The 144,179-nt window shown below is 38.6% G+C and overlaps 1 long non-coding RNA gene across 1 annotated transcript; it reads right to left on the bottom strand.

Moving 5' to 3' along the window:
- Positions 1–15,807: 15,807 nt before the first annotated feature.
- On the bottom strand, positions 15,808–70,556 carry LOC143272944 (uncharacterized). The gene is made up of 4 exons (XR_013050631.1): positions 70,196–70,556; positions 64,557–64,690; positions 21,195–23,499; positions 15,808–16,125 (listed from the first exon to the last, which is right to left on the bottom strand). It is a non-coding gene; the product is annotated as an uncharacterized LOC143272944 (long non-coding RNA).
- Positions 70,557–144,179: the final 73,623 nt, after the last annotated feature.

The following is a 144,179-nucleotide window of genomic DNA, read 5'->3' on the forward strand; positions in this document are numbered from 1 at the left end:
GAGACTAAGATAATTCTGTATTTGCTACTCAGTGCATCCAACTCCATATGACAGCCAAGCATTAACTTCTCTGAACCTTTATTTCTATTTTATGTAAAATTTTAATAATAATATGCCCTATGTTGTTATCATGAATACAAAATTGGATGTGTAAAAATACTCAAAATGCTCACTGCTTCTGCTACTATCATAAATGTTAATTTTATTTTTATTAGTGGTATGATTGTCAGTCAAAATTATCATTTTACTCAAACAACTAAATCCACTCTATTTCTTCATTATTGGACATTAGCCTTATATGATTTTCACCTGCTTAATGTAGTGCCTATGGGAATCTAGGTTTTAATTTAGATAAAGGTCCATTTCCCTCTTTCATATAAAAGGAAAATAAACAAATAGGTGTAAAATGTATTTTTAATATCTTGGCTATTTACTTTCTGATTTAATGCCATTTTGTACTGTGCTTAAAATTTATATCCCATCCCTTTTTGTTAGCTGAAATAGAAGATATTTTAAATTTTTCCTTTAGTAATTACTTTTGACACCTACTAAAACCAAGAAACAGAGGCCCAGGCCTTGTAAAGAAAATACCATCCCTTTACAGTCAATAGATCGGGGTTTTGGTAGGCTTAACCTGCAGCTCCAGTCTGCAGTGCACTTGAATATTGTCTCCCAAGGGCCTCAGAGTTAATGAAATATGTTGCAATCCTAATATCCACTTAAGAAAATTGAATGTGGCCATCCAGGAAAAAAAAAATCACTCCGTTGTCATAGTAACTCCTTTACTACTCCGGTCACAAAGAATAGGGGAAAGAATTGGTCATGAATGCTACAACTTAAAATAAAGTTATGGGAGATATGAGGCAAATACAAATGAAGAATTTAATAAGGCAAGAAGGAAAACACCTGAAATGGAGTGGGCTCCCCATGACATGTCCTCCCTTGACAGGTCTGAGGTGCTGGAGCAAAAGATTCACAGAGTGAGAAACACGGAAGAGCTCTTGGGAGATCTAATTTGAGCCCTTCATTTCACAAACAAAGCAAGAGAAGCCCAGAATGGTAAAAACAACTCACCCAAGTTCAAGCACCCACCTAAGAACCAGCACAGAAGCAGCATGGATGACTCCAGCCTCCCTCTTTGAGGCTTTTCCTTCCTGTCATTCTACTGCTATGTGAAGGCACAAATGTACCACCCAGGATACCTTCTGGGATCATTGCTATGATCTGTGCTTCTGAAGTTATAAAATGTTGGCTCGACTCAACAAGGATAATCTTAAACAGTTTATAACTGGGTGAGTTCTGACTAATTTTGAAAGACATCCCTTGATATTCATGAACTACACACTGTCAAGGGAGGCTCCTAAAGGTCACAGGTAGAAGTTGGGTGTGGGGTACATGCCCAGCACTTGGGAGGCAGAGGCAGGTGGCTGTCTAAGTTCAAGGCCAGCCTGGTTTACAGAATGAGTGATAGGCCAGGAACATATAGTAAGTAAGAGCTTGTCTAAAAAAATAAAAGAAAGAAGGAAGGAAGGAAGGAAGGAAGGAAGGAAGGAAGGAAGGAAGGAAGGAAGGAAGGAAGGAAGGAAGGAAAAACAATAACAAATAGTTGGTTAAATGTCTCAACTTGCTTTATGAGATTTATTATCCATTTAACAACCCTTAGGCTGTATGACATATATGTCAATGTTATGGTATTACCTAGCAACAGCTGCAGCCTCATTTTAAATCCATGATGCTTTGAAGTCTGGGAAGGAATGGAAATTGTAATGCAAGTACCAGTTTCATCATATGAAAAGAAGGGTGCTAGATGGAAGTAGCAGCAGCAGGGGGTAAAGGAGGAGGAGAAACATTATTACAGTCTAATGACACATACTCTGTCCTTTTTATGTACAGCACTCACAAAATACGTCTCTAGGTCAACACTACTATTTCCTGCCATCTTGTCCATACAAAAACTATCTGGTTTGTCTACCCATATGGGGCTCTTTGTCTTTTTGTTTGAATTTTTCCTTAGTAAGAAAGAATTTTCAGTTCCTACTGGTTGTAGAAGAAGATAAATTTGCACATGGTTTTCAGGTCAGAATCTCCAAAAGACCCAGAGACCATTTGACAATTATTCAGACTTAAACCCAGCAGACCTTGCCAGAGTTAGTGATGGCCTATTTACTGGAGATCATGAGTGGAAGTGACTAAATAGAAAAGTGATCCATAGGAGTATGAAGACATCACTCCATTTCTAGTAAAGTATAGCCCTGGTTTGTCAATATACAGCAGACAGTTTACCTAGTCAAACTATTAGCAAAAAAATAGTAGTTGCAAATAATAATTGTTTCCTTGTAGTCATCTGTCACCACTGGTTTTTAAAATCTTTTCCCCTTCTTCCTCAAAGATCTCTAAGCTTGGGGGAAGAGATCTGATATCATTGTCCTATTTTACACTGAGCAATTTCTCTTTTGTTTCTTATTCTCTGCATGTTGACCAGTTGTGGGTCTTGGTGTTAACTGCCATCTACTGAAAAAAGAAGCAGAAAGTTATTAAGAGTCATCTCAGTACATCTCCATTTGGCAGAATAATAGTAGTAGGTTCTCTCCTAGAGCCTATGATCTATGTAGCCCCAAGTTTCTGGCCCCAGTAACAGGGCCAGACACATATTCCATCTCATGAAATGAGCTTTAAATACAATCAGAAAGTAGTTGTTTACTCCCCAACATTAATGCCACTGTTCCACCAGTGGGAGTATCATGTCAGAACAGTCATTGCTGTAATGTATATGGTCCATAGCTAAGGAACATTGATGATCACTGTTCTTCTTCAGTGGTGCACATAGCACTATCAAGCATTATGAAAGCTAACCTAGCCGGGCAGTGGTGGTGCATGCCTTTAATCCCAGCACTCAGGAGGCAGAGGCAGGCGCATCTTTGTGAGTTTGAGGCCAGCCTGGTATACAGAGCGAGATCCAGGAAAGGCGCAAAACTACACAGAGAAACCCTGTCTCGAAAAACCAAAAAAAAAAGCTAACCAGTGAGGGTGAAGCTTCTAAATGGGTGCCAGCTTAATTTCTCAATATTCTGTGACTCCAGTATGTCTTCAACAATAGGGCCTTACCATCAAGTTCTGGTGGGTAACTAGAAGCAATGGCAAGAGGTTGTAATGTTTGGCAGTCTGTGGGACTCCACTGACCAACAACTCAAAAAGAGGTAACCCATTCCAGGCACTGGAGTTTGGGTATTGACCCTCTGTTATAGGGTAATTCCATTTAAATACTTTTTATTATGTGTGCACATATTGTGAGAAGCCTCTTCAGTAGGTTTCCCTATGGCTTTTTTAAAGAGGTTTTTGATATTAGTTATTCATTCCCATATGCTCTCCCATTCCCCACGCCATTTAATCCTTCTTGATACATTATTCACTTCTCTCTTTATATCGTTGTACTTTATCATACTCGCCTTAAAAGAACCCTTGCTCCCACTGTCCTTTACCAGTTTCCTAACCTCTATTCAAATTCCAAATTCAACACACATATCTAAAGATCAATACTAACATCCACATGTGAAAAAAAAATATGTGATGTTTGTCTTTCTGTGTTACCTCACTTGGGATGATTTTTCCATTTCTATTCATTTATCTGTGAATTTCATAATTCACCTCTTCTTAACAACTAAATAACATTCTATTGAGTAAATGTACTACATTTTTGTTATCCATTCATCTGTTGGTGGACTTCTAGGCTGTTTCCATTTCCTGACTATGGTGAGTGGAGTAGCAATGAACATAAGCAGGTATCTCTGTGGTATAATATAAAGTACTATGTGTATAGGCCCAAATGTGATATCCCCAAGCTGGATGATGTGGTAGATCTCTTTCTATGCGTTTCAAGAGTCTCTATACTGACTTCTAAGGTGGCTGCACCAGTTTGCACTCCCATCAGTAATGATGTATTTTCCCTTTTCCATATATCCAAGCCAACATGTTTGGTCAGTTTTGTTTTGTTTTGTGTTTGTTGACTATTGATCATAGTCATTTTTACTGGAATAAGATAAATTCTCAAAGTGGCAAGGATGCAGGAAAAGAGGAATAATTCATTGCTGGTAACAGTGCAAATGAGTACAGTAACAACACAAGTCACTGTGGATTTTTCTCAAAAAGTTGAAAACAGATCTAATACAAGATCCAGATATATGACTCTTGGGCATATACCCAAAGGACTCTATATCTTATTAGAGATATTTGGTCATCCATATTTATTACTATTTTATTTATAATATCCATAATTTTTAAATAGCCTAGATTTTCATCAAATGATGAATAGATAAGGTAAATGTGGTATATTTACACAGTGGACTATTATTTAACTATTAAGAATACTAAAACTATGAAATTTGTGGGTAAATGGATAGAGCTAGAAACAATCATTCTGAGTGAGGTAATAGGCAGAACCTGGAAACAAGCTAGATGCCGCTCAACTGAAGAATGGATAAAGAAAATGTGGTACATATACACAATGGAGTACCACTCAGCAGTAAAAAATAATGACATCATGAAATTTGCAGGCAAATGGATAGAACCTGAAAATATCATCCCGAGTAAGGTAACCCAGACTCAGAAGGACAACCATGGTATGTAGTTACTCATAAGTAGATACTAGAAGTAAAGCAAAGAAAAACCAGACTACAACCTACAGCTCCAGAGAAGCTGACTAACAAGGAGGACCCTAAGAGGGATACATGGGTCACCCTCGGAAGGGGAAATAGAGGATATCTCTATGAGTAAACTGGGGATGGGGGGAGCAATGGAGAGTGGGGGATGGGGGATGAGAACATGAGGGAATGGAATGGTGGAGCTGGAACAGGGACAGAGTGGGGGAACAATGAAGGAGATACCATGATAGAGGAAGACATCATGGGGAAGGGGACAGGCTGGGTGCTATGAGCAAGGGGCATCAAGTTCATGATGGGGAAACCTACAGAGACAACCAAACCAAACTAGTGGGAACTCACAAACTTTAGACCAACAGTTGTGGAGCCTGCATGAGACTGGACTAGGTCCTCTGCATAAGTGTGTCAATTATGTAGCTTGATGTGCTTAAGAAGCCCCCTGGCAGGAGGATCAGGAACCATTCCTGGTGCATGAACTGGCTTTTTTTGGAGCCCACTACCTATGGTGGGATACCTTGCACAGCCTTGATGCAGGGGAAGGGGTTTGGACCTGCCTCTACCTAATGTACCAATGAAAGACAAAATAAGAAATAAATTAGGGAAATAATGCCACTCATAATAGCCTCAAGAAAATATACCTTGGAAAAATATAACTAAAAAAATTGAAAGACTTGCTTAGTAAAAATTTTAACTCAGGAAATAAATTGAAGAAGACTCCAGAAGACAGAAAAACTTCCCATGCTCATAGATTGGTCAAATTAACATTATGAAAGGGTCATTGTATCATAAGCAATTTACAGATTTTCTTACTTACTTTTTTGTTGCTGTGATAAGACACCATGGTCAAGGTAATTGTCTTTGCCAGTGTTCTGTTGCTGTGAAAAAATACCATCACCAAGGCAACTCTTAAAAAGAAAAACATTTAACTGGGGGCTTGCTTACATTTTTGGGTTAATACATTGCCATCATGGTGAGGAGCATGGTAGCATGTATGATATTAGAGCAGTAGTTGGAAACTTTAATCCTGATCCATACACAGGCAGAGAGAGAGAGACAGCAACACTGGGCTTGACATAGATTTTGATACTCCAAAGCCTACCTTCAGTGACACACCTCCTCCAACAAGGCCACACCTCCCAGTCTTTCCCAAATAGTTCACCAACTAGGAACTAAGCACCCAAATACATGAGCCTATGAAGGGCACTCTCATTCAAACAATCAGAGTAACTTACAAAGACTTTATTTAAGGATAACAGTTTCAGAGTCTTAGAGTTCGTGACTATCTTAGCAGGCAACATGGTAGCAGGCAGGCATGACATTGGAGTAGTAGCTGAGAGCTTACATCTTGATCAGCAAGTAAGAGGAAGAGCTAACTTCGAATGGTGCAGGATTTCAAAATGTCAAAGCCTATCCCCAATGACACTCATTCTCCAACAAGGCTCCACTTCCTAATCCTTCCCCAACAGTTCCACCAAGTAGGGATCAAGTATTCAAATATATAAGCCTATAGAGGCCATTGTCATTCAAACAAGCACACAGATTCAATTCAATCCCGATCAAAATTCCAGGGTAATTCCTCATAGAAATTGAAAAAAAATAACTTAAATTATATAGAGAATACAAAGCACCTAGGATAGCTTGAATAATAATAATAGTAGTAATGATAATAATAATGTCATTCCTCATTTTGAGCCATAACAATAAAAGTAGCGTGATACTGACCTAAAGAAGACACATTAATTAATAGAATACGATCAAGGACCTGGTTATAAATCTACACACTTGGCATCTGACTTTCAACAAAATGCCCCAAAACACTAGACTTTTGTTTTTAAGATTTCTTTTTATTTTTATTATTATTATTATTATTATTATTATTATTATTATTATTATTGTGTGTGTGTGTGTTTGTGCTTCAGGGTATGTGTGAGTACAGGTGCCCTCAGAGGCCATGGGCATCAGAACAGGAGTTACAGGCAGTTGTGAGTCATCTGGTGTGTTGCTAAGAACTGAGCATGGCAATCATTGATTCCTTGTCTATTTGTTTTGATTTTCTTTTTTTGTGAACTTTTGGTATTTTTGTTTTTGTTTTTGAGAAAGAGAGAGAGATGATAGATAGATAGATAGATAGATAGATAGATAGATAGATAGATAGATACATACATACATACATACATACATAGATACATAGATAGACAGATACATAGATAGATAGATAGATAGATAGATAGATAGATAGATAGATAGATAGATAGATAGATACATATATACATACATACATACATACATACATACATACATACATACATACATACGTGGGTGGGTGGATGGATGGATGGGTGGATGGATGGATGGGTGGATGGATGTATGGGTGGATGGGGAGAGAGACAGACAGACAGACAGGCAGGCAGGCAGGCAGGCAGATAGATGATGATCTGGGGGGAGAAGGAAAACAAAACATATTGATGATCAAAACATATTGTATGAAAAAAATTAATTGAAAAATGTAAAAGCTGAACTTAGGCCCCCTATAAGAGTAGTACATTCTCTTAACTGCTGAACTATCTCTCTAGCCCCCAAAAGTTTGGATATTAAACACAGGAATAACTGAAAGACTGTTCATAAATTGGGAAAACTGAAGAAATAATAATCTCCCTTCTGAAACTGAAAAGACCACAATTTTATAAGGCAGAAGCCACTAATGGAAGCATTAGATTTAAGAATGTGTTGTGTCTAACAGGTGACACCATGCTAATGACTAAACATGTATCTGGCTTCTGAGGGCATGGTAAGACTTAAAGAAAAAGATCTAGGAGTCATAGAAATGTTTTATAATTGTTTGGCAGCGACCATGAAAGCACTGATTTTAGGATGGATTGTGAAGTAGTATGTGGATGTGCTCAGAAAGCATGCTAAGATTGGTTAGCAGCACAGGTAATAATAAACCCATGATTTGGGTAGTTTGGGTGCTTCAGAAGGGATAATAAGTCACATCTAACACTGGGAAGTCATATAACAATATGCAAATAATTGAAATGTTTTATGTATCAAAACTCAAACTAGAGCCTTAGGTCCGGTCAGGCTTCAGTATTGAATGGGTACTGAATTACAGGCAGAATATGAATAATAACTACTATCTAAGTGCTTATTCCATGACATTTACTTCATGGCTGACTTGACTCTTTATGGTAAGCTTAAAGAATAGGTATGTGTAATCCCAGCACTCGGGAGGCAGAGGTAGGTGGATCTCTGTGAGTTTGAGGCCAGCCTGGTCTCCAAAGAGAGTTCCAGGAAAGGCGCAAAGCTACACAGAGAAACCCTGTCTCAAAACACCAAAAAAAAAAAAAATAGGTATTGTGATTTTCTGCCATACTCATTGATCAAGATCAGTGCCTAGCCCAAATCATCATCAAAGAGGCTTCCTCTGGCAGCTGATAGGAGCAGATGAAGAGACCGAGAGCATTAGGTGGAACTCAGGGAACCCTGTGGAAGATGGGGAGGAAGGACTGTGGGAGAGGTTGAGGACACCCCAAAAACACAGCTCACAGAATCAACTAAATGGGGCTCATAGGGGTTCACAGAGACTGAGGCAGCAATCATGGAGCCTATATAGGTCTGTAGGTCCTCTGCAAATATGCTGTGGTTATTTACCTTGGGGTTTTTGTGGTACTCCTAAGAGTGGGAGTAGGGGTGTTTCTGACTCTTTTGCCTGCTCTTGGGACCTTTTTTCTCCTACTGAGTTGCCCAGTTTAGCCTTAATATGAGGGCTTGTGCCTAGTTATATGTGTTCAGTTGACATCCCTGCATCTCCATGTCTGATGTCAAAGCACTCTTCAGATATCCAACTCCTGTCAATTTTGTTGACTGCAACATACTTCTCTCTCTCTTGGGCTGGTTCCACATATAATCTTCAGCTCTTCTTGATAGGTGTATGTGACTGGCACCTTTAACATCTTGTGGTCTCCAATGAAATTCAGACTTCACCTTCACAGCTTCATACAATGACCTCTCTGAGTTTCCATATAGGGACAACCCTGACACTCACCTGGCTGCAGCAACTTTCCTTAGGAAGATTCTAAGGAAAGATTCTAAGACTGCAGAAAGATTCTACAAACCCTTTCTGGTGTCCTTGACTCTAAAGCGAGAACACCACCCATGGCTGAAGCTGTGAAGTTTTGCTGCTTAGAGCCCTCTTTCAATTACATTTACATCATTTCCAGTTATGGTTGGTTCCCTTCAGTGCTTAAGTTCTCCTTTAATTCCTTTTTACAAGCTGGAAGCTTCACTGGGTGGCATCTTACACTGAGGTTCCTATTCCCTTTATTACATTTATTGTCAGGCATTTCTTTAAGATTCTTATCTCCTTGAGCACAGGATTTGGCTCCAACACCAACTTTCCTGGAGCTCTTTTTCTCCTGAGCGTTTTGTATTTCTCCTTGCCCCACTTGTTCCTTTTCATTTTTGATCAGCATTCTGGTGAATAATAATGACCACAGCACATAGACAATACTAGGCTGTCTTAAAATCTCCTCTGCCAATGACATTAATTTCTATTAGCTACTTGGCCCCTGAACATACAGCTTTTGCAAGAAGATTCAAATGCTGCATCAAGAATTATCAGAGCACTATAGTGCTGTGTTTGGGATTTAAACTAAAGAATCAGGCCTATTTAGGTTTGAATTGTTACCATTACCAGCTAACAAAATGAGTTATTTAATTTCCATTATTCTTAATTCTTTCACTGGTAAAATGCTGAAAATGTTTATCTAAATGATTTTTAAGTAGATAAAACTAGATTATGTTTAAAGCAATGCCCATTGTTTCCTCACCTAGAAATAGAAGTAGTATTTAAGACATCTTTAATTAATATTTACATTCATTAATGATAGTTTCCTCTCAGGGGAAAGATAAAACTTTATTTATAATCCACTGAAAATAGGGTTAGTCACATGACTGACTTCGTCCCATTAAGTGTATGTATAAATGAAATGTGTTATTTCTATGTGAGTTTTTAAAGCACATTTATACTTTTGGTCTCCTCAATTTATGTTGACTCAAATTCTATTCTAGCAAATATATGGGGCCTAGAAAGAAGTCAAAATGATGTGGAGGAGGACCCCTTGCTGACTTATGGTAGACAGAGACAATGAATAAATCTTTTCTGCCTAACCATTGAGATTTCAGAGTAGCTTCATACCCATATATAATTAGCAAGATATCCGAATTAATACTGTAGTTGTATTGTTTTATTATTATTATTATATTATTAAGTATTCAAAATGATTGCAATTGTCAAATTTCTCTTTATTTCCATAGCTCATGACAAAGGCATCAGAAGACCCCCCCCCAAAATAAAAAGCAGGAAACTGTAACTTTATTCTTTGAGCTCAGATCTCCTCCTTCTTCCACAGTCCATAATGGCTCTGAGTGAATCTTGTTAGTATCTACATCTCAAAGTCTCCAATATCCCAGTGATCACAAGCTTTGAAAAAGGAAATACAAACCAATCCTCTTCCCACTGATATTGTTTCTTCCTGATGTAAAAGGAACCACAATTTTATTCACATTTTTAAAGATGTACAAAGAAAATGCTAGTTATTTCTACTTTTAATTTTTTCTCAAAATACTGAACTAATTGTACTGTAAGGGGGGAAAAGTCAACATTAGTTGAATTGAAAAAATTTAGTCTGATTTAGTGATGTAAACATGACGCTGGGAACTAGAACCTGAAAGTCTACCATTTCTGTATGAAAATAGTTTTGTTTTTCAGCAGTCATACTCATTTGTTTCCATACCTTCATAGTTGCTTTTATTTTACAAGGATGGAGTTGAATGGGTCTAAGAAGATTCATGCAGTTCACAGAACCTAAAATATTTGGTACCTGGTTCTGTGTACAGATGTATGTATGCGGGGGTGGGGTATAGCACTGCCAAGGTCAAACCCAGAACTTGGTGCAAACAAAACAGTTTCTCTGTCACTGAGCTGGATGCCTAGATTCTTATCTTTTATAAAAAATTCTTTGAGATTCTCTCTTTTCATTTAACACAATGTCACTCTTTCTTGCTGTTGATGCACTTGTTGCTAGTCGGATTTTTAAAATACTGTGTGTGTGTGTGTGTGTGTGTGTGTGTGTGTGTGTGTGTGTGTGTGTGTGTATGCTCGAGTGCTCAGTACACACACAAATGCTTTGTGACAGAATCTTTTTATGCAGCCCAAGCCAGCCTTGAAAACTCACAACCCATGGCCTCTGCCTTCAGATGCTTGGATTATGAGCATGTAGCATTAAACCTGGCTAAGCATTTGCTACCTGCCTTTAAAGTGTATGTGATTTCTGTGACTGTGACTTCATGGTAAAAGGAGAATGGGATAGAAAGGGGCATTGAGTGCTTGTGGTACCCTCTGAATTCATACAGAGATCTCCTGTATGGTTGCTGGTATGAGTTATACACAAAACTGATAAGCATTAGCATAAGATTAGGACCGTTCTAAGTATATTATTAACACTCTGTTATTATCAACATCTGTGTTGAAGTGCAGAGATGCTGAGACTCATGGTCTGATCTTTTTGTGTAGTCTTGATACAGCTTTTTCCATGATGACTTGATTATAATACTGCAGACTCCACTGAGAGCACGTTTCGGTCACATACAATCCTCAACTGTAGGACCACTGTTTCTCTATGCTAGGAATTCCTTCTGGAAAACTCTATAGACAAAAATCTCAGATACATTCTACATCCAACACACATTCTCAAACGTGTATGCTAAGTTATTTAAAGGAAATAAGTGCATGTCACAAAGGTCATAATAAGGCTTTCCTTCTGCATAAGCAAGTGTGATACTAAGTTTCAAGTGGTATGATGGATCATAGAGAAATCACCTCCCACACCTCCCAGATTCCTAAGCAAAATTAAGATTATATATGTGTGTGTGTGAGAGAGAGAGAAGGAGAGAGAGAGAGAGAGAGAGAGAGAGAGAGAGAGAGAGAGAGAGAGAGAGAGAGAGAGAGAGAGAAAGAGACCTCTGCTTTTTTTAAAATCCCCTGATGTTCTGCCTCTTTGTTTCTAAGGGACATTACCACACACAACTGCCTAGCTACTAATTCCACCACCCCAGTCCTAGAAGATGAGTATTTTCACTTACTGTGAGTGGAGGATGTCCATTACCAATGTTCTGTAATCAAGGCTACCAGCCCAGCTTCTTAATATATTATCAGAATGGGCAAGTGATGAGAATTTTAATATATTGTGTTTTCTCAGACTTAGACTCCAAGACAACTGTTGCAGCTTTGAGGAACCCCGGTGACGTTATCAGCACTAAAGTTGTTGATCACAGATTATGCATAAAGTCTTTGATGGCTATTCTTGGTTGTCAACTTGACTACATCTGTAATTAACTAAAATAAAAATGGCTGGGCACACCTGTGAGGTTTTTTTTTCCTTAAGTCATTTGAAGTGAGAGGACCCACTTCTAATTCTTCTAATTTATCTTTTAAAGTGAGAAGATCCACCTTTAATCCAAGCCACCCTTTCTGCTGGCAGTCTATAAAAAGGACCTGGAAGAAGGAAGCTTGCTCTCCTGTCTACTTGCTCTTGCTCTTCTGTCTACTTGCTCTCACTAGCACATCCATTCCTTCACTGGCATTAGGGCCTATCTCTTTGGTATTCTGGTATGTACTGAAGATCAGGTGAGACACCCAGTTTCATGGACTAAACAACTATTAGATCCTTGAAACCTTGTGGTGGTATTGTCTAAAATTCTCATTAGTGTTTCTCTTTGTGATCATCTTACACTTTCTCCAGATAGAGAACTACTACAACCTGCTCAGTCTGCATATTGTTTCTTTTATGCATGTTTTGGGGACTGACCATTTGGTATTGGATAACCAACTGGTGTGCTCTTTCCTGGGGAAGATTACTTCTCCAGCTGTCAGTATCTCCTGGTTGCTTATAGTTCTTTGGCTGAGGATCTTTTCCCAGTCCATGTTAGCACATCTATTGAAGACCAGAACATTTAAGAACTAGAATAAAAATCTTAAGAAATAAACTACAGAAGAGAGTGAACAATATTTCCCAGGGAAGGAAGAGTTCAAGTTCAAGGACAGCTTCAGCTACATATCAAGTTGAATGACAGGCTCTGCTTTATAGCAAGACTCTTAAATAAAAGCAAAATAAATAAATGTATAACAAAGTAAATTTGGAATAGCAACTAGCAAGTTGATGGTAGTATTAAGAGGCAGAGCCCTTCAGGAAGTGATTGAGACACGAGTGCTCTGCTGTTGGAATGGATTAATGCCCTTAGAAATGAGACTTTAAAGCCAGGCTGTGGTGGTGCACGCCTTTAATCCCAGCACTTGGGAGGCAGAGGCAGGCGGATCTCTGTGAGTTGGAGGCCTGGGCTACAGAGTGAGTTCCAGGAAATGGCACAAAGCTACACAGAGAAACCCTGTCTCGAAAAACCAAAAAAGAAAGAAAGAAAGAAAGAAAGAAAGAAAGAAAGAAAGAAAGAAAGAAAGAAAGAAAGAAAGAAAGAAAGAAAGAAAGAAAGAAAGAAATGAGACTTTAAAATGAGTTGGCATCTCTTGCCTTTCTATTGTTTCACCCTATAGGAACATAAGTGTTTACAAAACAGCAAGGCGTCACCTTAGGGACACAACAATATCTTAGCAAACACTGCACTTACTCACACCGTAACCTTGAACTAGGTAGCCTCCTGAACTGCAAGATACAGAATTCTATTGTTTATAAATTACTCTTTCTGTAGAAATCTGTTAGAGCTGAAAATGAACTAAGATGCCACTACATCTAAAAAGAACGTAAATCAGAGAACACATATAACCATGTAAAAGGCATCTGTATTGATTTTTCATCAAAAAGGGATATGAGAAAGGTTAGAGAGGTTATGTCAGATATGTAGACTGTCCTTTGACCTCTTCTGGTAAGAGAGTACTGATTGAAATTAAGCCCCTTCTACCCAACACACATTCTTATAGTACCCACAGGGACTGAGAATTCATGTTTTATGATAAATTATAGAGAACAAACACTAATATTTATATACATCTGAAGCCCCCAGGACATTTCCACGAAGTACAAAACTAAAGAACCATAACATTTTACTCTATAGCAATTTTTTTTTCTTTCTCTCACCTCCGATTAAGCTCTTTATCATACTGTCTGCAAACTGTTCCCTAGTTGTTAAGTTTTTTCTCCCTTATCCTCAGACTAAGTTAAAATATCCAAGAGCAAAGACTGAATGAGTGACTCTCCTCTCCCACATTACCCTCTACGCCCACATGAATGCAGGACACAAAATCAATTCTTATGACGCTTCTGTGATTCCGTTGTCAGCTACATAGAAAGACTTTCACTCAAGGGAGAGAGAAGATAGTCAAGAAAGTAACTGGCAGAGAAACATTGGGATGTCTTGCAATTTTAATCATATGCCACACATTCTTGAAAGATCTAGGCTTTGGCAGCTTAGAATATACATATTAAAACCAAATTCAATGTCATGTAGAGAATCAGAAAACCAGCTAAGCTTCAGTTTCAAATCTTACTCTGTCACTCATTGGCACAGATGGACTATATTGGTTTTTCTTTAATACTGTTTCACTGTAGAAACTATTAACCCAGGAAAGAAAGAACCAAGAACCACAGGGGTCCAACAGAGCACTGACAGGTGCCCGCAAAGCTCCCTGATGGCCACAAAGGGCAGCAGAAACCACAACCCCTGTCTTTATTAAACTTTAAGGTTTTGAGGTGGTTCAAATAGCCTGCAGTATGCTCACCTCTGTCTTCACCTCTGTCTTTCACTCCCCATTTTTTTGTGGTGCATTATCAAGAGTCTATTTGTGCCTGACTCAAGAATTATGTCACACGACTAGATAGCATTAATAAAATGACTAAATCCAACCCCAAGCATTCAGAATGTCTGAGGAATTCAACCAGCCATATAAGGAAAGAAGAGTCCAAAGGGGAAATGGTATTTGTATCTGGGCTCATTTTTCAAAATGAACCTTTTTATCCCTAGATATATTGTTCCTTTCTCTAAACTTTCCAGAATAGCCTCTTCCCTCAGCCTTGACTGTGCCTGCTTTTTCCTTTAACTGGAAACAGAGGAGATTTTTTGTTTGAGGGCTCCACTTGGCTTTCAGGAAGACAGCTTGTTTGGGTTTAAATGCTGTTAGAAAAGACTATGGATATTTTAGCTTCTCTCCTACATCTCCTTTTTTCCCAGGGGCTTTTTTTTAATGTCTGAAATCCTTGAGTTATAGGAATAACTATAACATACAAGCAAATGTAAATCCTCAAGCCCTGACTTGGCAGAAGGTGCATGTTATAATCTTCACAATTGGATGGAACAAGCCAAGAATGAAGTGAGGAAGGGGCTGAGCCAGTCCTAGACACACCATTACCAGCAGACTCAGAAGCTACCTTAGGAGATATCACACAAATGAGAGGCATCAGCAAACATCAGCTACTGAAGAGTAACCCGAATCAATCATCATCTTCCTTTTCTCCATGGCCATCCTCCAGCCCTGTCTCAGTACTTCAAACCCACCCAAAGAGTCTCATGTATTTTTTAGAACTGTGTCTTTTACACCAATTCCTCATACCTCTCTCAAAGCCATAGCACAGGTCACCATATTGCTTTGCTGTCTAAGGTTACTCCCTCTACTAGCCTATCTTTGTGAGGAGGGGACCATGTCATCACTCTGAATCTGCAGAAGCTGGTGCTACAATGGTATTATATACTTTCTGTTTCTCTAAAAAAGTGCTTGAGACTGGGTAATTTTTAAATAAAAGGTTGTTTTTTATCTCACATCTTTTGGATGTTAAAAGACATGTGCTGCCATTGGCTCATGAAAAGGACTTCATTGTACATGGCATAGCAGAAATGTACATCATGTTGGCACAGGATACCAGACTAAATATAAGGTCCTGGGAGGACTCTAGATACATATTAATACCTTCTTGTGACATTCCTAATGACCTAAGGGCCTCAATGAGACCTACTTCTTAATGGTCCTGCCATCACTTAATATCGTCACACTTGGGACCAAGTTCTGAACACTTGAACATTTAGGGCATACACTCAGATTACAGCAATAATTGACATGTAGCAAAATCATAGAAAAGTTTTGGTGAATGAATTCATGACAACAATCAATATTTATTCAGCACATATGTGTCAGCTACAATAAGTGTTTTATAACATTAGTTCATTTAGTCTCTATCAAATCCCATTTGGAAAACCATTGTCTTCCCCATTTCAGAGTCTTCTTGTATCAGTTTCCTCACTTCTGAAAGAGGAGTCACAATCATGCCAGTGGAGAAAGGTAAGAGGGATAAAGTGACTTGCTCAAGCTACACAGATGTGAAGTAGGGTCATTTGATCCTAGAGCCCAAACTTCTACTTCCAAAACTATGCTGAATGAATGACAGGATTCAACCCAGCTTACTTCTTCCTGGGATAAACACAGAATTTGATATTGTAATACGGATAGTCAGCATGCTGATGAGATATTTCCAACATTCATTTGACATCTACAAAAACAGAATTTCATGGTATAGGTAAAATGGAAAACACATTGATCTGTGTATGGTTTTCTTTATGATTTTTAAGCTGTCATGACAGTAAGGACTTTTCTTTCTGGGAGAACATTAGTAGGAGCCTGAATGGTATCAGGTTTGAATAGGAAGCTTAGCCTTGCTTCCCAAACCCTCCTCCATGAACACTTAACTCATCTCACCAGGTGTGTGATGCAGGTTTAGCATTTCTACTCTAGCCAAGACTTTTTAAATCAGTTGTTCTCAAGCTGTGAGTCTTGACCCATATGGGTTTCACATATCAGATATCTACCTTATGATTTATAACAGTATCAAAATTACAGTTATGAAGTAGCAACAAAATAATTTAATGGTTGGGAGTTACCACAACATGAAGGATCACAGCATCAGGAAGGTTGTACACAACTACTTTAAATAAAAAAAATTATAAGCCTAATATTCTAAATAACTTGATAAATGTTATAAGTCTTGTAAATATCCCAAATTATATGTCCAATGGCACGCAGCTGGCAGATAGCAGAAATCAAAAGTTCTGGCTCTAAGACCAGCATCCTTTCCACTATAATACACCCAGGGAACTAATTTCAAACCCTAGTTTCATGACACAGAGACTTATTTCACATTGCAAAGGACATCCCTAAATTCCCAAAGTGAGGGTCCTGTTTTACTTTGACTTGTATGCTATATCTGTAGTCTTGGTGATCAGAGAATGGGACAAACTTAATCAAATGATCATAAGATAAAGTCAGGGCTAAGATACTGCAAATCTAAAAAGGTTAAAGTCTGCAGTAATATTTGATGGTGCAAACTACACCCACACATCCAGATCCTGACCTTGAGCAACTAATCCTTAGAAAATCCACAATCCATTAGTCTTACGTAGCTGTGTATGATGGGAACAGCAAGTGAGTCGATGCTTTTTCAAAACAAGGTAATGAAAGCCCAGTGTTTACTGTACTAACATGGGCTCCTCTCTGTCCATGGAATTTTAATAATAACCAACGTCAATGTTTAATTTAAAGATAGAGCACACTGGTTAAGAAACTGCTAAAAATAATCTGCTTCATATTGACGGCTTTGGCTTTGTTGACTCATAAAATGTCAGGGTTGGAGAAAAATAACTAACGGAAGCTTCAGCTGTGATTGTACCTTTAATTATTGATGCTCTGTTCCTAGTCTTCACACCCAACAGCTAAGATGTGATGGGGCATATTAGAGGCTCTGGATGGACTAAGCATTGGGAAGCTCACTCTTCATGCTGTCCATGAGACTCTAAGCTTCACAGAAAAACCTCCTCACTCTTGACTGATACCCTGGTATTCATTTATATCAGGTGCTAAGAAGGAGGAGAGGGATGCCTGTGCATTACCAGATCTGGAAAATAGGGAAGATTAGGAGGCACAGTGTGCTCAGCACTATACTTATGGAGGAAGCATTCTGGTTAGTTTTTATTGTTCACTTCATACAGCCTAGGATTACATGGGAAGAGGTATACTCAATGGAAAATTGAGTATAACTACACCTGAGAAGCTCAATGCATGAAATTTTTCATGAATACTTTCCAAAGGGCCCTCACTGACAACAAAGGCTTCAGAATCAGAAGATTCAAGAGGTCTCACTGTTGAGGTGATTAAAAATTAGACAAATTGAGTGTTGGCTTTGTCAACTATATGTATCTGCACTACTCAAGCACATAGTGTGTGTGATGGTTAGTGGTGTTAACTTGAGGAAATTTAGAATCACTTGGGAGACAGACTTCTGGCATATCTATGAAAGATTATCTTATCATCTAGCTTTATTTCATAGCTCAGACCAAGTCTACCTGCCTACTGATGGTGGGACCTAGCCCTCAGAATACTGGACCTTCCCATATTAATCACTGGGCCCTTCCACATCAATCATCAGTCAAGATGATCACTCACAAACATGACCACTGGCCAAACTGACCTGGGGAATTCTTCCATTGAGTTTCACCCTTCCCAGGTGATCCTAGGCTGTACCAAGTGGACAATAAAAATTAACCAGAATGCTTCCTTAAGTTGCTTTTGTCAGACTATTTTGTCACAACAACAAGAAAAGAAACTCAGGCAGTATTCCCACCTCACTCTGTATCTGGGGTACCTGTAAGTCCTTCCTAGTCTTTGTCTGCTATTTCCTGAAGCCTGACATCATTGCTTGGTGTTTAACATACATTAAGTTCTACACTCACATATGGCTCTCCCACTTTTGTCCTTTCTCCTAGACAATGCCAGTCAACTCCATGGATCCTGTACTTGTTCTCATAAAGAGAAAAACTAGAATTGGTTTCTGAAAATTCACAAATGGAGACATGACACAGGCTTTCCAGGAGGTATCAACGTGTAGGTGAATCATGCATTGCTCACGACAATGGGAATAAGTCAGCATTCAAGGTTAGATTTTTCTTTTTGTCTCCAGTTCCTTTTTCTAAAATTTATCAATTTCTGACATTTGCACACAGCAAGAACGCAAAGTCAAAGGAAACCTATGCCCTCACCACCCCCTACAGGATCTGATTCAATGGCTTTCAGCTTTGAGGTACAGCAGGCAGACAGTGCCTTTGGATGTCTCAGCAGCAGAGAGAGAAACACCTGCTACAATATGTACCTCTCAACTCTGCTGGCCTAATAACCCAGCCCAGACCCACCAGAGGGTGGGAAGGCAACACAAGCTGCTTCATTGTGCTTCTGTAAGACCAGAATGGAGAGGGAAGTTCTCATGAACAAAGCTCAGGCCAGCCCCAGAAATATTTCCATGTAAGACCAGTGTCAGCCGCATGTGGAATTGCTTCTCTCAGTGCAGGAAAGTTCCTTGTGAATCAGCCACAGTTTGTGTTCGATATATTTGTTACATTTGTCATCCTCTCAATCAACTGTTCTGACAGCTTATTTGTGTTAGACTCCTTGAGCCCTGCACCTTGTGGAGCAAAAGGTCAAGAATATTACTGGTTAATCACAGTGCCAGGTGCTAAGCCCTACATGAACACAGAAGAAAGAAATTTAGGAGGATGGAGGAGGAAGAAAGTTCCAGATAGGATTATAAAATTCAGCAGCAGCAGCAGCAGCAGCAGCAGAAGAAGAAGAAGAAGAAGAAGAAGAAGAAGAAGAAGAAGAAGAAGAAGAAGAAGAAGAAGAGTGATAGAAACTGTTTAAATATATTTATATTTGAATTTCAAGACCACAAAAAATAGGAGTTTGTTTGGTTGTTGTTGTTTTGCTTTGTTTTGTTTTGTTTATGCATACACATTTTGGGTCAAAATGAAACACACTTATACTTTAATACATATTTGCTGTGTATATGAAATTTCAGTTGAACTGGAGTCCTTTGTACCTGATAATCTTGATAGTCATCTTCTCAGAGGTGGTCATCAGACAAAGTCTGATTTGGGGAAAAGGTGGTGTACTCAAAGGCTTAGTTTCTTTAAAAATTACTAATTTTTTAGAGTTAGAGTTGCCTCATGTCTGTACACAGAGCTTGCCAATCAGATTGACTCTTCCATAGTCCAAACAGCCTAAATCCAATTCCTCTTTATCAAAAAAACCAACAGTACAGATGAATTAGCCTCACCATGATCTCTGCCCAGACATGCATTTGATAAGACCAGTATAAGAACTGTAGGATATGTGAATTCGTGGTGGCCTTCCTATTACCACAATTTCTCCTTTCATCCATGTGCCTAGCTAAGTCCTACTTCTAAGAACCAGTTCAAAGCAGTCACTTATAAACATCAAATGCTTAATTCAACAACATGAAGAAATGGTGCAGAGGGAAGAAGCTATGACTTGGCTTTGCCTTCCTAACACCACCTTCCATTCTCAGGCTCTTGTTTTATTTGCTGGTAAAAACCAGATGATCTGTCTCTCCTTTTAAGGCAAGTCTGAATTCTTCTGCCTGTGTGTATATTCAGAGCCTGCCCTATATATTAAAAAAAATTCATAAAGCCCTTCTATTTCTCTTTTAGGGAGGCAAAGATTTAATATGTAAAGATAATATTGAGCAATAACTCATTGGGAAATTACTTTTGCTAAATTTAGACAGTGTTTTTGTTTTGTAATTCAACACAAATCCTTTCAAATTTTTAATCCTAGGACCAGTTTCAAATCCTCAGAGCTTCTCTATCTTTATACAATACCACAAATAATAAGCCAAACCTTTTTGACAACAAAAAAAGGAAAATAAAAATGTCTATCTAGGATCATCTTGGATATGAATGCTACCTTTTGGCTTAGCTTTTTAAAAATGTGATTATATATTTCCAACAAATAAGAAAAGAGTTTAGTTTGTTTTTCTACTTTAATTTTCTCCAACATTTTTAACATGCATGATCAATGGGCAAATTATGGCTAAGTATTTTCTTCCCAGAATGAGTTTAATCAAATTAATGATGTTAGACCCCAACTGTACATGAAGAATCTGCTGGGGAACCTTTAACATGACCCAATCCTGGGTCTTGACCTAAAGAAATTAAATCAAAACCCTAAGGGATGTAATCCTGACTTGTAATGACTTATAAGCGAATCTAATTGGTAGGTTGCCAGAACTGAGGCATACTGAATTCAGTCACCAAACTGGTTTCCATGGCATCGCATCTTTATATCGTCCTTGCAAGATACGTGAAGCCAACAATAGGTCACACAGTCTCAGAGTGTTACGAAGAGATGGATTTAAGGAGAAACATTAACGTGGAGAAGACTAAGAGGGTCTAAGGTCACAGGAAACATTTCGTTTCCATAATAGTTGAGAGTGCCTGAGGGTTTGCTGACTTGCTTCCTGGGGTTTAAGTACAGACTATTTCTAAAACCACCATACCTAGCAACACCATGTGAGGAAGTAAAAAAGAAAGCTGAGCTTTCTCCATGTGGACCAGACTGCAGGCCCCTTTCACAAAGGGTTCTCAACCATGACATTTCAGCTGTTGCAGATATAACTGCTGCTCAACGAAACCAACCTTCTTTGCTCTTTATCTATTGCAACCTTTCTTCTACCCGCTGCTTGTCTCCCTTCTCCTAGTCTTCCTCTTCTTCAGAGTCTCCATGGCAGATGCTTCTGAAGGAGGACATAAGCAGTGATAGGTGACAAGAAAAAATGAGCTGCCTAGCAAAGTCAAGCCAGGGCACAGCTACTTGCCTTGCGTTGATTCTTTGTATTGTTGAATTAAACATTTGATTGAGCAACTATGATGTGTTTGTTTCCTAGGTGCCTCTTACTGAATCTGAGGGACAGGGTGGGACTTAGGCACAGGTACTAACAAGGACCATACTTTCTTACATATCCCACAGATCTTACACTGGTCTTCCCAGGTGCCTGATCTGGGCAGAGACATGGAGGCACCAGTATCAAAGGTTACTTTTTTCTCTTCTTATGACTTAACCCTGGAGCTATCTATAGCTAACTGATAGAGCTGGGGGTTCTCTTCATTTTCTTGTCTTTATCCAATCCTCACTACAATTACTTGCAGATTTCCAACTGAAGAATCCAAGATTCCCAAAGGCACATTAGCATAGCCAAGGTCACACACCTGGTAATCAGCAGAGTCAACGTATACCTTGATTGCTCCCTGACCTGTGACCCCATCCCTGCTTTTGGTCACCTTTCTATGAACTTCTAAAAGTCTCCAATCCTCCTCCAAGATCTTTTCAGATTACTATATAATGTGGCACTTGCTAGGCCTTCTCTTATAAATGTCCTTTAACTTTACAGTGGAACCAACTGTATCCTGTTAATTTGTGTCTCCCATTGTGCCAGCACATAGTGTAGTTGACATGTCTAATCATTAAAAAATAAGAGCTTTATGGTTTGGGGAATGAAGGAGTATATGCTTCACCAGCTGACAACTTCACTTAACAAGTCATGCTTTGAAATGGTGAAGTAGCTTTCGAGCGAAGGATCTGTGATCTGAAGTTCTCAGGTTAGAATCTAAAGTTTAATTCATCAAAGATCCCTACAATATGGGAAGAGACTAGGGCTCCTACCAAATGGTCTATGGTGGGCCTGGGTTCTAAAGGGTTCAAAGGTGAATTTATATCAGCAGTTGTTTAAAAAGAGAAAAAATACCAAGAGGATCATTCCAGAAACAAGAAGAAAAGTTGAATTTGTCTCATATCTCATCCACTCAATTGGTAGTGATGACTTAAAGAGCTTTATTGAGAATGATGAGAGACCACACCTGGGTTTAGCAGACAGAAGTCCACAGTTATTAGCAGTGTATTCTGGGGTGGAGGGAGGTGGGTTGCTGAAGTGTGAACCTAATTGTCAATAAAAATCTAATTATCAATAAAAACCAGGAGTCAAATATCAGGGTAATAACCTGAAAGATCAGAGAAGCAAAGGAGCAGCCACTAGTGACTTCTTACCTCTCTAGATCCTCAGAGCAAATGGGCCTGAGATCCTGTCTCTACCTCCTGAGTGCTGGAATTAAAGGTGTGAGCCTCTCAAGTGCTGGGAACAAAGGCACGAGCTTCCCAAGAGCTAGGATTAAAGGTATATGCCACCACCACCTGGCCTCTATAGTTAACTAGTGGCTAGCTCCACCCACTGATTTCCAGACAAGCTTTATTTGTCAGAACAGAAACAAAATGTCACACAGTATTTCCCCCTTTTGTCTAAATAAAAAGTGAAGGTTTTAACTAACATAGAAAAACTATAAACAATAAGTACAATAACTATATACAAATATATACAGTCAATAATTATATTAACACTATCTAGTTCATTAGCATTTGAGAAATTCAGAGAAAATACTCCATTATCTATCCTATCTTGGTGAGCCCAAAGTTTTGTACCTAATTAACTTTCTTTCCTAACTTGTATTACCATATTTCTATATCACCCCTTTTCTTTTTACAAGATCTCTGAATCTACTCTCCTTTGTTCAGCTTTTTTCTTGACCATTACCAATAACAACTTGTACCCAACCCCCTTTAAATAATAATATTGATGACCCATCTTTTGGGAACATGGCATAGTTCTCGATACTACTTCCTGCTGATTGGGAGTGCTGATAATCTTTGGGGAACCTGAGAAAATTCAGGATTATGGTCAAGTCCTGACTGGAGAATTCTGTGAGGATGGATCATCTCAGCCAGCAGCCTTGAATCTGTTCTGGGTGTAGAACTCAGAGGAAACTGCAACAGAGGCACTCTGAAATGTTGGATCATCTGGGCCATCTACTCCCATTGGAGTTTTTTCAGGGGGTCTTCCTCAATCAAATCTGATTTTTTTCAACCCAGAATGAATCCAGAGCCTCTCATTTCCTGTGGAAACAAAAGCAGAACCTATTTCTCAAAATAACATATCTTTTGACTTAAATTTTGAAGCCAAGATATTTTTTAAAATATACAGGTTGGTTTAATTTAGTAACTTTCAAAATTAAATTTCTATTAGCAGTTATCATTTACCCATTAACAGTCAAAAAAATCCAAAGACAATACAATAAAAAATAGAGTCCAGACTCTGTGTAATTTCCATCTTTACATGGCTTATCATCTTTTTATTGCTCTATTCCCTTTTTAAGGACTTTACTATTATTTTTAAATCATTTTTAATCCATGATTGTTTCTACCCTTTGTCTTCTCTCTCCCAAGACTATGCACATTTTTCAAACATACTGTAAACTGTTTAGAGTTTTTTTCCAATGTGAATCTGTCTTTATTGCGTATCTCTATCTTTTTCTGACCACATGAGCCTTTAAATTGCTAAGTGGCATGGATAGGCCTCCACCTCTGCCCTGGTGACTGGCTCTACCCTACCTGGTTTCCTAAGAGCCCAGCTTCATGGCAGAGGCATTGGCCAGAGCCATGTTCACCACCCCAATTCTGGGGAGCTTCTGGGTCCATGCTGTCATTGAGCAGCATGCTAGCCACTGTTCATAAACCCCATTTAAGTGTTTGTTAGCAGAGCCTCTTAAAATTGCCATGGAGTTTTTGCACTGAGTCAGGAAGCAACCTCATAAAGGAGCCTCACCTTTGCTTGCCACTAGAAAACAAAGCCTTGTAGCATGAATCTTAAAAAGTTCTTATTAATAAAAACAAACCCAGGGCCTGGTATTGGGGTGAATGCTGGAAGATTAGAGAAGCAGAACAAGCCACAACTACCTCACCTTGCCAATTCCTCAGTTGATCCTGTTTCTTCAGACTGGAAGCCTCTGAGTCCTCATCTGAATGAATCTCAGCTGAACTGCTTCTCAAAAGCCTGAAAGCTTAACCAGCCAAAAGCTTCTAGTTCCTGGTCTTCATGCCTTATATACCTTTCTGCTTTCTGCCATCATTCCCTAGGATTAAAGGCTCATTTTCTAGTATTAAAGGCATGAGTCACCATGCTTGGCTGTATTCTTGAACACACAGAGATCCAGGTAGATCTCTGCCTCTGGAATGCTAGGATTAACGGCATGAGTGCGACCATTTTCTAGCCTCTGTATCTAGTGGCTGTTCTGTTCTCTGAACCCAGATAAGTTTATTAGGGTGCAAAATATTTTGGGGAACACAATACCACCACAAAGTCTACTCAAGAAAAACCAGTTACTAAGAAGCTGAGTTTTGACTCCATTGTGTGTGTGTGTGTGTGTGTGTGTGTGTGTGTGAGAGAGAGAGAGAGAGAGAGAGAGAGAGAGAGAGAGAGAGAGAGAGAGTTTAGAATCCTTTTTAAAGCCTTTTCAGGCTTTATGTGAAAAGTCTTGCCCATGCCAGGTGCCATATGAAGAATGAACTTAATTAGTCTTATCAATAAAAATCAGGAATCAAATATTGGAGTGATGACCTGAAAATCAGAGAAGCAAAGGAGCAGCCACTAGTGACTTCTTACCTCTCTAGATCCTCAAACCAAATGGGCCTGACATTCTATCTCCACCTGACTTACATTCCTGTCTTCACATCCCCAGTGCTGGGATTAAAGGTGTGAGCCTTTCAAGTGTTAGGATTAAAGGAATGAGCCTCCCAAGTGCTAGAAATAAAGATATGAACCTCCAAGTGCTGGGATGAAAGGCATGAGCCTCCCAAGTGCTGGAAATAAAGGTATGGGCCTCCCAAGTGCTGGGATCCAAGGCCTGAGCCTCCTAAGTGCTGGGACTAAAGGTATAAGCCACCACTGCCTGGCCTCTATGGTGAACTAGTGGCTAGCTCCACCCTCTGATCTCCAGGTAAGCTTTATTTGTCAGAACACAAATAAAATATCACACAACAGGTAACCACACCACATAGTTGTTACTTCTAAGCTTACTCATACCATTATCCTTTAGTGACAGTTTTGTTGGCATTTGAGTCTTGACAGATACAAATGTTAGAATACATAGAATTGGTATTGGGGGATTTATTAAGGCAACTCCACATAGCTAAAATGGGGATTTATTTTGTGGGGGTAACTTAAAGCTAGTAAAGCGGTTGGTAATAGGATCTGGGAGAAGTGAGGTGCAGTCCAGCTGCGTTTTCTGGAGATCTCCACTCAGTCGACCATCTAGCAGCCAGGATCACTAGGAACCAAGAGGAGCCAGCACATCTGGATCTTGGGTCTTAAGGGCTCCTGTCTCAGCCCTGCCTCAGGGGCAGGTCATAGGTAGGTGTGACAGTTACTGGAAACCTCACTGGGGGTAGTATTTCCAGGTCAAAGTTGGAACAGCTACCCACTACAGATCAGAGTTTGCACACAGGCAAATTGGAGGAAAAGAAAGAGACAGGAACTGCAGGTCTGGGAAAATCCATAATAATTCTTCGGTGAGGTCAGAGCTATTTAGAATCAATTGAAAGTACATAGATACAACTGGCTGATTTAAAGGGCTAGAAATGGTGTGGGCAGCAATGAAAACACAAACTCCAGCCTAGCAAACTGATCTCTGCATTCCAGACTGATATAATCCCGAGACATTCTCAAAACAAAGAACTCTGGCCTCCCCAAGGATAAGAACTGCATCATCAATGATGATATAATGAAATTAGTCTAGTTAACTTTAGTGAACTTAAATAGATTAGACCCTGTGGAGGGCTATGCTAATATTCATTTAAATTAATTCCAGAGGAGAAAATAGAAGTGACAAAAAACAACACAACATTGTCATTGCAAAACTGAGTGGTGTCACCCTTTAGGGACACACGGATGGTTTTAAATAACATAAGGGTAGGAAAAGTGAAAAGTAGAAGTCAGATAATTTTCTACCACTAGTTCTGGGATTTAAACAGGTGCAAGTAAACTCAGGAAGGATGGCAAAGGAAGGATTGCTTTAACTGAAGTTATGATATCAAAATATTTGTAGATTTGTTCCTGAAGAGGAAATATAATTAATCTTAAAATACTAATAATATTTTATAATATTGTGAATATAATTTATAATAACATATATTTAATTATATATTTCAATAATAACATATTAATATGATGATATTAATATAGTCCAGATATATTTTCACTGATGAGCTAGAATCCCTAGTGCAAGGAATATGCACAAATATCAGTCAGAAATAAATATAATTTATACTAGTAATTTTCACCATGTTCATAGTGTGAACATTAGCAAGAGCTCAGATGTTAACCATAGTCCTTTATTACAGGCAAAGGAGTGAAAAATTAAGCCTGTTTGTAATATAAAGATGAGGTTTTTCCCATCTTGTGTTTCCATCTTTTTAGTAAATGTGTTTACTTTTTCATTCCCAAGCCATACACAATCACTGGAAAGTTTCTAATATTCCATGCCAGATAACTATGCAGTACAATGGATGGTTAATAACAGGATCTGGAGTGTGAAAGAAAAGATGGAAGGTGGCAAGAGGATAGAGATGATGGAGAAGCGAATGGGCCTTGATTCTTTGTCCATGTCTGTAGAGCTGTTTGATTTCTAAATGACTATTTGTTTCTATAAGTTTAATGTAAATTTGTTTTTACATGATGAGAGAGAGAGAGAGAGAAAGAGAGAGAGAGAGAAAGTTAACAGAGAAGTATGTTAAAGATAGAGAGAAGGCAGGGCAGAGGAGATAACTTAGCTATTAAAGTTCTTGCCTTGGGAACATGAGAATCCCAGCTGTATTTTCAGCATCTATACTAAGAAAGCCAGACATGGTCACAACATGTGCTTATAATTCCAGCACTGGGGAGGCAGAGGCTGTAGCTCTGCCTGGAACTTATTGGCCAACCGACCTAGCCTAAAAATAGTAAGCTCACAGTCTTAGCAAAAAACTCTATTTCAAAACATAAGATGAACAAACTAGCTCCTAATGAGGTGGACCTCTAACAACCTCCTACACATGCACATACATGCCAGTTAAAACACCCAAAGATAAATACACATAGCTAAATAAATAAACAGAAAATTAAAGAAAAACTGCTATATGAAACCACTATTGAGCAACTTAAATCTATAAATTTCTGGATTTAAATATATCTAATGCATCCAGTACAAACAATAAGTCAGGTTGCAAATACTAACTGGTAGTGTGTTGAGTTTTAATTTAACTCTTGAAAGTATTTTCTTATATTGGTGGAAATGTAATAGACGAGGTTCTTATATATAGATATTTCTTACTTGTAATGTGTCATATATTACTTAACTCTGGCATTGCTAGCCTTTCCCTACTCCAATTTTCAGGCTTATAAATGCTGTGCTCATAACAAAATATTTGTTCAGATATATGATTTCCTTCTAATACTCTTCTAAAGTAGACTGGATTTTTCCAAAGGGCAGGTGCCCTTTGAGGCTTTTGAATCATGATGCTATATTGCCCCCAGGAAAGACTATACAAATAAATTCAGAGAGCAATCTAATATACGCTCACCAAAACTGAAGGTTTGAATGGTTTTAAAAACATTTTTGCCATCCTAATAAAGGGTGGCACTGTTTCTTCTTCCTTGATTTGCATTTGATATGTACATTTCTAAGGTCTATTTGCAGGAGATCTATTCTTAGTTTTCCATGCCCCCATGTCTACATCTAGCACTGAAGGATATAGCAATGGCTGACCTCACCAAGTGATTTATTCTCCTCTCCTCAGCAAGAGATGATTCTTCCTGACAAGGTGAACACTGCCCCTGCATATATTCACAGGCTGAACAGATTTAAAAAAAAAAAAAGGATGAGTTCTTGCTTACAATATTCTTAGTACAGCAAAGTTGTAGAGTTCTATCCTCCAAGTATAACAGCCATCATCTTTGTCAGAGGAGCATGATGACAGGAACCCCTCCCCCAAAGAGTTTGTAGACTCTTGATGTTCCCTCAGAGAAGGAAGGTTTGAAAGAGTTATTGGATACTCACCCAGAGATTCTAGTTGCTCCTTCCTATACTACTCGGCCAAGTGTATATAATTCTGCCTCAATTGGACATGGCCTTGTGATACCAGGAGGCAAGAGAGTATATACACCACGGATAGTTGAGAGAAGAAGGGATTATTTATATGCAGCTATAGAGAAATCATCATCCAGTGGTGCATGAGACTTTCTGGTGGTACAACTGCTTTGGGGATCACCTGTAGTCTATAAACAAACCCAATAAACACATTGGTTCTGCAACAACTTCAGTAGAATCACACTTTGGTTTGCCATTCATGGTTTATAAAGAGGGGATGGACATTTGCTTATGTCCCCTAGGGGCGGGGGTGGGGGGAGACTGTCAAAATGAGCAAGAAAGCTTTCTGCAGATATATCGTGGGGGTGGGGTGGGGACAAAGTTGATCTCTATCAGAGACTCTCCTGTTTGATATATTGCTACAAATAACAAAAGGTTAAAGCTGGCCAACTAGAAAGGTTGCCTAAAGCAGTTGCCACCAGGTTTCTGGTGAGGTGCTGGTTTCACTAACCACACTGGTGGCATCCAGTGAAATGTTGAAAGGCTTGATCTTGCTGTCATAGGCAGAAAAGAATTACAGGAGGCCACTCTGAATTCCCAGCATTTGCAATTTCTTCATAGACTGACAAAACACCTGCTGGAACCAACCATTCAACAGAAGCAGAGGCAGAGAAAGAGTAATAGAGAAGCCATGCCCAGCTGCTGTGGGATGTCTTTTGGTAAGCTGTGAGTATGTGGTGCTCTGATTGGTTGATGAATAAAGCTGCATTGGCCTATGGCAGGGCATGGTAGATTAGATGGCATTTTCAAACTGAAGATGAGAGGAAGAAGGGTGGAGATGGAGGAGACACCCAACCGCCCTCCAAGGAGCAACATGTAATGGGATGCAGGTAAAGCCACAGAACTCATGGAGATATATAAATTAATTGCTATGGATTGAGTTAAGTTATAAGAACTAACTAATAAGAAGCCTGAGCCATAAGCCATATAATTTGCAATCAATAGTAAGTCTCTGAATGATTATTTTATAAGTGGCTATGGGACCATGGGCTGGGTGGGATTGGAGAAACACCAGAACACAGGGGCCAGGTGGGTCGGGAGAAACGTATGGCTACACCCAGCTAGCAATGGTTTACACAGTGACATGATCCAAAAGGTCAGACTTGGTACCATGTCACCAGGAACCCACATGTGTAGCACAAATTGTTAGAAGGTCTTATTAATAAAAACAAACCTGGAGCCAGGTATTGGGTTGAATGCTGAAAGATCAGAGAGACAGAACAGGTCACAGCTAATCTCACCTTGCCAACTTCTCAGCCAATCCTGTTCCCTCAAACTGAAAGCCTCTGAGTCCTCATCCGAATGGAATCTAAGCGGAACTGCTGCTAAAAGCCTAAAAGCTTAACCAGGCTCTAGTTCCTGGACCTCATATACCTTTCTGCTTCCTGCCATCACTTCCTGGGATTAAAGGCATATGTCACCATGCCTGGCTGCTTCCAGTGTGGTTTTGAACTCACAGAGATCCATCCTCCAGAATGCTAGGATTAAAGGCGTGTGTGCCACCATTTTCTGGCCTCTATGTCTATCTAGCAGCTGTTCTGTTCTCTGACCCCAGGTAAGTTTATTAAGGTACACAATAAATTGGGGAACACAATATCACCACACACATGTAATTTTTCTGAACTTTATCCCATTTGCAAAGTGCCCTTTGACTTTGGGAATAATGGGTAGCCTGGGCTGGAGTCATTGCTTCTGGGTTAAATCCACAGTTCACCAAGTTTCATATTTGAGGTCATGGCCACATTATTGCTATGTCTAAGCATTAATTTTCTCTTCTTTCCAATGACAGTCTATGACATTTTGTTTTGGAAGCCCAAATATGCCTTTTCTCATAGGACCCACTGTGAATTAAGCTGTGCTTCCTCAAATTCATGATGTTGAGTCCCTATCCTTCAATGTAACCATATTTTAGAGATATGGCTTTTAGAGAATGTGAATGAGTCCACAAGAGTGAGCTCTTAATGCAATGAAATTGTGACTTTATAAGAAGAAAGGTCTTTCTCTGTGTGCAAATGCACTGAGCAGAAGCTGTGTGTGGACACAGAGAAAAACTAAGCTAGGAGCAATTTTTTCTCCAGGAGTCAGAGCAACAAGAAATTTGATCATGGACTTATCAGCCTTCACAACTGTGAAACTAAATTGTTACTTAAACTTTTGTGGTGTTTTAAATGGCAATGGCCCCCATAGAGCCATAGCAAGTGGCATTATTAGGAGGTGTGACTTTGTTGGAGTAATTCTGGCCCTGTTGGAGGAAGTGTGTCATTGAGATTTCAGATGTTCAAGCCAGGCCCAGTGTCACTCTCTGTTCCTGCTGCTCATAGATCCAGATGTAGAATTCTCAGCTACCTCTCTAGCACCATGTCTGCCTGGGTGACACAATGCTTCCTGCCCTAATGATAATGGACTAAACCTCTGATCTGTATGTAGTCCAGTCCCAGTTAAAAGTTTCACAAGAGTTGCCATGGTCATGGTGTCTCTTCACAGCAAATAGAAATCCTAAGTAAGACAGCCACCTAGTCTATTGTTGTGAGAAATTTGTACACTGTATAAAGATATATTGCTGTGGTTGGTTTAATAAAGAGCTGAATGTCCAATAGCTAGACAGGAGGCATAGGTAGGACTTCCAGGCAGAGAAAGGAAGTAGGAAGAGATAATTGAGGAGCTGGGAAGATGCTAAAGGGACATGGAGGGAGTTGGACTTGCAGAATGAAAGAAAGGTAAAAGCTGCACGGTAAAACACAGATTTATAAAAACAGGTTAATTTAAGTTATAAGAGCTAGTGGGGCAAGCCGAAGCTAAGGCTGAGCTTTCATAATTAATAGTAAGGCTATGTGTACTTATTTGGGAGCTGGCTGGCAGGACAGAGAAAGACTTGCTACAGTCTATGACATTTTGTTTTGGAAGCCCAAGATGACTGAGAGAGTGCTTGGTGGCAGAACCAAATGCAGTTCTATAGGAAATGAATACTAGGAATTGAGCATTCAGTAGACATTTTTCTTTTTCTCTGACCTCTCTTCTGCCTAAATTTGTTCAACCAGATGTTTTCTCAGATGTCCTTGACTTTCCAACAATATTTTTTTCTGTCTCCACTCCTGACCTTAATGTTTCCTTCTTCATCCTGGTAACCAGAGCAATTTTATGAATATTCCATTGGGTTTTCTGTTCTCAATGTTGGGTTATGCTTGATCTTGATAATGAATTTGTTGTTAGTTTAAAAAGTCTTCTAGTATGTTAGAACATTGTCTGGTACACAACAGATCTTGTAACTATAGTTAAGACATTATTATTTCTAAACATATTGACAATATAAGAGAACTGCTTTTCTAGTATTCAGTAAGAGCTATTGTAGTCAGTCCTACTTTCCTAGAAATGAAGAGCTAAACAAACAGAAAAAAAAAGAGAGAATGCCCATGCCAGCTACTGCATTTTGCTATGTGTGGGATGGATGGGTAGTAGTGGGGATCTGTTTGGGGTGTAAGCAGACCACTAACACTTTGATTACAAGGAATTCAGCACCATGACAAGGGAGATTCTTAAAAGAATCCAAAAGTAGTCCAGGGTCTATTTTGTTCTATATTTGCTTAGAAGAGATAGAGGAGCCATCAGATATACCTGGAACAGCAGCAATAAAAGTCGGGACATTAAACCATGGAGTAGAACAACTGGATTCTTTGGAGACTTCTTGACAACTATTAGCCTTGGAATTAAATCACACTTTGTATGTCTCCTCTGTCTGTGATCAGAATTACTGACTTACCAACAAGAAAAGGAGGAAGTTCATGTAAAAAAAAAAGAAGAAGAAGAAGGATGTTGGTGGAAGTCAGTAAATAGGTTGAAGACATTGTGGGAGTAGTAGCTGGAATACTTTGAAGCCAAAAGAAACAGAGCAAGGACACAGAATCAGGAGCAGATCCTCAAAACAATAGTCGAAGTAGATGATGGTCCAAGGTAGAGACTTCGATGGAGAATAGGAGCAGAGAGACAACAAAGGAGGCAGGGTTCAAAGCCACTTAGGTTGAGCATTCACTGAATATTTCTTCTCTATCATACTCTATGCAGCATTAGGGAAATAGTGTTACCAAATGCTTTAGTTCATATCTATGCCCTGTCACTTACAATTTGTGTTAGTATAGGCAAATTTTTATTGTGTGCCTTGACTTGTTGGGAAAAATGAGGCAAAAGACTTGTAAAGGGAAGCAATGCCTGTCATCTTAACTCCCAGAAATCTGAAGCAGATGTCTTGCAAGTCTGAAGTCAACTTGAACTATGTTATCAAGACTCTGCTTCAAAGCCCAAAAATTATATGAAGAGATAAGGGCAAGAAATTAGCAGACCTAGCAAGACTGGTTTTAAGAATTAAGTAAGATAATGCAAGAATTTAGGGTAATAACATTTTAATAATAAATATGTAATCAAAGCATGTTCTTACTATCATGGTCATTATTATATGATTTTTATTCTTTGTATATGTATGAATGTGTGCATGTGCGTGCGTGTGTGCGTGCATGCGTGCGTGCGTGCGTGTGTGTGTGTGTGTGTGTGTGTGTGTGTGTACATTGACCTCTTTCCCTGAAAAAGATAACATTGAGAGCTGTAAATAATTCCTGGATAGGTTATCACATGTATGTAGTTGCACAGCAAAGGCCAAACTAAATGTACCCAGCTTCAAGTCCAGACACTAAATTAGTATAAATTAGTCTTAATGTAGAGTCCAAAGGGTAGTGTCTTGATGTGATGAACAAATGACACCTGGAGCATCACTTGGGTGTCTAATATCAATGTCAGAAATCAAGATCATGTCCCAGCATTGCCACCCATCAAATAGGCCCTTTGTCCTGGATTATCCTGTAAAGTGCTAGACAATGTGGAGCGAGGTCATGGCATAAACTCCCCACTGTGCTGCCGCAGGGTTCCAGAAGCATGGACACTTTTGCCAGTGTGAAATTGGGCAAAGAAATTCCCCTTGGTGCTTTTTACCCTACAGACATTGTAATTCCTGGCTTGGGGCTGGTAAGCTTTCACTTTCACATTAAATAGCCTGGGTAGCAAAGCAGAGGAAGGATGGATTGGGGGGTTCCCAAACTGACTAGTCCCATCAGATTGTCCAGGATGAGAGCTCACTCTGCAGTTGGGGGTAAGAATGCAGATGCTTTATTGGAAAGAGTTTTGGGTGACATCAGTTCCGACAGTGCCTTGTAACCCCTGGTATGCAAAGTAGCACCTGGAAAGCTCACTTAAGCAAAGGTTCCAGAATGCTATCCTCAGAGATATTGGCTGCCCAGGTGTATGCATTCCTAACAGGATCCCAGGGAATTCTGAGCTTCACTGGGGAGTCCTAGAGCACTGGCTGTAGTCCATTGCATGTGACCTACTCCATAAGCAAACACCAAAGCCTGCCTGGGTTTTAACCTTTTTCACCTGACAAAAGGAGTTAGGGAACTGTCCTGATGAAGTTGCTCATGTATTAATGAACAGTGGGACGTACTGCCATGGGTACTTTAAATGTCATTGTATCTGACCTTCATAGGAAATTCACCAAGGCTACATTATTACCATTTAACAGGCAAGCACCCTAAGTCACCTAAGAGGTACCTTGTAGGCTTTCCACAGCTAGAAAGCAAACAAACTGCAATTCCAAACAGATCTGAGCCAAAAAAAATAAATAAATAAAATAAGCTTTTCAACAGCCAAATCTGCATAATGTGTCTACAAACTCCACTTGAGTGGTTACTAGTATCTACACCACAGAAGAGGAAGATTGCAGTTTCTGATTATAAGCAGCAACCCCAGCCTCTAGCCATCAGAGGAGCAGAGATAGCTTCCCCACTTGCCCTCTGCTGTTGATGCTGTTGACAAAGTGCTTGAGACCCATGATTATCCACTCTTCAAAGCAATCATTTCATTCTTCATCCTTCAGTGGCCTGCGGCTGGGATGCCTAGGGCTGATATAGCTTGCAGCCAAGGGTGAAAAATACTTTCGAAATCCAGGGAGCTCAAATGAACACCTCTTGAGGAAATATATTTCAGAATTAAACGTTTAATGCTGGGTTTTCTTTCTGTAACAGCAATGGACCGAAGAAACGAGTGCCAAAGCGGGAGGAAGCTTGCAGCGATCCATGCCAATAACACAAAATTATTTGTTGCTTCCCAAAGTGGTATTTGAGCCCAGCGGGCTGCACTTAAGATGTGACTGGATAATGGCTGTGTGACACACCCTTATAATGGAGTTGTCACACAAGCACCACCACGAAACAGCCTGAGCTGCAACTTTGAGGAAACACCCCCACTGGCAGGCTTGTGCTGCAGCACTGCCTTGGGCCAGGAGGAAACGCCAGCCTTCTGGTTGCTTCAGGGATTTTAAGGTGTGTTGTGCTTAGGTGTCAGAAGAAGCCCAGTGTGGAGAGATCACAGAGCAAACACCAACTAAAGTCACCATATGTGGGTGGGGGTGGGGGTGGGGAGGCTGGGTGAGGAGAAGAGGAGAGGGAGATCAAAAGAGAGGGGGAGAGAGAGAGAGGAAGAAAGGAAGAGAGAGAGGGAGGGAGGAATGAGAGAGGAAGGAAGGAAGGGAGAGGGAGCTCCTTTGGGCAACCTAGAGTATGCTCATGTAACAATTGGAGCAAATGGGAAACAGCCCCATGGGCAATTCTCTTCTGCCTATGCACATAATCCTCCGAAGGAAAAGAAGGCTTCCCACTGGAATATAACAAAGTACCATAATCTCAGTCTCAGGAAAACATGTTTAGTGTGTGTTCAGAATGTCTGAGGTACAAAAAGGACTGCACTACTATCAAACCGAAGTGCCAACAAGATTGTATTTCTTACTGAGAGATTGTACATGCAGATGTAAGTTTGGAAGCATAAAGTCATTTTTTCTGAAGTTCAGGGGAGGGTATAATGATTAATCTTGTTTATCAATTTGATTGGATCTGAAATGGGGGGAGTTGGATTAAAGGGGTATTTCTGGGAGGGGTTAAAGGAAAAGAGCAGATTCTTACCCACAAGTGGACAGACCAGATATAAGGAGGTCTGATGACAAACCAGTGATGCTTATGTTCCTGTCTTCACTTCCATTTAGTGAGTACATATATTCTCCCTTGCAACTTCTGTCATCATTTACTAATGTCAAATCCCAGTTTCTATAGGCTTCTGACATGGAAGGAAGACCAGGAGCTCTCCAAAAACTCTCAACTCTTCGGCTGAAACCTGAGATTGCTGAGGTCCATGAACTGAGCATCTGCTCTATTCTCTCTCTCTCTCTCTCTCTCTCTCTCTCTCTCTCTCTCTCTCTCTCTCTCTCTCTCTCATGCAGGCAGCCATTATTGAACTCTCCAGCACCTAATAAATCATATTTTAATACATTACCTTTGTTCTTCTAGAGAACATTGACTACACAATGGCTACCCTTAGCTGACACTTGGGTTAATAAGTTCAATACCATGTAGTCATTCTCCAAGACTATTAGTTAACTTAAGCATTTCCTGTTTATTTATATTCAAATGCACTGAGTTCATGAAAGTATTAAAGTGCTAGAAAACAAGACCATCCTCTTTGCAGCTCTTCCTGTTGAAGTTTAACCTCCATACTTAGGTAAACACACTTTACTTGTACACTACAACTTCTGAGTTGTCTCACAAGAAGGAACAAAACTTCAAGAATTCTTTTAAAGACAGGATCCACTGTGAATCAAGGAGCTATGAGTACATGTAGGATCTGGAGTCTCTTCCCTCTTTCTGAAATTATAACAAGGTGAGGAAGCCTTCAACAAAGATAGCATATGCAAAATCTGAATAGCCTTCAACTTCAAACAGTTTGCTGCTCACAAGTCAGCATTTTGAGACTTCAAGTGTCTCATGAGGATGAAGATATGAAATAACAGTATGGGAAGGCAAAGTCCTACCCTTACTGAAGTCCTCCATCTCACTCATTCTACTCTGGGATGTTAAGCCAGAAAAATGGAGTGTTGTAGCTCAGTTGATAAAATGCCTACCCAGCATATATGAGGCACTGGATTCAGGAGACTTTGTCTTTAAAATGAAAGAATGAAATGAATAGGAATGGAAAGAGAAAAGAAAAGAGTCCCAGAATATTCTGCTAAAACCAAACACTGCCTGGACTAGTGTGTTGGGATTTATACTACTTGCAAAGGCTGTGATTAAATATAGAGGAATTTAGTAATTAGTTGTAATATACAGCCATTGTTAAAGTTTTCATTGTATGAATTTAAAGTTAAAATAAGTCATATTAAAAGTAGATGATAGCCTGGCGGTGGTGGCACACGTCTTTAATCCCAGCACTCGGGAGGCAGAGCCCGGCGGATCTCTGTGAGTTCGAGGCCAGCCTGGGCTACCAAGTGAGTTCCAGGAAAAGGCACAAAGCTACACAGAGAAACCCTGTCTCGAAAAACCAAAAAAAAAAATAAAAATAAAAATAAAGTAGATGATCAATATGGAAAGCCCATCACTACTAATGATTTCACAAACTGAATATCATCCCTGATTTTGTATCTCCAAGCAAAAAATACTAACATTGCTGGGCATGATTTCCCATTCTGTATTCTGCAAAATACTGGCAGCTTAATTCAGCCACAATGAGGGTTTATGTGGTCTATACCACAGAAATAGGCAAAGGCTCCAAATCAGGTTTGGTTTGTTGTTTTGTTTGATAGATAGACGAGAATGAGATGAGGAAGGTGTTGGTGATATAGACTGTACTTCAAAAGTATGCCATGTCTATAGCTACTTAAGCAAGTAATCAGTGTTTTAAAGCTTTTGTTGACTTCAGTAACAAAGTCCTATATTTCATTGGTAAATAAAGTTCTAGCATATGACTCTGTATTCACTTTGTTCTTACTAGTTAATAAAGATCAAACAACATTCATGATGGAGCTATGCTTATGCACCATTCACAACAACTGGCTCAAGTAAGCATTAAAGAGTTGATCAAATGAACATAGCAAGATACAGTTGAGACTATGCCATTCACTGAAAAGAGTACTGCATGTGTTATTGTTGTATACATGGTGCATATTTTGTCAGGAAATTTTTAATAAATGTATAAGCATGAAAATATATATAACTATATACACATGTGCACACTTTTGTAGAGATAGCACTTACACATTCATTGCCATATTGCTGATTATGATCTTCAGAAAGAAGAATTGTGGAGCTGTTGAGATGGTTCAGTCAGTAAAGTGTTTGCTGGAAAAGCATAAGGACCTGAGGTCATATCTGCAGAGCCCATGTAAAAAGCCAGGCATGGGGCTCCCGTAACACTAGCCCTGGAGACTTGGAAATATGAGAGTCACAACAACTGTCTTTGCTACCTCTTCTAGCCTATCAGTGAACTCCAGATCCAGGGAGAGACTACGTCCAAAAACAAAGGTGGGCACAATAGGGAGAACATTCAATATCAGCTTCTGCTTTCTGCATACATAGCACACACACACACATGACCACACACATGAACATACATACATGTAAACAAAATGCAAAAATATGAAAAAGAGAGACTTGAAACAGGAACAGGAAGGACACTGTTATAAGCTGGAAAAAGAAGAAAAACCATATGGTCACCTGTAAGTGAAGCACACAAAGGTGGACCTCAAGCTGGGAATATTTTAGAAGGAACTTCTACATAACAACCAATAAAGCTTTTTATAAAAACTTTAATGTGCAAAGAGGGGGAGTTCAAGACTCCAACAAAATAATAAATAACATCTTTGTTGGATTTAAATAAGAAATCTTTCAAAGGAGGCAACTCTTGGTAGCAAAGGATTAAACAGAACTGTACCAAGTTTTCTAAGGTGTCCTAAGATATTGATAGTCCATCACCTTTAGGTGTGTTGCCCTATGAATATCTATCTGTCTTCCCAACCTCTTCTTGATCCATAGAAGATTTTTGTTCTGCAAATCTCATGAGAGCAGGAGCTACATCTATCTCATTTCTCTTGTTAACCCCTGAACCTGGTACAGTTACAGCATGAAACAGGTACTCAATAAACACTTAAGAATCAATACATGAAACAAAATGAAAGCATGACCTTTTCCTTATTCTTAGTTCAACTGAACATGACTGGAATTGTGTAAAAATACAAAAGCAGACACATGCACACTCATATACATACATACATACATACATACATACATACATAGAAATATAAGCTAAAATTTTGTTAGTAACACTTACTAACTACAAGTTTACATTTTCCCAGGAGGTTATAGCAATGCCTTTAAGGCACAAGCTGTCTGTCTGTTTTAATAAGCTATCTGTGACTTGATACTGTGTTCTCCCTTGGTAGTAGCCATATTGTTTTCTGTTACCTAGCAGCTAACATAATTTAAGCCTTTCAGAAGTCAAAGAGGAACTAAAACCAAAATTAATTTTCTGTTTTAAGACACCTACAGCCCCTTGTGGGCAAAAATGTGTGGCTCGTTTGTTAAGTTGTCACAGTAGCAGACACAGTGCCATTTTCTATCTACCTCTCCACAGATATTGTTGTTGGAGGAAGAGGAGGAGGAGAAGGAGGTGGAGGGAGAGGGAGAGGAGGAGGAGCTAGGAAGTAAACAATACAAAGTGATTACTATGAACACCCAAGAGTAGACCAAACCAGGGAAGGAAAAAAAATTCCCTGGCATCAAAAGCTGGGAAATAGAATCTGCTGGAAAGTTGGAGACAATAAAGAATACTGAAGAAAACTGACTCTCCTCCAGAAATCATAAACTGTCCATTGCTGCTCAGCCAGGAGTTGGGGCTCATGAATGCCTTCAATTGGCTTGATCTTATGTGCGTCTGTGCAGGCAAACACAGCTCTCTGAGTTCATGAGGGTAGTGGTCCTGCCACGCCCAGGAGATACTGTTTCACTCTGGTTCTCCCTGAGCTCTGGCTCCTACAATCTTTCTGGCCATTCTTCCACAATCATTTCTGAGCCTTGGAGAGGGTTTGGTGACATAGATGTCCCATTTGAGGCTGAGCATTCCACTGACAATTATTTTCTAAACTTTAACCAGTTGTGAGTTTCTGTGTGGCTTAACCACCATGCCCTGCAGAAAGTAGAGTCTCTGATGAAGTCTGAGATCTATACTAATCTGTGGGTGTACAGATTCAGAGTGCAGTTGGATAATATGTACATTTGTCAGAATGTTAGTGGACTCTTCTAGAGCCTGTAAGTTCCCACACCATGGGTTCTTGGCCATATTTGCAGCACCAGGCTCATGCTTCTTCCCGTGGAGTAGACTAAAATCCAACCAGAAAGCACCTGGATACTCACATAAAATTAATGACACTATTACAATCATGGGCATATATTCCTATGCCAGTCATTACTGTAGTTCATAGAGTTCAGAGGTGGATGAGGCTGTTGATGACCCTCCCCACCCCCACCCCCACCACCCGTACCCTGCCACAGCAGTCTGCATTACTCCTTCCAGCACTATGAAAGCAGGTCAAGAAGCAGGAAGATTCCTGGTCTGTAAATGCTTGATTATTCTGTATTTTGTGACCAATCTGTGTGGTATCTTCAGAAATCGGGTCTTACCCTCAAGTTCTGGTGGGTAACCAAAATAATGTCAATAGCATATATGGTTTGGGGTGTGTCAATGAAATACTCTGCACTGGGCTTTTCATTTGGCGATGCATGCCTTCTGTGAGGACCATAATCCCACATGTAGAGCAATTCCAATTATCTCTCTTAACTCTCTCTCTCTCTCTCTCTCTCTCTCTCTCTCTCTCTCTCTCTCTCTCTCTCTCTGTGTGTGTGTGTGTGTGTGTGTGTGTGTGTGTGTGTGTGTGTGTGTTTAGGAAGCTTATAAAAATAGTAGGGTTTACATATAGGTTTTTCAAACATCTTTAGTGTTAGCTATCCTTTCCAAACACCTCCCTCTCCCCTACCTTCCCATTCCTCTCCCCACTAAAACCTCTATTTTCCTTGGCTTCCAGTAGATCAACCATGCTCCTGTAGATGTGCTCACACCCAGAAGAATTGGTAGCACACTAGATTTGATGGGTTATTTTTTAAGAGGATTTCTTGTGCTTGATACTATGGTTTTTGTTAGTCTATTCTTATGGAGAGCAATGTCAGCCCAAATGAAAATTAATGTGTGTGTGTGTGTGTGTGTGTGTGTGTGTGTGTGTGTGTGTGTGTTTGTATACATATACTTACTTGTATTGATATAAATATAAAATAAGATAATTCCTTAAGGTTTTATCAAACAACCTTGATGTGTGATTTGTCCCTCATACCTTCTAATAAAAACCCCAGCACCAGGCACTAGAAAAACTCCTTTTATTGGTCAGAATAGTCCAAGTAATTCCCCAACCAGTACCGACTATTGACATAGCCCTCGGTTGCCTCTTAAGGGTTGATGGTAGGAGCCTATTGCTGAAGAACTGCACACTCAGGACACAGGACTTAGATGATTCGAGCAGTTTCTTCAGTCTCACTTTAATGGCTCCAGAAAATGCTATGCAAGTTGCCAAGGGAAGCAATTAAACAGTCTGACCAGCAGCAAAACCTCCGAATCACAACAATTACCAGAATGGTGAAATAGTCATAAAGGTGCAATGAGTAGCACTCACTGGGTGGGAAGTTAATGCCCACTCAACAGGAGGAACACATGCCGGATACTGGAAAACTAGCCAGCTTTCCATTACAAGTAAGGATATGGACCTTAGAAAAGGATCTGCTAAAGCCACTTCGGTAGACTAGCATAATTTCTTACCATATTCTAAATCCTAAACTTATACCCACAGATAAGTATAGTCACCACTTCCTGGGAGGATGGGGCTAGGGAGGTGGAAATGGACACAGAATGAGGTAGGTGGAGGAGTGGCGAGTGAATATGATGCAAATAAATTGTAATAAATTTTTAGAAGAAATATTAAAAATATTATGTTAAATGAAATATTGAAGACAATAAAGGAAGGCTTGAGAGGTAGGCAAAACCTTAGAATTAACAATTGCCAACAATTGCCAAAAGCAAAGCCAGAGAGGCAGGGAAACGGAAGTCATAGATCCAGCTAATATAGCTTTGATTGGCTGCTTCAGCTGTGAGGTCAAGAAAGACACAGATTTCCCATTGCTACTGCTGACTCATGACTTTTATGATATAATAGAATTAGAATTTAAAAAAAGAAGAATTCAGTCAATGTTTTTACAGGTTAAAGAGGAAGCTTATTTCTTCATTTGTGACCTCATAAGGCTTTGCAGTATATTGAACACTAAATGACTAAAGGCTGAAGATTCTTCCAGAAGTTCTAGCTTTATCTAAGTCTGTAAGAACATAAACCTAAGGGCAAAATCAAGAGAAAATATATCTGTGGTGCAACTCACCTATGATATTAAATAAATAAGGGATAAAACAACTTTGAGAAGAGAATTTAGGATCTAGTGCTAGAATGTAGCCAATCAAGACTATCAGATGCACAATGAAGTTTTCCATGGAATCAACTGTAAATAGATGCATTCTAGAATGAAAATCAAAATGAAAGGTTAACAGCATCTTAAGGTTAGAAGTAATGGTAGGGTCAACATATTTCATAAATAAAATAAATAGGCAAACAACTCTGAAGGGGAGTTCAAGGATAAAGTGTAGGTAAGAACAAATGTTACAAATGAAGTGACTGCTCTGCATATGGGAGACAGCTGTGTAGCTTGATCTGTTTGAGGGGCCCATGGCCCTATCCCTGGTGCATGAGGTGGCTTTTTGGAGCCCATTATCTACAGTGGGATGCCTTGCTCAGCCTTGATGCAGCAGGGAGGGGTGTGGTTCTGCCTCAACTGAATGTACTAGACTTTGCTTACTCCCCATGGGAGACCTTACCCTTTTGGAGGTAAGGCTTTGGGGGAGTGGGAGGAGAAATGAAAGGGGGGTCTGTGGTTGGTATGAAAAATGAATTTTCAACAATTCTCGCTCATATAAACCCTCTTCTTACTCACTAATTAGACTCCCAGTGCTCTACCAGGGGCCCAGCCGTGGATGTCTGCCTTCAGATTCCTCAGTCCTTGGATGGGGTTTATGGCACCACTATCTGGGTGTCTGGCCATCCCATCACCAGAGTAGGTCAGTTCCTGCCGTCTCGCGACCATTGCCAGCAGTCTTTTGAGGGGGTATCTTTGTGGATCTCCGTGGGCCTCCCTAGCTCTCTGCTTCCTCCCCTTCTCACCTTCTCATGTGGTCTTCATTTACCATGGTCTCCTATTCCTTGTTCTCCCTCTCTTTTCTTGATCCAGCTAGGATCTCCCACTCTTTCCCTCGACTGTCGCCCTTCATTGTTCCCACTCATGACCAGGCTATTCATGTAGATCTCGTCCATTTCTCCGTGTCTTTTTTTGGGGTCCCGTCTTCCAGGTAGCCTCACTGGTGATGTGAGTAGCAGTCTAGTCATCCTTGTTCCATATCTAGCATCTTCCTATGGGTGAGTACATACCATATTTGTCTTTCTGAGTCTGGGTTACCTCACTCAGGATGATTTTTTCTAGATCCATCCATTTGCCTGCAAACCGTGTGATGTCGTTGTTTTTCTCTGCTGAGTAGTATTCCATTGTGTATATGTGCCACAATTTATTTATCCATTCTTCAGTTGAAGGGCATCTAGGTTGTTTCCAGGTTTTGGCTATTACAAACAATGCTGATATGAACATAGCTGAGCAAGTGCTCTTGTGGTATGATTGAGCATTTCTTGGGTATATGCCCAGGAGTGGTATAGCTGGATCTTGGGGGAGATTGATTCCCAATTTTCTAAGAAAGCGCCATAAGGTTGGATAAAGCACCGGGACAAATAACCAAATGAATGGAAGCACAGGATCTATGAACCAAAGGCTGAGGGGCCCCCAACTGGATCAGGCCACCTGAACAGGTGAGACAGTCATTTGGCTTGATCTGTTTGGGAGGCAGCTGTGCATTGGTGCCAGGTCCTGGGCTCGTTGCATGAGTTGGCTGTTTGAATCCTGGGACTTATGCAGGGACACTTGGCTCGGTCTGGGAGGGGGGAATGGACCTGCCTGGACTGAGTCTACCAGGTCAACCCCGGTCCTCGGGGGAGACCTTGATCTGGAGGAGGTGGGAATGGGGGGTGGGCTGGGGGGAGGGGTGGGCGAGAGGGGAAGAACAGGGGATTCTGTGGCTATTATGTTGAACTGAATGGTGTTGTAAAATAATAATAATAATAATAAAAAAAAAACCAAAAAAAAAAAAGAAAGAAAAATGAATTTTTAAAAATTTCTTAAATTAAAAAAAACAAATGAAGGACCTGGGTTAGTGAATATGGTCTCAAAAATGACTTTATAATGTGATTGAAGATGAGATGGGCATTGTTTTGATGAAGAGCATGCCAATACTAATGGGTCTTTAAGCAGAGACTGTATCAATGTTTCCCAGGAAAGCTGTATGGGAGATTCTTACATTGAAAATGATGGGAAATTAAGGATGCTATATTATGTTAGTTAGGAGACATTATATTACAATTAGAGCCATTTTGTATGATACAAGGATAATTTTACAAATGAAGTAAGGAAAAATTCACCAGATAATGGAGAACGGAAGTTTCCATGTGTCAAATGTAAACAATGTATACAAAGAAACTAGAAGAAAACGTTATTCTACATTTGCTGAAGCTCTAGGGACCTAGGAAGCATATGTCTTGGAATTTTAGTCTCAAGTGGGCTATTATTAATGTAGCTGACACTAAGCTTCTTTATCTATTATCATCTATCTATCTACCCATCTATCAATTATCTATTGATCTATTATCTATCTCTGCCTCTTGCTTTTTTATCTTTTGCTTCTCCTTTTACTTTCTTTTCAATCCTGATTCTTCATAGTCATAATGACTTACTCATAACTTTGCTCACTCCTTTGTTCTGCTCTCAATGCTCCAATGGGGTATGCTCTATAATACAGAAGAGTTCACTTCAGAAAGGGAACTGCTAGACCCATAAAAGTCAGTGTTTGGTTGAGGTTTTTAATACTAAATCTAAGTCATGCTATCCACTTGCTTGAGCCTTGCCTGTATTTGGGTTATATCCTCACGACTGGTCTCCTCAATTACTGTGTTCAGTGGATCATAGGATCCACAGTCCTAACATAAAGAACATCTTAAAGCTGTCCTTTCTTGGACAGCTTGGACATCCCAAGTAATCTATTCATAATAGCATACAAAAACAATGTATAATAGACAAATCTATCAGGTCTGTCTCTACTCAGTCTATAATTCAGCATATGGAAGCTGGTATGCAACAAAGATTAATAAAATACCCTACAGCTGAGCTCAGAAAGGCAATTCACATGCAATACCAAATAAGAATTCTGGTGGTCTTTCTAGAAGCACTACTCATGTCTGCCTACCATCTGGATCATTTTGACAACAAATAAACACTCAGAATGTGGAGGGTTTCCCCCCCTAGTTAATAGAAAGCATCTCCTTTTACCAGAGACCAAGATATAAAGGCAGCAATCAAGCCCAGCAGTCTGTTCTTTCTATCTGGTTAATATCTTAGACAGTGTGAAGAGGGGGCCAGTGGGCTGGGCTTGGCACATGTTCTCATGCTGAGACTGCAAGCCAGAAATATTTTTCCTAGAAAGCAACCCAGTGGGGAGCCTCTGTGAGAGAGTGAAATATAAATTATTCATTTTCTGTTCTTTGTCTACTATCCCCAGTAAGCCTGGTTTTGCAGAGGCAAACAGAACACACAGTTATTGTAACAGTGCTCTGTGTAGTATACTTAACTGAAAGATCACTGCTTTCAAACAAGTGTGCCTACAACTAGGACTGGAGGTATCCTGGATGGTGGTAAAGACACTTTCCACCAGAAACCACCCCTCAATTCCTCATGGCCTGACCTCATGTGGACTAAGCAAATTCTTCACTTTTATAGTGCTCAATTTTATTAGCTGTGAAAAGATAGTGATCTGAGGTTGTGCTCGAAAGAATAGTTCTGGGAAAAGTAATGGCCAGCATGCTATCATCTCCTGGCTAGGAAATGCTTTAAATATAGGTAAACACCAACTAGAAAACTGTAATCCCTGGAGATCCAAAGGGACATTCTCAGAAGAACAAGGCTATAGAGAATGAGTAAAATCTTTCAACTGCTGCCTGCGGGATTGGGACCAGAAATGGCAGCACTCCTGTGGAATGGAAAGATGCATCAACCCATGGAAGTTGGTTTCTTTTTTATTTTATGGAAGTTGGTTTATAACAGCAAGAAGTATCAAAGGTAAAACCCAGAGTCCGACACCACACAGATCATTTTCCTAGCCTTTCTATTGTGTTGAAGACCAGAAATAGGGCTGGAACTTTTGGCCCAAGTATGTAAGAATCTTAGACAATTTACAGAGGGAATTCATAAATTAGTCTAGTGATTAATCTGAATACATTTACATATTTATTTTTGTTTCCATATATGTATAAATGTCTGTGTAAGTTTATGTGCATCACATAAACTGCACAGGTGCTGGTAGAGGCCAGAGGATATTGGATACTATGCAACTGGAGTCGCAGTCGCTTATGAGCTGCCTAGTGTAATATAGGTACTGGTAACTGAACCCTGATCCTCTGCAAAAGCAGTAAGTTCTCTTCACAGCCGAGCCATCACTCCAGTCCCCCATCTGAATAGTTTCTAAATGACCTTATTCACACCACCAAATTGACAAGGAGGGTCTTGTAAATTTCCTTTGATATTTCAGAGTTTGTGCCAACGCATCTTCTTGGCTTCCACCTTCTCAGAGATCCTGTTAAGTGTTCAGCTTTCTGTGTCTTCTCTCTAGTAAGGCTGCCTTCACACACCTTCTGGGGCCCTTGTTCAAACCAGCTCTTGTCCAGATGAATACATCTGCTAACTGACCTGTAGACCTCTTCTTAACCCAGCTTCAGTTCAAATAATCACCTCTGACTATCCAAACAGTCTGGTTAAATAAGACAGAGGGGAGATCAAAGACCTCTGACTCTTAGTCATCTGATCACCAGCTAGTCTCTTTCTCTTTGTGCTAAATAAGAGACCTTTATCCCGAGATCCAGAGGGGTCAATGATCAAATACTACCAGTAGCTCCAAGGAGTTTAAAGCAAACCCTTCATTCTCACCTACCTTTTTAATGTAAGTTCATTTTTCATATTTATCACACAGGAAGAGAATATGAGAAAGGTGAAAATAGTTATCTATCAATATATGTGTAATAGAAAAGCACAGGATAATAAGGCTAGTTTCCTCACTCAATAGCAAGCAAATGTATGCATAGATACTTACATATATACACTTTATGTGTTTTTGTATAGATGTGTATCCATTGTATATCAGGCTACATCATCTTTGAAAATACTGGATCAGAAGTCTTTCATAGATTCCTCTCTTATTAACCTACCATTCATTTAATATTGCCAGGCCAGGTGTAGATATTCTCCCAAATAAACTAGATTGGGTTGTAAGGATCACTGTCAGCTATCTTTAGGATTCAGTTGCTCATTTGCATGCATGCATCCACACTCATGAATAGTAGCTATTAATTTATATACTATTGTGAAAGGGCTTGCTCTTATTTTTACATTGTACTTCAAGGGAACATTGTACTCAAGTGATTCCTTTACAGAGGTTCTTCATTACTTGGTTGATTAAAAGGACATTTGTAGGTTGGTCTGGAGAGATGGCTCAGCAAGTAATGGGACTTACTGCCAAGCCTAAAGACCTGAGTTCAATACCCAAATGTAGAAGGGAGAAAACAAACTCATTTAAATTGTTCTCTGACTCTCTACTTGCACTCCATGGCATGTACTTATACACACACACACACACACACACACACACACACACACCACATAAGTAAATAAATTAAAAATTTAAATAGATTTATGATTAGAAACCCTAAATTAATTATTCACACTAGTAAAGAAGTCAAGGAAAAATAGAAATAAATTTGAACAACTGTAGATGTAACCAACCGTCTTATTAAATAAGAAACACAGAACCAATGTAAAAGAGAAAGCCAAGAGGTCAGAGCTCAGAGCTAAAAATCTCACCCTTCCTCCTAGCTCTCCAAGAGAGAGCTACTTCCTGTGTGTATGTCTTTTCATAGTCATTTTGTTCTGCCTTCTCATTGGTTGTAAACCCAAACACGTGACCGCCTCATCAGTGCCTGTATGTACAGCCCTCCAGGTCTTAAAGGCGTATGTCTCCAATGCTGGCTGTATCCTTGAACACACAGAGATCTACCTAGCTCTTCTACCAAGTGCTGGGATTAAAAGCATGTGCCACCACTGCCACACTCTTGCTATGGCTCTAATAGCTCTGATCCCCGGGCAACTTTATTTATTGACATACAATCAAAATCACATTTCAGTACAATTAGAATACCACCACAAACAACTCTCTCCCTAATAACAAAATACATATGTGGCTTGGTGGGTAAGTGTGTGAGCATGAGTACCTAAATTGAATCTCCAGAATATGCAGAAAGAGCTAGGTATGAAACCACAGCACTGTGAAGTGGTGGGTACAGGAGGTTTTCTAAGGCTATCTCTCAGCATTCAGAGAGAATTTTTCTGAATGGAATAAAGTGGGGAGTGGTAGTTATTAAGATAATTGGTTCTTATCTTAATAGATAAGAACACTTGACATTCTCTTCTGTACAACAGGAGCTCACACATCCATACACACATGTGTGCATATACCATACATAAAAGCATACAAAATTAATGCTGATCATTGAATAGCAATTAAAATATATATGTGTGTGTTTGGATGTCTGTGTGTGTGCATGCATTTACACATATTTATGTGCATTCCTCTAGTATGTGACTGGATTCTGCTGCTTGCTATCACTGAGAACAGATAGAGAAACAAATAACATTCTAGGCATCATCCAGAATATTCTATACAATAATTTAGAGGCACAGAAAGTGAGATGCCAGTCTTCTCTGGAGAGTGGGCAAGTGGCAAAGAGACGGTGTATCAAAACTTCAAGGAAGGTGACACTGAGAACTTGACTCTGAAAAGGAGATAGTGATGCTCATTAAGCAGAGAGAAAAAGAAGGCAAGTGAGAGGTTTGTCATCATTTTGAAAGTTGGAGAGGAAAGCCATAGAGAAATACAAGGTGTTGAAACAGAAACAAAATTGTGGAGAAGCATGAATATAATTCTTTGTCTTACAGGGAGAGGCTTTCATTCAATTCTTGGTTGACATCTTGAATCCTAGTTTTGACTGGCTCCTATTGGTTGCTCCAAATGATGTGGTAAGAATGATTCTGGGTTTTTTGTTTTTTTTGTGTGTGTGTGTGTGTTTTTTTTTTGTTTTGGTTTTTTTTTGAAGCTCTGGGGGAGGAAAGCCACGATGTCCCATTTCTTGTATATATTCAACTTCACCATTAGTGTAGCCATGGAACAAGTTCCACTTCAGCCAACCATTTATCTCTGCAGCTGAGACAACATAGGCATGTAGCAAAAACTCCATGTATTGAGAAGCAAGGAAAAGGCTTCATCAGATTTGCTCATCAAAGAAACAAAAGCCCTAATTATTCAGGATTGGTTTTACTTGCAGCATCTATGACCATGAAGTTTTAACTATACCTTTTGTTGATAACAAATCATCATTTTTCAGGTACTCTTAGGAATACTGAAATTCAGGGCCAATATTCTTACCTGAAAGGTCTATTGAAGTGTTAATTAAAAGAAGTAAGTGGGCAATCCACACACTGAACATTGATATCTGTCTTAGTTAGGGGTTCTATTGCTATGAAGAGACACCATGACTACAGCAACTCATAAAGAAAAACATTTAACTGGGACTGGCTTAAAGTTTGAGAAGTTTAGCCCATTATAGTCATGGAGAGAAGCATAACTGCATGTAGGCAGACATTTTGCTTGAGAAGTAGCTGAGAATTCTACATCTTCATCTGTAGGCAGTAACACAGTCTGAGATCTCAAAGACTGCCTCCAGTGACATGTGTGCTCCAAAAGGCCACACCTCCTAATAGTGCCACTCCCTATGGGCCAAGTATTCAAACACATGAATCCAAAGAGGCCATACCTATTCACACCACCACATCCACTTTTTGGCCCTCATAGACTTATAACCATACCATAAAGTAGAAATGTGCTTAGTCCAACTTCAAAAGTCCCCATAGTCTATAATAGTCTCAACAATGTACCAAAGTTCAAAGTCTCTTCTAAGATTAATGCACTCTCTTAACTACAATCCCTTCTAAAATCAAAATCAAAAAGCAGATCACATCCTTCTAACATATAATGCCACAGGACATACATTCTCATCCCAAAAGGCAGGTAAGGCACCTTAGTGAGGAAATACTGGACCAAAGTAAAACCAAAAGCCAGCTGGGAAAACTCCAAAGTCTGCATCTCCATGTCTGACATCAAATTGTTCTTCAAATCTTCAATTCCTTTCATCTGTGTTGACTGCAACACGCTTATTTTTCTTGAGCTAGTTCCACTCCATGTTAGCAGCTTTTGGTGGGGTAGGTATCCCATGACATTGGTATATCTCCAAGGAAATCCAGGCTCCATATTCATAGCTTCACACAATTTGATTCTCTGGGCCTCTATTCAGGGACACACCTGCAATACACCTGACCTCAGCAGTTTTCCTTAGTTGTGGAGGGTGATTCCATAACCCCTTTCCTGTATCCTTGATTCTAAAGCCAGGACCAGACAGTTGAAACTGATATGTTCTGCTTCTTTTTGGGGCTGGAACCCCTTATTTAATTACATTCTCACCATCTTTCTGTTTTTGATGGTTTCCTTCACTGCCTAAATTTGGCTGTCCTAGAACATGCTCTAGAGAACAGGCTGCCCTCAAACTCAGAAATCCTGCTGCCCCTGCCTCTGGAGTTCTGAAATTAAAGGTGTGTACCACCATACCAGGCTCTGAGCTTTTCTTTAATCCTTTTTCACAAATTGGAAGCCCAGCTGGGATCTTACCCTGAGGTCTCCACTCCGTTTATTCCACTTAATATCAGGCATTTCTTTAATCTGTCTATCTCCCTAAACAGAGGACTTACCTCCATTCCACTTTCTAGTACCCCCTTTCTCCTCAAATTGTGCATCTTGTATCTTTCCTTGCTCAGCATGCTCCTTTTCATTACAGGTCTTTATAAGCATAGCTACTAATAACCACATGGCATAGTCTATACTAGATTATTGTGAGGTTTCCTTTGTCAATGCAATTAATCCAAAATTCTTCACTTTAGATTCAGGCAGACTTTTCTGACAAGGCCAAAAAAGCAGCCACATTCTTAGCCAAAATATCACAAAACAGTCTCTAGGCCACATGCTAAAATTCTTCTCCTTTGAAACCTCTTGAGCTCCACAGTTTGAATCATCTTCAGTACTACTATCTTTCATGTTCCTACTAACATTAACTTAACATTAATCCCCAGGTAAAGCATTCCACTGCTTTCCCAATCCAAAATCCTCAAATCCACATTCTTCTAAACAAAAGCACGGTGAGGCCTATCACAGCAATACCCAGTCCCTGGTACCATCTTCTATATTAGTCAGGCTTTCTATTGCTGTGAAGAGACATCATGTCCACTGCAACTTTTATAAAGAAGAACATTTAGCCGGGCGGTGGTGGTGCACGCCTTTAATCCCAGCACTTGGGAGGCAGAGGCAGGCGGATCTCTGTGAGTTCGAGGCCAGCCTGGGCTACCAAGTGAGTTCCAGGAAAGGCACAAAGCTACATAGAGAAACCCTGTCTCATAAAACCAAAAAAAAAAAAAAAAGAAGAAGAAGAAGAAGAAGAAGAAGAAGAAGAAGAAGAAGAAGAAGAAGAAGAAGAAGAAGAACATTTAACTGGAGCTGGTTTATAATCTCAGAGGTTTGGTCCATTATTGTCATGGCAAGAAGCATGACTGCATGTAGGAGTCATGGTCCTGAGGTGTCCATTCCTATTCAAACCACCACAGTATCTATTACTTTCAGACATTTGTAATCCATGGTTTTACTTGGTGGTAGTGTGTTACATTATGGGCCTATTCCTAATTTAGATATCAGATCATTTTTGTTAGCCTGCCTATCACTTTCCCCTACATGTACCAGGCTCTGTGATAAATGAATCCAGATATATCCCTCCTAGGGCTCAAATTCTAAAGGGAGAACCAGAATTTGAACAAGGAATTACATTTCACACTTAAAAGTGACTATCCAGGCTACTATAAGTAAGACCCATGTTTGCTGCAACTTTTTTTTCTTTCAGCCACAGAAGAACTCGTTTCATTTTGTTGGCAGAGTTTTATTTTCTTTCTTCTTATTTCTGCAATATATTCTTTGCTTCTTAGGTTTGAAAGTAACATCTACTGTCTGCTTGAGATTCTTTTCCAGCTAGCCTTCCTGGAGCCTCTGTGTATTTGCTTTGTATTGGTAAAGACACGATATAAACAGATATCAAGTCCAACCCACACATGCTTTCTTCTTGTCTTTAGCTCTCTTGGACTATATCTTTTCCTCTTTTATTTCTGGGATAGAGTCTGCTTTAGATGAAGCCCCAAGTGACTTTCCTAGCTTATACCCCAGCTAGACTATCTTAACCAGAATGGCCCCTGAAATCTGACTGTGACAAAGCCCACTTTTATCTCTATAGAATAGGGCTTTAAAAGCTGAGTTATTTACATCTTTACCAGAAGATTCAGAGGGCTACATGAGAAAACAATGGAAGTAAATATATACAGGTACTAAAGTATAACAGAACCTATTATTATACATAGTTAATATATATACATATATGTGTATGCGATAGTAGAAAACACACACACACACACACAAAACAAACAACAGTAACAATTTTTTTAAATGGTGACAGTTTTTTACAAGCATTTGTGGATATTTAACCAACAGTGAGCTTCCATGCATGCCTGGCCTGATTGAGCCTCAAGTGAGAAAAACCTACAGTTCTGTCGCTAAGTTGTAGCCAATATATTTACATGTTAATGATGGGGATCATTTTTTTCATTCACTCTCTCAATATAAATTGTTTACTTTCCTTGGAGAACTTTTACTTCAAAAAGATTTTTTTTTCAGAAGTTTCTATCTCAAGCCTGTGGCCAGCAGGACATTCAGTGTTTTTAACTTCTCATTCTCTTTCACCAGATTTGATCTGCCTCTCCTAAACTCAGTCTTGCGTCATTCAGAAAAATCATTCAAATAGCTTTCACTTCAAAGTGCTTCAGCAACAGTAATGTTTTCCCCTTCACAAAGAATGAGGTCTGCTCCGATTAGCATAGAATCCAGCTAGTTCTTTTTCTGTGATCAAGGACGCTTTTATTTTCTACCTGTATCTAGAGGTTCAGAATTTACCAGCTGGAAACATTTTCTCTCAAAACAACAATGTTGAAGTCTACAGGGGTGGAGGTTATAAAGAAACATGTAGTGCTTCTTCAGAAAAGCTTACGTTATATCCAGACCTTGATTCCTCTGTGTGTTCTCTTCTGTTCTGGAGATGACAAAAGCTTCTACAGAAAGGTAGCCTTGCATGATGGGAGGGCTGGAAAGCCATAACCCTCAGGTGAAAAGAGGAGGACAAGTGGAAGAATATAAATCGCAATTCTTTGAAACATTGTGTTCAAATTTTTCTTCACAACTCAAAATAGAGATCAAGTATTCTAGATAAACAGATCAAAGGGGAGCTGGACTTTTCTTGGGCAGGAAAACAGGAGAAGTTGTCTTTCAAGATGGCCCAATGTTATCTACAGCTTCCTTTATCTGTGCTTTTATGGGGGCCTCTCAAATCTTGACTTGACTGGAACCAGAAAGGTACAGTCCAAGTGATACTGCCTATCCTGAAGTTGGGTGAGAAGCAATCTGACACCTTGTTGCTAGGATGTTTGCACCGAATGAAATAGCCCCAGGAAACAAGATCTCATGTGAGAGGGAAGAAATTATCACAAGGTCTGAGGCTCAGTAAGTAGGAATGCTTGCTGTGCAAACACAAGGATCTGAATTTGAAGCAACAGTACGTATACACACACACACACACACACACACACACACACACACACACACACACACACACACACCAAAAAAGGGGGGACAGTATAGCAGCAAGCAGTACTTGGCTTGAGGATAAAGCTCATTGACTGCCAGCTTCCTTGAAAGATGAACAGCCCCAGCTACTGTGACAAAATCCCTGACATGAACCACTTAAGAAAGGAAGGATTGACTTTGGTTCACAATTTCATAGGTTTACATCCATGGTCACCAGCTCATGGTTTCTGGGCTGTGATGAGATAGAGCATCAGAGAAGAAAGGGCATGGACAAGCAAAGGTAGCCATGAAGTAGAGAGAGGAAAATTCATCTCTAAAGAATACTCCATAAGACAGACTTCTTCTAGCTCCCAAAAGTGAACATGAGCTAAGGAATAAGTGTTTAACACATGAGCCTATGAGGGACATTAAATATGCAAGTCACAACAATTGATGCCTGTATGAGCTAGACTACCACTTCAATTTCACTCAAAACTAGAAACAAGTTACACATAAGATCATCTCTCTCTTATGTGTAATTTTAAACAAAGCAGCATCTCTCCTCTTTGAAAGCATGAGAGACTTGTGATTCATTTACCTTTTTGTTTTGTCATTTTAAATATAAAGCTCTCATCTCTGGGCTTACAATGGCTGCTATAGCTCATCTACCACAGCCAAGTCCTCTCACGCAAGAAAACCACGAAATGAAGAGAATGTGTCTTTTCTGTTTAGGTGAAGAATGTAAAAATTATACATATAATTTAGGCTCTTCACAGCAATAGGGTTTCTACTGCTGTTAAAAGATATCATGATTATGGCAACTCTTATAAAGGAAAAAATACTTAGTTGGGATGGTTTACATATTCAGAGGTTCAGTCCATTATCATCATCATGAGAAGCAAGGCAGCATGCAGGCAGACATGGTTCTGGAGATGTAACTGAGAGTCCTTAAATCTTGACTCACAGCAATAAGAAATTATCTGTCTCACTGGGTGTAGCTGGAGCATAGAAGACCTCAAAGCCACCATAGTAACACACTTCCACCAACAAGCCTTTACCCACAGCAACAAGGCCACACATCCCATTAGTGCTACTCCCTTTGGGGGCCATTTTCTTTCAAACCACCACAAGTCACTTGATCACATCTAACTGCAAGAGAGTCAGGGAAACATTGTCTTTATCAATAGCCTGCAGCCCTATGGAAACTTCTGTTACTATGTAAGATTTCTGGGAGATAATTAACAATCTCCAATATATGCTTATCAGGCAAAAAGGAAGGAGCTGCTGGTTAGTGTGGGGGAAGTTATTTGCTACAACACCTAGGTAGAATTTTAGTGATTCAAAGAGTTTTCAATAACACGGAATTGTTTTTCACTTAAGAATTTTTACTTGTGGCAATGCTGTACTAAGGACCCTATATTTATATAGTAAGAGCATCTACATGGTCATTAGCTCCTTGCTCTCTTTCATATCTTCTGTTGTTTTTAAAATTTATGCATGAATTTTTAATTAAAAATAAAATATAATATAATAGAGGTTAAAATATGTTCTTGAATATGGCAGTTGAATAATAACATTAGCAAATGTTATTATGTTTTAATAGAGGCTGTGGACCTCTATTTCTTTTTTCTTTTTATGAGAAAATAAGATATGACCTAAGGTAGACAGGAGCACTACTTGAACCAAGATTTTGATACAAGCCTGTGAAACACACTAAGACTCATCACTAAATACAAAAGCAAAAAGAAAGAATGCATACTGTGTTAAAACTGCCTGTGTTATATTCCCCTTCTGTTCTTGAATCTAACTTCATGCATTTGGTGTGCATCAGTCAACATCATGAAAACTTCCTCTAACAAAAGTAATTAGGATAGTAAACATGGTACTTTTCATATATCATCACTTATGTAAGAGTCCTGAAAACACTACCTTACGTAATATCCATGGCAACCAAAAAGTAGTATTATCATTGTCTGTGTTGCAAAGACAAAATATTTGAATCATTAAGAAGTGAAATGGTTTTCCCATATCAATAGATATGAAGTCAATATCTGAATCCAAGGCACACTGAATGTGAGTAGCTTATATGCATTTAATATTTTTAAATTGTATGAGTGTCCATGTATGCCTATGAACCATAGGTGTGTGTGGTGTCCTCAGGAATCAGAAGACAGTGTCAGATTCCCTGCCACTGGAGTTACAGACAACTGTGAGCCAACATATGGATGCTGAGAATCAAATCCTCCAGAAGAGCAGTCAATGCTTGGAACCTTTGAGGCATCTCTTCAGCCCAGCATATATGCATTTGAAATTGCTAATAAAATTGCACCCAAGAACAAAAAATTGGTGTTCTTGCTCTCTTTTCATTTCTGTTTTGTCTTTTGTAGTGCTCTGCAAAGTGACTTCTGAGTGAAACATCTTTACATCTACTTTTTGACAGATATAAATGTAGTATTTTAATTTTAGTTGTTACTAAAATAATTATTGAATAGTTATAATGAAATATTCCTTTGGATGTTTTGAAATGTTTCCAAAATAAACTAATAAAATAGTTATATAAATGTTTTAATATTTTATTAGTTTTTTATAATTTCATACAATGTATTTAGTCATGCTCATTCCCCTCCCCAATTCCTCCCAGATCTACTCCCTGTTTCCCCAACTTTATATCCTCTTATTTTTATAACAACTCATTAAATTCACTTGTGTTGCCCAAATATTCATGGACATGAGGCTATCCATTGAATATGGTCAACCCACCCTTAAAGAAAACTGACTATACCTCTTCCAGAAGCCATCAATTGTCATGGCTCCTCAGTTAGGGGTGGGAGCTTATAAACCACCCCCTCAAACATGTTACAATGTTGATCAACTTTATCTTGTACCGATCTTGAGAAGTCAATCACAACTATGAATTCATGAGTGTAGTGGTCCTGTCATGTCCAGAAAACACTGTTTCCATCAGGTAACCCCTGACATCTGTCTCTTAAAGTCTTTCTGTCCCCTCTTTCATGATGTCCCCAAAGCCTTGGGAGGGTTAGTGACATAGATGAACCTTTTGTGGCTGAGCATTCACTGACCTTTATTTTCTGCATTTAGACCAGTTGTGAGTTTCTGTGTTAACCAACATCCACTGCACAAAGAAATTTCTCTGGTTATGCCTATGAAATGCATTAATATATGTGTAGAGAGATCTGAACTTAGGGGCCAGGTTGGTACTATGGCCATTTGGCAGAATAATAGTAGTAGGTTCTCCTCTTGGGACTGTGACCTCCCCAACCATCCATTCTTGGCTCGATTTACAGTGCCAGGCATGTATTTCCTCCTGTGGAGTCAGCCTAACATCCAAGCAGAAAGCACTGATTACTCTCTCAATATTGGTGCCACTGAGGTATCCATGGTCATATCTTGCCATTTTGGTCATTTTTGTAGTTCACAGGGTTCAGATAAGACTGCTGTTGACTCCCTTTCCTGCCAGCACCTACACAGTACCTTATATAAATATCTTCACAATAAAGTTCAGTCAGTGTTAGAGGTCTTCAAATATATGTGCTACAAAACATTTCCTTCAAAATAAATAAAAGAAAAATTTTGTATCATTTTGCTAAAAAGAAAATCAAACAGATGGGCTGCTAAATATCATCCCTAGAAAACAAACATTTTAAGTATCTTTCCTAGAAAATATAACCAAATTCAAAGTGGCAGATTTTTTTTCTTCAGCTAGATACTAAGTCCTGGATGCTTTTTCAACAGTGCTTGTAAGTGCATAAAGGCAGGGTACAGTAAGATAGGAAATTTAGAGTGTAATACTAGCAAATCATAATACATACACCTTCAGTAAAACCCAGTAATATGAGCAATTAATATGCATTAATAATGATAATTTTTAAAGATACTAGAAAATGATTCCTTTTTTTCTAATTTCTTATTGTATCTGAGTGTCCTTGCATTGTGGTCTTATTGTACCTGTATTTTACATCCTAAGATAGCTCCTCTCCTTCCAAAAACTTTTCTTTATTATTTAAGAGTATGAGTTTTGCAGCCACTTAATTTAGAACATCATGTCTAGTGAGTGTTAGTGGTTATTACAGGTGAGTGGCTCAGTAAAGAAAAGATAAACATTCTTTTTTCAAGATTGAAACATTATCTCATGAAATAAACAATTACATATGGGTTTGTCACAGTTGTAGAAGCCTGGAGAACAAGTCAGATGATGAAGAAAATTTGACTTCAGTACCCTGAAGACACTTTCTGTTCTTGAATAAAATGTATTTGATGATAAGTTGAAGAGAGGTTTTAGAGTTGAAGAAGGGTTTTTTAACATTAGCTTATGTTAACTAAATTCTGAAATATGAGTAAAAAATTACTATAAGGAATTTCAAGATGTAAATATAGTGAGTCAAAGCCCTAAGAAGGTGTGCAAAGCATATGCTAACATTATTGCTAGCATGCAGACCCTTAGAATCATACTCCTTTTCAAATGTCAGGACCCCCAGAGTTATTTGTAAAGAACCAAAATAATCCTCCCTTATTCCTGGAAACCTACTCCAGGGGTACTTCAAGTTTGGGCAAATTATGTCTGCATATATTATTAAATAACATCATTTTGCACAGAAAGAGAATTTCTTCATTGATTTATAAACAACCACCTACTCTCTTAAGAAGACCTAGTATAAATTAAGACAATATTATAGTAAAATTTACTTGATAAACCAGCTAAAATTAAGAGACCCCGATATGCTTTATTGTTCCAAATGTGGCATGCATGTGATGACCGTGGAGTTTGATTTTATGGGTGCATGTATCATGTTTCTCCTCTCCATGTGTTCATTAATGGTTCTCTTCCCCAGATGTTACTCTCAATGCATCAAGGAATATCTCACTTGTGATCAGAAAGAAAATCCTAATGAAACAAGTCATTTAATATCTTTATCATTTTAAAGGTTTTTCTGGGTTTTTTTTTGTTTTTGTTTTTGTTTTTTTAGAATTTCCTACATGCACACTGTACTTACATCATTTCTAACCTATTATCTCCCCTATCCAACTCCTCCTATATTTCCCCCATTTCTTCTCAAAATTGTGACTTCTTTAATTGTTGTTGCGAGATATCCCTCATCCAAGTTACCATGCCAATTGGTGATGTAATTATGCAGGTCTTGTTTAGTCATCCCATCTTTGAGATTTCATAAGTACAACTTCCCTGTCACATACAGAAGACACCATTCAGCAGCAGGTACCCTGGTCCTCTGCCTTCAGCATTCTTTCCACCCATCTCTTTCGTGATGCTTCCTGAACCTTAGGTTTAGGGGTTGCAGTGTAGTTGTGTATTGATTGGGGTTGGGCACTCTATGTCCTGTTGTTCTCTGCATTTGACCAGTTGTGTTTTTCTGTCGCTGTCTCCACCAAATATTTAAAGAAGCTCCTTGATGAGGGACAAGATCTACACTTATGTGTGGGTATAAGGCTAAATATTGGGAGTATAGCTACAAATGATGCTGGTTTAAGAATGTAACAGTAGTAGGTTCTTCTCTAGGGTCAATGATCTTACTTGGCTAGGTTTACAGTACCCACTATGAATTCCCTCCTATTGAGCTGACCGTAAGTCCAATTACACACCTGTTTGTTATCCCCAAGTTATCAGAGCTACTATTGCACTATAGACATCACAGCTGGGTAGGACTCATCATTGCTTTTCTCTCTAGGCAGCTTGCATAGAACCTTCAGGTGCTATGAGAGCCAGTCCTCAGGAGGGAAGTTCCAGATTAATTACAGCTCAATTCCTCCAAGTTCTATGTTAGTATCTTTATCTTAGAGTTAAAATGAAGTAGAGTTAAGGGTTTGTCTGAAATTTCTAGTGTCTGTAAGACTCAAGGGCAGGACTGAAAAGCAAACTATGGAAGTATTATGATGCACAGGATGTCAAAACATTAGGATGAAAAGACTAAGGCTCATCCTGCCTTGGATATCGCTCTATATAAATAAAACGCTGGCCAGTGACCAGGCAGGAAGTATAGGCAGGACAAGGAGAGAGGAGAATTGAGGGAACAAGAAGAAGGAGGGGGAGACACTGCCAGCCACCGCCAGGACAAGCAGCATGTAAAGACACCGGTAAGCCACAAGCGAAGTGGCAAGATATAGATTTATAGAAATGGGTTAATTTAAGATATAAAAACAGTTAGCAAGAAGCCTGCCATGGCCATACAGTTTATAAGTAATATAAGCGCCTGAGTGATTATTTTATACGTGGATTGTGGGACTGCGGGGCTTGGTGGAACCTGGAGAGAAACCCTCCAGCAACATCATCCAAAGAGTTTGTTTTGTTTTTTAGTATGTGTGTGTATGTGTGTGTAGATGTACGTGTGTATCAGGGTGTGTACGCAGAGAAGAGGAGGATGTTGGATGTCCAACTCTCTCACTCTCTCTTTTCTTGAGACGTCCTTCACTGAACCTAGAATTTGCCATCTCAACTAAAATGGCTGCTTATCAAGCCCCAAGATTGTGCTTGTCTCCTCCCCTGTCCCCTAGCACTAGGTTTAAAGAATAAGCATAGATACACATCCAGCCTTGTGTTTATGTGCTGAAGATGGAACTCAGGTCCTCATACTTGTCCAGCATTGAACCCAAGTGCAGAATAATCTCTTCCTTCCTGGCTTTTGATTAGCTCAGGATAGTAAACTGTAACAAATTGGCATCTGCATTTTGGAGAGAAAATTCATATCACTGGCCCTATTCCTCCCTCAAGTCACAGCTAAACTGTCACCCTTCAGAGCATCCTAAGGTCCTGCCACTAAGAGTCTCCCACAACTCTATCACCTTCTTTACTTCCATGATCATACATGCTGTACTCAGCAATGTTTACTTGTCCATTCTTCTTCTCTGGCACCCCAAACTGAAAAAGCAAGTTTCTAATGTATCTCTCTCAACTCTTATCTATCAGAGAAGTGTGTGTGTGTGTGTGTGTGTGTGTGTGTGTGTGTGTGTGTGTGTGCAGCCAATTTCCCATTGCGGTCAGAAGATAAGACAGCAAGGCAGTTCCAGGATGGATTGTGAAGACAACCATGCAGGACTTTCTGAACAAACATCCAATGAGATGTGAGCAACTGAGAGAAAGTAGCACAAGAAGAGCCACAGTCTGGGAGAATGTTGCACATGAAGATTACCGGCAGTAGCATTTGGTGCCAGAGGCTGGCAAGCTCATTCTCCCTGAGTCCACCCATGGAGGTTGTATGCAACACAATCTTTGCTTAGGCTGGGATTTAAAAATGTCTCTGTAAAACCCAAGCCGTTTTCTCAAAGCTTGATATTGCACCCTATGTGTTCCCTCCTACTTTACCACACTGCACAATCAATATCAATATCAATATCAATATCAATACCACAGAACTCTTTGTCAGTACCACAGAAGCTACTAGAACCAGATGAAGAAGTCTGTTTGGCCACCAAACTTGGCCACCAAATTGGCCACCATAATTCAGCTGTATTATGACTTCTCTATGGTGCTTCTCCATAGTAACTAGTACAACTAAGTGGTGTTGTCAGCATTAGAAAGGGTATCTAGAGATATCTTTAATGGCAGCACGCCAGAATCAGGGAAAGGGACGTCACTCCAGGCACCAGACAAGAAATTTACATAGCTTTTCCCTGAAAGATTTCAGGTTTTAAAAATTTCCCTAGATGAAAGGATGCTTGCTGTGGTAGATTTCTGTGCCCCTTTCTTCTCCAGCAGATGAAAGACTACATACACATTGCCTAAACACAAGCCAAAGTTCTGTTAAGTATCTAAACCAGAGGGAGGCGGGGCAGACACATCTGTTTTGCCATCTCTAACAGAAAGCATTATCTGTGCCAACTTTTTTAAATGGGTAAGCTAAGCCTGTGGCAGAGTAGAGAGGTAACAATTTGTACATAGCTGAGGGCGAGTGAGACTCTGGATTGTTGCAAAGAGGTAAACAATTCAATGCTGTGCAATATGTGGGAGAGCCACACCATGGAAGCCATGGAAAGAGTGCGGCTGGGATCCAGACCAGATTTAGAATGCAAAATTGCACAGTTCCTGGAGACAGGGTTTCCGTGTCTATTGGGGGAATTACATTAACATACCCCACACATCCTAAGGAGACAAGCTGAGCGACATTGTGGCTACAATCATTATGCTTTTCTTACTGGTATCCAATGAGTAACGCTGATGTTGAAATGAAGAGACATGTTTGCCCCATCAGAGGAAGTTATCCAGATGTAGTTTTCAGTGGGATTATCCTAGAAGGAAGCTTTGGTAAGAGTTTACTAAAATCCTGTAGGTGCCTTTTTTTTTCTTTCTTTCTTTTCTTTTTTTTTTCTTTACTTATTTATTTATTTTGTCTTTTGCAAATAGTTCTCCAGTATTTCCATTCCTTAATCTATCCATATGATTCCTGAAAGAATTGTGATGCTTCAGAACACCCACTAATGTTGGCCATAGCTGATTAATTGGGATATAGGTGTTTGATTCAAACTAAGCCAATGTTGTTGGCCCAGCTTATCTTAAAACCCAGCATCACTGGTGTAGTATTGTGTTTTCTCCCTAGGCCTAAGATGGCCATCAATCATCATTCAGTAAAGATGTCTTTGGCCCGATGATCATAACAGTGAAATAATAATACTTCAGTTATATCTGGGCCTGTAGTAATGGTAATATGGTAACTATTACTCCCCAGTTGAAGGACAGTGTCACAAGACCCTCAGCCATTAATTCTCCACACTCCCCACCTGAACATGATCTAAGGAGATACTACATTATAAAGGATATAGAAGATTAACTTAAGACAGGACTCTGTGGTGATATTTTTTTTTTTTTTTTTTTTTTTTTTGGTTTTTCGAGACAGGGTTTCTCTGTGTGGCTTTGCGCCTTTCCTGGAGCTCACTTGGTAGCCCAGGCTGGCCTCGAACTCACAGAGATCCGCCTGGCTCTGCCTCCCGAGTGCTGGGATTAAAGGCGTGCGCCACCACCGCCCGGCCTCTGTGGTGATATTTTATTTGTGCTGAAATGTGATATTTTATTTGTGCTTTAATAAATAAAGCTTGCCTGGAGATCAGAGGAAAAGGCCAGGCATTATAAATAAACAAAGAAGTCAGGCAGCAGTATCACATGCCCTTAATCCTATCATTTGACAGGCAGGATCTTTGTGTGTTCAAGGCCACACTGGAAACAGAGCCAGGTGTTACATGCTTTAAATTCCTAAACAAATTAATGACAGAGGTCTGGAGGTCTGTACAGACAGACAGGAAGTGACAGAGCTGGATAGGAAGGTGAAGTGATGTAGCTGAATGGAGACAGCAAACCAGATGGCAGAATGGTAAGGCAATAAAGGCATGGGTAGACAGGAAGTAACTCGCATTTGGAAGCTGCAGAGTTGGTGAGGTAAGGTTGGCTGGTGGCTATCCCATTTCCCTGGTCTCTCTAAGGCTTTTATCCCTATATTTGGCTCTGTGTTTTTTATTTAATAAGATCATTTAGAAATTCGTCTACAGGACTCTATGACATAGCTTTACTGAGGTTATCACCCATACTAGAGCAGGACTTTTCAGTGTTTGAGGATCCATGCTTGTATAAGTAAGTCCAGTGAAATTGGTTCACTAAGCTAGAGTTAGAGGAATTATTATTTTGATCTGTCATTGTTGCCCCAAGAAAAGTAACACAATGTTTTTCCATAACAGACAACAATTTGGGTTTGACAAACTCTGGTTAGGTTTATATCCTACTCAACATAAAGTTCTAAATAACACAGAAGAGGAGGAGAAAAGGGAATTAATGCATATAACCATCTTCAAAGGAGAAAAGATGTCTAATGTGTTATTCAAAAACCTCAGAAGATATTTGGCAATGCTCAGAGACATTTTGTAATTGTTATCATATAGAAAATGGTGGGTGGTATGGCTCTGACTTGTTGCTACATAGAACAACCTTCATAATAAAAACAATCCAGCTTGAATTGTCGATAGAACACTGCTGAGAAATCATGTTTCTGAAAATTCTATTAATCTCCTCAGTTAAAGTGTATCCATCCAATGTTCCTGAATCATTTATAATGTCCTGTGCATTGAGCTAGATAGGATGAACAAACATGACCTAGTCAGTAACCTTAAATAGTTCCACATCTGAAAGAAAAACTAACCAACAATTTTCATTCTCATAGCTCAGTGAGGCAGATGTGCAGTATTGGGGGTGTGCATGATGAACTACAGCAGTTCAGCAGAAGTGTGCACAGCTCATTGATATATCAGCCTAGTTGAGTGGCATAGCATGGAGTAGCTTTGAACAAAACACAGAATGAATAAAAATAATGTGTACTATTTATAAGAAAACAAGTTTCCCAACTGTCTATTAATTTATTCTTTCATTTGGCCTTCCTTCTCACAGTAAATATTTAACTAAGAAAGAAAGTGTAGCACAGTGGTTAAAAATACAGTATGGATCTTGATGTGCCTGACTTCTGGGCTTGGTTTTGCTTCTCGGTTGTGTTATCTCATTGAACAAGACTTTCAACTTGCCTGTGACTTCATTCCCTTGTCTGCAAAATAGGAATTAGAAATGGACCTTTCCCCCGGGATGGGGATGGTAGTACAGCATTAGAGTATAAGCAATCACTGCAGAGACGGTTGTTATTATTATTACCACCATTCTTCAGTGCCAGATGTTTGCTAGAAACTGGAGATGCAAAGGTGATTAATGAAGGCAGAATCCATGTGTACTGGTAAATACACAGATGCAGCAAAAGGACAAGGGATGAGTGCTATCACACTGCACAGGAAAGAGCACTGCACAGATGCTTGTCTATGGTGGGGTCACTTCCTTTTAAACCAGTGGTAAGCTGAAAGTATTACTAAGCCGAAAATACATGGAATACAACTACCCTACCAAAAATAGCTTAGACTAGACGACCTTAAGCAGGCTCAGAACATTTACATATAATAGTTGGCAAAGAAATCTAATACAAAGCCAATTTTATAATAAAATGTTGAATATCTGTATAATTCATTAAATACCAGTACCTGAAATCTTCAGCCTCACAGCACACTGAGGCCTATCAGTTGTTCTCAGTGGTGACTTTGTGGCTCACTGGGAGAAGCAGGCCACTGCTGCTACCCAGCATTGCAGGAGAGACTTGTGCAGCATGCTGCTCTCCCTGGAAAAGATTAGAATTCAAATTCTAGATATAGTATTTGTAAATTAAATACACATGTGTATTTGTAAATTAAAACACTGCAAATAAAGAGCTCTGTGTTTTAATAAACAGAGATTAGATTAGGTTATTACTCAGTGCATTGAACACAGTGGTGCACCACACCTAATGTTGCACTCTACTCCATGTAACTCCTACGTGGCATGAGCTATAATAGAAATATCTTCAATTTCCCAGACCAAGAGAGCTTTACATCACTAGATTAGGGTGTTTGCCTTCAGAGAGAAAAGGGTTATCACATATTGGCTCTTAAAGCCTCCTGACAGGATGTGACTGTATCAGCTTATATTTTATTGTTGAAGGCAAGTCATGCGACCACATACTACAGTATATCCAAGAGGTATACTGTCAGGGGCCTAGTAAGGCTGATAGCTGCCTAACCCATTTTTATAGGACAAAGGGAACTTAAGTCAGGACATTCAGCTCTCTCAAGTTCTCCGTAGTGTCAGCAGTTACAGATCTCCACAGTCAACTGTGGTCTAAGAACATTGGAAAAATCTTTTAAACAGTTCAAAGTTTTAGTAAGTTTCACTCTTCCAAGTAGCATGATGGAATGTTTTAGATTCTGTTTCACCTCATCAGAACATGAGTCAGACTTTGCCCATTGTATCCACACTATATATACTATCCACCCCTTAGTTACTTGGTGGCATTTCAGTCATTCATTAGATAAAATGTTTCACTAGTAAATAATTGTGTTCAAATAAATATGAGGAAGAGAGGTGGGTACATGTAAGTATGTACATGTATGTGTGTCTGTAGGTGCACACTTGTGTTCAGGTGCACTTGCATGTATGTGTGCATGCATGTGGAGGCCAGAAGACAGCCTTATATGTCATCAGCAAGGAGACTCCCCACCTCCTTTAAGACAGGGTTTCTCATTGGCCTGGAGCATACCAATTAAGATAGACTGGCTAGTCAGTGAACTCAGGATCTGTCTACAGTACCCCTGGGCTGGGACTACAAGTATGTGTCACCACATCTGGTATTTATACACCAGTTTTAGAGATTAAACTCAGGTTCTTCTGCTTTTGAAGCAAATGCTTGAACAACTTAGCTATCTCCATAGGCCCCAATAAACCTTATTTTATCTAGCAATGGATATAAACAATAAGAGTAATGATGTTGGAGGATGGAATATGCCAAAGGAAAACTGTAAAGCATTTGAAGTGAATAGGTGAAAGTTTTTCACTTGCCAAGAGTAGGAATCACATTGAGAATTTGCATATATATATATATATATATATATATATATATATATATATATAGCTAAGAGAGAAAAGGAAATACATGCCAGATTTGCTATCTTACTTCCAAAGGCAAATTTAGCACTTCTGTGTGTATGTAACAAGTGCTCCATTAGAATTAAAAAGGAATTAAAAGCCGTGCATTGGTGGCGCACGCCTTTAATCCCAGCACTTGGGAGGCAGAGGCAGGTGGATCTCTGTGAGTTCAAGGCCAGCCTGGGCTACAGAGTGAGTTCCAGGAGAGGTGCAAAGCTACACAGAGAAACCATGTCTCGAAAAAACAAAATAAATAAATAAATGAATAAATAAATAAATGAAAGGAATTAAGTTTTGTGCCTAATGAATGAGAAGATAAAATAGTGGACATAATGTTTGCCATCATCCTAGATCATTTATGAGGCATTTGGAACATTTCCTCAGAAGTAGGGTTTAGAAAACTCATAGCAAATAGGAATTAGCCAGGTAAAGACTGGGATGTGTGATTCCAGGAGGACCATTGAGAAAATTAGACAGAATCAATAGGGGGATGGTGGCAAGAAACTAGGGGTTGTTGGTCAGGGTTGCCAGAACCTAGCATACAATGTGAAATCAGTTCAACAACATCTTAAAGCAGTGATGGTCATAGGATATTTTTATGAATTAGATGTTCATTTTAGATAACAGAAGCATAGACTTAATTAAAATGGCTACACAAGAGGAAAATATGCTGATGGGAGATTCTTGCTGTAATAAACATTGAATCAGGAAAGAAACAAGAGATGAGAAGCAGAGAAAAGCAAACGCACATGGAGACATCTGGAAGGTGGACAGAAGCAGATAGGCTATCTGCCAAGTTTCTGGCTTAGCCATCAATATATAGTGATGCCTTGTCCTAAACACAAAATGAATAAAGAGTAGGATTGAGGAAAGACTAGCAAGGTTTATTTTTAGAGACAGTGAGTAGGGTTGTAAGTTATCAAAATGTCTCCTTAGCATTTATTTATAGGTATGACCCTTAAAAGTAAGGTCTAAGGAAAAAGAGATTTGGGGGTAGGAGCTGAGAGTTCATTGAAAATAGATATAACAGTAGTGATCAGGATGAATGCACACAGTATAAACTAAAGAAACTACAAGATCCCCTGAAAAACTAAAGTATTTAAGGACAAGAAGTGGACTTGAGTGAGGATGTTGAGAAAGAATGGGCAGGGAAAATACAACAGACTGTGGTATCAAGAGTGTAAAAAGCAGTGGTGGCACATGCCTTTAATCCCAGCACTCGGGAGGCAGAGCCAGGCGGATCTCCGTGAGTTCGAGGCCAGCCTGGACTACAGAGTGAGTTCCAGAAAAGGCTCCAAAGCTACACAGAGAAACCCTGTCTCAAAAAACAAAACAAAAGGAGTGTAAAAAGAAGAGCGTGTGTTTTAAAAGAGTGAGTGGTCATTAGTGTCAGTGTTTCTGCAAGATCCCACTATAAAAGCAGCAAATGGGCACTTTCTGACAAGAAAATACTAATGGCTCATTGACAATAAAGAGGTCATTAGCCATAATCAAAATGATGAAGATGAGACACAGATATGAGTAAAAATATGAACAACCAAGAAGACAGAAATAGTGGGAGAGACTATGGCTCTATCATCCAGGAAGTTTATGTGAGAGTAAGAGGATAGAGCAAATATACATTGCATTAAGAGAGTAAAGGGGACATACAATACATTAGGTCATAACATTAAATCTGATACACACTATTCTTGTCCTTTAGGAATTTCAAATCCAATAGGAACCAGAGCTCAAACCTACAAAAATCTAAGCAAAGGAACACCTGAGTTAAGAAGAAACAATTACCACTGGTTATTCAAGCTTAACTTCACAGAGGACATAGATCCTCATGTGGTGCCCAAATATGAAAATAACTTAGAAATGTAAGGATATAAATGGGAGGGAGAAGAATGGAGACAAAGGAACCAAGTGTAACACCATGTAAGGAAGAGAAGGGTAGACTTGGAAAGAACTGACATCATCTACTCCAAAAGGTTTTTTTGTTTTGTTTTGTTTTGTTTTTTAGGACTTCTTTGGAAAACCCTAGAGTTTCCATGAACTGATCACCAATGAGATTCTCTATGACAAGATGGTAACCCACCACCCTTTTCTAGATTAAGGGGTGGTAAATGATGAGTGTCCGCTGTTTTTGTCAGTGACATACAGTAATACCTAATTTATTCTGTGCTGTTATACCCTGGTGGCATCTGAATAGTGGAGAAAGAGACTTAAAAAGCATATTTGCTCCATAACTCTTTTCAGAACAAGTTTCTAACTCCTGCTCTCCATAACAGAAGTCTTTTTGCTCATACAGAAAATTCCTTTTAATTTGTACACTTATTTATTTTAATTTTTGTAAATTAATTAGAAGGTTGTGTGAAGACACATAGCATCACATGAACTAAGACTTTCTCTGTTTTAGCAAAAATAAATACTGTAAGTGCCTTATAGTCTTTCTTTCCTTTGAAAGTAACATGCCAACATGATTTACCTTATTGAGATGATGCCAGTTGCAGTAAACTTCAATTATTATGCTAGCCTACAGCACAGGAATATCTTTCAGGAAGGTCCCTTACATCTGGACTCACTATGATTCTGGCACATATCAGAAGGAGTTTGATAGTGGTGGATGTTTAGTTCTATCCAGTGATAGACACGTGTGTGCTTCTTTAAGATAAACCACTCAACTGAGAGTAAGGTCATACAGAGTTTTTCTTACATGACATTCAGTGATGAAAGTGTCAGATTCAAAATACGTACTACAGATGTGTGTGTGTGTGTGTGTGTGTGTGTGTGAGAGAGAGAGAGAGAGAGAGAGAGAGAGAGAGAGAGAGAGAGAGAGAGAGAGACCTATCTACAAATAACCGTAAAATTGACCAATATATAATATCCTAACATAATGAATCATCATACCAGGTCAGTGGACATATACAGCAGCTAAGTTTAGTACTCTTTACAAGAGAAATCATCTTTGTGGTATTGAGTCTGTGAAGTTTTTTGGTTTTGGTGTTTTAAAAATCTAAGCAATAGCTTGTGTTTACCTGTGTAAGAATGCTTTCCTCTAGGCTGTGCAATGACAGATCCAGTCTTCAGAGCTCTGAAATTTCATTTGTTTGGTTTTGCTTTGTTTCCTCAGTGTTAGCTATCAAACTCAGGACCTTGCACAGACCAAGCAGTCTTCTACTTCTGAGCTGTGCCCTCTGGCCCTGTGCCTCTGCAGTCTTTGACTCTTTGTGTTTTCTCCCCTTCTTCAATGTCAGGCTACCCTTGGAAGCAGTTGTCAGGGGCTTCCTGTTCACATTCACAGCAAACCGCTTCTCTTAATAGTCTACAAGCCAAGAAAGCTGATTTGGGGGATTACAACCAATATTTTTGAAGTAAAAATTGTCTCTGAGAGAAGCCTTTGAAAAGTATTTGTGATTAAAACATTTAAGTAGCACTGGTCTTCCCTAACATCCATTTTGACCACTTGTGGGTTTTTTTTTATTGTTTTTATGAGGCATTCTAGATCAGAGAAGGAACTGACTAATAGTTTTTGGGTGAGATGTATATAGATTATTATGTTTGCTAAGTCTCACAGGGGAGTTTCTAGACAATTTTAAGGTGCCATAGATAGATAGATAGATAGATAGATAGATAGATACATACATACATACATACATACATACATACATACATAGGTACATAGATAGATACATAGATAGATAGATAGATAGATACATACATACATACATACATACATACATACGGACATAGAAAGATAGATAGATAGATAGATAGATAGATAGATAGATAGATAGATAGATAGATAGATAGATGATAGATAGATGATAGATAGATAGATAGATAGATAGATAGATAGATAGATAGATAGATAGATAGATGATAGATTTAGTTATATCCTCAGTACATTTTTACCATACATATTTGTCAGAATTCTCAAAATAGACTTGTCACCTACCTCTGACACTATCTCAATTATAAGACTTACTTTCCATATACTCATCTATGATAAAACTTAGCTATCTCTGACTCCATGAAACCTTGGTGATTCTATGTCTAAAATATTTTTCAAAGACTCAGCTTACAAAAGAAAACCCTCTACTTATTACTTGGATCGGAAACTTGTCACCTGTCCTGTGTAGTTGGTAAACAACCACATTTGATTGGGAGTCTCTCAACTTACCTCTGTCAGTTCAGTTTGACATGATGTTGCCTATTAAGGGAAGCTGTTCTCTCTTGAGCAAGAGGAGTTCAGGTTGGATCAATAAGAAACTGACTTGAATGTTGACATGTAGGAGTATGCATTAACATCGTTTACTTAATGAGAATGCCTGAAGAGTCCACCAAAATTTTCTGGTACCCCAGTTCTTCACTTTCTTTAATTCATGCTCTTCTGTATTACCAGATTCTGAATATATTACCCATGCTTCCAATAAATTGTGTGTGTGTGTGTGTGTGTGTGTGTGTGTGTGTGTGTGTGTATACACTGTCTTTCATTTGTAATTCTCATGTGTAATGCCAGAATTTAATTGATTCCCTCACCTCTGTCATCATACAGGCATGTTCTAGAATTCCTAGATTCTAGAATTATAAGAAGTAGAATCATTTCTATACCCAACCAAACACTTCTATTCTTCAACCATTTGTCAATTCTGTTTCCTAGTTCCATAATACCCTTGCTTCATTCATGGAAAATTCCAGTTCATCACCAAGCCCTAACTCGAACATTGAGGTATTTGTGTTTAAAAACTCTTCCTGGGTCTTAACACAGGGAAATATGCAACATTGTCCTTATGCACTGGATTCATCTTTTTAACCACACGGTATAATAGCCAATGATTCACATGTACAACTCTTCCAGGAAATGCTGAAGTCTTCAAGGACATGTTGGCAAAGTTCAACAAATTCAAGTGTTTGCCAAATTGAATGACTGACTCACATCTAGACAGAAAAGGATTCTCTTCAAAAGATACATTTTACTTTTGCTTTCTACATTTCAAATTTCCGATCCTGCATTTTTTTTAAAATTGTATCCCCATTAACATTTTATAGAGTTAAGACTTAATAAGTGTTGAGAAGTAGAAAGCAAAAATAGTTGCCCCACTTCTTCCATGGTTCTCTGCCTCCCTGTTTTCCACTGACACATCACATTTTGATGCCATTTTTTTTCTTCCTTCCAAGCTCCCATGGCCTCTATGTTTGCAGTAATATGCAATGACCCATTATGCAATGAGCTACCTTGTATAACAGATAGGATTTCCTTCTTCTCCTGAGACCATCTGGAGGAATAAAAAAACATCTGATCCTTAATAAGACTGCTGATATGAATGAAGGACAAGGATTCAATCCCTCAGGAAATTCTGAAGATGGATGTAGTTTGCCTACTTCTGGTAAATCACTAGTGAATTGATTAATGGGGAGAAAGAAAGAGAGAAAGAAAGAAAGAAAGAAAGAAAGAAAGAAAGAAAGAAAGAAAGAAAGAAAGAAAGAAAGAAAGAAAGAAAGAGGGAGGGAGGGAGGGAGGGAGGGAGGGAGGGAGGGAGGGAGGGAGGGAGAGAGAGAAAGAGAGAAAGAGATGGATGGATGACCACACTTCCTATTTACCTTCCTGAAACGGTTGATCCAAACGCCCATCTTGCAATTATTCAAATAAATTAACTTGAATCAAAGAAATAAAATGTTAATCAAAACTAAAGAATATAGAAAGAACTGACTTTCTCGTTGTATGGTTTAATGATGCCTGCCCTCTTCCACCTGCTGCCTTTCTTCATCATCCAGACAGTGAGGATTTCTTTGATATTATCTGTACCTATTCTTGATGTGAAAATGAAAACGATCTTTTTCATTTGATATCTTGGCCACCTTTGTTTAGCTTCCCTTTTGCCTGTAGAGTCAATTCCAAATTCCTGTCTTAGCATACAAGGACATACCTGATCCTATGTGGTGCCAGGCTACCTTTCCTGCCTTCTCTCTCATTTTAATCCAAGCTCAGTACTGTGAGCTTTTCCAGATTGTCAAAATGATCTTTGGTCTTCACACTTTCAAGTCCATTGCACCCCTTGACAGAAAAGTCTGTCTCCTTTTCCACCAGAATATCCTCTTTTTTCTTATTGACTCGTTTTAAAGACATGACCTCTCCTTCCCCTGAGTCACCACAGAGCTGCAAACACATTATCAGGTTATATGTAATTCATCTTTGGATCCTACTAGACTCTGAACTCCTTGAAAGTGAGGAAAATACGCCAGCCACAGTTTCCAACAGGCAGTAGACATACCAGTAGGTGTTGGATGAATTAATGACTACACCTTTCCAAAAATAAAAACACAAAAGATGGAAAAATAAAACTCCAGTAAGCTTTTGCTTCCTATTCAGAATATTAAGGGGAAGGCAAAAGATAACCAGGCCCCAGGCAGGGCCCCACAGGTACATATTTGCAAACTCAACATTGAATGTTCAAAGTCTAGTGGGGAACAGCCTCCAAGTAGTACGTATCACAAAATAAAAATGGAGATAAATTGTGTATTCAAACCTTTCTTACCTTGAGAAAATTAAGTTCCATCTCTGAAACTCTCAATAATACATGCATAAATGGTCCCACAGAGTCAGAGAGAACTTCATTCTTTACTATGCCAATTGACAAGCATGGTGTGTAGAAATTAGCAGTACAGAAGCCACAGGAAGTTCCTCTATGCACACACAGGGCATAGAAGCAGCTGATCCATAATGCCATTCTGGACACCAGAACAAATGGCTGGGGATAAACATCCTTATCTCCAACTGGTTATGTTTAGGACAAGAAGAAAAATGAGGTCAATGATTTCACTCAAAAAGCTATTCTAAGTTAAGCCTTTCTGACATGAACATAGATAGAAATTGTTGCTTTGTTTTGTTATGTTTTCAGCCCAGGTTCCAACTACTTTAAAGGGATTTTCTCTTTAGATGGTAAAATTGGTTTAAGAGATTGTTCAACCTACGCAGTTTCCCAATTCCTAAAAATGGATCATAAGAATAACTTTTGGGGTGTTTTGGCTTTCTGAGACAGAGTCTATCTGGCTGCCCTGGTACTGACCTTGTTGCACAGGCTAGCCTCCAACTCATGGCGATCTGCCTACTTTCCTTGTTGCACAGGCTAGCCTCCAACTCATGGCGATCCTCCTACTTTCGCTTCCCAGGTATTATGATTCCAAGCGTGAGCCACCATATTCAGCTTTGCAGAGTAACTTGATTCCAGAGGAAATAGCACTTGAGCAACAATGGCAAAATAATAAATGTTGAATTACCCACTTGTTATTGTATTGGCCTTGTATGATGGACTAGGGAAAGTCCACAGGTTTTAGAAAAGCATGGGTTTAGTACTTACCTTTTTTTTATCTAAAAGTAAAAGATCTAATTCCACTGGACTAAATTTCAACTTCACAGAGGTTTGTGACAACTGAAGTTATTATAAGTACACAGAAGTATAAGTGACAGCTATGATTTTACGTGGAAGAAAAAAAACATAGCCATTGACCCATTTCTGTAATTGGTACAGAGAGGAATCCTATAAGGGACTGAAAAGGAGACTTGACAAAAATGAATAATCTAATGCATGAATCTGCTCTCATGTCAGTTACATTAGAAAGGCCAATGGGCATGTTTCCTGAAAAGGCTCCCAGAGAACAGGACAGGAGGAATTTCCCTGGGTGTATTCATGAAACTCACCCACCTGTTTCATGGGAGATGTGCTCAGGTGTGATAGCCTGCTACTCCTCTTGCATAGTGAGGTCCTGACAGTTGTGGAAAGCCCTGAGTGATATTCCCAACACCACCACTCAGTAACTCCCACCTAATTGGCATACATATTCACAAAAACTGTCACCTGAAACTGACAACCAAGTGAATACAAATTCATAACATGCCAGCAACCCGCCTCTCTTCAGATTATGTTTTAATGATTGGTCATGACACTTGCCAATCTCTTAACAGCTAAGCAGCGAAGTTCAGGCTGTGGGGGAGAGCAAACAATGGTCCCCTATAAGTGTCTGAGAAGGGCAAAGTGTAAGAAGTTTGGCGAAAGCCTTGTGACCTCAGTAGTATGGAACATTGTCATGTCTGCCTATAGGTTATATGTATATTTACATATATGTAAACTATATCATTGGTATCCCATACATATAGAAACAAAAGAAGAGAAGTAAAAGTGGGTATGTATTTTCATTTATTTGGATTCTCTGCAAACAATACATAAAACATTTATACCATGACCTTATATCAGAAATTTGTTTTCAAGGTTACAATATTTTGGCCCCATAAAATTCCTATCACATTATTTTCTTCAGAGTAAATCGAGCATTGAAGTTATGTAGATAATTCTTACCTCTTCTGTGAGTTTCTGCCATTGATCTTGGCTATGTTTCATATTATGTCTACCTTGATATTTTTATTGATATAGTTTAGACAGCATGATGGTGTAAAATACTTAACATCATACGGGTACCCAGTATCTGAGTACATTTCTCATACTAGAGGTCCTGTTACATTTATAATTTATTTTAAAATCCTTCCTCACATGCTTATGTCTCACCAAAGTGAAACATGTACATTATGAAACAATTTAGTGCAGAAAATATATCTACTACACAGTTCACCTCATGCTAGGAAGAACTTTTTCCTCCCATGTCTTGGTAACACTGTTATGTCTTAATAAATAGCAGGTTTTTACAGACATAGCACAACAGTGAAATGTTAACTAATTTATCACTGATTAATTAATTAATGTTATTGATGGTTACATGAAATAAATTGTTGGCTGAAAAAAGATTGAATCAATTGCTATATCCATAAAACAATAAGAATGTTATAAACTCTCAAGGTGGTTTGATGGAGCAGGAATTATTGCCACTAGAACAATCATCTTGCTTGCTTAAGGAATATAGCAAGTTGATGCTTTTGGTCAAGGAATTACACGAGTTAGTCAAATATTTTTTTTTAGCCAAGGCATTTTATGTCAGAGAACAAAATGGGAAACGGCACAATACCGGAAATTAAATGGAAGTCTAGGTGACCATTTAGAGGACGCAACAGGTGTTTTCACTTTCCAATCTCTCTGAATGGCCACTTTCTACCTACATACCTTTTTGAAGAAAAATTCTTCTTCGTTTGAAATCATTAAAGAGTCGCAGACAAGTTCTAAAAGGTCTTATTAATAAAAACAAGCCCAGAGCCAGGTATTGGGGTGAACGCTGAATGATCAAAGAAGCAGAACAAGCCACAGCTAACCTGGCCTCTCCCAACTTCTCAGCTGATCCTGTTTCCTCAAACCGAAAGCCTCTGAGTCCTCCTCCGAATGGATCTCAGCTGAAATGCTGCTAAAACCTAAAAGCTTAAAAAAGACTCTAGTTCCTGGTCCTCACTCCTTACATACCTTTCTGCTTTCTGCCATCACTCCCCGAGATCAAAGGTGTGTGTCACCATGCCTGGCAGTTTCCAGTGTGGCTTTGAACTCACAGAGATCTGGATAGATCTCTGCCTCCAGAAGGCTAAGATTAAAGGTGTGTGTGCCGCCATTTTCTGGCCTCTATGTCTATTTTCTAGTGGTTGTTCTGTTCTCTGACCCAAGATAAGTTTATTAGGGTGCACAATATATTGGGGGATACAATATCACCACAAAGAGGTGATATCTCATTAGCCATGTGCTTTCCTAACAATCACAAAGAGGACCTGAGGTCAGTCACCAGAACCCACATGAAATGCTGGCATGCACCTTTAATTCCACTGCTGTGGAGGCAAAGGCAGATCCCTGAACTGTGGCCAGTCAATCTAGTCTATTTGCTAAGCTTCAGGTTGATAAGAGATCCTGTCATCAATACCAAAGTAGATAGTGCCTGAGGAATGACACCATAGGTTTTTCCTCTGGCCAGCATGTGTACTTTCATTCATATATACATCTGCACACAGACACTTATGTGTATGCCACTCCCCCAAACAAACATCAAGAATGAAAAATAATATACTGAAGCCACTTGAGGAAGTGGTCTTGAATGAAACAAGTTACTGTTACTCATGCTCCATTCTATTCACAACCTTTGTGACTTCAATCCTTTATTTATAATCATATGTAAATATGCTCTTGTGAAAGAAAGAACAAAATCAAACCAAGAGACAAAACAGATACATCAAGATTATTTCCATACTTGACTAATGAACGTTGGTTAAACAAAGAATCTGGAACTATATGGCAGCAGAGGTAGAGTATCACTCCTGCTCAGTCTCAATGCATTTGCCGACAGCTCTGGTCTAAATGTGCTAACACCAGTGGCCACCTACGGATAGAATTACTGATAAGGATACTGAAATTTGAACACAACAGTGGCCCATGCTAAATGAATTTTTAAAGTCTTATATTGCTGGCTTAATGTAGAAGAAATAATTGAAAAAACATAAGGAACTCAAATACTGTAATGAATTTTTTCTGTATTACTCATACACAAAACCCCAACATGTTTTACAAGAGACCTAAAAAAAAAACCCCTCTTATTAACAAGAATGCACTAATGAGAAGCATACCAGTGATTGATGGTTGAAAGTGATTTTGCAGCTGTTTTCTATAAACCAAAGATGTCACTGGGTGACATGTCAGTAGAAATGGGCTTCTTAATTCCAAGATCTTGGAGATGGTAGACATTAAGTGGCTTACAAAAATCAGTGGTAGTTATATGGCTACCATTATAGACAGAGAGTTGGAAAGTTGATGTGAAGAATTTATATCTTCTGATATCACTGACAACATGAATTGATTGGAAGTCTCTAATTGAAGTAGAAATAGATTCTACTTGACTGGTATAACCAAAATAATTCTAAGTCCATTGATGAGAGGATAGACTTGAAACATAGTAATATGCACTATCCAATGACAAGTTTGCTCTACAAAAACCACAGAGTGAAGAAGAGATGAGATCACAATCGTGGATCAAAGTGTTAGTCCTCTTCCTGTTTCTCTTAAGAGCTCTGTGACAATTAAAATGTAAACTGAGAAATTAAAAAGAAAATTGTAGAATATTTAGAAGTTATTAACAATGGATCAGAATGAACAACAATACAATATTTGGGTGTCTGTATCTACTGCAATGTTTACATAGAGTGAAAAATAATGGTGTTGGGGTCAGGATATTAATCAAATTTTGACAGAAAGTAATTTCCACCATAAAGAGAGAAATCCCCAAACATCTTGTTATTTCCCAATGTCTTGTTTATGTACTTACAACTGGTTTCTAATATTGTAATTCTCAGTGTCTCTCTGATCTTTGCAGTTAGAAATACATCCTAGATGGGAATGAACAACCACATAAGGTTACTTAAAAAACTTAAACTATTTATCTCACTCAGAAAAGATATGGATACCATAGTCATTGCAGCACTATACATAATAGCTTATATATGGAAGAAACCTAAGTGCCTACTAAGACGATTGATAAAGAACATTTGGCATATATCTGCAATGGAGTACTATTCGACCAAAAGGAATGAAATCAAATCTACAGGAAGAGAGATGAAACTGAGGACATTATGGTTGGCAAAATCCAAACACAGAAAGGTAAGTATTGTGTGTTTTCTGTTGTGTGCAGAAATGAAAAAGCAAAATAATCAGTTATGACAGAAAGTATTGTATCTAAGAGAGCTGCAAAGAACTAAAAAACGAGCAATAAAGAGAAGAAAAATATGGACAGCAAAAGCACATGGTATATAAATATATGTGCATATATGTATACAACAATCACAACAAATCCTCAATTTTTTCAACACGTGTTAATACATTACAATAAATATATAAAAGGTGGAAAGGCTCAATATAAACATGTACATCTTCCCAAAATATAAAGCTAAGGTTAAAGCACATTGCTGAAGGAATTCTACAGACTAGCCCCATCATCAAGTATGTAGAATAGAGAACTTAACATATTCTTGTTCCTCTTTAGTGTTGGCTTAGGGTGAAGAAGGTACTTAAACAATGACACTGATTCAAACCACTAACTGTTGATTCTATTTGCAACTGCTTTCCTACGCATAACTCCTTTATTGTGGCTTTATTTCCTTTGTGGCAGGGACTGCTGGAGTCTACAAACAATTTACTGCCTGAGGAAGAAAAGGATTAAGGTTTGACTTACAGAAGTCACGACACAATATTGTGGCAGTAATTGTGAGTAGATGACCATGGCTCTGCATGGACATAGAATATGGGAGTTGAAAGAAAGGAATGTCTCACTGACTCAGGTGAAAAGAGGAAGGCTGTAAAGATCCACCCTGTGGGTCATGAACATGGGTCATGGTCATGAACAGTAGTGTGACCAAATAGAGCATATTTTCTAAGGCTGAATTTAAAGAACTCATAATAGGATGATTCAACAAAGTGCTATGTAGATGGACTTTTTAGAACAGGCAAATAAAATACTTGGTTCTATATAAATGTTCAAAAAAAGTTCTCACTCTAAGAAATATGGTCTTGAAAAGTGAATGAATGAGACAAACTACATGTGGAAGCCAAATATCCTGCTTTCCCCAAGACTCTGTATGTATTCAGCTCATTAAAACAGTGCTCAACTTGCAGTGATTGGTGAGCTTGCCCTCACCAAGGCTAAACTGGATGCAGCAATGCAGCAACAGAAACAGAGCCTGTATCCCTGATATAACATTACAAATATGAATGTAATAATGTTCACCTAGTTACATAAACATTATGCAAATTTTCCTTCTGAAATAGGGAGGGCCTCTAGATTTGGAATTTCTGTCCCTATCCACCATCTGTTTATAAACATATCACCACATGCAATTTAGTTATGGTTACTACTGCTGTGACCACACACCATGATCAAGGCAGATTTTGAACCAAGTATTTTATTGGGGATTTGCTTACAGTTTCAGAAAGGTAGACTATGACCATCATGATGGGGAGCATGGCAGCAAGCAGGTATGGTCCTGGAGCAGTAGCTAAGAGCTTATATCTTCATCTGCATGCACCAGGCAGAGAAAGACAAGGCATGGCATGGGTGTTTAAAACCTTAAAGTCCACTCACGATTACACACCTCTTCCAACATGACCACACCCACTCCAATAAGGCCACACATCCTAATCTTTCGCAAATAGTTCCATTAACAGGGGACCAAACATATAAACATATGGGGGCATTCTCATTCAAACTACCACAATATAGTCTTATTTAATACTTCATACACCATTTTGATGTCTAATTTGTTTCTGATCAAAAAATAATTTTTTATATATGAATGAGTATTCTCTTGCCCCTGAGTTTCACTGCTCCTGTTATACATTGTATCTTCTAAAAGTAATTAATCTATTAAAATCAAAGAATAGGCAGTTTCAGACCAGTTATAATATCATTTGGAAGGATTCCTTTAGTGATGCTGGGTATTATCCTGAAGGAAGTAGGTAATGCCATTAGAACAATGACTGAAGTATTTTTCTCCTGTGTGAAAGACATGTCTGAGACCCAAGAGTACAAAGTGCATCACTCATTATTCTTCTAAATATCTCAGGAGTCAAAGTATCATTATTCAAAGATGATATATATCAGCAAGCCCAAAAATTCTATCAGAGAACTCCTAAAGCTAACAAACATCTTTAGTGAAATTGCTGGATACAAGATAAACTCAAAAAAATCAGTAGCCCTCCTATATACACACAATAAATGAGCAGAGAAAGAAATCAGAGAAATGATATCCTTCACAATAGACATAAATAATATAAAACATCTTGGTGTAACTCTAACCAAGCAAGTGAAAGACCAGTATGACAAGAAATACAAGTCTTTGAAGAACAAAATTGGAGAAGATATCAGAAAATGGAAAGATCTCCCATTCTCATGAATCAGTAAGATTAACACAGTGAAAATGGCCACCTTACCAAAAGCAATATACAGATTCAACCCAATCCCCATTAAAATCCTAGCACAATTTTTTACAGAACTTGAAAGAACAATACTCAACTTCATAAAGTAAAGCAAAAAAACCAGAAAGGCTAAAATAATCCTGTATAAGTAAAAAACTTCCAGAAGTATCACAATCCCTGATTTCAAGCTCTACTACAGAGCTATAATAATAAAAAAACAGCATGGTGTTGACAATAAAAACAAACAGGTGGATCAATGGAATCAAATAAAAGACCCAGATGTAAATCCACACACCAATAGACACCTGACTTTAAAAAAAAAATTATGCAATGGGATAAAGGAAGCATCTTCAACAAATGGTGTTGGTATAACTGGATGTTAGCATGTAGAAGAATATATATATCACAAATCTCAAGTCTGAGTAGGTTAAAGACCTCAACATAAATCCAAATACACTGAACCTAATAGAAGAGAAAGTGGAGAATAGCTTTGAATGCATTGGCATAAGAGACAACTTCCTGAATAGAACACCAGTAGTGCAGACACTAAGATCAACAATTAATAAATGGGACTTCATGAAACTAAAAATCTTCAGTAAGGCAAAGGATATCATAAATGGGACAAAATGGTAGCCTATAGAATGAGAAAAGATCTTCACCAACCACACATCTGACAGAGGGCTGATTTCTAAAGTATATAAAGAATTCAAGAAACTACAAATAAAAAAAATCCAATTTTTAAATGGAGATCTAAACAGAGAATTCTCAACAGAAGACTCTCCAATGGCTGAGAAGTACTGAGAGATGTTCAACATCCTTAGCCATCAGGAAAATACAAATCAAAACTACTCTGAGATTCCATCTTACATCTGTCAGAATGGCTAAGATCAAAAACACAGGGGTTGGGGATTTGGCTCAGTGGTAGAGCACTTGCCTAGCAAGCGCAAGGCCCTGGGTTCAGTCCTCAGCTCTGGAAAAAAAAAACCACACACACACACAAGTGACAGCTTATATGGAGGATATGGAGCAAGGGGAACACTCCTCCATTGCTGGTGGGAGTGCAAACTTGTACAAACACTTTAGAAATCAATATGGTATTTTCTCAGAAAATTGGCAATCAATTCACCCAATACCCAGCTATACCACTCTTGGGCATATACCCAAAGGATGCTTAATCATATTACAATAACACTTGCTCAATTATATTCATATCAGCTTTGTTCATAATTGCCAGCAATTGCAAACCCTAGATGTCCCTCAACCAAAGAATAGATAAAGAAAAGGTGGTAAAATTAAACAGTGGTGTATTATTCAGCTATTAAAAACAATGCCATCATGATTGGCAGGCAAATGAATGTAAGTAGGAAAAAAATCATCCTGAGATACCATAGACCCAGAAAGACAAACATGATATATACTCACTTAAAAGTGGTATTAGCTGTAAAGGATAACCATGTTACAATACAGACCAATATAGACCCAGAGAGGCTAGGTAACAAGAAGGACTCAAGAGAAGGTGCTTGGATCTCCTGGAAAGGGGAAATAGAAGAGATTCCATGAGTGGACTCAGGGCAGATAGGGATAAAACATTAGGGATCGGGTAGGAAGGGATGGAGGGAGAGATTACTGAAATAGACAACTAGAAGTGGGGACGAGGGCATTTTGGGGCAAGATAAAAATCTGGTCCAAGGGAAACTGAGAAATCTACAAGGATGACCACAGCTAATACTCCAAGCAATAGGGGATACTTAGCCTTAACTGGCCATCTCCTGTGACCAGACAAGACTTCCAGTGGAAGGATCAGGACACCAACCCAGTCACCTAACCTTCGATCTACAGTCTGTCCTGCCTATGGTTTGTGTTGGGGTAAGGTTAGCACAGATATTGTAGGAGTAGCCAACCAATGACTATTCCAGCCTCAGACCCATGCCATGAGAGTGAGTCCACCCTGACACTCCCTAGAGTAACAAGACACAGAAGCTGGAAGGCTGAAAGATATAGGATAGAACTGAACATGACTGGAGAAAAAAATGTCAATATGATGATGTCTAATGATATTCTGCTATTCTCATAGATTGTTGCCTAGCCCAATGGTAATCAGAGAGGCTTCACTCAGCAACTGGTGGAAACAGATGCAGAGATCCACAGTCAAACATGAGGATGAACTCGAGGAATCCTGCTGAAGATATGGAGGAAGGATTATAGGAGCCAGGGAGGTCAAGGACATTACAAGAAAATCCACAGAATCAACTAACCTGGGCTCATAGAGACTAAACTGACAACCAGATAGCCTGCATGGGACTGACCTAGGCCCTCTGCATATATATGACAGTTGTGTAGCTTGGTCTTTTGTGGAACTCTTAACAGTGGGAGCAGGGGCTGTCTTTGATTCTTCTGCTGGAGTTTGGGGCCCTATTCCCCATGTTAAGTTGCCTTGTCCAGCCTTTATACTGGGGGGAGGGAATGCTTAGTCTTACTGCAACTTGATATGCCATGTTTTGTTGACATCCATGCAAGGCCTGCCTTTTCTGAATATAAATAGAGTGGTAAAGGATTGGGGATGGGCCAGAGGGGGGTGGGGGATGGAGGGATTGAGAGGAGAAGAGAGAGGGGAAATTGTGGTAGGGATGTAAAATAAATTAAAAATAAATAAATAAGTATCTCACTTACATAATATTTGTTTTCTCCCTTTATATAACATTAGCTGCTTTACCTGTTTAAAGTTTGTGTATCACAAGATGAAGTTATCCTACTGGGGTCCCCTCAAGTATTTCCACTCAGCTAGAAGCTGAGACTGCTAAATGGTCATTCCAGATGCTTCATTATGTTGATTAAACATTAATAGGCTCACAGGCTTACAAGGTTTGCTGAAGTCATTGACCTGCCTCGTCAAGCACCTGATTAGGGCAAATGGGGGTTTGGTGAGAGAAAAGGGAGCCCTCTTAATCTACTTCCTTTTGTGTAATGTAACATTATACAGGTTCTTAAAAGACTTTCAAAGCTGATATTTCAGAAACCATAACTATCAAAAGTTTCAACCCCCAAGAACGAAAGAATCTTGCTCCATCTCACAAGTGTCAACTAAGTCTCTGCCTAAAGGAAAAGAAGATAGAATGAACGTGAGCAGTGGAGAGTTACCAGAAATCCCAGGTAACACTTGTAATCAAAAGTAGAAACAAAGACTTGAAGCTAGCTGTGTCTAGTTAATGTGTGTGTGTGTGTGTGTGTGTGTGTGTGTGTGTGTGTTCGCGCGCGCGCGTGTATTAGATTTATGTATTTTGTGGGTCCAAGTGTTTTGCCTGCTTGTATGTATGTCTACCATGTGTATACAATGCCCATGGAGGTCAGAAGAGGACATCAGATACTCTGAAACTGGAGTTAGGGATGGCTGTGAGCCACCATGTGACTAGTAGGACCAAACCCAGGTCTTCTGCAAAAGCAGCCAGTGCTCTTAACCACTGAAACATCTCTCTATTCCTGTATCTCTTTATGTACTGTACAAAATGGTTACTATACAAATATGTTATGTACAATACATAGTTTTAAAACTGTTTTTGTGGCCGGGCGTTGGTGGCACACGCCTTTAATCCCAGCACTCGGGAGGCAGAGGCAGGCGGATCTCTGTGAGTTCGAGGCCAGCCTGGGCTACCAAGTGAGCTCCAGGAAAGGCGCAAAGCTACACAGAGAAACCCTGTCTCGAAAAAAAAAAAAAAAAAAAAAAACAAACTGTTTTTGTAAAAGAGTTTCATAGATACTCCTAGTGGCCCGGATAGACCACACAACCTTGAAGACATGATCCTCTGGTTCCCAAATTCTGGAATTACAGGCATGCACCGTCATGACAAACTTCCTTTTGTTCTGGAAATGCAAGTCAGGGCATTGCTCATGATATCATAGGACATGATTTTTAGTCTTCTGTTCTTTGCAGAAATTTTGAAAGCTCCCATAGTCATATAGAACCTTTCCTCTTTGTTTAAACAATTGGTTACTATTGTTTACAGTTAAGGCCTTTTACATGCATGCTTTGGGGGAAACACCTTCAGAGTAAAGAACAGTTAGCCTGGAAGTACATACCCAATTTATTAAACTTGGATGAATCAACCTCTTCAACATGATTTCTAATCTGCAAAATGTGACAAAATCACTAAATGTTGATATCTCTGAGATAGCATTTCATTTAATCCAATAACCTTATTTATAAAGAACAGTATTTATTTACCTTTCAAGATCCCTGATATAATGACAGCCTTAGGTCTGTGATTATGCATTTATCTGCATATATGTATGTGTGTATTCATGCAAACCTTTGCATCTTTGCATACAATCTCAGGATCTCTGTGTTCACTAAAGTTTAATAATGAGATAATCTAAACCAGATTAATAACTCTTGCAGTTGGTTACTATTCATGAAAATGCATATAAATTTTTACTTCAAATATTATTTACTTGCTTCATCACTGAACTCTTTTGTTATTGTTACTGCTGCCACATGCCTTTATTCCCAACACTCAGGAGGCAGAGGCAGGTGGATCTCTAAGTTTGAGTCCAGTCTGATCTACAGAGAGAGTTCAAGGACAGCCAAAATGACATGGAGAAACCATGTCTTGAAAAACCAAAACAGGGGACAGGGGATTAATAAGACTTTATTCATAAAAATAACTACTTACAAATGGCTTTCACATTCCCTATATCATTTAAGCTTCCAAAAATGAGGTGACTGCACAAGGTTTTGAGAAAAAGTAATGGTTGAATGCTCAGACCTAAAAAAGGCATTTATCCCATCTCCTCTAAGACTCAGAGAACATTGTTAAAGAAGGGGTAGAAGGAAAATAGGGAGGAGAACTTTAAAAAAATGTCAGCTTCTAGGCAAGACACAGTGACTAAAATCAAAACCATTCAACCACTGCAGTGGGGCTGTGTAAGAATGGTCCTGAGCCGGCGGCGGTGGTGGCGCACTCCTTTAATCCCAGTACTCGGGAGGCAAAGGCAGGTGGATCTCTGTGAGTTTGAGGCCAGCCTGGTCTACAGAGCGAGATCCAGGAAAGGTGCAAAGCTACACAGAGAAACCCTATCTAGAAAAAAAAATGGTCCTGAATCATAAGCCTGTCAAGAGTAAGGCATAGGAAAAGGAGGTACTCAAAGTGCAAACACTCATAGCTGGACTATCTAATACTGGTAGATTTGAGAAGTAGGGAACTATTTATCCCCTTCTGCTATGTATCCACTGGTGACTCCACCAGGCCCCAGTAAATAACCCCAATCCAGTGGTCACAAAACAAGACCAAAAGTCATATATGAAGAAGAAACTAGTATGGAGGAGGGGATGATAAGTTTGGGAAGGAGATATGGAGATTGCTGGGGAGAAAGTAATCAAAATGTAGTATGTATAAGTATGAAATTGTCATAGAACTATATTTTTTAATCCAATCCATTTTTTAATGATGCCAGTATTATACTATTTTACATAGTGGGTTTTTTCTTTTTTTCTGTTTTTGTTTTTTGTTTTGTTTTGTTTTTCGAGACAGGGTTTCTCTGTATAGGTTTGGAACCTGTCCTGAAACTCGCTCTGTAGACCAGGCTGGCCTTGAACTCACAGAAATCCATCTGCCTCTGCCTCCCAAGAGCTGGAATTAAAAGCATGCGCCACTACCTCCAGGCTACATAGTGCAATTTTTTAATTGAAATTTTTTTCATAACATATATTTTGATCACTCTTTTCCCTCTTTCAACTCCTTCCAAATCCTCTGCACCTCTCCACCCACCCAACTCCACATGATTTCACTCTTTAGAAAATAAACAAATAGGCAAACAACAAAAACAAAGAAGGCAGAATAAAAATGTAGAGAAAACAGAAAAAATACACATATATCATACATGTACACAAACAAAACTCATAAAAATACAGTATCAGAAACCATAATATACAAGACAAAGATCAGCAAGACAAAAAAATGCCCAAACAAAACAATATGAGACAAAAGTCTACAAAATACTATTGAGTTTGTTTTATGTCGGCCATCTACTGCTGGACATTAATACACTCCATGAGATTCCATTTGAGAAAACCAATTTTTCCTTTGTAAGCAGATGTCAGCTGAAAACAGCTTCTTGGTTAGGGGTGGGATCTCATGACCACTTCCTCTCTCAGGGCTGGGACCCAAACTGGCTTGAACCTGTGCAGGCCCTGTGTATACTACCACAGTCTCCGAGTTCAAATGTACCTTGGTCCTGCTGTGTCTGGAAGAGTGTTTCCTTCAAGTCACCCATCCTCTATGGCTTCTTTCTACCTCCTCTTTAGTGGAGTTCCTTAAGCTTTGAAGGGGCTTAGTTTTTCAAAGCAGAATATTGAATTCAAGAGTTTCCATTTCCTTCATCTACTACTCCATAACTTAATGACTTAAAACAGCCACTTGACTTTCCTCTCAGTTTTGTGGGACAGAATTTGAGAAGGATTCAGATACATGGTTTGTCTCCAAACCACTTGGCATCAGCTGTAGTAAAACGAATAGGACTCATTTGCAGGTATACTTCTTCAGTCACATGCCAGTACCTAGACAGACAGCTGTGAGGTTGACCTTAGCTTCGCCCTTCTTCCTTTCCATGCAGGGTCAGAGTCCCTATGTTGTCTATCAAGTGGATTATTTAGGAATGCATATCCTTTACAGAGAAACAAATCTTTCTTTCTTTCTTTCTTTCTTTTTCTTTCTTCCTTCCTTCCTTCCTTTCTTTCTTTATTTATTTATTTTATAATTTAATTTAATTTTACATATCAGCCATGGATTCTCTTGTTCTACCCCCTTCCCCCCCAGCCCACTCCCCATTCCCATCTCCTCCATGGCAAAGACTCCCCTGAGGATTGAGTTCAACTTGGTAGATTCAGTTCAGGCAGATCAAGTCCCCTCCTCCCAGGCTGAGCCAAGTGTCCCTGTATAAGCCCCAGGTTCCAAACAGCCAGCACATGCACTGAGGCCAGGTCCTGGTCCCACTGCCCGGATGCTTCCCAAACAGATCAAGCTAATCAACTGTCTCACTTATCCAGAGGGCCTGATCCAGTTGGGGGCTCCTCAGCTATTGGTTCATAGTTCATGTATCCATTAATTTGGCTATTTGTCCCTGTGCTTTTTCCAACCTTGGTCTCAACAATTCTCACTCATACAAACCCTCCTCTTTCTTGCCAATTGGATTCCTGGAGCTCCATGAAGCTCCTGGAGCTCCTGGAGCTCCATTCCTGGCCATGGATCTCTGCATCCAGTTCCCTCAGTCACTGGATGAGGTTTCTAGCATGACAGGGTGTTTGGACATCCTATCACCAGTGTAGATCAGTTCAGGCTGTCTCTCGACCATTGCCAGTAAACTTTCAAGCCACTTAAGAGTTACATCTAAGGACCAGAGAGATGGTTTAGCAGTTAAAAGTGCTTACTGATCCTGCAGAAGACCTGGGATTGGTTCCTAGCACCTACATGTAAGTCCACAACTATCCATACCCCAAGTTCCAGGGGACTTGATGTCCTTGTCTGGCCTCTTTAGGTGCCTGGCAAGCACATGGTGCACATACATATATTCAGTCAAACACTCACACATGTAAAATAAAGATCAATACATATTTTTAAAGAGCTGTATTTAAAACTTAAACAGCATCATATCTATCATATTGCATTGATTGAAACAGACACAGCCTGACCTGTGGTACAAGCAGTGAAGTAGATCCTACTTCTGTGGGAACATTATCATAAAGATTAAGCTATGGGCTTGCTCTGGTTTCCACCCTTGATCAAACCTTCCTTATGGAATAAGTTTTATTTCCCAAATATCAGTAAATAATTCTATAAACCCTTAGATTAAAATTCAATGAAGCTTAGATGCATATTTGAATTAATTTCCATGCTTCAGTGAGTGTGTCTCAGGGGTAACAGAGGAGTGTTTGTGTTCAAGTTATTTAAGGTAATTCAAACTTCTCCAAATCTAGTGGGATCAAGCAGCCCAAAATATCATTACAGCTAAAAATTTACTCTACAGGAAAGTGTCATTACAAATCAACCCTGCACTTTCCACCTCCTGGGCATGTAAAAAACTCAGCACTGCCACTTTCAAGATATTTTAGCATCTCAACAGGGAGTATGGTTAAGTGAGAACTAAAATAGCACAATGATCCCAGAAACAGCATAGAAGAAAGGTAATACAAATAGCACAAACAAACACAGGACATCCCGGACAATCCCAAAAAAGAGCTGAAATCTACTCCCAACACTAATTTCTGGAATCTCCACATTTAACAGAATTTTACATTTGATTTTCGGTACCATCATTCTCAAATTTTAAATTATTTCCACAGACAGCATGATTATTTTTCTCATTGTGTCATAATGTTCATTTCAACTTGTCACAAAGCATTTATGTCTATGCTTTCCTTCATTGACCTAGGGCTTTTCCTATCCATTAAATAATCAAAATGAGGAACAGGTTAGAGTTATCCGATGAAAAAGTGCAGTGGGGACATGATGGCCCACAAAACTCTTCAGTTAGGGCTAAATAAGTTGAGAAATAAATTACTTTATACATGTCAACATTCGCTTAATAACTTAGGTAGATTTAGAAAGAAAGCATATGAAAAAAACCAAAAATCATAGAGTGCAAGAGCAGGAAAGATAATAAAATACGTCATTGGAGTAGGCTGCAATATGAACCCAAGAGAGGGTAGAAGAAGAGCCGCTTGGTATCTGGTGGGGTGTAATAACTCCATGTAGCAGTCTCACATAGCTCACTAGATTGTAAACTCTGCTACAGGGGAAGTGAGGGCTAAATCTGTCCATTCATTGATGTCATTGTCACTTAGAGAAACCCTTGTGCAGAATGGTGCAATAAATGCTTGTTCATTTTTAACAAATGAAGCTCATGAGGGTTAGCCTAGAGAAATTCAGGAAGCTAACTAAGCTTGGACAGTTACTGGGGATCTTTTTGGGCAGTGGGAGCTCTAAAACCATGACAAAAGAATGTACAGTAAAAATACCACCAATACCAACAAATTCTGGACCATTTTCTGAGCCCAAGCCAAAAAGGCAGTGAATAATTTCAGTGTCTGTATCAGATGCAGCCACTTGCCACAGATAAAAAGAAACAATTCTAACAGAAATCCTTATTCTATGATAAAGTGAGGAAAATGAAGAAAGAATTAGAAGGCGGGATGTTACAATCTCATGATTTGAAAACTCCCCCAACTGGATCAGGCCCCCTGAATGGGTGAGACAGTCATTTGGCTTGATCTGTTTGGGAGGCAGCTGTGCGTTGGTGCCGGGTCCTGGGCTCGTTGCATGAGTTGGCTGTTTGAATCCTGGGACTTATGCAGGGACGCTTGGCTCGGTCTGGGAGGTGGGGACTGGACCTGCCTGGACTGAGTCTACCAGGTCGATCCCGGTCCTCGGGGGAGACCTTGATCTGGAGGAGGTGGGAATGGGGGGTGGGCTGGGGGGAGGGGGAAGCGGGGCGAGAGGGGGAGAACAGGGGAATCTGTGGCTATTATGTTGAACTGAATGGTATTGTAAAATAAAAAAAAAAGAGAGAAAAAAAAAAGAAAAAAGAAAACTCAGATCCTAAACCTAATGAACAGAAAAGGGAATAGAGGCAGAGTTGAGGAGAATGTGACCCAAATTATGATAGACAGCATTGATCGAGAGTCACTAGACCCAAGTCCCAGGAGTGACTTAGAGATCTTAATTCTCCATCTTTTCCACTGGACTAATTAAAAAACTGAGTGCTGCGCCTGAGTTAATGTAAAAAAGTAGGTGAGGATATGTAACTGGAGGGAGGAGGCAGAGAATGAGCATAATCCATCTAGACCATAAAGAAGGACATTCCATAGTTTCTGCTTCCCAGAGTATAAATTCAATCTGAATACTTTTTTATTATTAGCAAGGACATATTTAAGATCCAGTCTCTAAACCAAATGCAGAAAGAACTGGTGTGAAGATTTATCCATGGTAAGTTTTACATCAGAAGATTCATAAAATTAAAGGAGAGAGGATAAAAAGAATTCCCCATCTTCAAGTAGCACACAAGTTAATGAGGTTCAGTCCTTTGGTTTCTGTGGCATGCAGAGACATCACCACTGAATGCTACCCAAGAAAGAAAAGAGAAGGAATCCTGGTGGGTACTTTGGTTATCTAGCACACTATCACCAGTACTTTTAATCTGATGCATTAGTGATGAGCAGAGGATGAGCAGTAGAGTGTCCCAGGGAAGACACTCTACTGTGACCCTCAGAACAAGCCCTGTTCATTAGAAATTCGTGGGTATGATGCTATTCTCAATTTTAAGAGATTTCTTTCCTCCAGAAATATTATACATGCCCTGGTTCATCTGCTGTTCTTCCCAAAACAATACCCCTTTTCTAGTATTCTTTTTTTTATATATAGAAATTGATGGGAGGGCTACATTCAATTGGGCCCAAATTTAGAAGAAAAATAGTAACAGGCTGAGATGTTCCATACTTCAAGGAAGAGGAGAGTGAAAATGAGATGGTAAGGGCTGAGAGGATAGCTCAGTCAGTAAAGTGCTTGTACACAGCGTGAAGACACAAGTAGCACCTATGTAAAAAGCTGTGTGTGGTAGCACATCCTTGTACTCCAAGACCTTGGGAAGGACAAAACAGACGGATCCTTGGGGCCAGCCAGACTCAACAAGTCAGTGAGTTCCAGCTTCAATGGGAGGTCTTGTCCAAAAGAAATTAATGTGAAAATCAATAGAGGAAGACAGTAGATGTTGACTTCTAACCACTGTGAGCACATGTTTATGCACACACTGATGAACGCACATAAATATATAGACACACACACACACACACACACATATATATATATATATATATATATATATTACACTCATTCACATGCACTGATTCAAAAATTTAATGAGACATGATAACATATATATGCAGAAAAATGTCCAATAAATTTGCCAAACATCAAGATATAAGCAATGGAGTTATAGAGTTTTTAAAATTTTTGTGTGTTCTTTGGTACTTTCTACAAGAAACATGTTTTTGCTTTCAAAAATTATCATCAAATTGAAGTATAAATCTAGTTTAATTTCTGTGAGAAGAATATATGTATGTGTATCTGCATGAATGTATACTTGGCTTTAAGTAGAATAAAATTTGAAATTCCCAGAATCAAGATTATAAACCAGGTCTTTATTTGAGGACTTTAGAACAGTAAAAAGAGGGAAAAGATGTTTTCCTTCTTTAATTCTTCAGTAATGTTTGAGTTGGTATTCTATAATAAATGTTTAATACATAGTAATACAAGAGGAAATTTAAGTGACTGAAACAATTGTCTAAATTATTTCCTTGGCAATCAGGTCTATGGAAAATAAATTTAATCTGAAAATATATTGTTGTTATGATAAGTGCAGTGCATATACAGTAATCAAATGTTGTTTTGTTATTTGCCATTATTGATATTGTAACAATACTTCTATTTGTACACATTAAACTTTTTCTTAAGTTAGATTAGGTTAAAGGAAAGAATCCTGAGCCATGAGTATATGAACACAATCACCTAAACAGAATGAAGCCTGCCTCAGTCCTATAAGTCCTCCCTAGAAACAAGATGGGAAAAAAAGTAAGTCCTGTCCTTTAAGGATGTTGTCTAAGCCACAAGGAGGACCATGCTGTAAGTACAAGAGCACTAGTGTGGAAGCTACACACAGAATTACTTTCCCTGGAGGGCTTTAAAAATAGGCAAGCATGTCTGGGAGAGTGGAAAAGCATTTCTGCTGAGGGCAGAGCAGATGGATTTGGTGACCCCTCAAGGTCCCTTCCAGCTAGTAGATGTGGACTTATAACCCTGGCTCAGCCACCAGAATCCCATCCTACCCTAGGCCCTTCACCTGTGTCTACTGGCTGCTTGTCTCTACAGGCTGCAGATGTTCCCCCCTACTCTGCTAGAATCCTTCTGCAGCACACATCTGCAGGAGGGGACTAATAGCTATCATTTGTGAGAAGCAAGTGATTCAAAATCAGAGCCGAAATATTAGTTCTCCAAAGCCCAAATTGTAGGACATGCTACAAAATGACTGGTTTTTAATTAAAAAAAAATAGCCACACCATATAAAATAAAGCAAGGTAAAGACACACTTCACATTAAAGGAAGCTTGAGAGTTGTAAAAAATCAATGTAATGCTCAATCATGGACTGAGCCATCCAGTAAAATAAATGCTGTAAAAACAATATAACACACACGAATGATGGGTCACAGATGGGAAAAATTCAGAACTGGTGAAGCTGAGAAAGGAGTTACAGTTTTTTATATAATTCTTAAAACTTTTCTACCAAATAGTTAATCATTTCAAAGCAAATAATTTTAAGCTTTGGTCCTTAATGTTTGCACCCTGCCTTCAGTTACCAGTCCCAAAATTTCCCTTCTCGTCTGTTCCTGAAGACGAGAAATTGCATCTATCATCACAAACTGTACACACTCACTTCCCACTCGAACTTGATCATTGGGACCATCCTGCATCAGTCCCTTGGCTTGCCTCCCTTGTTCTTCCCTTAACATTTTAACCTGAACCCTTCAGAACCAGGACTCCAGCCAGTTGCTGAGCCCCGACCCCCATATGGCACTCTTGCCTGGTGCTGTTCACATCCTGACATGACAGCTGGGTAAAATGCCCTGAGCAAAGCAGAATTTAAAACCCTCTCTTGTATTCACAAGAGTTCAGTAAGCCACAGGAGAAATGACCTGCTTATCGTGTATTTCTGTGGATGTTATGGTGGGACTATTAACCTAGAAAAGGAAATTGCTCTGGAAGTATGGATAAGAAATAACATTTATGAGTGCCACTCTCATCCTAAATGATTTATATACATGATCTTATTTAATCTTTACAACATTCCTGCATGATAGACTTTATTATCCCTGTTTCATAGATGGGGTTCTAAATGGAAAGTCACTTACACAAATCTGTGGCTAGTAAGCAATTAAGCCATCAATCCAATATGCAAGCCTGTGTGTCTCTTCCCAAAGCACATTTTCTAAGCCGTTTCACTCCAGGCCCCCTGAATTCTGTGGACATCTCTGAATCAACATGATTAACAATAACAAGTAAAGTCTAATCTATACACCTTGTTAAACTCTGGAAATATAAACCACTTTGAATTAATCTATTATTTAAATATCTTATAAAGTTATTAATAAAATTCAGATTATCTAGACAAAGTTTTTTAATTATTTTATTTTTGGCACTATTGAAATGAGTATATTCTGATATCTTCCTTTTGAAAATTACTTGGCAAAATGAATGGAGCTCATCTTGGCTACGTTTATGTCAGCTTGACACAAGCTAGAATCATCTGAAAGAAGGGAACCTCAATTGAGGAAATGCTGTCATAAGATCTGAAGTAGGGCATTTCTAGTGATTGATGGAGGAGAGTCCAACCCATTGTAAATGGTGGTTCCCCTGGGCTGGTGGTCCTAGGTTCTATAAGAAAGCAGGCTGAGCAAACTATGAGGAGCAAGCCAGTAAGCAGCATCCTTACATGGCCTCTGCATCACCTCCTGCCTCCAGGTCCTGTCCTGTTTTAATTTCTGTCCTGACTTCCTTCAGTGACTGACCACAATATGGAGGTGTAAGCCAAATAAGCTCTTCCCTTCCCAACTTACTTTTGGTCATGGTGTTTCATCACAGCAATAGAAACCTTAGGTAAAACAGCGGTATAGCCTCAAGATACGTATACTGTTGAACCCAGAAATTCCTAGATAGCTACCCAGTGTTGTAAGTAGAAATTTTGTGTACCAAGGTGCTCCTTGACAATAATTAGAATTATTAACCAAATGTCCAAATGAACATGTGGAAATGAGAAAAAAACAGTTCCTCTTCCCATGTAACAACTATTAAACCATTTAAAATTATGTTTATGAAGAGTTTAAAATGACATGAAAACACTATATCATAGTTTTATTTCATAGTTTATAAAAATTAATTATGAAGGAAGACTGCATCTTGGAAGAATACTTTAATATTTTAGATTGCACTAATCTTCTATGTGGAAAAAAGATTACGGTGCAGTGAATCAGGAGATGTGATATTACATCAGTCCCAGAGCAGGACTGAATGAGATGAATAGAATGAGTTGGAATTAGTTGTTAGTGCAGAAGACATAAAAAATGTTTAAAATTACCCCCACAAACTCATAAGCGGCATTGATAAGACTTCATGATTGCTTTGTCACATAGTAGAAAATAGTAGAGTCAATGATATTCTTTTTGTATAATTCTTAACTAATTTTTTAAATTTTTTATTCATTTTACATACCAACCACAGATCCCTCTCTCATCCCTCTTCCTCCTCCCACCTGTCCCCTGACCCCTCATCCCCTCCTCCAACAGGGTAAGTTCTCCTATGGGGGGACAGCTAAGCCTGGTACATTGAGTTGAAGCAGGATCAAGCCCCTCCCTGCTTTATCAGGGGTGAGCAAGGTATGCCCCTCAACTAAAGAATAGATAAAGAAAATGTGGTACATATACACAATGGAGTATTACTCAGCTGTTGAAAACAATGACATCATGAAATTTGCAGGCAAATGGGTGGAACTAGAAAATATCATCCTGAAGGAGGTAACCTAGACTCAGAAAGACAAACATGATATGTACTCACTCATAAGTGGATATTAGATGTAAAGCAAAGGATAATCAGACTACAACCCACAGCTCCAGAGAAGCTAGGAAACAAAGAGGACCCTAAGAGGGATGTACTGATCACATTGGGAAGGGAAAACAGAGGAGATCCCAATGATATTCTTGATGGGCTGGTGAGATGATGTTTCAGTAAAGGCACATTCTACTAAGCCTGACAACTTAGGTTCAAACCACATGGTGGAAGGGAGATGTAACTCCTAAAGTTGTCTTCCATCTCCTCCACACATGTGCCATCGTGCATGCATACACACACACACACACACACACACACACACACACACACACTAAATAAATAAATAAATAAATAAATAAATAAATTTATAAATTTATAAAAATTAATGTTAAATATTTTAAATTAAAACAAAAATACTCTTGAGTCATTTGACTTAATAAATGGAAAATGCCTTTTTCTGTTATGGATCTTTAGCAGGAGCATGTTTGGATACATGAAAACCAAGGCTTAGAAACTGAGTATGTTTCCTTAAATGTCACCACTTAAATGGCTATTGGATAAAGGGCTCACGTTTGTTGGAGAGGTCAGGGTTGTAGATATAAAATTGAGAGCCACCTGCTTTGAGATCAAATTCAGGCCAAGGGCCTCGATCAGATCATGACAAAGATTATGTAGATAGGAAATAGAAGAGGAACAGATGTTGATTTCACTTTGATGTTAGTGAACTGGGCAATGGTGAAAGTGAAGGAGCAACCAGGTCAATGAGAGAAATAATGAGAAAACATTGTGCTTTACAATCCAAATCAATCCATCACACTTTGTAGAGAACTGGTGATGTAAAAAGATGCTGAGGAATTAAGGAGTGATTGTCAGTAATGGGGCTCCATGCTGCCCTCAAACTGACTCTGTTGCCCAAATTCAAGACCCTCTTTCCTCCACCATCTGAGTCCTAGGATTATAGAAGTGTGCCTTTACACAGGGCTGATGGTGGGATCTGATTATTTTTAATAATTCTGTCCTCTTGATAGAAATCAGCATAGTGTTTCTAAAGGGATGATACAGATAGTGAAATATACACAGAAAAGAGGCATCAGGGTGAGAGAAAGATTGTACATCATGACTAGGATGTGGGGCAAACAAGTGTGAGTACTTCACAAAACTGACCAAACTGTGTTAAAGATCTCCGAATTCATTGCATTCAAGAGTATGCAAATTACATTTCAATAAAAATAAATTCTAATTTTTCATTTTTGCATTTTCCAATATTACTATAATGAACAGTCACTACTGTTATAATAAAAAATAAACATTTAGAAATGAAGGTTGGATTACTGTATATGTCAACCTTCTTTGAATTGTAAAGGTAAGAATTAGCAGAATATTATGTTTTCCTCAAACAAAAACCAATGTAAATAATGTTAGAATAAAGTTCATAGTGAAACCTTTGCCATGGATTTCCCAGGGAAACTTACCTTTGCAAGTAAAAAAAAATCAATTTTTACAGATAGACCAAGAAACATCCTTTTCACAGGTCAGGAATGTACAGTTCAGGTGACAATTGCCTTTTGCATTTTACCAAAGCAAAGCATGAACATAGACACATGGTTGAAAATGTAGCTTTGTTTTCTTGAAAAGTCAGCTAAGTTCCTTGTCCATGCTTCCTACAAAGTGTCTATAAAACTGTCCACCATTTAGTTTTGAGACTGCTTCATGAGTTAATGGCCAAGAAGCATTTAGGAAATCATAATGTACTGCGTAAGCTCAAGGCTTCAGAAATCATATGACTAGAGGTCACGAGCTGTTCCGTTTGTGTCCATCACCCTCCAAGGACTGTGCCCTTTGACAGTGCACATCAAAATGTCCTTCTTTCCTGGAAAAAATAGTGCAAAGCAAAATTTCAAATGACTGTGAACCTGAAGTATCATCGTTGTACCGTCAGTGCATTTTGTAGTATAATCAGAAGCTTTTGAAAAATTGTAAGATGATTCTTCATGACTCCAATCTCCCCTCTCTGTGACTTTCCCTCCTCTCGCTTCCTATCAGACCAAGAACCTCTTGTCTTCCTCATCTAAGTTAGCTGAGAAGAAAATTTCTGTAACTCTAAAAGGCATGTCAACTTACAGGTGTCTAAAAAATGCAGTCTCTCCCTCCTAACCCAGCATTCAAAGATTAGTTATTTTTCGTGAGCACATGTGTACCTCTCCAGAAGTTGGGCTTCTAGAATATAGCACAACTATTTTTTTCTAGACTGAGAACTTGAATAAAGACAAAGAGTGGACCAGTATGACCATTTAGGTTTGTAGGAAAGCTTTAAATACCAACTTGATGGATGTAGATTTTTATCTCACGGGAAAATGGGTGCTTTTGAAAGCATTGAAAAACAATCATGCTATGCATATGTTTAAATGATATTTTAGCCAGGTGACTTTGGGTTAGAGGTACAGAATAGACTGAATAGAGGTCAGGTGAAGAATCACCCTAGCACTAGAGATAGGGCTCAAGCAAATAGTGGTAAGGTCCTAGAAGAAACAAGATTAGAAGAGAAATGGGGAAATTGGAAATAGGATATAGTTGTGAAGAGAATAAAATCACAGTTTGGAAACAGTACATTTAAGCTGACAATGTAGTTCAGATAGAAATTTTAGATAGGGGCTATAGCGAGGGGTTGGTGGTTAAGAGTATGCACTGCTCTTCCAGAGGACTTAAGCTTTGTTCTCAGCACTCATATGGGGTGTTCTACTGTTTCTGCGATTCCAGCTTCAGATGATCTGATGCCCTCTTTGGTCTCTGTGGGTACCTGCACTCATATGTACATACCCGTACACAGACAAACACGTATACACAATGAAAAATAAAAACTTCAAAAATGGAGAAATTCCTGGTAATTACTGATAAAAGTGCATGGAGGAGGAACAAGAGAAATGTGAACGTCACTTCAAACATAGTTCCCATGGGAGAAATATTATCTTCAATGTTTCTGTAGAGGGTCTTATGTTGGCCTTTGACAAAGGAATGCAGAGAGTTTATATACTTAACAATCTGTAGGTCAGATTTATTTTATCACAAGACTATTAAAATAGTTAAAATAATTTTCTATAGTTTTCAAATGCAATATGAACTTTATTTGGCCATAGCATATCTGAACATGGGCTAGCCTCATTTCAAGTACTCAGTGTATCCCCTACCATGGGTAATGGCTATAGTACAAATTGGTGCTGTTCAGGATGGAACCATGCTTGATCTCATTTCTTAGAATTATTGATAGAAACAAAAGGAAAAACTGATAAAGAAGACAAACAATACAAGAATCCATGTAAATGTGTATCCGTGTGTCTGAAAATGTGTGTTAACACTTCTGCATGTACATGTAGTAATATTTATAGAAATTTCTTCATATGTCAGGCATTTACTAGGCACTTTAGATATTTCAGTTTGTTAAATAATAGAAACAATTCTGTGGGGTCATTAGTATAACTCAATTACATAAAGTGAAAATAGTTTCACAGTTAAGTAGGCTGTCTTTCAAAATTATTCAACAACTAACTAACTTTGAAAAAACGTAACCTAACCCGTTTAAACAAGGCTAGTCTTACCTTGGTATCACACATAACTGGCTTACTAGTTGACTTAACGACGCAGAAAGACACCGTAAATAAAGATTGAAAGTTGTTACATCATCTTGTTTTCCAGGTAACACGGTTGTGGGACCGTCTCCATAACTTCTCAAGCCAACTGCCATGGTCAGGTTCTCAGCCCAGATAACTAAGCAACTTAGCCTTAATGTCTGCCCATCAGAAACACAGCTAACAAATACAGAGCCCTGGGGGCAGCCCTGGAGACAGATATGCTAACTATATGCCAAACTGATGCCAAGTCAGAATGTTCCCTTGTATCTGTCAACTCCACAGGTGGGCAATGAACCTGCATGCTCTGCTAACTTACGGCACATTTCCAAACCCAAGGCATCTCCTCCAATTGAGAGCCAATTAGGCTGAAAGTACTTAATGATTAAATCCTTCCTCTCGGTATGTCTATGGTCCTATAAAATTCCAACAGATAATTGCAGTAAGGGTAAAAGAGATAAAACTTAACAGTGCTTATAAAACACATATCCAATGGCCCAAAGTGATGTGATGTTAATAGAATTCTTGAGTATACACTGAACATCTTTTCTCCTCTACCGGCCCCTGCCTCCCCCCACCATTGTTCTCACCTACAGGGATAATGGGAGAGGCAATAAAGTGCTGTAAATAGAAACCTGCACCATCAAGTTCAAGTTTAGGCATATAAACTAACAGGGAAAATACAGTTATAAATTGCATTCACTACTGACTTGGGAACTAAGATTTCCTGGGATCTAATGGAGCACATCTGTCCCATGTAATGCCTTCATCCTTGCTGTCCACATCCGGGGTACACATCCAGTGTAGATAATTTTCATTATTCTTATACAAACAACAAAGTTAGTCAGAAGGTTCTCAGAAATGTGTAACATATGATGGCCACCTCTCAGGATATTCCAGGAAAGAAATATCCTTAAAAAATTGTTGATCTTCATGTATGCCTTAGTCCCTTTGAAAACTACATATTCTCCTTCTGAATCCTAAAAATAATACTCATTATTGCAACAAGGAAAATACTCATCAGACCAATACTTTAAGCAAAGGTCCATAGGCTTCTAGGAAAAGGTGACAAAGTTTTACATCCTGCTTCAATTTGGTATTACACAGATATTGATCAAAACCTCCATGACATTTTACTTTTCATTATACATAGACATATGCACACATGTGCACACACTCACATTATTAATATATAGACTACAAGATTAGATTCTATGGATCACTCGTATCAGAATCACAAGAATAGTGGGGAAATAATGAGGCGATTCAATCAGTGAAGTGCCTGTCGAACAACCAAGAAATCTTGAGTTTGGATCTACAGGACACATGGAAAAAGTCAGGCTGATGGTGCACATCTATAAAATCTGTGGCAAGGAGGAAGGGAGCAGTGGAAATAAGCAGATCTCCAGAGCTCACTGGCCAGCCAGTCTAGGCAAAAAGCTGAGTTCTGGGTTCAGTGAGAGACCCTGTCTCAAGAAATAAGGAGGGGAGAGGATCTAAGAAGACAGCCAGTGTAAACTTAAACTTCTGGCCTCTATACAGGTACACACATGCATATACCCATGCAACCATGTAGCTGAGAGAGAGAGAGAGAGAGAGAGAGAGAGAGAGAGAGAGAGAGAGAGAGAATATCAAGGGAATGAAGCGGTTGATAGAACATACTTTCTTGGGACCATCTCATAATGTAATTAGAATATCTCTGGAAGTAGAAGTAGAGTTAGACAATTTCAAAACAACTACAATGAAAACTGAGTCTCTTACATGCAGGAACTATGTCTCAGTAAAAGTGAAAACATGAGACTAAAGAAAAGAATCTTTGGCATCCACATAACACAGGTACTAGTCATTTCTGCCTATAAGGAATAGCTCAGCACATTATTCTTGAAAAGATGCCAATGTTGTATTTGTCCTGTTAAAAACTTGGAAATTTTCACTTAATAAATAAAACTCCTGGTGAACACAGTGTGTAATTTCTCTTTCTGTCCTAGGAAAAGGTCTCTGAATAAGAATGAAAACCAAGACAGTAATAGACTTTGAGTTCCTGGACTGGTCTAAGGACTTAGTATTAAAACTAATCATAAAATAATTTTAATACAGTGTAGAGTTAAACTTCATGAAATAGTCTAAATTATATTTGTTTCAGTTTATTTGTTAATCTGCTGACTTACTCTTTTGTTCATCTCCCATACATTAAGTGTTAACTGAACATTGGTCATTTACAAGGAACTGACCTACAACTAACAAGAACGAATACAGACAAGGCCTTGCCGTGAAAGAGGTGGGAATGGGGCTGGGCTGGGCGGGCAAGGCTTGGTGGGGTGGGAGGAGGGAGGAGAGGAGGATGTGTGGTTGGTATGTAGAATGAATAGAAAATTTCTTAATAATAAAAAAGAATGCAGACATATCTCTGCCTTAACACTGCATGGCATAAATATACTTCATTTATATGTTTATCCAACAAATTTAATAACCACGGTATTTGAAGGAAACTAGGACAGATATGGTGAAGACTATTTAGAAAAGTGTTTCAGAGACCATGCATTGCCCTAATTGATTTCTGTTGCTGTGACAAAAAGAACTTGGAGAGGTGACAGTATATTTGGGTCATATGCCCCAATCATAGTTCATCACTGGAGAAAGCCAAGGCAGAAACTCAGAGGGATAGGATCCAGGATACAGGAACTGAAGCAGAAGTCACAGAAAAATGGTGTTTATTGGCTTACTTCCATTCTGTTTGCTCTTTTATACAGCTTAGGAACACTTGTCCACTGATGGTACCACCCACAGTGGCCTAGGCCATCCCACCTAAATCATTAATAAAGAAAATTCCCCTACCGACTTGCTTACAAGCAGTTTGATAGAGGTAATCCTCCAGTTAATGTTCTTTCTTCCCACGTGACTCTAGCTTGTATAAAGTTGACAAAAAGCTAAATGGCACATGTATATAACTAGTTTCAATATTTCCAGGAAGTCTGATATCAACATGATTTATTCCAGCCCTAAAGAAAATAGAATAAATACCAAAAACACAAGATTTAGATCACTTTGTGCTGAAGTTACCTAAAGAAGGCATTATGAAAATCTGTAAATCAAGGAAAATCTTGACATTTGGATATGAATTGATGAAATAACCAAGGCAAAGGTACATATGCCCATCTTATTTGAGAAATTGTAACTGTATCCATGTTATATAAAACAAAGCACCAGAACACATTGTAGATTATCTAGTTAAATATTTGATCAATGTTGCATTACTATGTATGCATGTTCTTCTTCCATTTATTCATTCAATAATTAATATTAAATGTTTATTGATCATCTAATGGATATCAAATAGGTATATATATATATATATATATATATATATATATATATGTTTGTACATATGTATGTATGTATACGTACTTTTATAGATATCAGACAATAAGAGAGAAATCCTGAAGAATTAGAAGATAAACCACCTTTTATTCCCCTAACCATGGCTAAAATCTCTAATTAACCCAGCATACTTCCATGCTCTCTAAATTTTTAAAGCATAACATTCCATGAAGTGTTTACAAAAGGTCGGATTCAATGTTGAGAGATGAATAGAAGAGTCCGGGATTTCCCAACTGTGGCCACCATGAGTGCGACAGCGTCTGACTGGGCTCCCAGCAGATAACAGGTACCGGAGCACTGATGCAGACCTAGCTTAGCTCTCCGTATTCTTTCATTCTCCATAGACCAACGAGAAGCATCCTATGGTTTCTGTGTTAAGCCACTAAATTCTGGAATGTTTTGTGGTACACAGTAGAAAACCAATAAAAAAAAATTTGTAATTGGGGTTGTGTTAAACCATATAAAACTTAGGCTACATGGCGTTGGCTTTGGGTCAAAGCATCCAGTACAAGCTAGAGAAATTATGAAGATATTGTTAGAAAAATCTTGATCCATTTTATACTACATAGAGCCGGTAAAACTGTCACCTGATGTAATTATCAATATCAAAATGCATTAATGAACCATGAATTTAAGCAACAATATTGAAGTGCTGTCCTCCATATTGACTATATTTAATTTGTTGTTATAAGGATATTGTTTAGAGAATGAAGCTATCAAATGTATTGGTAGAACACAAAAAAGAGAGCGAGAGGATTCATGGTTTTCTGGGAGGAAACATAAAACTGTTTTCATCCATAGCACCTCAAGGGAACAAAGACATTTCTCAGAAAATATAACTGAGGAACAAAGATCAAATTACAGGTGTGACTATAAGACCACTATAAAGTTCTGTGAAAGAATTAAGGAAGAGCCTGGAAAGACATCTCTCTTACACAAAAGGGCACGCAAAGGCATAAAATGTGTGGCTTTTAGCTCATAGACTGGAATCAAGTCACATTGAAGGAAATATAAACATTTTATTTCAGCTGGGTTGGCAATGTTATACCGAATTGGACTCAAAGAGGAATTTAAACTGTACAAAAATATCTCAAGCTTGCAAAAAGACTTTTGTATTTCAAAATTTTGATAGGTGTTATGTACAAATTTTTCTCAATGTTCCTTTTTGAATTATTTTATTTTTTTGAAATTATAATATAATTACATCATTTTCCCCCTTTCTTTCCTCCCTTCAAATCATCCACATACCCCTCCTTTCTCTCTTTCAATTTAATGACCTCTTTCTCATTAATTGCTGTCACAAATGTATATGTATAAACATACATATTCTTAAATACATAAATACAGCCTGCTTAGCTTTTATCTTATTTGTGTGGATGTTTTCAGGGCTAACCACTTGATATTAGATAACTAGTTGGTGTGCTCTTCCCTAAGCCAGATTATTTCTCCTTCTCTTAGCATCCTTCAGTTGTCCATAGTTGTTTTGTAGGATTGGGGCCTCTTGGTCTTTTCCCCTTCCACTTTAGTATGTCAATTGTTTTTGTCTTTGGTCAGCTCAATTTTAGGCAGTTATGCCAGCAAGATTTTATGGGTATAGCTTCTGACATTATTAGGGAATACAGTCTCACAGCAAACTCTCTGATCCTCTGGTTCTTACAGTCTTTTTCTCTGATGTCAATTCCACATGTTCCCTAAGCCTTGGGTGCAGGAGTTGTTTTGTGTATGTATCCACTGACAGTGTGGGGGACCAGCCCCAACCATTTTTTACCCCAGGAACTCTTGAGGAATGAGGGATAAGAGACTTAGAAATAAATAGGGGAGAGAAAACAAAGAGAAACGCAGGATAGACTCGAGTGGGCCTGGATCTTTATCCACCGGCCCAGAACTTTATTCCAAAGATCCATTTATAACAATGCCAAGGGGTGGAGCAAAAGACCTCCCCTTTGCTAGTCACAGTCAAGTGTAGACCCTTACAAACACCTGGTACCCAGGCCCATAGTCCAATCAACCTCTTATGCAGTCCTGCTGGGTACAGCCACTAGGAAATATAGTGGGTTACAACATGACAGGGCTCCACAACTCTGAATTTTGGTTGGCTGTGACTTTCTGTAATGGTCTCCACCTACTTCAAACAGAAGTTTCACTGATTAGGCATGAAGACTACACTTGTCTGTGGTATGAGAACAAATATTTGGAAGGCAGTTAGCAATAATGCTGGTGAATAAAGTGGTGATTGTAGGTTCTCCTCCTATATCCATGACTTCACTAGCCCCAGTAGTTGGCTAGTTTCCTGCACCAGGCATGATTTCCATCTTGTTTTACCTATCTTAAGTCTAACTGGAGAGCTGTTGGTTACCACCAAGGTATACATGACTCCACTGCACCCTTAGGATCAGTGTGCTATTCTTGCCATTGTTGGGGTTCTCAGGTTTCATAACTGAGTCAGCTGTTGGTTGCTTCCCTCCTTTGGAAGCTAGCATTGTGTCTATTGATACCATAAAATCTCATCCTCATGGAAGAGGCTTTCAGGACACTTACAGCTCAAGGTCGTCTAGGCACTAAGTCTGGAGTGCATATCTTCATCAATAGGGAATTATCTTTCGCCTCTATGTGGCAACCAAGGTCAATAGCAATCAATAACCCAATAACCTATAGTTAGGAGTCTCTTGGACAACCCTGACCAATAACTTGAAAGGGGGCTTCTAATGCATAGTGTTTGGGTTTTTTATAAGATGGTCTTTGGCTCTTTGAGGGAACATTGCCTGCTCAGATTTTTATTTAAACTATATATTTGTAGATAAACATATGTATAATAGGTTTTTAATAGATAGTTGATAATATGATTCCTTATGACTTTTTCATAAATCCTTATTATTATTATTTTTTCTCTCTCCTTCCTCTATTTATATCCCGCCCAATGAGAGTCTTCTCCTCCCATTTTTCCCATTTCCCTATTGTCTTTCTGGTTCTGGGTTACCTTACTCAGTATGATCTTTTCTAGTTCCACCATTTACATTCAAAGTTCATGATTTCATTTTACTTTACAGCTGGATAGTATTACATGGTGTATATGAATATGTACCATATTTTCATTATCCATTTGTTAGTTAAAGTACATGTAGGTCATTTCTATTTCCTGGCTATTGTGAATAGAGCAGTAATGAACATGGCTGAGCAAGTATCTATGGAATAGGATATAGGGTCCTTTGGGCATATGACAGAGTAAAATAGCTGGGTCCATATGTTCTTTGGAAATGGCCAAGAAGAGTAGAATAGAAAAAGCATGAAATTGTGAAAAAATAAGAACCATGAAGAGCATCAAGAACTAGACTCATTAAAGCCAGTTGGGAGCAGGGAAGACAGCATTCAGCAAGGAGTTTAAAGTCACTATGCGCCTGTAATTACTATTAACGTTTCATTCTTCTTGACTCTCAATGGGAATGTTCATGTAAAGTAATTCTGTCTCCATTCCATCTCAATACTGTAGGCACATCTATGGCAAGTGGCATTTCCCCTGTTCTATAACTTTCTTAATCAAGAGGAACTCTCTATGTACCTGATATTAGTCACAACACACTAGGCTACACTCATGATGCCACAATGTGAAGAGATTTGGGAGTATACTAGATGAGAGTCAAAATCTTTGACAGCTAACATCAAATTATCATTTGGGCTCAGAAAGCAGGCTATCATAGTGGTTGAATTCCCAGACCAAGGTTGTCATACCTGATGTGTGCATGACTCTTAGTACTAATTTATCACTCTAACTGTGGTATAAATATATAGATGTACTATATCCTATAAGTATACAGATTTGTTTTGATCAATTAGAAAAATCTGAAGACAGGCCAAGTTTGACAAAAGTACTCATGCATTTCTGTTATCTCCTTTTCATCCCTGATACTTCCATGAGGGTATACCTGTGCTATCCTGCTGAAGGTAATTAGAAGAGAAATGATATTCTAGATGAAGTTGTACTGGGCCAAGGTAACACAAGTGACTTGATAGCTAACTGCAGGTGGCTACAGAAACCCAGAAAAAAAATGGGTACATTTACCCTAAAGCAGCAGAACATCCAATCATTCTACAGACAAAAGAGAAATAAATGACACCAGGTTGTTGTATGTTACCCAGAAAGAATAAACTGATAAAGAGCATGCAAAGTAGATCTTATCCGCTCTAAGTGCTAGTAGTTCCTATAAATAAGATTAATAATCAAGTGTACAGAATATTCCACAGTTAATTGAGCTGATCCTTTTAATGATACTCTTAAAATATCAGATATATGAACACCTGTAAATTAACAAATAGTTAAAAAATAATAGAAGGGATTCTAATATCAACATGAGAATTTAAATAATGCATATTGGTCTGAGATGTAATTATTCTGTCACAAACTAGCTCAGACTCTGCACTGAAGAATGATTTCCATAGAGGCTATCTGTTACCTTGGAATAGACCATTTAACAATCTTTCATAATTATATGAAGTTTCTATTAAAATTGCACTTCAAATAAATGGAGAGGACTCTTGGAATTAACTATAATACAAGTGATCTCTGAGACACATAAAAGATAAACAAGCTGGTCATAGGTTTTAGATGGAGTACTGTGAAAATAAAGCTTCAGTGGTGCCCAAAACCTAGTAGTTAATCTGTTTAAAAATTTCAAAAGCAGGGTTGGAGAGATGGCTCAGTGCTTAAGAGCACTGAATGCCCTCCCAGAGGACTGGGGTTCAAATCCCAGCTCCCACATGGCAGTTCACAACTGTCTGTAACTTTAGTCCCAGAGGATTTGACACCTTCATACAGACAAGTATGCAGGCAAAACATCAATGCAGTAAAAAAAAAAAATCCAATAGATCTATGGTGACTTACATGATGCTCCTTTAAAAGTCTAGATCATTAAGAAGAACTGCTGTGGGATAATGCTTTTGTACACTGGTTTAATAAAACACTGATTGGCAAGTAGCCAGGCAGGAAGTATAGGCAGGGTGAGCAGACTAAAGGAATGCTGGGAAGAGGAAGAGCAGAGTTAGAAAAGGCCAGCCCACCATCCACGGAACAGCATGTAATGGCACACAGGTAAGGCCACAAAACACGTGATGAAATACTATATAACAGAAATGGGCTGAGTTTAAGTGTAAGAGCTAGTCAATCGTTAGCCTGAGCTAATGGCCAACCATTTTTAATTAATATAAGCCTCTTTGTATCTACTTGGGTCTGAGCAGCAGCAGGACTATGAAGCCACGGGAGCCAGGCAGGCACAGGAAAAATTTCAGTTACAGAGAACCAGATCATTAAAACTCCCACCATCATCATCATGGTCATGTTTACTGAATATTACTTTTTATGTCAGACAGCACATTAATAGTGCCATTATTGTCATTTTTACTCTTGACAATAGCACTGGAACAGTAATAATTTGCATCTTCATTTTAAAGTTGAGACACATGCTTCTCCGGGTCAGACAGCTGGGGCAGATTTGGTTAAGAATTCAAGTGGAAGCCAGGCAGTGGTGGCACAAACCTTTAATCCCAGCAGAGCCAAGTGGATCTCTGTGAGTTAGAGACCAGCCTGGTCTACGGAGTGAGATCCAGGACAGCCACCAAAACTACACAGAGAAACCCTGTCAAAAAAAAAAAAAAGAGTTCAAGTGGAAGGCTATCTCTGAATTCAAAGCACTCATTTTCCATTTGTTTGTTTTATTGAAACAGGTTCTTACCCTGTAGTTCAGGTTGGCCTGGAACTCACCAAGTAGCTAGGCTATCTGGAACTTATGGCAATCCTCCTACTTCAGATTTACAAGTTCTGGGATTACAAATGTGAGCTCACAATCCTGGGTTCAATGCACTTATTCTTAAACATTCCTCTCTTCTTGAGTTGTTCATTAGCTTCTGAATGCCAGACCAGATTATCATGGTTGATGGAATGTAGAATACTTATTTTCAGAATGAATAGAAGAATAATGAAAATGAATGAATAAAAGGAAAAAATAAATGAACAAATGAATAAAAGGTTGCTATCCATGGTAGAGCCGAAAGTTGTCAGAAAGATGAGGAGGCAAGAAGATTTTAGATTTTTATTGTTAGTAAAATAAAAACACTTCCACTATGTTGTTAAAGAATAAAGAAGCAAGATAGAACTTGTGAAAGTAATTAAAAGGACACTAATTTCCACGTAGGTAAGAATGGTTTTTGTATATCTAGAAGCATAAGACAAAAACCCAGAGAAGGAGTTCATCAGTGAGGGTGTACTTTGGAAGTGTGCTGCTGAGACTGTTTTGCCGGGCTCTGCTCAAACGTGGGTGTGCTGTAAAGCCCTTTCCCCTAGTAAGCATGCTTCATCCTTCACTGATGGAAACCTGTAGGAACATCTGAAACTCACCAATTTTTGTCTCCCTTATCTTTTCCAGTCCCTCCACTCTAATTCCATAATTTGCTCCTTGTAGTTCTGAGATCAGTATCATCCCTTCCAGTGTACAAAGTTAAACTAGAAAACAATTATCCTGCTATAAGGGGCTTTGATAGTTAAGATGGATCTAATACTAAAATCCTTCTTCATTTTCTTATATCAGACTAACAGACTGACCAGGCCACTGACTGAAAGTATTGATCCTTGCCTTCTGTAATGAAGAAGAGGCTTTATTTACCTCCAACTCATTTTCAAGATGAGAAAAATGTAATACAGATGGAAGGTCATTGCAGCTATGTTGACAGACCAAAACAGGCAATTTTTAATCTCGTAGATATTGGTTCTTTTATTTAATTATTTAAAGTGAGTTATGACAAATTTTGTCTAACTACTACATCAAAACAATAATATGAGAGAGTAACAAAAAGCAGGAACTTTTTTTCTTTCCCAGCTCAGTGTTTTTATTATTTTCCATCCCCATTCAGTATCCAAACCCTATATTATGCCTCTATCAGACTATAGGGTTTACTTAAGAATATGGTTGTTCCTGTCACAGGTTTTTGAATGGTGCAACATAGCATTCTCCATCAAATAGACATCATGCCACAGGGAGACTTTTGAACTGGAAAGATAGAGTTCTTGCTGCCCCTGCATTTATAGACTGGTGTCTACTGAAGACCTACTCCATTCCCAAAAGAGTCTAGGAAAGAGTCAAGAATCTATGAGCAATAACCTTTGGAGATGCACTTTACTTATTGCACACTAAAATTTTTATCTAATTCTGTCATGGAATGTCACTGTACGTGAGTATTCTCTTTCATTGACTTACAAGCATCCCCTTTACTTTTTAATATCTTTAAGAACATCTACCAATGTTCTAAGTCACTTCTGACTTTCAATCTTTTAAAGGGTCACTTCAGGGATAGAAAAAAAATCGTTCAGCGATTAAGAATATGCACACTGCTCTGGCAGAGAACTTGAGTTTGATTCCCAGAACCCACATCAGGCAGCCCACAACCACTTGTAACTCCTCCTGCTGCAATGACTTCTGTCCTCTATAGGCACCTTCACTTGAAGGCACATGCCCACACACAGATACACAGACATACACACAATTAAAGTCATCTTAATGGTCATTTAAGGGCAGTATTATCTTTGCTAAGACATGGTCATTTCTGAAAGGTCAGGATGAGCTAAAGAAGGTTTGTGATGATGGTAAGGCAACATTGAAAGGAGACCATCGCTAGAACAGGCTCATTGATAGGTAAAGCAGCAAGAATTAGATCAACATAATGCTCCATAAAGGTCAGCAAGCCTAAGTTAGTAATCAGGCAGGAGAGAGGTGGAAGGTCATGCAAGCCTAAAGTGCTACCAGGCACTTAAATTGTCAAGCAAGTAGATCGCAGCCATGCATTTTCCAGAGAAAGGAGGTAATCAACAGGTGGTTCACATCAGAAGTGTATCATGATCCCAAGGGAACAAGACCTTAGACACAGGAGGCACTGGGGTGTACAAAGAGTGATGGTGAGAGATACCTAGCACAAGGACCAAGTAGTTCCTAAAGGTGGGGTTTCCTGAGGGGAGGGGCTTAGGATTGATGCTCTTGAAGAAACTGGCTAGAGACTAGAAAAAGTTCAACTTACTCAAAGCCATAGAAACCAAAAAGTATACATATCATGATTCTTTTAAAATATTGAAGTAAGCTTTTGTGACAGAAGTGAGAGAATGTATAGGAGCCAGGAGAAAGAGATAGGGCATGTCACCAGAGAGAAGTGGGAAGACATCTGGTTATGATTATGCAGGCCTACAAGGCTACATACAGGGAAGGAGTTAAAAATGTGGGTAATATGACCACTTATGCAGACTTGGAGGATTACTCTGGCTTCTACATAGAAAAAAAAGGGGGATAGAAGAATGGGTAAAGAGATAGAAAAGTGTAGGGACAGGCTGTGCGGAAGAGGAAGCAAACTTGGTTTCCTGTTGCATAGAATGGACTTGTGCAGATTTAATTTTCCTGCAACTCCTGTGTTCTCCATCTTCTGCTAAGGCCTGTACTCCAGAGGGCAGCTCCAGAGAGCAAGTCTGAGAACAAGAAGATGATCATATGGGAGTGATGACTGGTTTTCATTTTACGGTGGTTTCCTTTCATGCTCTGCATGGCCTCTCATGCCCCAATCCCAGCCAGACTGCCTCCACTGGCATACGAGACTACATAGTTCTGCACTTCCTCTATAGTAACTATAAACACATGTTTTCTGTTCTCCTCGATGGCTGTGGGAGTGCCATAGGTTGCAGCTCACCACAGAGGAGAACGGGTATGAAGCTGTCTGAGATGTCCCAGGTAATCACAGCCACACGAAAGGTCTCAGCCTCATGTAATAAATCATTATCTTCCTCATCTGTCAGGGAAAGAATGGAAAGGAGCCATGTCTTCTTGTCCATGTTGATCAAACACTTCTTTCTGGCCCTGCACAAGTATATCTGAAGCTGGTGGAAGTCACTTCCTTCACATCGCATTTACTTTAACAACCAGGTGCTTAGGGAATGTTGAATTCTATAACTGACAATAAACAGCTTTGAAGAGCCTTTGCTTGTACTTTTTGAAGGGAGAGGCCACATCTAGAAATATTTCCTTAAATGGACTGTGTCCATGTCCCAACCATCCTTGTCATCTTTACATGTCCTTTTGCCCGTTATTTCTATGACGCACTCCATGAATATAACTATATAGGACAAAGGTGCTACTATAAGAGTGATCCATCTTAGGTGCCAGTAAATCAAACAAGTAGGGGTGATTTTAGATCTTTTCAAAAAAGCATACAACATAGAAAAATAAAGGATAAATATTTAGAAAGGCAATACTTCTCTATAAGAACAAGTTAAGACTTTTTATTAAAGTAACTCTGTGTGTGTGTGTGTGTGTGTGTGTGTGTGTGTGTGTGTGTGTTAAGTATTTGTTCACGTGATTATGGGCATATGTGCACATGGACATCAGTGTATAGATGCTGGGGGCAGATGATGGGTATCTTGCTCAATCATACTCCATCTTTAAAAACATAATTAAATATTTATCCATTCATTTGTTTGTTTGTTGTGTGTATGCATGTGTTATATATTCCTGAATCTAAATGTGCATGTCATAGACTTAGTATAGTGATAAGAAGAAAATTTGTGAAAGTTGGATCTCTCCTTCCAATTTATGACTCCTAGGATTGAAATCAGCTTGGAGGGAAGTACCCTTACCCACTGAGCTATCATGACAGCCCACTCTCTTACCTTTTGAGATAAGGTCTCTTGCTGAACCTTGAGTTCATTGATTTGGATACACTGACTGGCTAATGTGCTCCATGGATCAGTCTATCTCTTCCTCCATTGGTATGGATTTTTGTATATGGATACAAATTTAAGGTTATTTTTGTTATAACATAATGTCTATATTTGTCTACTTTTGTTTAAGGTATTGTACCTAGGCAGCTCCTTTAAAAGATAATGTAAAGTTTCTGTCCTTGAAAACTATTATTATAAACTGTTTAGGATAATAAAAAATGCAGGTTATTAGTTAGTCATATAATAATCAAGCTAGTAGTCATATTAGGTATGTTTTCAAAGTTAAACAGAGATGTCTTTTAGATAGAAAAGTGTTCTTCAAACACTTCAAAGATCTACATAATATGGCATTTAAAATGTTTTAATAACTAGGCTTTTCATGACAGTGAGATATGTCAGCTCCTGGCAACAAAACTTACTTCAGAGAAGATGGTATGCATCTAAAAACCTCCATATAGAGTTTGCTTTAAATGTGGCAAAGCTAGCTACTATGCAAAAAAACTATCCTTGCCTCAACTGCTGACAGTATGCCGTCCAAATTAGACAAGCAGGATACAAAGGAAATCAATTGCCAAACTTTGCCAAGACAAGGTAAGTGAGTCCCTCAAAATTCCTGCTTCACAGAAAAGTATGTCACATATTCTAGGCCTGTAGGCCAAAGATGGATGCCCCAATGTTGCAGAGGAACCTTGGGTGACTATCCAGGCAGTCATCTGTCTGTCATATAGTTTTGGAAGGTGCTTGCTCTGCATGTCCTGTTTACTCAGGTAATATTTAATCCTTCTCAAGTCTCTGATGGGTTGAAAAGCAGATAACTATAGTTTTACCATTTTCTTTGTTATCAAATTCAAAAAAGGAACTCACAAAAGAGATGTAAAGCTTATAAACATTGAGAGACATAAAAGCTTAAGTTGTTTATCTAAGAAAATGTTTTAAGGTCTAAAAGGATATTTTTAGTTGGTAATACAAGTTATTTTAGAAAGTGGTTTAGGTATAAAACATTGGACTCACCAAGATAAGATAGATAATACTTTCTCTGAATTTTCCAAATACAAATGGACTGGACATTGTGAATTTAATTACCTGATAAGTGTTCTTATTGCAAATAGTTTTACTGTGTTAGACTTAAAACCTCTCCTTTCTATTTAGACAAAAGAGGGGAAATGTTGTGGGATAATCTTTTCATACACTGTAAAGATGTGTCTGTTTTACCTCATCTACCTAAGGCACCTTCTAATCGGTTTAAAAAAGAGCTGAACAGCTAGTAGGTAGGCAGGAGAGGATAGGTTGGACTTTTGGGCAGAAATAGGAACTCTGGGAAGAATCTGAGAGGTGGGTTTTTTTTTTTTTTGCCTGCAAGACACAGAGGATATCAGATATACAGTATGGAGGAGAGGTAGCAAGCCACGTAGCAGAATATTGATTCATAGAAATGGGTTAATTTAGGTTTTAAGAGCTAGTTGGGAACAAGCCTAAGCTAAGAACAAGCTTTCATACTTAATAAGAAGTTTGTGTATCCTTATTTGTGAGCTGGCAGTCCAAAGAAAGTCTGGCTACACTCTAGGACTGGGGTTACAGACCCAACTCATATTCCTCTTTTATGTGAGTACAAACTCAGGTTCTTGTACTTCTGCAGCAGGCATTTTGCTGATTGGGCCACACCCCTCCAAAACCCTTAAACTACCTTAGCATGAAGACTTGTTGAAGACACTTCTGTCTTTCTCTTTTAAAATGATGTAACACTACCATGATAACAAACTTGGTTTCTAGAAACATCCCAAATAGTGCAGAGTTCCAAAGATGGACTGTTATGGTTAAGCTTTTCATTAGCCTCATCTAACTATGACCTCATATTATATCATCTCTGTTCAAAATAGACGCAATGATAGTCAGGAAACTAGAAACTTGTATTCTTGCAAATCAAGAAACACAGAACTAAAAATGAGCAAAAGTGACATAAAGTTTGTGCACATTTTCTCCCATAGGAGAGCTCCTGGGGCCACATTTGGAGTCAGCTTATTCCTGTTTTAGGTTAAACTTCAACAAGTGAGACTGTCTGGTTTCTCAGTTTGAGGATTTCTAGAGGCAGTGTGCCACTGCTGAGACACACTCTCACAGTCCCAAAAAGCCATGGCTGGAAGCCAGAAAGTTTATGGTGAGGACAGAAATCTCAGAAAAGATGACACCAGAACTCCAAACTGGGCGTCTGACAGGTTCAAACACAGAACCCTGTACTCTGAAGCTCTATTAAAGCCCGATAGAATAATTCATGATTGAGTCATCAGGCAGAGATCAAATTAGAATGTTCTATTTAATAAAGCAGGGAAGTATATATACATTTTCAAAGATGTTCACCAAAAATAGTTTAAAATGAAGCTATTTTTATACACATGAACTTTGTATCCAGTACAACTCATTTCCTTAATGTTCCAGATAGATAGTTGACATTTTCTTGTACGTTGGTTATGTTCCAAATTTAATCCCAAGCCACCTGCCCCTCACCGGTCTCAGAGCCATGTTCAGGAAACACAAAGCCATTATGCTAATACAAGTCTAAGCCTAACACAATTAGGTAAATAAACTTCACATACCCTCCCAAAAAATTACACACAATGATACCCAAACCCAAATACATGACTCCACAGTTTGCCAGCCTGCTTCCAGCTCCAAGTCCTAGGTAATAGATGTTAGTTTGTGTGCTGAACAGATTCAAATAAGATTTTAGCAGACCACATAAAATGGTATCCCCTTAGTCTAGTAGTCTTCATTTTTATATGATTTGATTTATGTTTGAATTCTTTGATTCAGATAATAAAAAAGGCCAATTATCACCATCAAACATTCTTGAACTCTTGCACCTGGAAGAGATTGACAATAGATTGATAGGGTTCCTATACGACACAGCTAAATGACCACATGTGACATTATATGTTGTTTTATCCCTTTCATGAACATTAACAATTGTTAATTGTTAGACTGAGTCTAACAATTGAAAGATTGAAGTCATCAAAACCAGAGAAAATGAGGTACATATTCTGATGTACAAATGGACAGGGTTTCTAGGCTTTGTCAGAACTGGAATGGAAACAAGAACAAAAAGCCTTAAAGAATTCAAGGATGATTGTTCAAAACCTAGGAACGGCCTCTCATTCAGGAGTAGTATGAGACTCAGGAGAAATGACCCCATGGTGAAAACATGAGAAACCATACATAGAATATGACTGCTATGGTCTAAGTTGGTAGACTCAGGCTTGTCGGTCAGAACAATGCTATAGTTATCAATATCTCCCAAATTCTGAAGATTAGAACAACATAGGTTCTCTGTCTTGTTACATGTCCATTGCAGGTTATGTGGACTCTGTTTCCTGTTGCCTGCTCTCATTTCAGGATCTAGACTAACAAACAATTATTCTCTGGACCTTGTAATTCACAGAGGAAGAAGAAAGAGGATATCACAAGGAGTTACTAGATCTTAAAATCCCCACGAGACAGTACACATTGTTACTTCAGGTCACTTTTATTGACAAAATCAAGTCACATGATAAATCTTGATTGGTAAGGAGAAAGGAAATACAATTCATATTGAGGAAAGGTCTCCAAACATTGACCTGCTGAATGTCCCCATCATGGCCTGTAAGGTAGACATGACAGGTATTCATTGGAGGCATGTACTTCCATTCCATAATGTGAGGTGGTACTTTTCAGAATGTAGCTGTGTAAGAATTATGTGTAGAGTTTCCTACGGAAACATAGAAGTCAGGCATCAAGATTATGGTATCTGAGATGGCACCCAACAAATGCGCATCTTAAAGAAGAGTGAAAGTGGCCACTCACCCAAGAATTGAAGAAAATTATATGGGTACACATACTTTATGGTAAATTACTATACAAATGTAATAGCCAATTCTAGCACTGGAATCTGAAAGCTCAAATGGCTGCTAACTCCTTAGCTATATTCCCATAGTATATTCTCTATTTTTAGTTACTTCAAAAATCTCTGCTCCAACCATTTATCCCCACTCCCAAAGAAAATTCTGTAGGTATAACTTATGACTCCATTAGGAAATATTTCTCAAAAACCATTCAAATGTTTCCCTTTTGGTACTTCAGGCTCTGTGTTCTTATGCTACGGAAAACCATTTTCTCCTTTGATTGCTGTTTAAACTCTTCAAGAACTTGTCAAGCATTATTATGTCATACTCATCCAACTTGGGGATTTAATCTTGTACTTCATCCACTTCAGAACATATTCATTTTCTGGAGCATCCAGTGACATAATCCCCAGTAGCAGAGACAAGGATTTAAGCACTTAGGTTCTCTGCAGCAACTCTGATTTTTTTGAATCCTAAGGAATCTTTGAGAGGTAGGCCTACATCAAGGCAAACGTCAAATAGATTTCACAAGGTGACACATGTTCTGTGCATTGTGCATTTTTAGTTAAGAATCTACTCCAACCGCTCTTTATGCTAGTGAGAGGATGAGCTTTCAGTGACATATAAACTTGGAAAAGTGAAATTTTTAAATATCTTTTTTTTTAAATACCCTGAGTTGAATATGTAGGAGGGGGGGGAGACCTTGGAGGATCTGGAGTGAGAAGGGACGTGAATATGATCAGCATAAGTTGTATGAAGTTTTTAAATAATTAACTTTTTTTTAAATTTAAAAACAAAACTTGAAAAAATTTTCAAGTAATTTTGATGACATTTTTTAAAAGTTAAATGTCCAAACATCTACAATGATAAAGCCAAGATCCATATTAGATAATTTATACATTACAAATATTTTTGTAGTGTCCAACAGTTGCTACAAAATGGTTCTGTAAAGTTCTCAGAAATAAAAAGGAAATGTCTTGAAATGTAGAAATGTTAAAACACAACATTGAATAGTTGAAAGTACAAAAAGTCTTTGAGGAAGCATTCCATACTTAGGGAACAGTGTAAATAGTCACTGTTGCTGTGTGACAGAGAGCTTAGACATGAATTTTCTCTCATTTCTCATCTTGTCTCTGTATTACAGACAGAGACCAAAGCCTGGACACTGTTCCCCAGGATTTAAGTTCAAGTTACCTGAATTTTGGCTATTGAAGACAATGGGAAGATGTTGAATAAATCTGAAAAGAAGCCAAGGCTCTTCTGCCTCTGCTTCGGGCTGAAATGTGGAAATTAGTTCTGTGACCCCACCTCATTGCCGTCTTTCATTTCTTAACAAGTTTGATTTAGCTTCTGCTTCCATCAGATGACCCTTGCTCCTTCTCCAAGTCATGATCTACATCATCTGTCTTTCTAGACTATAAAAGTGATTCTGTGGCAAACATACTATTTCCTTTTTGGTTCTTACTAAGTCCATTTTCATGTGTAATAATTTCCTTGAATTATATCCATGCTGTTTAAAAGTCTCAAAGAGGTTTCTAATTAGATTGCAGTTGATGACACAACACACTGAATTTTGAAACAATGCAAATAACTGCTAGTGCAGCAATACAAATGATAAGGAGCTAACTATTGCATGCTATGGAACTAAATCATGGAAACTGTCTCAGGAAGAAGACTCCATTGGAAGGACCAAGGAATTGAATGCAAACCTGGATTCAACTTATTTTTTATTCCTCAATGAGAAGCAACTTGCAAGTGAGCAGTCATTATTTCAACAGTTCCTGACCTGTTTCATAGTCTGATCTGGGGACAGTGGGCATTGTAGATGGATTTTACGTTGGGACCGTCAGCTTTCCAATAATGACACAGGGAAGACTTATTATTAATTATGAAAGCTCAGTTGCTGGCTTATAACTTATATTATTCCATTTCTATTAATTTACTTTCTGCCTTATTGCTTTGTTACCTCTTCTCTGTATTGCACTTCCTGCTTGCTCTGCATTTCCTGGTGTCTCTGTTTTTTTCTTCCCAGTGTCCTGTCTTCCCTAAAAATACTGCCTAGCTAATGACTGTTCAGCTTTTTACTAAGCCAATCAGAGTGTACAAAAATATTATTCCATACAATTTATCCCTTTCTGTCTAAATAAAAAAGAAAGGTTTTAACCCTAACATAGTAAAACTATATACAATAGAAACAATTATCAGGTATTGTCTAAATAAAAAGGAAAGGTATAAACTTTAACAAATGAAACTAGATACAATAAAAACAATTATCAAGGAAGAATTGCATTTACAATGTCCAGTCCATTTGTATTTGGCACATTTGGAAAAAATATTCCATTATCTCTTATCTCAATGAATTTAAAGCTTATACCTAAACCACTTTTTATTATAACTTGTATTACCATCTTAAAGCTATCTTCTTAGACCTTAAAACATTTTTTAGATAAACAATTTAAGCTTTTATGTCTCTCAACCTTATTAACTTTACATCTCTTATGTAAGTCTCCTTTCTGAATTTGGTAACAAGGAAACCGGTGAACCTATAATTATCTAGTCTTCAATCTCTGTCAGAGATCCAAGAAAGATAAAATATTGCTTGAGTAAACAGGAAGTGCAGCAACAATTTCCAAAACTATAGAAATGACAGAAACATCTGGCTGCCTGGGCAGTCACCCAAGGCTCCTATGTAATGTTGGGGCATCCATTTTTGACCTACAGGCCTAGAATATCTGACAAGACTTTTCTGTAAAGTAGGAATTTGGAAGAACTGTCCTAACTTGGCAAAGTTCAGCATTCTCTTTATTATGTGTCATTCTTGTCCAGTTTGGACAGCATATTTTCAGCAGTTGAGGCAAGGACTGTTTCTTTGCCCAGTGGCTACCTTTTGCCACAAAGAAAGCAAACTCCATATAGAGGTTCTTCAATGCCCATCATCGTTTTTTTGAAGTAAACTGGTGCTGCCAGGAGCAGGCATGTCTAATTGTCAGGAAAAGCCTTATGTTTTTAAAACATAATAAATGCCATATTCTGTAAGTCTTTGAAGTGTTTAAAGATCACCTATCTATCTAAAATATAAGTTTGTATGATCGTGAAAACATATCCAATATGAATATAAGTTTGATTGTTATAGATGACTAACTTTTAATCTATATTTTTTATTATCCTAAATAGATTTTAAGAACTAACACTTTACATTATATTTTTAAATGAATTGCATAGGAACAATATCTTAAACAAGAATAGAAACATATACAGTATAACAAAAATAACTTTAAATTTGTATCAATATACAAAAATCCATACTAATGTAAAATATTTGAGACTAGTGACTGTTCAAAAGTAGACTCAACAATCTACCCTTTTATCTCATCATTTCTATACTATATCCCCCCTTTTCCCATAAGAAAGAGATCCCTGAATTTAATCTCCTTGGTTTCACTTCTTCCCTGACCATGACCAATAACAACTTGTATCCAATATCCCTAAATGATGACAATATCCATAACGCATCAAATGACCAAAATCCACCCACCCCATCTCTTGGGAATGTGAGTGTCCTGTTCTCTAGAATGTTTCCTGCTGTCTGGGGGCAATGCCATCATTGGGGGACCGAGAGAAAATTGAGCTAATGGTCAAGTCCTGGGAGAGCTGCTGTTGTCTAGTTTTGATGTGATGGGAAAATGTAGGACTTGTCTGAAATCTGGCCAGAGTAGTCTATGAGGCTGGACCATCACAACCAGTAGTTATGAAGCTCTTGTGGATGTAGAACTCTGAGAAAACTGCAACAGAGGCAATTTGAGAAGCTAGATCACTTGGGCCACCCATTTTCCTTGGTGTCTTGTCCCCTTGCCCTGGAAATACACAGACTTTTGAATGTATCATATATATCTGCAATATCACACTATGGACTGTTCATTGTACACAAGCCAGCAAAAGATGACTTTTTGTTTTATGTTTGATCAGGTAAAATATATGTCACATGTCTTGTCAAGTTTTGTTTAGTTTTGTTAGGTTTGTTTCTTTATGTCTGTAGACAGAATTTTCAGGGAATCTCACTGATCAAACCTGATCCTATCTAAACTTGACAAAATCCACAGCATTTTTTTCCTGTGGAAACAAAAGCATAATGTCTTCCCCAAAGCAAAACATTTTTTTTTACTTCCATTTTAAAGTTAAGGCATTCCTAAAGTGTCTAGGCTGGTTTAATTCAGCAGTCCTTTCCACAATCCAATGTCTTTCAGCAGATGTTGTTTTCTGCTCATCAGCATTCAAAAATTTCAAAATTAACACAAGGCCATATAGAATCCAGACTCTCTGTGTATTTTCCATTTATGCGGCTAATATATTTTATATTATTTTATTCTCTTTTTAAAGACTTTATCTTATAATTTGAAACTAGCTTTTTCTATGGCTGTCTATAACCATTTTCTTTCTTTTTAAGCCTATACACATTTTTAAAACACACTGTAACCTGTTTAGAGTTTTTTTTTTCCCCCATCTGGATCTGTCTTTACTAAGCATCTACAATGTTCTCTGATCATGTGAGACAAATCTTGAACTGCTATGTCAGGCACTGGTGCAGCTCAGTTTAGCATATGGTGCTGGCACATGGTGCTGCAGATGGCTCCAGCCTGCAGGCAACAATGAGAAGCAACTCCTCTGTATGCTGCCGAGTACCAGCAGGCTTGAGGGACTGCAGGACTATGAAGCTACATCTGGTTTTTGGTCCAGACCTTTTGTTGTTTTCTTAGGCCCTATGTTTAGATATTCCAGCACCCACATTGGATACCATTTGTGAATGTATTTTTCTTTGAACCTCCAGATCACAAGAAATTATTTAGAGACTTATTATCAATTATGAAACTCTACCTATAGCTTAGGCTTGTCCCATTAGCTCTTATAACTTAAATTAACCCATTTCTATTCATCCGTTTCCAAATGACTTGTGGCTTTTACCTCTCCTCCTGCTTGTCTGTTCCCTCTGCCTCTGCTGGAAACTTCTCTTTTCTTCTTCCCAGAGCTCTGTCCCCAGAAGTCCCACCTAACCCCTTCCTGCCTAGCTAAGGGCCATTCTGCTCTTTACTAATCAATCACAGTGACATATCTTCACACAATGTGAAGGAATATTCCTCAACAGGGCATATTGTTTGATGGGTCACAGCAATGTGTTCTGTAATTCAGTCTCCAGCGAGGGAAACTGCTTAGGAATACATCAAAAACAGTAAGTCTGGTTCGTTAATAAAATAGTTTCTGAATGAGGTCAAACTATCATGGAGATGCTGATCCCATTAAATTTTATCCCTCCAGTCATTCATTGATATTCCTACTACATACTAGACATTATTCTATGTCCTATGTCCTATAACTACAACGCTGAGTAAGGTTTAAAAAATGATACTTGATTTTGTGGTGCCATTGAAGTTAAGAATATTTACATTTAAGACTCAGATCATCCTTCTGTTTCCATAAGGATGCTTTTTACATGGAGAAACCACAGTACAGACTTTTGTATCTATTATTTACCAAAAAATAACATCTGTAAAGATCCAATCCTGTAGAAAATTAATCCAAATCTTTTAAAGATATTTTAAATGCAAATTCATCTTTGTAAAGTCAGTTTGTAAATAAATCTTATTCTGAAATCTTTGTGTTTTTTAAGCAAATATATTGCTGAAGACACTGCACATATAGGATACAGGACTTGTGTGATTTGAGCTGGATTTGAACTGAAAGACTCTTTCCTGCAATCTAACTTTTCTAGTACCATAAAATACTCTGTAAGCCACAAAGAAAAAGGAGCAATCCATTGTGAAAATAATGATCAGAATGATAAGATGTCTATAAAGGTGTCATATGTAGCCTGAAGATTTCCTGTGTCCTGGCCTGCCGGTGATCGGGACAAATCTCTCCCACTCGCATCCCCCAAGTAAACACACAGAGGTTTATATTTATTATGAAATGTATGGTCTATTGGCTAAGGCTTCTTGATAGCTAGATCGTACATCTTAAATTAACCCACTTCTATAAATCTATGCTTTGCCACATGGCTCATGTGGTATCTTCACATTTGTAGACAAAGATAACTAATGATTGCTGAGAAAGGGGAAATTAGTCTTTCCCAAGGATGAGTCCCATATTTGGTTATTCAATTTCAAGTGGTCAGAGCGGAAATCATATACACATAAACAATAAAAAAGAACTCAGCAGTTTGTATTTATATATTTGTATATACTTACACACATACACTTAACAGTAATAAAGAAAAAGAGGTGATCAAATTGAGATTGGTTGGGAGATATGGAAGGAGTTGGAGGGAGGGGCTGGAGTGAGAAAAGAGAAGGAAGAATGTGGTGATTTGAAAAAAAAATGACCCCCAGAGTGAGTGGCACTTTTTGGAGGTATGGCCTTGTTGTAGTAGGTGTGGCCTTGTTGGAGGAAATGTGTCACTGTGGGGGTGGGCTCTGAGGTCTCTTTCCCTCAGTGTGACACTCAATCCATTTACTGTTGCCTTCTGGTCAAGATGTAGCCAGCACCATGTTTACCTGCACACTGCCATGCTCCCCACCATGAGGATAATGGACTGAACCTCTAAACTGTTAAGTGAGCTACCCCAAGTAAATGTCTTCCTTTGTAAGAGTTGCTGTGGTCATGGCGTCTCTACACAGCAATAGAAACCCTAATTAAGACAGGCAGTGATACATTTAATTAAAAATGCATAAAAAATAAAAATAACAAATAAATTTTTTTCTGAAGTATAGTGACTTTAAGAAATAGAAACAAAGTCACAGAGGGTTCCTTTTGTGATAGATAATCCCAGAGCCTTCAATGTTCTTACATTTTTTTTAACACACCAAATGGAGAATATTACATGGACTATTTCCCAGATTTATTTGATCACCAAGTCGTGTATACACTAAGTATCTTGAAAGAAAAATGTTCTGTGGAACACCAGATTGACAGAATTACTCTAAAGAAATTGTGAAAAATTAAACTGTAGTTAAGACCAAATGGGAAATCTATGTCAGAATAAGTTAGATCAAGTTTAATATTCATATGGAAATTGATGCATGCTGTCAAATCTTAATATTAATTTACATTCTTTATTTTTTAAAAGCACTAACTGTCCTCTTGTCAGTGCATAGCTGTAGATAAAAGAAGTTATTGATGGACTGTAAGTTTTACCACACTCTGCAGTTAGGATAGAGTGGCAAGCTTTGAAACCAGCTGGGTTTGTGAGTTTAGATTATTAGTTCTGTTTTCATAAGCTTTGACAGCCATGGTATTTAGTGAATGATTAAACTAGACATTAAGAAACTCCCAGGAATCCAAGCCAGGCGGTGGTGACACACACCTTTAATCCCAGCACTAGGGAGGCAGAGCCAGGAAGATCTCTGTGAGTTCGAGGCCAGCCTGGGCTACCCAGTGAGTTCCAGGAAAGACACAAAGCTACACAGAGAAACCCTGTCTCGAAAAACCAAAAAAAAAAACCAAACAAACAAAAAATCCAACCTCCCAGGAATCCACAAAAATGCCTCGAGATAATACTCCTAGCAAAAGTGGAGAGGGTGCCTGAACTTGCCATCTCCTGCAATGAGGTTGATGACTACCCCAGTTGTCATCAGAGAGCCTTCATCTAGTAACTGATGCAGAGATCCACGGCCAAGCACTGGGTTGAGCTCCATGAATCCTGTTGAAGAGAAGAAGGATTGTATGAGAGTGGAGTCAAGGTCATCACAAGGAAACCCATAGAAGCAACTAACCCAGGCTCATAGGAGCTCACAGAGTCTGGACCAACAGCTAGCAAGCCTGTGTGGGACTGACCTAGGCCCTCTACATATGGGTGACAGTTGTGTACCTTGGTCTATTTGTGGGACTCCTGGCAGTGGGATCAGGGCATATCCCTAACCCTTGAGCTGGCTTTTGGGAACCTATTCCTTCCTACTGGGTTGCCTTGCCCAACTTTAATACAAAGGGAGGAGCATAGTCCTTCTTCAGCTTGATATGCCATGCTTTGTTGACACCCATGGAAGACCTGCCCCTTTCTGAACAGAAACAGAGGCAGAATGGAAGGTGGCCACAGAGGGAAGGCAGTGGGGAGGGAACATGAGGAGATGGGGGAAAATGTGGTCAGGATATAAAATAAATAAAAAAATAATTAATAAAAAAGAAAATAAACAAATTTTCGATGTTTAACATCCACTATCATTTGTGAACTTCAGAAGACTGTGGTTGGAAGTTTCTCCAGTCCCACGCAGCCCTGAAGTCCTGCAGCTTATAAAATAATCACTCAGAAGCTTAATATTAATCACAAATTCTATGGCTTATTGTCTCAGGCTTCTTGCCAGCTAGCTTTTATAACTTTTCTCAGCCCATAATTATTAATCTATATATTGTCACGTGTTCTGTGGCTTTAACTGTGTCCCATTACATGTTGCTCCTTGAATGGTGGGTTGGTTGTCTCCCTGACCCCACCCTTCTCCCTCTCATCTTCAGTTTGAATGTACCCCCTAACCTTATGCTGCCCTGCCATAGGCCAATGCAGCTTTATTTATCAACCAGTCAGAGCAACACATATTCAGAGTACAGAAAGACATCCCACAGCTTACCTCCTCTGTAGATAGCCTGACAAATACTAAATTTTATATAGTCATAATTTTCATTGAAGTCTACATTTTAAAGAGCAATGCTATATTGTTCAGCATAAATAAAGGGGAAGATAGATTGTTATTCAACTTGCTTGCTTTTTGTCTGGACAGATATTTGTATACCAAGGATCTGAGGATTTTGCTCCACTACATTTTCTCTATCACCTTTTCAATTCCAGTTTGCCCTACTGATTACTTACTCTTCATAGAAGAGATGTTCAATCAGGATTGATCAAGCTTCAGGGGGTATGCAATAACCTATATGATTGCAAAGCCCCAGAGTTTGTATGTCAATGGTTAATCACCAATGTGTTCGTGTTGCGGTATGGCCATTGGGATGTGATCTGGTTATGAGGAAAAACCCCTCATAAAAAGGACTGAAGCCCTTATACAAAAGGTCCCAGAGAACTGCCTTGTCCCTTCCACCATGAGACATAGTGCCATTGAGGAACTAAGAAGCATTTCTTCACCAGAAACTGAATTGCCAGAACATTGAAGTTGGACTTTCAAATTTCTAGAACCAGAAGCAGATGCTTCTGCTGTCTAAAATCTACCCAGTTTGTAGTTATTTTGTTATCATTGTTGTTGTTATTGCAGTGGGATCCAAATATAGTAAAATATGGTTCTCAAGTTGGGCAGTGGTGGCACATGCCTTTAATACCAGCACTCGGGAGGCAGAGGCAGGAGGATCTCTGTGAGTTCAAGGCTAGCCTGGTCTACAGAGCAAGATCCAGGACAGGCACTAAAACTACACAGAGAACCCCTGTCTTGAAAAACAAATAAACACACACACACACACACACACACACACACAAAAGTAGGGTTCTCAGAATCATGAACTTCTGTAAAATATTTTCTTTTTATGTGAGTTGTTGTGTGACAAAACTTTTCCTGGGGAGACTCAAAGCACATGTTTCTTCACCCCAGATAGACAGTCCTTGAGAGACCAAAGTGCAAATGCCACCCAAGTCCAATTTAATGAACCAGGTAGTTTTACTGGTTACTTACCAGAATACAGGAAAGTAGTTGCTTACAGGAGCAGAAATAATTCAAAGACAGCTGGCCCACATTATCATGGTGACAGCTGACAAAATCTAGAAACCTAGAGCACAGTGGACAACCTGCCAACAGTTCAACAGGTTGGAGGATATCCTTTCCATGTGACTCAGCTAGTCTAACCCTCTTTCAGGCAGCTGGGCTGGTTTCTGCTTCTAAAAAGCTGGTCTTGGTCTCAAGGGTCTTCTTTGCAGCTTGGTTTGTCTGTGAGTGACTCTGTGTAGCCTTTGTTGCTTTTTCTTGGGATGGAAGGATCTAATGTATCTAGTTGGTTTTAATAATGCATCCGTAAGAAATTTTCTTTTTATTTATTTATTTTTCATACAGTGGCAAAAAAATCAAAGCTATTTTGAGTTATTTACCTTCTGTCTTAAGAAGCTTTCCTGCAGAATGGAATGTTTCAATCTTGGAGGAAACTGTTCAACTTATTCATTCAAATACAAATTCAATTCAATACTTATTCAAATACAAATAAAGTACTTATTCATTCAAAATAAGTATTCATATTTTTTCATGGGTGGATTACACAGCTCTCAGTACATTTTCAAATGCATTTTAAATCCCTCATACAATTTAAAATATATTACTTATATATTTCTCAAGGTTTTGATAATATACACAAGAAGCAAGCCAAAAGCTAATGTTTAAATTTAAAACAGTTCTCTAAATCATCGGGATAGTAATGTGAAGAAGAGAGGATGGATGAGCAAGAGGAAAAGAGGAATCAGAAAAACAGCGGGAGGTGGAGAGAAGCAAGTAAAGGAGAAAAGTCAGGGTTTTCAGGTATTTTGCCACTGTATAAAGAAGAAAGATAAACATAAGGAAAATTTCTTACCAATGTGTTATAAAATAATCTATTAATCACCCTGTATGACTGGATACTGATGCTCCATGAAAGAGTGGATTACTGAACATGGTACTCAGGTTCAACCAGGAGATACCCCACAATTGTGCATCAAGTGTAATTCAGGCATTAGCCAGCAAGAGGTTATGGAAACCAAGGCTCATCCTTTGTCATCTTAGTTAATGGATTGGGATGAGCATTTCTTTGTGGTCAGATGAAAATTCTGAACATAGTTGGAGTTTAGTTTAGATGGGCCTTGGGAAGAATTTTGTGTAGAAAAGTGATTATAAATAGAATATATAAAAAGAAGTGGCATTCTGAAAAATGAGAAATATATGAAAAGACTTCCAAATGATTCTTCAAAGGCACAAAACTCAAGAAGTCTTCAAATGTGGCTGGGCATAAATTCTGGTTTGGCTACTTGATAACCCTTATTCTAGATCTAAAATCCACATAGGCTTGCATACAAATTGAACATTATTTTGTGACTTTGATCTTGAAAATGAAGTTGATGTAAGACTCCTAGCAAAGGTGGATATGTAGCCTGAACTAGCCAATTCCTGTGATCAGATTTGTGATTACCCCAATTGTTATCATAGAGCCTTCATCCATTAACTATGGAAACAGATGCAGAGACCTACAGTCAAACATTAGGCTGAGCTTGGAGAATTCTGCTGAAGAGAGAGAGGAAGGATTGTGGAAGCCAGAGGAGTCAAGGACATCCTTCACAAGAAAACACACAGAAACAACTAACCTAACTCATAGAAACTCACAGAGTCTGAACTGATAACCAGGGAGCCTGCATGGGACTGACTTAATAATGTAGTTTGATCTGTGGTGGTAATCTAATTGTATTGAAATATTATTTTGATTTGTACTGAAATATTAATTTGATTGTATGTTAATAAATAAAGTTGTCTGGGGGTCAGAGCTATTAGAGCCATAGCAAGAGTGTGGCGGTGGTGGCACACGCCTTTAATCCCATAGATATCTGTGTGTTCAGGGTCAGAGCTATTAAAGCCATAGCAAGAGTGTGGCGGTGGTGGCACACGCCTTTAATCCCATAAGATCTCTGTGTGTTCAGGGATACAGCCAGCATTGGAGACATATGCCTTTAAGACCTAGGGGGCTGTACATTCAGACAGTGACGAGGCAGTCATGTGTTTGGGTTTACAACCAATGAGACGGCAGAACAACATACTTTAAAAATACGAACCGACAGGAAGTAGGTCTCTTTTCGCGAAGCTGGGACAGCAGGAGGAAGGGTGAGATTTTAGCTCTGAGCTCTGACCTCTCGGCTTTCTCTTTTACATTGTTTCTGTGTTTCTTATTTAATAAGACGGTTGGTTACATCTACATCTGGCGCCCAACGTGACAAGAATCCATTAAAAACTGCTTGGCTTGGTGGCAGGTCCGCTTTCCTGCAAGGGCGGCAGGCGGCACACGGCGGCCGGCGGCGATCGGCTTCTTAGTCCGAGCTACTGGCGTCCTAGTCCGGGTAGCAACTTCTAGCCCGGGCCTAGGTCTGTGAGCAGCTTGCCTAAAGCCGGTGCTACAAACAACTCAGACCTGCCCTGCCGAACAGGGCCCTGCCTGTAAAGCCAACGCACGTGGTCGGAGCTTAAGGAAGCCAGACCCAAGCCTTGACTCGGCACAAGAGGGAACACGTGGCTGCATTTAAGCTTTAGCCGGCTACGCTTTCTTGTGCGTTCTCTCTTTCCTCTCTCTCTCTCTCTCTCTCTCTCTGGATTTACACCTGGGACACTAGGTGGCTGCTTTGAAAATCCCCTCGGATTTCTACTGTTCTACGCAGATTTGGTAAGTCATAATATATCAGATATTTTAAAGGAAACTATCTAAAAGAGAATTTTTTTCCACATTAAAAAACAAATGGGTTTTATGTGTACATTGGAAGAAAATTGGTTTTTGTTCGAAATTTTAGGCAGTCTGGCAATGGAACAACTATATAATATTAGTATTGGTGGAATTATGCACCTCATCACTATAATAATCCACATTTTAATATTTAAAAAGATAGTCAATTTAAGTGCCAGGATAACAGCGTTAGAAGAACTTGTTAAACCTGTAAAAATTCAGACAGAAGAAATTAACAGTGAAGTTGTTTCAAGTCGGGATCATAAGGTTGCAGAAAGAAAGCCTGTTTTCACACAGTCACCCTTAATTTATCCTGTAACAGTACAGCAGATGCCTGATCAAATGGCTACACAAAATACTTGGGCTCCAATTGAAATGTTGGATTTAAAAAGGTTTAAGGAGGCAATAGTATCTTATGGCATGCATTCCCCATATGTAAAGCAAATGTTAAACACTTGGTCAACATATAATAGGATAGTACCACAGGACTGGCGGGACCTCGCACAAGGTGTTCTGGAACCCAGCCAGAGACTTCAATTTCTGACTTGGTTTAAGGAGGAGGCTAAAAACATAGAAAAACAATGGAGGGATAAAGGAGTACAAGTTTGCCAGGATCAGCTTATGGGCGAAGGCCAATATGCTTCAGCACAAGCACAATGTTTATATGATGTCCAAACGCTAATTTTATGTCGAACGGCAGCCTTGAATGCATGGGACAAAGTTGAGGAACCAGGAAAAAAATCTGAGTCATTTACAAAGGTGAAGCAAGGCCCAAAAGAGTCTTTTACAGATTTTTTACAAAGACTGGCTTCAGCAGTAAAGAGAACGGTCTCGGATTCAGAAGCTGGTAAGGCAATAATTGAATCTTTGGCCTTTGAGAATGCGAATGCAGCATGCAAAAGAATAATCAGGCCATTAAGGGCAAGATCTGCACCTATGGAAGATTGGATTAGAGAAACAATTAATGTTGAAGCTGATGAGCATGATGATACATGGGTAGGAGAAGTAATTTCAAAAGGTTTGAGGAGTGTTAGATGTTTTGGATGTGGAAAGCAAGGACATTTGAAAAGGGACTGTAGACAGGTCATTTCCAGAAACAATGTTTCTTCAAGGAACAATGGCAACAGAATGCCCCTTCCTTCTGGAGTATGCAGAAGGTGTGGTAAGGGAAAACACTGGACCAACGAATGTAGATCAACAAAGGACAGACAGGGTAATCCTTTGCCTCAGTCTTCGGGAAACTCCCAGAGGGGCCTCAGGCAGGCCCCCAGTGCAAATCCAGTTCAAACCTTTCCGGCAGCCATAGAGGAAATGCCTGCTCTGGAGAGCGATTAAATAACCAAATGCCTATTGGAATAAATCATGCTGGTCAGAATGATGAAACAGAGAGAATAGAAAATTCAGGAGAAAACATAAAGAAAATTTTTTGGCAAACTTCTATTAATGAACAAAGACCAAAATTAACGATAAAAATAAATGGTGTTTTGTTGTCTGGTCTGGTAGACACAGGTGCGGACGTTACCATAATTGCACCAGAATTTTGGCATCCAACTTGGCCTCTTCAGGAGGTAAACGTTCAACTGTTAGGAATTGGGACATTATCTCAGGTGAAACAGAGTGCAAGATGGCTCGAATGTATAGGTCCAGAAGGACAGAGAGGAAAATTAAAACCATATGTGGCTAACATAACTATGAACCTGTGGGGTCGAGACTTGTTGCAACAATGGAATACTCAGATTAACATCCCTCCAATCTCAGGAACAAATCATAAACTAGCACATGTTACTGAGAGAAATATTAGAAGATATTGTTCTAATGAGTGGTCACCAGCCATCCATATTATACAAGAACAGGGCACAATAACTGATGATCTTCCAAAGACACCAACAGCTCTACCTTTAAAATGGTTAACAGACAAGCCTGTATGGGTCCAGCAATGGCCTTTAACAACAGAGAAACTCCAGGCTTTAGAAGAGCTGGTAGAAGAACAGTTAAATGCTCAGCATATTGAAGAATCAACCAGCCCTTGGAATTCTCCTGTATTTGTTATTAAAAAGAAATCTGGTAAATGGAGAATGGTAACAGACCTTAGGGCAATTAACAAAGTAATTCAGCCAATGGGTTCTCTACAATCTGGGATGCCTTTGCCTACTCTGTTACCAAAAGGATGGCCTCTCATAGTTATTGATTTAAAAGACTGTTTCTTTTCAATACCCTTACAAGAAAAAGACAGAGAAAGATTTGCTTTTACAGTGCCTACTTATAATAATTCTCAACCGGTTAAAAGATTTCAATGGAGGGTCCTCCCACAGGGAATGTTGAATAGCCCAACTCTGTGCCAATATTTTGTACAACAGCCATTGGAAGTGATACGTAAAAAATTTCCTAAATCTATAATTTATCATTATATGGACGATATTTTACTAGCTGACTCAAATGCAGATACTTTAGAAATAATGTTTGAAGAAGTAAAGAAAATTTTGCCTCGCTGGGGATTACAAATTGCTCCTGAAAAGATACAAAGAGGAGATTCTATTAATTATTTAGGATATAAAATAGAGCTACAAAAAATTAGACCCCAAAAGGTGCAAATTCGGAGAGATAGACTACAGACTCTTAATGACTTTCAAAGATTATTTGGAGATATTTCTCATCTACGAACTATTGTTGGGGTAAAAAATGATGAACTGACTAATTTGTTCAAAACCTTAGAAGGTGACAAGGACTTAAATAGTCCAAGAGAATTATCACCTGAAGCTGAGAAAGAATTAGCCTTGGTAGAAAAGAAAGTGCATGAAGGACACGTGAATCGTATTGATCCAAAGCTGGATTGCATTTTGGTTATCTTACCTTCTAGGCGTTCTCCTACTGGAATATTAATGCAGAGGGAATATATTATATTGGAATGGATATTTTTACCAAATAAACCAAATAAAAAATTAAAAACTTATGTGGAAAAAATCTCTGACTTGATTTACAAAGGAAAATTGAGACTTCGTCAATTAGCAGGCATAGACCCAGCAGAAATTGTCGTACCATTAACTAAGGAGGACATTGAAAAATTATGGACAGAAAGTGAACCTTGGCAAAGAGCTTGCAGTAATTTTTTGGGAGAAATTAACAGCAAATATCCCAAAAGCAATAGAATTGATCTTATAAAGAGAGCTGAATGGATCTTGCCTCGAATTGTACGGCAAAAACCCATATCTGGAGTTCGTACATTTTATACAGATGCCAACAAAGAAGGAAAGGCAGGTTACAAATCAGAAAATTTAAGTAAAGTGGTTCAAAGTCCGTATAATTCAGTGCAAAAATCAGAATTGTATGCTATTCTGTTGGTATTAATGGATTTTTCAGAACCTCTCAACATAGTAACTGACTCTCAGTATGCTGAAAGAGTGGTGTTACATATTGAGACTGCAGAATTTATCCCTGATGCTTCAGAATTAACTTCACTATTTATTCAATTACAAGATACAATCAGGAAAAGGAATCATCCTTTATATATAACTCACATTCGATCCCATACTGGTCTGCCAGGCCCTCTAGCACAAGGCAATGAAGAGATTGATAAATTATTGATAGGAAATGTGCTGGAGGCCTCAGAATTTCATAAAAAACATCACGTTAATAGTAAAGGTTTAAAAAAGGATTTTTCCATAACCTGGCAACAAGCCAAAGAAATAATAAAGAAATGTCCTACTTGTTCCTTCTACAATCAGACGCCATTACCAGCAGGATGTAACCCAAAGGGTACTCAGAGAAATGAAATCTGGCAGATGGACGTGTTTCACTTTGCAGAATTTGGAAAATTGAAATATGTACACCACACTATCGATACTTATTCAGGATTTCAATGGGCAACTGCTTTGAGTTCTGAAAAAGCTGATTCTGTAATCACTCATTTGCTAGAAGTTATGGCCATCATGGGTATACCTGCACAAATTAAAACTGACAATGCTCCATCATATGTCTCTGTTAAAATGAAACAGTTTTTTGCTTATTACAATATAAAGCATATTACAGGCATACCACATAATCCTACAGGTCAAGCAGTTATAGAAAGATCAAACAGAACTCTAAAGGATATGCTAAATAAACAGAAATGGGTAACAAAAACCCCCAGAAATAGACTGCATAATGCTCTTCTAACTTTGAATTTTCTGAATGCCAATGAGAAAGGAACAACAGCTGCAGAGAGACATTGGATAATAGAAAAAACTACAGAATTAAATCAGCCTATATACTTTAAGGATGTGCTGACCTCAGAATGGAAACCAGGGTATGTATTACATTGGGGACGTGGTTTTGCTTTTGTTTCTACAGGAGAAGATAAGCTGTGGGTACCATCAAAATTGATAAAGGTTCGATTTGAACAAGAGAGACCTCTTAATTAGAGGAGGTGATAGTTCATCAACCAGCATGAACATCCAATTTAAACTAACTTGTATCAATAACACATGCCTTTTCATTTAATCAGATAATAACTTGTCAAAAGGAAACATCCCCAAAATTAGTCTTGGGGAAAGGTTTTTGTTTTTGTCTTTTAGGAGAATGAAGGTTAAGGAATCTGAAGAACACTGGACAAATGAGACAACTGAAGAAAAGGGACAAATCATCTATCCCAAGAAACAGAGTGAAACGGTGTATGGGTATATATTATCTAAAAAAATTTTATGTCTTCCTAAATGTTTGTTTCTGCTTTTCTCTAAAGATTTAACACTATTGGTCTTCTAACAGTCCCAGTTCAATTAAAATTTAAAGCTGACTTTGGAGTTGGAGAATGGCTCTCTCCTTCTTTAAAATCAAGCATGTTGTTAAAAGGAAAATGCAAACTCCCTGTATCATGCCAGAATAAGAGCCATTTCTGCTATGGTACAGGACAAAAGCAAAATTAATTAAGGGACTATTCTATTACTAAAATCAACTCTTTGATTCTATTCTGATTCTTTAAACTGTTCTCAAAGTATAAATTTTATATCAAAATTTACAAGATTAATATATATATATACATTTTAAACTTTGTTAAGATATGAATGGTCACATAGAGTACTAACTAATTCTAGAAAAAAGGCTAGCTGCATATATATGTTTTTGTGTTCGAGTCTCTTATCAGTTTTCTGCAGGAAATCACGGCCTGGCCTAACATCAACTGAAGTCTCCAGAAAGAAGATGGGGCCCCACAACAACAACAATTCCACGTGGACAATAATAATATCATTAAGCTGACAAACATCATCCACAGATCAGCTTTGAACTACAAGGTGCTCAGAGCAAATTTGAGATGACTAGCTGAGATGATCCAGTCTCAAAGACTACTTGAATAAGGACTTGAGATAAACCCTCAACTTTGGCATTATACACAGACTGGATAATGAAGGATATAGTTACCTCTCCTAGAATTTGACAATTAACCTAAAATTTTTCTTTCAGGATAAAGAAAACTTCGCCCATACCCAGCAGGAAGCAATTTTAAGAATACGACGCCCACATTCCCAAAGAGGTGGTGTGGGGCGGGTGGTTTTTTGGTCTTTTTAATGGGTTTTGGGTCTGGGATAATTTTCAGTATTTAGGGGGGTTGGTTACAAGTTATTGTCAAGGGTTAGGAAAAAGGCTAAGCAAAGGAGATTAGATTTAAGGTTCTTGTTTAAAAAAAAAAAGAAAGAAAAGAGAAAGACAATTACTAGTTTTAAATACTTTACATTGGATTGAATTGTTTTATATTGTACACAAATTTGAAACTGATATTGTTAGAAAATGCTATGTGTATATTTCTAATTGTATTTATTCCATCCATTTAACAATGTAATGCAAATTTCTGATCCTTGAATGTTATTATTATCAACTATTAGGATATAAAGAAATGAAAGCTAGTAGTTAGACATTATCATAGAACTTGTAGTCATATTAGATATGTTTTAAAAATTGAGCAGAGATGTTTTAGACAGGTCATCTTCAAACCCTTCAGAGATCTACAGAATATGGCATTTAAAATGTTTTAATAACTTAGAAAATTTTTCTTTTTTGAGACATGTCGGCTCCTGGCAGTACCAATCTACTTTAGAGAAAATATGGGCATTGAAGAAACTACATATGGAGTCAACTTTCATTCTGGCAAAAGTTAGCCACTGGACAACAAAGTATCCTCGAATCAACAGGACAAAATGGACAGACAGATCACGAAACAAGGGACTACTGATTCTTGCCAAAACAAGTGTGGTTATGGCTTTATCAAAAGGCATCTTCTGAGGCCAGGACAATATGGCCCCATCCCTGAAGTGGCCTTCGCATCCGGAAAAGGTACGGTGCCCTTTTCTTCGAAGGCAGCTTAACAGGCAGAGGGCCGATGGATTCTGTTGTACAATGGAACAGCAGCTGAAAGCTCATGCCTCTCAAAAGTAGACTGGCATTTAATAGAGGGATGTGGAGAAGAAGGGGATGCTGAGATGAAGCCATATATACACAGCCAAGAAGAATGGACAGCTGAATTAAAAAACTGTCAACAATTTCCAGAATTTAAAATCCTGAATCATGACAGGACACTAGTGGAATTCAGGTGTTTCTGGTACGTGGACTGCTCTCACCCAATGTGAGGTTGAACTGTTGACCTTGTGTACATCCTACTTCACAAATGAGTCTGTCAGATACACTAAGCCTATAGGCTGAAGATGATGCCCCAACACTGCGGAGAAACCTCAGGTGACTGCCCAGGCAGCTGGCTGTTTCTGTCAACTCACAAAATTTTTTTGGAAGTTGCTTGCATGCACTTCCTGTTTTTATTTTTGTTAGCTAATATTATTCCCTTCTTGGGTCTCTGAGGGAGTTGAAGATTAGTTAGTTATGGTTGAAGATTAGTTAGTTATAGTTGAAAATTAATTAGGATAGAAGGTACATTAGATACATCTTGGAATTATCAAAATAGGATAGATAATGGAATTATTTTCTCTGATTTGTCAAATACCTGTTTAGGTATTTATTACTTGTATATATTGTATATAGTTATTGTACTTTTGTATATAGTTTTTCTTTTGTTAGTCATAACCTTTTGCTTTTTTTCTTTTTATTAAAATAGAAAAGGGGAAATGTGGTGGTAATCTAATTGTATTGAAATATTATTTTGATTTGTACTGAAATATTAATTTGATTGTATGTTAATAAATAAAGTTGTCTGGGGGTCAGAGCTATTAGAGCCATAGCAAGAGTGTGGCGGTGGTGGCACACGCCTTTAATCCCATAGATATCTGTGTGTTCAGGGTCAGAGCTATTAAAGCCATAGCAAGAGTGTGGCGGTGGTGGCACACGCCTTTAATCCCATAAGATCTCTGTGTGTTCAGGGATACAGCCAGCATTGGAGACATATGCCTTTAAGACCTAGGGGGCTGTACATTCAGACAGTGACGAGGCAGTCATGTGTTTGGGTTTACAACCAATGAGACGGCAGAACAACATACTTTAAAAATACGAACCGACAGGAAGTAGGTCTCTTTTCGCGAAGCTGGGACAGCAGGAGGAAGGGTGAGATTTTAGCTCTGAGCTCTGACCTCTCGGCTTTCTCTTTTACATTGTTTCTGTGTTTCTTATTTAATAAGACGGTTGGTTACATCTACATTGATCTATTTGTGGGACTCCTTGAAATGGTAGCAATGGCTGCACCTAATGCTTTGGCTGGCTCTTGGGGATCTATTACTCATACTGAATTGTCTTGCCCAGCCTAAATACAAGGGGAAGTGCTTAGTCTTACTGCAACTTTAGATGCCATACTTTGTTGGTATTCATGGCAGGCCTGCCCCTTTCTGAACAGAAACAGATGAAGAGTGGATTCAGTGGAGCAGAGGGGAGGTGGGGTGAGGGAACGGGAGGAGAGGAGGGGAGGTAAACTGCTCTTAGGATGTAAAATCAACAACTAAATTTAATTTAAAAAAAGAAAATGAAATTGATGACCATAATTAATGTTGATCTGTTATTTATAATAGAACATGCCTCATAAATAGCCTTTGAGGTATTATTATTGACAGGTTTATACATAAAGAACCTAACCTGCGGAAAGTTAGTAGTTTATCCTGGATTACAGAACTATCAAGTAGCCAAACCAGAATTCATGCCCAGCCATATTTCAAGACTTCTTGAATTGTGTGCCTTTGAAGGTGTTATTTGGAAGTTGAGATGACAAACAATGAACAATGAACCTTGGTTTCCATACATCTTGCTGGCTAGTGCCTGAATCCCACATGATCCACATCTGTGGGGCATCTCAGGCCTGAACCTGGGCACCACATTCAGTAATCCATTCCTTCTTGGAGCAGCAGCATCCAGTCACACAGGGTAACTTCATTTCCTTTTTGGTATTTATTATTTATTTGAGTTACAAAGAAAGCAGGCTTCCATATGGCGTGATTATAACCCCTGCCCCATCCCGTTCCTTCATCTCTGCAATTTCCATGCCTTACCAACCTCCCTACTTAACTTCTCTACACACAGTAGTCTCCATCTTTGTTTTCCTTTTATTTATGCCCCAATATCCTCCCTTACTCAAGGCATATACATCCCATTTCCATCTCATAATTTTCTGGCTTCCCCAGGTGCTCTATGTTAAACAAACATAACTAAAAAGTCAAAGCTAGGATCCATGTAAGATAGAGAATATGACGTCTTCTTCTGGTGTCCTTCTGGGGCTTGCCTACTTTATTCAATATCATTTTTCTAATTCCATACATTTCCCTGCAAATTTTATTTTCCTTTACAATTGAATAAAATGCCATTGTTTACATGTACCACATTTTCATTGTATTCATCAGTTCATGAACATCCATTTCTGCTTCCATTTCCTAGCTATTGTGGATATAGTTCAGCAATGAATATGGTTGTACAGGCATCCCCATGAGAGGATATAGAATCCTGGTATAATTAAGTCATATGGTAGTGTTGTTTGTTGGGGACAAAGGAATTCACCAAAATTGAAATATGGTGAAATGGATATACTTTTTATCACCTTGTCCCATGAGTCCCATACCCTTTTCATGTTGTACTCAAAATCTTAATTCCCATTCCACGCTAGTCACCCTATAGTATGCAATTACCACATGAAGTACATTGTTACCTTGTTAAACAACACAGCATGCCTACAACAGGACATCTAGGAAACATATGCTTTGGTTTTGACACCTGAATTATGGGGAATTCTTTGTGGTTAATGTGGCAATGATTTACCCCTTTCTGGACCTCAGTTTCTCTGCATGGAAAATAAGAGTGTTTCATGGTATCCCTGTGGTTTCAAGATGACTGGCTCGACTGTGACTACCACTTACATCTTTTCTGTTGAAGCTCTCACTCAAGCCTCATTCTGACTTTCCTGGAAATCTTCAAAGAACAAGTTGCACCATACCCTCCAAATACAGATATGTGATGACACAGTGTAAGAGGAGTCATAACTCTATATCTCACAGCTTCAAGAACACAGAAAGAGAATTTACTCAGCCTATAAGCTACCTGGAGAAGACTCTATGATGTGATGAAATACATATGGGCATTATCCCTGTTCCTGACATATCTCTGAAAACTCCTGAGAATCTCTGCAGTAAAATTTCCCACCTTTGGTTTTGCTCGTTATGGATTTTGGTTTTGTCTTTAATTTTTTAAAGTGTGTGTGTGTGTGTGTGTTGTGGAGGTCAGAAGACAACTTTCAGGAATTGGTTCTCCGCTTTCACTGTGGGATCGTGACCCAAACTCAGGTCTTCAGGCTCAGACAGTGAGCACTTTTCCCCTCTGAGTCATTTCCCAGGCTGCTTATGTTAGTGAGACTATAGTTTGCAAAATACCCGAATCAAAGAAAGAGGCTATGGGAACCTTTTGATTAAACTTGTATTGTCGCTGACCTCTGAAGTTGGGAAAAATCATTGGGGAGAAGGGCATGATCCTTCAAACTGTGAGAATTAAGAGTCTCTCCAAGCTGTGTTATGACATCATCAAGCTGGTGTCCACTGGAGAGAAATGCAGATTCCTTAAGTAAAGAAAACCCCATATTTCTTTAGTCATCAGTTTTAACTGTATGAGCAGAGAGCAGGAAGAAATACTTTGGTTTGTGCCTGTATCTTACAGTATCATTTAACCATTGAAATCAAATCTTTTATGATGAAAAGAAAGAAGCTAGGAAATAATGGAGAAAAAACATTCCAGGCAGGGCAAGTGATAGATACAAATGCCTAGTTGTAAGAAATGCCAAATACTTGAATACCACCAAACCTCGGGGTAGGAAGGGTTAAGAAAGGTGACATGGAGATTTAATGATTAAGTAGTAAGGATCTTGAATAAAGTTAAGGTGTACTGGGGTCTAAAAGTTGGGATGGGGTTGGTGACTAGGATTACTATGACTACAACAAGGAATGAACAAGAGCAATATTGGTTAAGAGATGGGATGGATTAACATAATCTTCATAAACAAAGCCTGGAGTTTAAAGTAATTTGTTGCTACTATTGAGAGAAAGAAATGAAGCAAGATGGCATTGCAAGTTATGGCTTGGTTAGCTATTATATAGTTGTGATGCTCCTTAAAACAAGGCAAAGAATCCGGTCCATTCAGAACTTTTTTAAAGAGTATTTCTTAATTTCTTTTTTAAACATTTCTTAAATGTTCTGGAAACTGCCAATGTGTTTTTGGGTAGGCTTGGGAAGGCTTCATGCAAATGAACTAGATGTTTTCTGGTAAAAGTCGTGTATGTTTATTACACATTCATCCTCAAGGGAAAAACAGGTCAAATTATTAGATAATTTTAAATTACATATTATTTCCCATGGAGACCTTGAATGACACAAGAAATAAGATAAAGTTGTTGCAATAGTCACCTCTCTACGAAATCTTAGAATCTCTCCTCCAGGAGTAACTGGGCCTCAAAAGTGTATGAGTTACAAAAGATCAGGGATTTTCCTCATATTTCTTAGGCAACCAGGACAAAGATTATTGTCTTCATGATATACAAATGTCTTAGTTACTCTTTCCATTGCTATAACTCCCTTTCATCTGTGGATATAACAACTTAAAGGAGAAAGGACATATTTGGGCTTAAAGCTCCAGAGGGATACAGTCCACCATGATCGAGAAGACATGCCAGCAGGCATAGAAGCTATGATGTCAGGAGCCAGGAAGCTGTCTGGTCACATTGCAGCCACACTCAGATAACCAAAGGTGATGAGCACAGAACCCGGTCCCACTGCCTGGATGCCTCCCAAACAGATCAGGAGGGGACTGGACCTGCCTGGACTGAGTCCAGCAAGTTGATCTCAGTCTTCGGGGGAGGCTTTGCCTTGGAGGAGGTGGGAATGGGGGGTGGGCTGGGGGGCCGTGATGGGGGAGAACAAGGGAATCCATGGCTGATATGTAGAACTGAATTGTATTGTAAAATAAAATTATATATATATATATAATAAAAAACAAAAACAAAAAAAACAAAGGTGAATAGCAAGAGGTGGGAACAGAGCTCTAAAATATTGGTGAAATTATTAAGGCCACTCCATATAGTTAAAAGGGAGATTTATTTAGTGGCATAACTTACAAATGAAGGGATAGGTAGGTTGCAGGTTCTGGGAAAGATGCATCACAGTCTGGCAGTGTTCTCTGGAGAACTCTCCTAGATCTACTTCTAGCGTCCATGGTCCAGGAAACAAGAGAGGGCAGCGCATCAGGATCTCGGGTCTTCAGGGCCCTCTCTTGGCCCGGCCTTGTAGGCGTGATAGTTACCAAAGCCTGTCTCAATAGGGGTTGGAACTTCCAGACCAAAGCTGGAATGGCTACCCACTACATAAAATCCTCAAAACCCCTTCCCCACACAGTGACCCCCTTCTTCCAACAAGGCTTCTCCTCTGAAAAGTTCCACAACTTTTCCAAACTGCCACCAGCTAGGGAGAAAATGTTCAAACACATGAGCTTCAGGATATGTCTCACATTCAAACCGTAATAGAAGAAAGAGCTTCCCTCCAGGTTCAGTAAAGGTCAAATGCAAGCTTATGGGACATTCTGAGAGTATTCAGCTATTTATCTCCATGTGTGGTACTGTCTGCCTTATGTGAGCTTCACTGGTGTATGGCAGTTTCTAATCTTCATTAAAAGGAAAGGATTAGAAAAATAAGCTAAGTACATGTGACTGAAATTATCAAAACAATTGCTCAGTAAAAGAGCAGAGATCAAGAGAGTGTGGTCAACGAAAAGAAAAATAAACACACAAATCCAGCCAATATGAGAGGACAGGGAAAGTTCCTTCTCATCCAAATTATGAAACGAGATTATCTCTTAAAGGATTTTAGTGGCTAAAAATGACCTTTAAAAGCCATAAAAGAATATCCCAGGGTGATTTTTATAGACAGAATATTATTCAGCTGATTGTCATTCTTGGAAAGTAGCCATTCCAGGAAAGATAATCAATTCCTTAACTTAGGCCATTTCATTACATTGAGTCCTCAAATGTGGCTGTCTCACATTCACCAAAATCAGTAGACTTTTTGTCAACATTAAAATGAAAACATGCACAACTGGGCATGTCATTTATTTGAGGAAATAGATGCCAAGTAAAAAAATCTATACTCTAATGAAAACTTGTAGCTATTTTTAAAACATTTATTGGCAGTGATTTCCTCTTGACAGCTGTTCACATACACTAATTTTTATTTTTTACATAGATTTTTATGCCCCTGTTCCATTTGAAATCTTACAGTTAATAGGACTTCAAGCAAGTCACTGCTCTCAAGTGTTTTCAATTCTGTTCAGTTCAATGTTGAGTATAGCTGCTTAGGGGCAATATGCTTGTCTTCCAATTTTAGTATTTTGAAAACACATTGTTGTGGTTAGTAAGCATTATAAGAGCCTTCTAAATTTAACAAGCATTTTCATTCCCTTTACCAAGCCCACCCACAAGAGAAGATAAAACTTTGATTTCATCCATACTCACTCATCTGGTTAATATAAACCACCCCCACCCCAGTTCTATAAAGCCTACTGAGCAAAAATGCTGTAGGAAGAAATGTTAGGAAACTGTGTAACCCTTGATCCTGAGAAGTGGGGAGAATGCAAGTTAAACTAAGTGGTAAATTTAAATAGTTTAAACTTTCTTATTTTATCCATATCAGATCTCCTTTCATTGTGCAAAAAGCACCTTTATAAATGAATGATTAGGTGAAGACAGCTTACTGTGTAAGTATTTCCACAGCCCACGTCTAAGTGGGAGGTCGATCCTAAGTATTCTATCTTTCCTCCATGTTGATGAGTTTGAGGGTATCCACATAAGCTTAAAGCCTAAAAACATTAGCAGGATTTAGGTAGAGGCTGGATTAATGAAGTTGTTTGTTACAACACTGCTACAGAGGGGGAGAATCAATCTTGACCTATGCAATCTGCAAACAGAACTTGTAACTAGATGATGGCTGAGAAGCCATAAGAAACTGTGATCACCTCCATGCAGGCCAAATCTGGGTGGTTATGCTTCTAGTTTTTCTACCGAAGGAAGACACTGAGGAGCAGAAGAAGAAAGCCTGATTTAAGATGAGGCAAAAATATTTAACTGCAGGAATTTCTTTGGTTTTATGTCCTATCTTAAAAGCTCAAGCAATTCTTACTCTCTGTGTTGTATTACACAAATATTTAGTTTAGAACTTGAGGCACCCTCTTGCCAAGCAGTTTGAGAAACATAGCAACTTGTCATTCTCTCTGATGATGTTAAACCAAGAAACATTTAGAAAAGACCTTTCAAAATGGCTTATAACCACCATGGATTTTTATATCCCTTTGTTTGTGAAGGTGATAAGTAATTTAAGAAAAAAATCTCTTACATTTAATTGTTAATAAATAGATTCATGTTGGTGTTTAATGATATAATACTAATGTAATACTGAATTCTCATTTGATTTTAAATGTATGTAAAATGTAAGTAAACTTACATTAATTACTTGAAAACTATCCATTTTTAACATAGTATGAAATGAGACGTCAAAAGTAAGCCTGAAAGACTATTGGTATCAATGGTTGCTGGAGAAGCAGGAGGAAGAGAGTAGATTTTCTTCAGTGGTGTAGCCACTGAAAAGTTTTCCTTGCTCTAGTAAATTTCCTCCCACCAATGCTGAGGTAAGAAACTCTAATTAAACTCAGTGAACACAAAGAATAGAGGAAAGTTTAGAAGAAAGGTGCTAGTATGAGAGGGAGAGAATAAAAGGGCAGAATTTGTGGGAGAAAAATGACTAAACTTTATTATGTACATGTATGAAACTGTCAAGCAATTAAAGACATTTTTTAAAACTGTCAATTAGGGTCGGAGATGTAACTCAGTGACCTATGAGAAACCCAGATTTAGTTTAGTCCCTAACACAATAAATAAATAAGCTAACTTGTTTTAATATATGGGCTTTAGAAGTAGATGATGATAGAACCTTCATGCAAATGTAACACAAGTGTGTTTTCAGAAGTTGTCTTCCAAAAGATGGAAGGACAGTTTCCTCTTATAGTATCTGCAGTTGGAAAAGAATAAAATCCATTACCCTAATATATTGGAAATATTTTACACTCATAAGTACTCAGTCTAATATGGGACCTTCAGTACTAAGTCCTAGTACTGCATTCTAGGATAATGTGATAAGTCCTAAACAAGTGAATTATATTTCTATTTGAGGTCTAGATTGTACTTTGTTGGTATTAGGTCAAATTTTTTGCTGAATTGATGTTTCTTTTATAAACATATATAAAACTTACATGAAGCGCAAATTTAAAACATTTTTATGAGTCTATCACACAGCAGAGACCCTAACTACAGTGATTCATTAGAGATAATGTTCTCCAGAAAGGGAACAGTGAGATTACTGAGGTTACACTCCAAATCAACACCTTAGGAGAGAGTGATGTGAGGATGGAACAGAGGAGAGGTGGATGCTGAAGCATTCCCAGTAAGGGCCCAATTGGTCCTCCTAGCAGCTCTGTATTAGAAATGGCCATGCAGAATTGTCTGGGTCCTGGGCTTGGACCAGTCACTGCATATAGACTATCCAAGGAAAAGGAACATAACTTTGGGTGAGGCATCAACCTTCAAGATGAGGTCATCTATCTTCTCAAGAGGTCTCACCACAAATTGTTTACTCACTGCCTTCAGCAGCTGGGAGCACTCAATTCTGAACTTGGTGGAGTGGGAAAACTGGACAACATGCTGGCCCACCTATTTCAGTGACTCTGTCTCTGGGGCTGTATATGAATCCACTCTCCCTTCCTCATAAAACAGATATAACATTACTAGCCCTGCCGACTCTCCATCCTAGCTCCCAGTTTGACATTGAAGAAATACCAAGTCAGAGTTTGCTGGCTGGCACCCCACCCCTATAGATAAATGTCAGGTCACCTCTTCACTAAGGTCAAAGCACAGGAAATCCTGAATCTCCAAATTCTGAAAACAGAGTCAAGCTCCATCTGAATCAGAAAGGAATCCCAAAGATACTTTGCTAGATGATGTCAGAAAATTCAGTATGCACTGAGGAAAGAAAGCCCCTAAAATTTAATTAAATTATATTCAATTATGACAGGTCCATAAGATCACTTGACTCTTTTCATTGATCATGGTCAGTGCTGTGCATAGTAGGAAGTAGTAAATCAATAAATAAGCATAATTATGTCCTTTAGAGTACATTGTTTAATTCATTTGGTATAAACTTTAATATGTGTCTACTACATACATGGTACAATCATAAATGTAAGTAACACATGATTTTTTCATAGCTCTGTGAAGAAACCAGCACAAACTAACAATTATGGAAAAGCAAGATAAGAATTTTGTTGGAAAGCCATAGGAACCATCAGAAAAGCAGTGGTGTAATTTAAAAAGATGAAGAATCACATATATATATATATATACATATATACATATATATATGTATATGTATGTGTGTGTGTGTGTGTGTGTGTGTGTGTGTGTGTGTAATTTTCTTTTATTAGGGAATATTGTCATAACAAAAAAACTGCAATTATTTTCAGAAACTGTGGACCTCCCAGCAGGGTCTACTTACAACTGAGAGAAACATGGAGATTTTATAAAGTTTTTAGCATTGAGAACCTTTTTTCTCTGTCATCTGTAAGACCACAGTCAACCTTATAACTTCCATTCCTCCTCTGTGTGTGCCAGGATATGTGAGTAAAATATTCATTAAAAGAGAATACTAAAGAAAACTAGACACAAATATGACTGAACATACTTGTCAGAGCAGTGCAAATGGGTGCTGCCAAAGTATATACACATTCCTTAGCATCCAGGCTGTAAATGAAGGCTTTGCTGATTTTCTTCTCCTACCAAACTGCCACTTTGAAGATATTTTCTTTGTTAATCATCTGCTAATTAATAGAATTAGAACTCTTGTGTGTCATAGAGCATTGTGACAACTGTGTCTAATTAATCAAGATTGTTCCTTCTTTCCCTTATTGCCTTGTCCTCCCCCCTTCCTTCATTAATTTTTGGCAAAAGCATTAGGTTTAGAAACAGGGCATGCATACTACTCCTAATGTGCTCAGCCTAAGGTGAAAGTTAGACACATAAACAGGTGATTATGATATTCTACATGTTTAATACTGAATGTGATGAGAAATTTTGACTGT

The sequence above is a fragment of the Peromyscus maniculatus genome, chromosome 4 (genome assembly GCF_049852395.1).
Source record: "Peromyscus maniculatus bairdii isolate BWxNUB_F1_BW_parent chromosome 4, HU_Pman_BW_mat_3.1, whole genome shotgun sequence".
NCBI lineage: Eukaryota > Metazoa > Chordata > Mammalia > Rodentia > Cricetidae > Peromyscus > Peromyscus maniculatus.